This window comes from Prinia subflava, chromosome Z, assembly GCF_021018805.1.
Source record: "Prinia subflava isolate CZ2003 ecotype Zambia chromosome Z, Cam_Psub_1.2, whole genome shotgun sequence".
NCBI lineage: Eukaryota > Metazoa > Chordata > Aves > Passeriformes > Cisticolidae > Prinia > Prinia subflava.
This window is the reverse complement of record NC_086283.1, coordinates 100,719,355-100,831,516: the sequence shown is the minus strand read 5'-3', so window position 1 is coordinate 100,831,516 and position 112,162 is coordinate 100,719,355. Positions and strand designations below refer to the sequence as shown.

General features: G+C 42.4%; 2 protein-coding genes and 1 pseudogene across 4 annotated transcripts; 1 reads left to right on the top strand and 2 right to left on the bottom strand.

Moving 5' to 3' along the window:
• Positions 1 to 32,689: 32,689 nt before the first annotated feature.
• On the bottom strand, positions 32,690 to 47,356 carry LOC134564563 (acrosin-like; annotated as a pseudogene).
• Positions 47,357 to 47,437: 81 nt separating this feature from the next.
• On the top strand, positions 47,438 to 71,696 carry PUM3 (pumilio RNA binding family member 3). Of its 3 annotated transcripts, none has more exons than XM_063423070.1 (18): positions 47,438 to 47,652; positions 47,772 to 47,878; positions 49,617 to 49,799; positions 51,487 to 51,622; positions 52,364 to 52,439; positions 53,149 to 53,242; positions 53,445 to 53,511; positions 54,062 to 54,236; positions 55,750 to 55,853; positions 56,379 to 56,457; positions 58,271 to 58,369; positions 59,443 to 59,496; positions 61,032 to 61,112; positions 63,269 to 63,411; positions 64,073 to 64,295; positions 65,337 to 65,424; positions 67,308 to 67,398; positions 71,447 to 71,696. In XM_063423070.1, exons 2-18 carry the CDS (start codon positions 47,782 to 47,784, stop codon positions 71,574 to 71,576), a joined length of 1,920 nt encoding a protein of 639 aa, XP_063279140.1. In that variant the 5' UTR covers positions 47,438 to 47,652; positions 47,772 to 47,781; the 3' UTR covers positions 71,577 to 71,696. The 3 variants fall into 3 exon arrangements, with proteins under 3 accessions (XP_063279140.1, XP_063279141.1, XP_063279139.1); XM_063423071.1 differs by having other exon boundaries at positions 47,438 to 47,688; XM_063423069.1 differs by having other exon boundaries at positions 47,438 to 47,878.
• Positions 71,697 to 84,058: 12,362 nt separating this feature from the next.
• Positions 84,059 to 91,391, bottom strand: KCNV2 (potassium voltage-gated channel modifier subfamily V member 2). Its single transcript, XM_063423004.1, has 2 exons — positions 88,265 to 91,391; positions 84,059 to 84,846 (listed from the first exon to the last, which is right to left on the bottom strand). The coding sequence occupies exons 1-2, from the start codon at positions 89,693 to 89,695 to the stop codon at positions 84,571 to 84,573; spliced, it is 1,707 nt and encodes a 568-aa protein (XP_063279074.1). The 5' UTR covers positions 89,696 to 91,391; the 3' UTR covers positions 84,059 to 84,570.
• Between the last annotated feature and the right edge of the window lie 20,771 nt (positions 91,392 to 112,162).

Genomic DNA, 112,162 nt, shown 5'->3' with positions numbered 1-112,162 from the left:
GATGGCACATGCAGACAGCCTTGTTCTCCTTCATACAGGGGTAACATCAAATTCCCCACAGAACACTCACGAGGTTATTGTTATAGGGGAACCTCCTCTCAGTCATTAGTGCAAAGCAAGGTTCACCAACTTGTGCCACTTCTGTGTGGCAGATGTGGCACATTTTGTGGCTAAAGAAGCTCAGAGGAACAGTTCTCTGATGAACAATTATCTGTTTAGCTGGACATAGTCACTATTAGAAATGAGATGCTTGACACGGCCAATATATCAAGCAGCAATTCAATTTAATAATTAATTAATTAGCATGGTAAAGTGTGAGCAAAGACAGCGCGCTGGGTACAGTGGTAGGGGTATTCCCTTCCGACTGTCCATCGATTGCTGGACTTGCTGGGATTTTATTTGCTATATTAATACATATTCATAACTTTCTCAGCAGTTTCCATTTCTAGGTTTAACGTCACAATTCAGTACTTAACAGTCATAAATCCATATTTTGTCCTGTACAATTCTATAGGCTATTGTAATCTATTTCGATATTTCAATATTCTAGGATGTGCACCCAGGATATGTTTTCCAGGTGGTGGGGTTTGGCTTCCAGATGTGGGGTCCAGTTTCTATTTTCCAGGTCCATCAATCTCCGATAGTGATGTCCAGTTTCCCTCTTCAGAAGCCATAAACCAGCGAGCTGAAATTTTGTTTTCATGTCCAGGATGTTTTCCCACCTTCTGTGAAAGGCCTGGGCCCCCTTCTTATTCCCTTCTTTTGTCTAAAAGGCTTTTTACAATCGAAAACTACAGTTAAAAATTCTATAATACAAAGCAAGTTTCTAAGGTTATAATTAAAAGACACTTATTACAGAATAGCTTGAGACTTATAATAGGTAATTGCAAGCAAAAGATTTATTCAAAAACTTCCTTCCATGCTTTCCTCAGTTGTTTATTAGTACTCATCTTTATAACTGTCCCATGGCCGTGTTCCACAATTACAATTACACAGATTTTGTTGATTTCCCTGACACGAAACACAACTTTGTATTTCACATCACTCTGAGCAACCACACAGTCCTTTGAACGCAGTCAGGGTGGGTACATCTTCTTCCTTTCCAGACAGGACAGCCCATGCCACCATTTGGGTCCAGAGATTACTGACATACATGCCACAGATTGTCTGGAAACACAGTGAGCTGAGGCCAACTTAAAATTCACACGGTACTTTTAAATCCAAGAGCACTTCTCCAATACTGATTAATTAACTTTCCTAGCGTATTTTTGACACCGAGGCGTACATATGAAATTAATTAACAGGGTTTGGTTTATCTTTTCCTTTTACCACTGTGAAATACAAAGTTATGTTTCGTGTCAGGGAAATGAAGAAAATCTGTGTAATCATAGTGGTGGAACACAGCCATGGGACAGTTATAAAGATGAGTTCTAATAAACAGCTGAGGAAAGCATGGAAGGAAGTTTTTGAATAAATCTTTTGCTTGCAATTATCTATTATAAGTCTCAAGCTATTCTGCAATAAGTGTCCTTTAATTATAACTTTAGAAGCTTGCTTTGTATTAAAGAATTTTAAACTGTAGTTTTTGAGTGCAAAAAGGTTTTTTTTAGACAAAAGAAGGAAATAAGGAGGGGGCTCAGGCCTCACACAAGGTGGGAAAACATCCTGGACATGAAGATATGACTTCAGCTCACTGATTTATGGCTCCTGGAGAGGGAGACTGGACATCAGCATTGGAGATTGATGGACTTGAAAATAGAGATGGGACCCCACATCTGGAAGCCAGATCCCACCACCTGGAAAAACATATCCTGGAAGTACATCCTGGAATATTGAAATATCAGAATAGATCACAATGGTCTATAGAATTATACAGGACAATCTATAGATTTATGGCTGTTAAGTATTGAATTGTGACGTTAAAACGAGAAATGGAAACTGCTGAGAAAGCTTATGAATATGTATCAATATAGCAAATAAAATACCATCAAATCCAGCAATGGGTGTGCAGTTGGAAGGGAAAACCCCTACCACTGTACCCAGCGCTGCCTTTTTGCTCACACTTTACCATGTTAATTAATTAATTATTAAATTGCTGCTTGATATATTGGCCGTGTCAAGCGTCTTATTTTTAACACCACGACGGGGCGGGGGTGGCACTACCTATTTCCAACAAAATCCACGCACTCCGGGAAAAACTTTCGTAGCAAAACAGCGACACCCATTGCTGGGCATCACAGTTGCACCCTCACGCTCCTCGAAAATACAGCGAAGGGAAAACGCCAGGGAGGGGAAGCCGAACTCCCAAGGGTTTCGCGAACCTTCTGCCTGCATCGCTGATCGAACCTGAGGTTCGGTCTCAGCGTTCGGGGGTCTCAGCGCCGAACAGGGACGGGAACGCTGCCCTCGAACGCCGCGCTCATTCAGGGAGGCACGGAGGGAGGGGAAGGGTCTCACGGTGTCTCTTCCTCCCACCGAGCTGCCGGGGGGCCGGGCCGGAGGAGCGGGACCGCGGCCGCGCTGCCTCCGCAGCCGCAGCGCTGGAGCGGAGGATGCTCCGCGCCCGGGAGGAGCCGCCGGCGGGACTGCAGTTCGCCAGCCCCGTCCTGCAGCAGGAGAGAGAGGGGCCAGGATGTGACTGTGACACTCGGGTAGGTACCGAAGCCCCGCGGCTTTTTTCACCCCGCATGTCGTCCAGGGCGGGCTCCGCATCCCGCTCCGGCGCGAAGCAGCTGTCCCTAAGGGCACTGGGCACTTGTTGCTGACGGCTGGGCGGGCAGAGGTGCTGTGGCTCACGGGCTGTCAGCCCCGCTGCGGTGCGAGAGGCTCCCGCCGTCTTCCCTCGCCTTCCCCAAGGGCTGGCGGTGGCCGTGAAGCGCGGCGGGGCCGCGTCTCTCCCGGTGTGCGGTGTCCCGGGGCTCGGCAGCGGCAGCCCTGGCCAGGCCAGGGTCAGTTCGGTTTTCCTCGGGTGCAGCTGGCGCTCCGGCCGAGGGTCAGCCCGGCAGGCGCTGGGAACGGTGCCCCGGCACAGCTGCCCCGGCTGCCGGCGAGCCCAGCGGCGGGGAGGCGAAGCTGCTCCGTCCGGGAAGGACTGATGTGTCAGGATCATTTCTCCTCTGGTCTTGAGTTCGTAACTTCAGGCAGGGACGGGCAGAAGAGGTCTTTCCCCCTTACCTGAAGGAAAAGGTCTTTTTTTGGCCAAATGGGAGAGACAAAATAACCAGCTGGAAGGGAAGTGTGAAAAAGGCATACTGTGTGTGTGGCTCTACGCAGATATTTACTATATGTAATATGCTAGGTAGAAAAGTTATGCAATATTAACATTTAAATAATATAGTAAATGTAGTTTTAACAATAAGTCTTAGTAGAAAATTTGTTTGTAAGGTATTTTCTTTAGCTCAAGAGAAAGAAAAGATGACCAGGAGGTTTTTCGTACAGAGATAACAGTTACAAGAAATCCTCTAGTGAAGAAGAATTTAGGGCTCCCTTATCAATAGAAGCAACCTCTTCAAAGACTTAAACCAGACTTGCAGACGCCAGGGAAAATATGCATAGTAATGAGCAGGTTGCAGAAAAGACCGAAATTTCTCTCTAAGTTGCCCTTCTCCTTCGCAGCCTTTGTCTGGGAGGGAGGGGGGACGGTAGTCCCGGGCTACCTTCTTTGCTCTTATTGTCTCATTATTTGTCCTGTCTCTGAAAACTTTTTGAACTTTTATTATTGCATTAATTTTTTTTGTAACCAATTTTTATTCTTTATTAAATTTTCATAAATTTCAAAAAGCGAGTTATTGGCGTTTAACACAGGAAGGAAGAAATGGAAGCCAAACTGCAGTTGTACGAACATAATTACGTTTGTTTTCCTGCTGCTGCTGCTGGTTGCACTGCTGTGCTGAGACGGCAGCAGAGCACAGCAGTGCCTTGGGATGCACTGGGCTGCTCAGCCCTGAGGTAATTCTCTTTGGCTCTGCTATTTGTAGGCAGAGTGGCTTAAGATGCCACTTCAGTGATGTCTGTATGGACACCTTTACTGATTTTCCTGAAAGCAGTCTTTCTTTCAAATCCGTGTCTTTCCAGGGCAATAGCACAGCTGAAATTTTAAAATAAAACCAACTGCTGGAATCTAGGTGGGGGGAAGATGGTGACAAAAAACATCCTGAAAGTGGTGTATGTATAGAAAGTAGTTAGTGAGGTGGATGAATGAGACCAAGCTGGAGCTGTTCTAGACATGCAGTGTTTGTCGTGGCTTTGGTTTTTCAAAATGGATCTCAGTAACTTCTGAAAGGAGGATGGAATAAATGTTTCACAGCTGTGCTTGTGTTTTGGTCAGCAATGGAAATGAATCAGTATTAGTACTGGCATATGGACTTGTGTTTTCAGTCATCTTTAGTCTTTCATGTCATTTAAGAAGTCATGAGTGACACAAACTGACCACTAATCACACCTCACACAGGCTTCTGTCTTGCATTGTATTACTTAGAAGACTAATGTCTAATTACTGTTCTCTTGGTGTTTCCTTTTACATACACATTCTTGCATGTGACAGACCTGCTGGAAGCAGAGAAAAATTCAAAGTTAACAATTTCCTGGTTTGGGGATTTTTTTTTTATATTAATGGAAGGGCTCACATAGGACACAACTGAAAACTTTGATGCTATAGTGTGGGTATATTGAGATTTTTGTGTCCAACAACACTGGGCTTTAGTTAATTAAACCACATTTGAAAGTTTTTGGATGAGTATGCATTGGCATGTCATTGCTAAAAAAAGAGGAATACTGCAAACCTGTTTTGAGGTGCAGGCTGTCTTCTTTTGTCTTTTCCTTTCATAAGAAGATATTCAAGTGGTAATAAAAAGCTTTTTAATGGTATCTGCTAGTTCAGCAGCTTGATGCTTGAATACTTTGTGTTTTAGGTAAGAGAAGAAGTCTGCAAATAGCTAGGTGGTACAGCCTATTGTTAGTACTGCTAATTCAGTGTGTTTTTCTAGCACTAGTGTCTGCTTATTAGAATGACCTTACTAATATTTGTATTTTCTCACCTAAGATGGACAGTTTTGCTGTGAAAGGTAAAACTTCTTTTACAAATGTTGAACAGACTTGATCATACTCTAGTGCCTTATGTTGTTGTTGGTAAGATACATGTTATTTAATCAATAAAAGGAATTGACATAATTTGACATTGTGACTTCTTTCCCTCTCCCTGCTTCACACTGAAATGATGCAAATTACTTTATTTTCAAACTTCCTACCTAAATCTATGGCCCCAAACTATGTATTGGGTAAGTCTGGAAAAAAAAATTAATAGCTGGACTGAATGATCTTAGGGCTCTTTTCCAATCTAAATGATTTGGTCATTTAAGTAACAAAAACAAACAACAAAATAAAAAATTAGCTTTCAAAACTAGCTACTTTCTTTACCAATAAAAGATTATTTTTTGGGAAATATTTTTATAGAGAATAAAGCATGCACTTTTTATGTGTATTTTCAAGTGATAAAATACTCCTGGTCAAACTGTCTGGTCAGAAATTAATCCAAGTTCAGATCCATCAAGGCTGGATGCTGTTACAGCACTCAGTTGATCTGTAGTTTTTATACTTCATGTATCACTGCTGCATTTTGTCTGAATCTTTTGTGTTATTGTCTGTAATTTAGTAAGAGTAATTGAATGTAGTGCTAACTAGGAATACAGACACATTGCATTGCATAATGTAGAGTATACAGTTTATTACTGGTACTCAGAGCGATTTTAAAGTTCAGCATGTGAGTGGGTTATACTGTGGGTGATTGGCTGCTGGACTTTGTGCTCTTTATTGCAGTTCTTGGTAAGAACTCTACCAGCTCAGCCCTTAAACACCCTCCTGCATGCTGGGGCAGTGCAGGGCCTACACTCAAGGGATGTAAGTACAAACACTTGTTACCCAGAAAGGAACCCTGAAGCAGTAGAATTTCTTCTTAAGTTGAATAACTGGCTCCTGAAAAAACTGGCAAATAAATACAGGATGTTAAAAGAAGGAAAAAGGTGTCATTATGCTTCATCAGACAATGGACCTGTTTTGAGTGTGGGACAATAGAAAGCAAGAATCTCCACAATGCAGTATTCATCTATGCGGAGAAAGAAGAAACACGGGATTTTCTGGAGTGCCACAGGCAGCAGGTGAGTGCAGAGGGCCCAGCTCTGAGCTGCAGCTGCAGTGGTTTCAGAGGAGCATCCATCAGGAGGACCATGGATTCCAGGGAGCTGTGAGCCCAAGGAGAGCTGCAGACTCTTGTGCCTCTTGAGGCCTCTTGTGCAGGAGAGGCATTGTCAGTAACACAGATGATCACTGGGTCTGAATTACTGTCTGGGGCAGTTCATCAGTGCTGATTTGGAAATGAACATGTAATCTGCAAAGCACCTCTTGAGAGGCAGGCAGCTGCTGCTAAGAGGACTCCAACCTTCAGTCAAAGCATTTTAATGGGTGCTGAACAGAACGAATCCTGCTGTCAGACACAGTGCATTGCTTTGGAGTGGGATACTAAAAATGTAAATCATAGCTGGTTTATGGAATGGTCATAACAGAATTGCAAAAGTTCTGGTAAGAACAGTGAGAACTTCTGAAAAGAAAGTAGAAAATTGTTGTCCAGGGAGTGTTCCCAGAAGGCCAAGAGAAAATCCAGGCCTGCACCCTACTTGAATCTAAGGAAGCATAAGAGCAGATAGCAGAGTGTCCCAAGATGCAAATATAGTGGTGTGGTAGCTTCTCCAGGGCTCCTAGGGCTCCTGGATTCCCTATCCTGTGTGAACTGGTATGTAAACAGATCTCGATGATCTTACACTGAGACCAGTGAAGTTACTGAAAGGCTCAGACTTCAGCACAGCAGCTCTAATTCAGTCACACTGTTGCTTAATTGCTCTGAAAGACCATTACCTACAGTTTGTCTGAAGTATATTTTTCCACCTTGTCTGACAAAAGAAGCTTTCTTGAATACTATTACAAGCATAATGTAGAATCCTTGCAATCTTGTAGTGGTTTTGGTTTCTTCTGTGGATTTATTACTGTATTGTTTGTCCCTTACAAATATCAAGTCTGTAAACACAGATAGTATTTAAGCTGCTACAGAAAAAAACACATCCAGCTTCGCTGTACCTAGCACAAGTAGATAATACTGTGTTCAGTCATGGCAATTTTAATATGAAACAAAGTTTAGATCTGTTGAAACTGAAAAGAAGAACTAACAGCTGCAGAATCCATGTATTTCTGCATTAAAGTGCAAATTCCGGACAAAAGCCCATTACATCAGCTCTTCACTCATTGTTTGTTTTGCCTGAGGTTACTACAAAAGACAAAATCCCTGATACCTTTTCAAGAAAGGGTTATTAACTGTTATGAGTAGTTTGAAGGGGGGGGAAGTAATATTTTTCTGATTCAGCAGATATTTTGACAAAATTCAACAGAGGCCTAAAAGATAATGTAATTTTTCTCTCTAGTTATATACAGAGTAAACTCACCAATGTCTAGGTAAGCTGCTTTTGCAAACTGTCTTTTTATGTAGAGGACATGGAGAGGATGGTCTAGATGAAACTGTAAGAGTAGTCCTTATTTTTGCTTTGAAAATGAGCAAACAGTCTCTTGAAATCCTGATTTTTTTTTCTCTCCCTTTACCTTCCACGTAACAGTATCTGCAATAGTCTTGTTAGTTGTAAATGACAGGCCTAAAAACTGTGAGAGTGGCAGATTAGTTCCTTTCTATCTGTTTACAGTTGAAAAAACGTTAGAAAATCTGTAATGAATTTTTGGTTTGGTCCTTATATGTGTTAGGTCAAGTCAAGACAGGAAATAAAATTTGAGCATTACATATACAGGAAAGACTATCTTTTTTAGATTGTTGGTGTCTTCATTTATGGAAGGCCATGAATTTTGTAAGAATTAGTAAAAATAGTGAAAGCCCCAGGGAAAGTCTGTATCTTATCACATTTTATATTATTACTTGTACTTCTTTAAGATCTTTCACATTTTCCTATATTTATTTGAGGTCCTTCACATCTTCCTTGAGAGTTGCCTCTCTGAGCTTGATAATTCTCAATGAGTCAGGCACAAATCCTTATCCTACAAAATTGTATACTAATAATTTTCCTGGTGTGATTTATTGAAGCCACTGACTTCAGTTGGCTTCAGGTGTACTGAGGGTGCATGGGTGGCATTACACTTGCATGTGTTTATAGGATTAGATTCTTTTGTGCTGAAAGCAAATTGCAGCTCTTTAATACAGATATCTGTATTAAATCAAACCATCTGTGCTGAGGTTATCATGATCTGTTCATTTCAGTCTTGCTGTTGTTGTTACAGTTGAAATCTAAAGGATTACAACTCATGTATCATCACATTTTCTTCGCTGTTTTATGGCAGCTCATTCTCTTTGAGTCTTAGTCACATAAAACTACAGTTGAAATGTAATGATAATCTCAGAAGGGTGTGGATATAGAATTTGCAAAAATAAAGTAAAAATAAAGATATTTGTAATTAGAAAAGGAGTGTGGCTGCCTCTTTCTGCAAATCTGGTAACTTTACACCAGTCATGTGTGGTGATGGAGGGCTCATGCCATCCAAGATTTTTTTTTGTGTAAAGGAGGTGTACTGACTCATTAAATGTCAAACTGAGTAGACAGAACAGCGTAAAATCATTTTTCAAATAGCAGTATGAGGCTTTGCAGGAGTTATAACTGGATACAATAAAATGGCTGAGGTGCAGAGCTTCTGGTTGTTGTTGGAGCAGTTTAAGGTTAATTAAGCTTTGGGGGTCTCTCAAAACTAAAAATTCACTGAAAAGTGCCAATTTTACCAAGAAGCAAGGAAGGCAAGTAAGTATGCTACTGCATGGCAAATAAGTTATTCAAAATAGAAGAAAAGGAAAATCCTGGTCTAAATCACACTGGAATGATTAGTGAAAGATAAAGGCCCTCTTGCAGCACCACAAGGAAGCATTACTAGTGCATGTAGTTAGAACAGGTGGTACTTGAAATTGCACCTTTGACAGTAGAAACTGCTCTCCCCTGCCTTTCAGAAATGTATTCTGTGCTCAATGAAGCACTGCTAGCTGTACAATGAATCAGATGCTCCCAATGGAAAAAGTACCAGGAATCCTCTCATTAATTGGTCACTTCTCTTCCTGTGGCCTGAATAAAAGGCTTTTAAAAACAGCTACTGCTCACCAAAGCAACTAGACAGAATTCTGCTTGCCTCTCTTCTATTCAAGCATCAGATGCTTGAGTCTTTTGGACTATTTCTAGTTCTTCCAAAACTTTATTTCAGGTAAATGATTACCCTTATCCCCAACAGTGTGGCATTTGCCTTTTGACCTACCAGGGAATATACATAAAGTTTGACTGCTTTGCTTTCAGAGTGGGCCTGATGATTCCACTTCAGTCTGAAACTTCAGTCTGGTTATTTGGAGATTTTTTACCTGCCTGTGGACACTTGCAGGTTTTGAAGAAAAGCTGCATTGATGACAAACAGGGCATGCATTAATGTGCAATTTGAGAGGGAATTTTTGAGGAATCAAGGAGATGGCACTGTGGCAGGACATTCCCCCTACCACAGAAGAGCTTATCTGCTCTGTCCATCAGCAATTGCTCTGAATTCTCTCACACATGACTGTGATGAGATCACCCAGGCCAGCTCTCTGACTTGGAAGTCATCACCTGCTAGTGAGTTATTGCTCTCTGTGCCACCAGGGGTGCAACTCCTGTGAGAAATGCATATTATATGGCTCTGTGCAGATATTTACTATATGTATTATGCTAGGTTGAAAAGTTATGCTGTATTAACTTTTGAATAGTATAGTGAATGTAGTTTTGTAATTAACATTAAGCTCTAGTAGTTGAAACAGAAGCTATGTGTGTGAGATATTCTTTTTATTAGCTCGGGAGAAGGAGAAGATAATCAGGGGGTTCTTGGCACAGAGATAACAATTACAGAAATTAAAAATAACAGTTACAGAAACCCCTAAATTTCCACAGGAGAAGGATTTATGGTGTTCCTTATCTACAGAAACGAATCTCTTCAAACCTGACTTAGACTCAAAGGCGCCTGGGGATTAACAGAAAATTTTTGAAAAGTACCAGACAAAATGTCTTGTTTTAAATAAAATATGCATAATCATGAGGTGACTCCTCTTAAGGGGTAAATTCTCCTTTAACGGGGTCCTTTTACTGGCTCACTTTGGTTCAGGAAGAGGTACCCGGCCCGGGCTGTATCTCTTTGCTATTATTGTCTCATGAATTGTCCTACTCTAAATTGTTTAACTTTTATTATTGTATTTGTATTACTATTTTTTTATAACCAATTTTATTTTTATTAAATTTCCAAAAATCCCAAAAGCGAGTGATTGGTGTTTATTACAACTCCCAATAAACACCTGGGTGTGAAGACAGATATGGGGAGATAAGCTGGAAATTCCTGACTGAGAGACACTGCTTTACAAACTATAAAAGCTACACAAACTTTCATGGAGGCAGAAACCTCCTACACACACCCTAGGAACGTGTGGGACTTCTCGCGCAGACTTTGGACACAAATTTGGCAGATACATTCCTGGGAACTGAGTGAAAGAATTCTGTGTATTCCATCACCAATTTGGTGGTAAATTACATTGAATCCTAATCCATACTATTTCTTTGCTAGCTGTAAATATAGGTACCTTCATCACGCACTGTATTTCAGCTACTAGTATTTATTTTTATTTTACTCCTGCGTAGTATGTAGTCTGTTTAAAGTCTTATGTCTGTTGATTTTGTTAATTCAATAAATAATTCGTCTTGTAATAGACCTAGTTGACCATTATTAAGAACTTGTGAGTGAGAGCAGTCTGGGGCACAGGCCTCCTCAAACAGAGCCACTCCCAGAAATCTGCAGCAAAGTCAGGACTTGCCCAAGCACTCCCCCTCTCCTTCCTAACAGGCAGCAGGATTGTGTCAGTGCTGAAATAATTGTGAATGTGGTATCTCAGTAGCTCACACATTTAGGAGTACTCAGACTACTCATAAAGAAGCATAGTAAGAACAGTATGAAAGTACTGGTGTTTAATTGCTTAAAACAAGAAACTCTCTTAAGGATGCAAAAACAGTTAGTGCTGACATCTCAGGAGGATTTAATTTCTCACAGCAAACCGCAGTGCTACAGACTGACAAATTCCTGCTCTGTATTCAGCTTAAGTACCTGATTCAGGAAAAAAACTCTTGGAAAATTTGGATCTGGGAGGGCTGAGCAGGGGTCAGAAGAGATGTGGGAGCAGCACAGGCAGAGCAACAGGGTGGGCATGCAGCTGTCACATGTGCTCCAAGTGTGGCTTGGACTAACCGTGCCAAGAACGACCTCATTGCAAGGCTTCGGAGTAACCACATTTTGCAATCCATTATAAAAGTTAAATAGATTGAAGCCTTATCTAGGTCCTCTAGATTCCTCTAGAGGCATTACCATGACCTCCTAAAATTTGTTGATACCGTATCTTCATGAGGTTATATCTCGTGTAGCGCAAATGTGGCTAACTACAAAGATTTTCAGAGTGGAAGCTCCTCATGGAAGTAAGGGATTTTCAGAGCTTTGCAGACTCCTGTAATGCAGACTCTGTCTGGTATGGCAGCAAGAAAATATTTGTCTTGTGTAGGGTCATAACAATATCTGAGTATTTCCACCTCTTTCTGTACTCAACAGCCCTGATAAACAAGAAAATGCCACCACCCCTGTCTTACAGAAGAAACTGATGGATGGCACAGCTATGACTTACCACTTATTATAATAATAAGATTGGTTTTGGGACCCTTCTGGCACTAGTCCAGTGACCCTGATTTTGCTTGTGAAATGACAAAGAAAGGACAGCAGGGCACATGGGAAGAAAGGACTGTTGAAAGACTGTGAAATATGGTATAAGTGAAGTTAATCTGATTTTAGAATTCCAGACATCTGTTCTGATTCTGCAGCTTCCGTTGAGGTAATAAATGATCCCCACAAGTAAATCTAAATATAGGTATTCCACAGGAAAATGCAATGAGTTTTCAAGCTTTTGCCTGAGTAAACAGCAATTTGTTTGAGACAGTTTGCAAATCAGGGATTTTTGATTAGCCACTAGAAAAAGTTTCAGACATTGCTTCCAGACTATTGCACTGGATGCTTCAATGCATTTGAAAATATGAGTTTGTGCCTGAGCAGACAGAGCTTGCTTGGTTCACTTCTTTAAGTGAGCATTTTGCTGAAGATAAAAAGCCCCTTATATGTGAGAACTCCAGCATGACAAAATAGAGTTTTGTGACCTCTGACAATTTGTTGGGCCTATTTCTTACAGAGCAAGTTGTACCCCTCTCTGATCAGCTTCACAGAGGTCACTGGCTGGACTCTGAATTACAAGCACCTATGTGATGTGGCTTAGGGGGAGGACAGCGAAGCTGCAACTCTGCTGGCCCAGGGCCAGGCCACTTGCTTTGTAACCTAAGAACAACTATTTCTAGTAAAATTTAATGGCCAGAGCTAGTCTTGGCTGCTGCTCAACTTCAGTCCTGCCAGGGCAGAGCTACTGCACCTCTGCTCCACATATGCAGGCAAAATCACACACACTTGGCCCAGCATTGGTCTGTGAGTTCATTCAGCCTCCACCCTCTCTCTCTGGCTGCAATCTTCATCAAAGTCAGCAGTCGGTAGTGGTTTTTCTCAGGTTTGTCTGATTTTCCTGCTGTGAATCCAAGGAACAAATAATGTTTTCAAGGCAACAGAGAAAGTGCTGGCCTAGGCAGACTGTTTATTTCTAAGCAGAAAGTATATTTCTGTAAGCTTCAATCACACAGCCGGCACAAGTATCCGTAGCTAAGGTTAAATGGAGCAAACAGCCACAACATTTGCAGGTGACAGAGGGAGTGCTGTCTCCACCAATCATGTATTTTGCACATGGGCCTCTTTTTCTGGAAAGGCAACCTATTTGCAGTGACAGTGATCCCAAAGTCTAACCAATATTGCATCCAAGGATTAATCCCTTTACTCTTTAGTAGCTTCTTGGCTGGGTAATCTGGTTCTACTGAATTTCAGCCAGAGATTGCCCACATATTAAAAGACTATTTCTCTTTTGGCAAATAATTGCTGAGTTGTCTCTCCCTCATGTAATGCTGACTGAAAATCAGTCTTCCTTCGTACCTCATATTATAGAAAGAATTTACCTTCGAACCCCAAATTAGTCAGCATGCATGCATGCAAAAAAAAACCCCTTAAAACAACTACAAAAGAAAACCATTTAAGGAACCTTCTGGAGGATCAAGGCATAAAAACAGATTCTGTTTATCAACCCACAGCAATTGCATTAAAATGTGGGTCTGTGAGCTTTTCTTCAGCATTTCATAATTGTGGGTCCTGACTAGTTCTTGATAGATAAATATGCAGCACTTAGCAAGCAGATACCACATGGTAACAGGGGCAATCAGTCATCCATATCACATTTCAGCAATTGTGCTCCATTTTATTAACATAACTGTGCCCAGGACATTGCAGCCAGCTTCTGGGTTATGTTTGACCTCTTCCCTTTCTGAGTCAAGAGCATAAGTGTCTTTTCCAAAAGTACCTTACCACATTTTAGGGTGACTACATCACTCTTTTACCCTTTGTTCTGCCAGGGAACATTCCACATTGTTGTTTTTTTTTTTCCTGCTGCTACTGAAGATCTGCAGTCTCTGACCTGCACTGCTCATTATGGGTTCCCAAGACAGAGGCAATGCTCTGATGCTCATGGCATAGGTGACCTTTGGGTCTGAGGAGTGGCTGATGGTCTGTGCTGCCACTGATGCAGGCAGTGCCCAGTGCTGTTCTGGAGTGAGCACAGCCAGTCTGTCATGCCTGTGGCCCATGAGATCCCATAAGGGCAGGGATGCCCTCTGACTGGCTCCAGGGTTGTTTTCCATGTCCTGTCGGCTCTGAACCCCTTCCTGCCCGGACCCCCCATCCACCCTGCGTTACCCCTCAGGTCACTCATGGGAACAGTGGAGCTGCTGGTGGCACTGGGCTCTGTCCTCCTTGGGGACATCAGCTCTGAAGGGACTGGGGAGCCGCTGAAGGGACTGAGGGGGCTGGGGGCAGTGGAGGGGATGGCGGGGCTGAGGGGAAGTGGTGGGGATGGGGGTCGGGGTAGCTGAAGGGGATGGCAGAGGCTGGAGGGCTGAGGGATGGCGGGGACAGAGGACTGAGCACATTAGGGTGTGGGCTGGGGGCGCTGGGGAAACTGATGATGTGAATATTCAAAAAGCATATTGTTTGCAGTGTCTCAGTTGTGACGAGAAACTGAGATCTGTTGTTTAAAGTTTCATAAACCATAAAAGAACTTTTCTTACCAGGGAGAGAATTGCTCAATCGAGACAGCAGGCCAGGAGCCAATTTGTAAATCATGTCCTCAGGTGAACTTGTGGCCATGAAAGGATAAAGTGAGGTGAGGGTCATGCTGTGAAATACAAAGTTGTGTTTCGTGTCAGGGAAACGAAGAAAATCTGTGTAATTGTAATTGTGGAACACAGCCATGGGACAGTTATAAAGATGAGTTCTAATAAACCAAGGAAAGCATGGAAGGAAGTTTTTGAATAAATCTTTTGCTTTGCAATTACCTGTTATAAGTCTCAAGCTATTCTGTAATAAGTGTCTGTTAATTATAACTTTAGAAGCTTGCTTTGTATTAAAGAATTTTAACTGTAGTTTTCGATTGTAAAAAGCCTTTTAGACAAAAGAAGGAAATAAGAAGGGGGCCCAGGCCTTCACAGAAGGTGGGAAAACATCCTGGGCACGAAAACAAGATTTCAGCTCGCTGATTTATGGATCCTGAAGAGGGAAACTGAACATCACTATCAAAGATTGATGGACCTGGAAAACAGAAATGGGACCCCACATCTGGAAGCTGGACCCCACCAGCTCAGAGACATATCCTGGATGTACATCCTGGAATATTGAAATATCAAAATAGATTACAATAGCCTATAGACTTGTACAGGACAAAATATGAATTTATGACTGTTGAGTATTGAATTGCGACGTTAAAACTAGAAATGTAAACTGCTGAGAAAGCTTATGAATATGCATGAATACAACAAATAAAATCCCAGCAAGTCCAGCAATGGGTGTGCAGTCGGAAGGGAAAATCCTTCCACTGTACCCAGCACTGCCTTCCCGACCTTTCAGTGACGCTGAGGGCAGTGTGGTGTGGGGACACTGAGGGGGCCGGGGCGGGGCTCTGAAGGCGCCGCGGGCGCGGCTGAGGGCAGCGAGGCTGAGGGGTCCCGGCGTCCGCCGGGACCCCTCAGCCTCGCTGCCCTCAGCCGCGCCCGCGGCGCCCTCAGAGCCGGCGCGAGCCGCGCGTCGTGCGTCGGGCGCGTGCCTCTGCCCGCGCGTCGTGCGTCGGGCGCGTGCCGCTGCCCGCGCGTCGTGCGTCGGGCGCGTGCCGCTGCCCGCGCGTCGTGCGTCGGGCGCGTGCCGCTGCCCGCGCGTCGTGCGTCGGGCGCGTGCCGCTGCCCGCGCGTCGTGCGTCGGGCGCGTGCCGCTGCCGTCGCGCGCGGGCCGTTGCCCGGCGCCGCCGGGGGCGTTGCGCGCATGCGCGGCAGTTGGCGCCCGGCAGTGCGATGGCGATGGCGAAGCCGCCGCCGCCGCCGGCGGCCGCTTTCCGCCCCTCGCCCGTCTCCCTCTGGCCCCGCTCCAGTCCCCTCATTCCCCGGCCCTGCACCTTCCCCGTGAAGCTGTGGCTGCTGGTTAACAGCCCGTGCGTCCGCTCGGTGCGCTGGGATGCCCGCGGTGAAGGGCTGTTCATCGATCAGAGGCTCTTCGAGCAGGAGCTGCTGGGCGTGGGGCCCAGCGCCGCCGGGGAGGAGGAGCTCTTCAAAACCAAGAACTTCGGCAGCATCGTCCGCCAGCTCAACCTGTACGGGTTCCACAAGCTGGCGGAGAGTCCCGCCGGCGGCGCGGTGGAGTCCACGCCGAGCACGGCGAGCGGCGATGCCGGCTACGGCGATGGGCCCCTGCACCACTTCTGGAACCCGCACTTTCGCTACGACCGCCCCGACCTCCTCGTCAAGATCAAGAGACTGACCAAGGCCAACAAGGAGAAGCTGGACGCCGGCCTGGAGGTGACCAGCCGCCTGGCCGACGACTTGCAGCACATCACGGGAAGGGGATTTGCTGCTGTGGACCACGTCCCTCGGCGAGGTCGGAGGGACCGGTGAGACGGGCGGGTCCACGGGCGGCCCGGGGCTGGCGTGGGCTTAGGAAATGGGCAATGAATGCCCTGTGGGGAATGAGGCACCTGCCCTTGCTGGTGTCTGCTCTGTTCACACGGTGTAAGAAAAGGGATGCTCTTCAGGAAGGCAGATCTGCTGCCGGTGAACACAAGGAGTGTAATTACAGATCGCTAGACTGTGCTGCCTATATATAAAATACACAAATATCAATATATGTATCTTAATGTCCATATACCTCTCACTGTGTAACTCACAGGCCCTGCTTGTATTATCTACAGTGAATCGCGTGGTTCGCATGTGTTTCAGTGCTCCTGCAGACTGCCAGCAAGGACCTAAACATACATGCCAAATTGTCCTTAGATAAAAGGTGCAACATGCATCCTTCAGTATGTTTAAAATCTTAGTAACAACGAAAATGTTGCCAGAAACACAAGTTCAGTTTGCTTTGAAAGGGAAGAGGCCAATCAAGAGAAATACTGCAGCAGGTCTGCTTTTTGCACCTTTAATATTCAGCTGTGGGAAACCATATACAACATAGAGAAGAATGAAAAGGAGAAGGGAAGACTTTGAGATCTACTTTTGGAGCACACACAGACTGAGTGATTCTCAATCTACTCAAATTCAGGGAAAAGTTCATAGAGAAGTCAGTTATTATCTCAGTAAAATGTTGCTTGATGCAATATGCTAAAAGCTATTACTCAACACATACCAGTTTTCTAAAATATGAATTGTTACGTGAACTGAAAATATATCCATGCATATTTCTTGAACTTCAAAGCTTTGCTTTTTCCTACAAATAATATTTTGTCAGGCTCTGTCTCTCTTTTTTGTTTACTTTGTTTGAAATTAGCTTCTGATCTTATTTCACATCACTCACATTACATAGGTCTTGGCCATATTGCTTTTCTGATAACACTAAGATCTGCTAACATGAGGCTTGCCTAGATGTCTTTTCTAGGTCTAAAAAGTCTAAAGGTCTAAAAAAAGACCTTTTTAGGTCTTTTCACCTTTCATCCAAAGAAAAGTTCCCCAGCCCAGGGCATCAACAGTAGCACAACTACCTGGGCCATAACTGGGATGGCTGAGGATGGGCAGGAGAGAATGTGACACTGATGCCCTGCATAAGCACCACAAGGGGAAACAGGTGAGATAATGCAGAAGATCTTCCTAATTTTGGAATGGGAATGAGTTCAGAGAGCCTGGAGTTTTTGTAAAGCTTGTGCAAAAGGCTGTATCTGATTCACACAATGAAGGAAACTGTTTGTCTGCAATATATACAGACTTGGCTGTGGCCAGCACTGCCTCACTGCTCTCTGCTCCACATGGGTTGACAGTTCCTACCCAGATCTCCACTCTATGTTGTCATCTTGCTCTAAGACCATTTTATAACAGTGAGGAGCAAATGAAACTAAGAGAAATAAGACATAGCACCTTAAAATTCCAGGGGTGTTTTAGAGGTTTAGGTACAGTACCCAGACAGGCACCTAATTCACAGCCTGAAGTGTCCTTACACAAGTTTACTATTGCAAATCACTGAGTCCTGGTGCTCCCTAAGGATGCCATGGGTCATTCAGATCTCAGACTTGCTGTGCTGGAGCAACTTATGTAAAACTTAATGTGTTCAGGGCAGTTACTATGAGAGAAGGTTCTATGGTTTTTGCAATTCAGGTTTAGATTAGATGACCAAAATGCTGCTTTCTGGACTTCAGTTCCCCTGAATCAGAGCCAAAAATCACACATATGAGGTCCTTTAAAAATGATTTAGAAGTGTAATTGTTGCAACACACGGTTCATTAGCTGTAAGTTACTGTCTTGTTTGGGGTTTTTCCCCCCAGTGTCCTCATAGTGGACATGAATGAAAAACCTCTGACCAACACTCTCTACATTTTACTTGGAGTGGCCATGGCCAGCCCCTGCGTGAAAAAGACAAATTAATGAAATTATCATGAACCACAGTTAGCGTGCCTCTGACACGGTGAAGCATTTAAACAACATTATTAAAGTCATATTCCTCTTTTGGGGGAGTCACTCAGACCTTAATTGTAGTTAATGAAAACATATTTTATAAGGTAGAGAGAAAGGGAAGGAATGAGAGGGTTTGTCAGTCTTTCAAAAAGCACATAGAAGAGAGATGTCTAAAGGAAAATGCAAAATGACAAATGCAGCATACTGTCATTTTACCAAATACAGATTTTACTTTGTGGTGCAAGTGAGAACAGCAGCTGGCAGTTGAAGTGTGTTTAAATTAAAAACCACCAGTCTACCAGAAGATTTTAAGTGTAATATCATCAACAAATCTTGGAAACCCACTATGCTGGGGACCACTCAGAGCCAAGGAAACATCCTAGCTATCTGCTCAGGGGGCAGAAACATCATGACATGACAAAAACGACAACAGCAACCACAGAGTGAGCACAGCCAGTGCCAGAAGAGGGGAAAAGACAACAGCCAGACTCCAGAAACTCCAGAAACCTGGGAAAGAAAGCATCTTCTAAAATTTGAGGCAAATCAGACACGTACAAGAAGAAATGCTTACCTGAACTGAAATAAATTTAAAGAGACACTGGTGGCCTTATGTCTAGGACTGCAGCCACGCAGCAAAAGTTCTGCTCTGCTCACTGCCTGCCAGGCATGGTGCACCTCTTCTCCTGAGGCTGATGTCACTGTCAATGCTGTGACATTCCTGTCTCTCATTCACCCAAATCCCTGTGGCACAGCAGAGCTGGCAGAGTTCACTTTGGCCTGTGAACCACTGGGGGACCAGGTTGCTTAGGGATGATGCAGTGTCCCTGCTTCTTGTTCCACCTAATGAGATCTCACACAGTAATTCTGACTGCATATTGTTGTGTGTTTGTACTGCTGCTAAGTCACCAGCATGGCATCTGTGTGGCAAACAAGTTGTGTCTGCCACTGATCTGTGAAGATACTGAGAAGCAGAAGCACAACAGCTCATTAAGTGCCAAATTCAAGTGCTGTTGGCTGATTTAAATTACTTTTCCTTCAGCTTTGTGAAGGTTAGCCACTTCTGAGTAATAGTGTACCCTCAAACTTGTAACTGGAGATCTAAAAGTAGGCTAATAGGTGAATGATCCAAGGGATGGATAGGTGGATGGATGGATGGATGGATGGATGGATGGATGGATGGATGGATGGATGGATGGATGGATGGACGGATGGACATGGGTGGATAGGAGAACAAATAGAATGTTTTGTCCATCCCTAACAGCATTATTCCAGCACACTAAAGTCCTGTAAAAGCATACTGTACCATCTCCAGAGACTTCTGCCAAAACGCAGAGGGAACGAAGAAAAACTGCGAGACATTAGTCTGTATTTTAAAAGAAAGGGATTGTTCTTTGGTGCCATTAACTGTTGCAGTTCCATTTATTTCTTTACAAAAAGCAAAAATCTAGTTTAAAAAAAGGGAAAGACTAGTGAGAGATTTTAAAAAGCAATTGGTGTGGCTAGAAAACCGTTGCCAAACTTGCCAGGTTTAGAAAACCCAAATACCTAAGAACATAAAACATTTAGGTAATATTTTTTTTGATGGAGCAGTCACGGCGTTGCCCTGGAAATGTCATTTAATCTGTACTTGAATTAAATTTAAAAGCCCTAAACTAGCTAGTGTACAATATACTGTGTTTCAGGTTTTCTACCTCCCAGGAGCAAGAATCAAAAGTTAGGCAGTAAATGCTTGTAGATAAAGGACTTGACTCTTTGGTAATCTCTGTGCAGGTCATTTCCAGTGGCTGAGCTGATGTGTGGTCATGTGTTCTCCCTGGAAAAGAGAGATGTCAGCTGGATGAGCAGCAAGACAGAAAGACAGGGGAGGTCAGGAGGAGTTTGTCAGGCTTACAGAGGAAGAAGCAGGGACATACCTGCACACCACACTGTGAAGGAGCAGATGCAAAACTCACACCTGGACGTCTGTTACAGGCAAGGCTTCTTAGTTTAGACAAACTGCCAGCAGGGGTAAGAGCAACATGAAGAAACATCCTTAAATGCCAGAGAAGCTGGTGTGTGCCCTACTTATGGAACAGTCTGTTGCTGACCTGTCTGCTGCAGGTCTATTTGTCACGGGCAGACTTAGAGCAGAGAATGCTGTTGGAATGGTCTCAGTAACATTTTGGCTCTACTTGAGGTCAGTGGCCAAAATGCTGCAAGGCTCAAAAAGATTAATTCTGACCTTCAACCTGTAAACCATTTATAAATCATTTATTAAATACAGCTCTTCAAATTGTTGGACTGCTTAGTGTTTTCACTGCCATGTGTGCATGACATTAATAAAAGTACAGAATCCAGCTGGTGGAAGGAATATCACTATGTTAAGGTGTCCCTGATGACAAAAGCAGTATAGACTTTCCCCAAGATTTGACTTGAAATCAAGCAAAACATAACTGCACTTTTTTTCCCCTGAAATGTAAATATCACAACAGCAGGTTTTGTTTCTGAAGAACACATTTGGAATTCCAGTTCGGAATTCCAAATGTTCATTAGCTTTAAATCAACACTGTTTAGCATCTTGATCAATATTTCAAGTAATTCTGTTGAAATAGTGGCTTTTATTTTTATTAGTATCAGCCATTGGACTGCTTAGATCTTATTTCTGTTGGAGCCTTTGCTTCATTTATGTGAATTTTCTGTAAATGCACCTGTGATACCTTACCGTAATTTAGATAACTATTGTCTTTATTTATAAATCTGTTATTACATTTATTTATTACCATTATGATTAGAAAAATCATGGATAAATATTCACTTAAAACTAACAGAGTAGGAACAGAAAACCATCTTTAACCACACTTCTCAATGGCTCTGTAAGGGCATAAAACAGCAAGTAAAGTTTAAGAGTCAGATATGAGGCGTGCCATAAGGTAAGCTCCACTAGATATTTTATCTATTTTACTGTAAACATTTGATTATCTGCAGCCCCTACACTAAAATAATATCATTAGAATTTGCAAAGTCAGCTTTTGAGAATTTGAAGGCATGTTGGAATTTGTGCATAGGAAGTTTGCATCCAAGAAAAACACTCTAAGAAAAATCCATCTTACTGCTTAGCCTAAAGGAGTCACAGTAAGGAAAAGAGCTCGTGGTCACCTTTGCCAGAACTGGATACAGATTGGAGGGCAGTAGGGAAGTGCCATACCATGGTGCAGCAGAATTTGAGTGGGAAGGGACATGTTATCTCTGGGGTTTAAAGACAATTCTGACAAGAAGAATACAGAGCATTAAGAATCTCCAGTCTGTGTACACAGACACTTTCCAGAACAAAAAGTTTAGTATTTTTAAAGCAACTAACAATTAAGTCCTATAATGCACACTACAGTGTAAACTTACTCCACTGACTGCTGAAGGTGTTAGTTGCACAGTAACACCAGTGGAGTCCTAACCCGAAACAAAAGTCACAAACGCTCTGAATGAACAGACAGAAAGGCAGATACACATATTGAGAGCTGTTGCCCTTTAATCAGAAGACAGAATAAGACATCATGCATGCTGTGAGGAGTGAATTTAGTTTTGTTACACCTCAACAATGGATGTCAGAGGCACCTGGGAGAGAGGCTGCACATGTGCCACATGCAGGAGGCAACCAGAAGCAGCCTTGTCTTTGGGAGGACTGTGCCTGGCAACACCTCACGTGTGTCAGGCAGTAGGAGCTGAACTCCCCAGAGGGGCTTCTCCAGTCAGATGGTGAAAGGTTGAACTGGGACAATGGTTTCCTGTCAGCAGGCAGGCTTTGGAGGGGCCAGGGGAATAAACACTAATTCCACAACAAGCACCCAGAGCCTTTCGAAACTTGCTCTTGAGTGTGGGGTTCTGGCTTGGGGCTTTTTTTAAGGCTGTGCTTTTGAGGCGTGGTTTTTTGAGACTTGCCTTTCGAAACGTGGTTTTGAGTCAGGGCTTTTTGAGTCTTATGCTTTTTGCCCTGGCCCTTTTTGCTGCCTTTTGGCTCTCCTGCTCTCGCTGGCTCTTGCTCACCCCCGCGTCTGTCCTGCCTCCCTGTGTGTCCCTGACCAATGTCCTGCCTGCTTTGTCTCTGTGTCCCTGCCCTGGCCCCTGTGTCCAATCCCGCCCGTGCACAGGCAGGCAGCCAGCACAGCCCTGCTGCCTGCACAGCACCTCCCTGACTCGCTCTCTCTTCCTCTCTGGGTTCTCTCTCTCTCTGTCCCCTCCTCCCCCATTCCTTCTGCATTTTCCTTCCTCCTTTCTGTCTCTCCTAGCCCTCTTTCGTTTGAGCAGCTCCTTTTCCTTTTTTCCTTTCCCTTTTTTCCTTTTCCTTCTTTCCTTTTCCTTTTTTCCTTTTCCTTTTTTCCTTTTCCTTTTTTCCTTTTCCTTTTTTCCTTTTCCTTCCTACAAAGAGTTCACAGATACTGTTGTAATAAACGCCAATCACTTGCTTTTGGGATTTTTGGAAATTTAATAAAAATAAAAATGGTTATAAAAAAATAGTAATACAAATACAATAATAAAAGTTAAACAATTTAGAGTAGGACAATTTATGAGACAATAATGACAAAGGGAACAGCCCTGGGCTGGGTCTCCTCTCCCTAGACCAAAGTCAGCAAGAGAAGGACAACGTTAAAAGAGAATTTACCCCTTAAGAGGATTCACCTCATGATTATGCATATTTTATTTAAAACAAGACATTTTGTCTAGTACTTGTCAAAAACTTTCTGTTAATCCCTCAGGCACCTCTGAGTCTAAGTCAGGCTTGAAGAGGTTCGTTTCTGTAGATAAGGAACGCCATAAATCCTTCTCCTCTGGAAATTTAGGGGTTTCTGTAATTGTTATCTCTGTGCCAAGAACCCCCTGATTATCTTCTCCTTCTCCCAAGCTAATAAAAAGAATATCTCACACACATAGCTTCTATTTCAACTACTAGAGCTTAATGTTAATTACAAAACTACATTCACTATGCTATTCAAAAGTTAATACAGCATAACTTTTCAACCTAGCATAATACATATAGTAAATATCTGCACAGAGCCATATAATATGCATTTCTCACACAATGTTTGCCTCATTTGGTTTAATTTCATTTCCGACCATCCATTACTAAAAGAGCTCCCCGCAGTTCCTCACACAAAAGGTTCCCCAGATGGGTGTGGGCTGAGAGCTGTGCTGCAGATGCTGACAGGGCCAGGGGTGTTGTAGATGCTGCAGACCCCAAGACTGTGGCCCCACGGGCCACATGGACTTCAAGGAGGAGCTGTGCAAGTTCCACTTAAAGAGCTTCACCTGTGAGGGCAAGCTAGGCAGGTGAGATTTTTACAGCCACCTCAATGATTTCTGAGGGTTTGGGGGAACTGTTTGGCTGACCTCAGGGGACAGGAGGGACTTCATCCTAGCCCTGAAGCTTGGAGAATGGGAAGTGTTTCCTCAGCGTGGGAATGCATCTTGGTTTTGTCTTACTATGACTGGTGTTTTACACAGCCAGTATAACTCCTTCTGGAGAGAGAGCAAGGATTCTGACCTGTGTGAGAGCACAATGCTGGCTGCTGGGGTTGGGTGCTGCCTGACCTGGGGCTGCAAGGAAGATGCCAGGCTGGGCTGGAAGGATGTGCAAGCTTGGGGAAAGGAAGATCAGCTGGCCTGGGAGAGGGCTGGGGTGATTACTTCCCTGCAGACCTAGAGACACCTTCAGGGGATTGTGGCTGGGACAGGGACAAGTGTTGGCCCATTGACAGGGGCCTTTGTGTGGTAGAATGGCAGGAGCATGGCTCTGGACACCCCACTCCATGAGAACTGTCTTCCTGTGGATGCTGGGTTTGGTGGGACTTCAGGGACAGGGACACACCCCCATGGCCTCAGACTATGAGGTACCTGTCTCCATGGTACCCAACCAGGGTAATTACACATGCTTTGAGGGGGATGGCTGGGCTCATCAGGACCCTCAAGTAACACCTCATCCCTCTCTCTGGGTTACGCCTCTTTGGGACCAGAACTTTGCAGGAGCTCCAGGGCTGTGACAACCCCCACTTTTGGGGGAACAGGGCTTTGTGGGACCCTCAGGGCCATGGGACCACAGCCCTCCTGCCAACCCTGTCCCCTCAGTAGATGTGGTCTGTGGGAAAAGCAAAGGCAGACAAGACTCATTCTGTAATGGTCAGCAAGTCTCAGCTTTATTTGGATCTATTTGCACTTTTATAGTATTGTTAATTAGCTTATGCATATTGCAAAACTATAGCTCATGATTGGTTTACAACATCTTGACGCATATTCTTTGTTCAGAAGGCCTTGCAGTTTACAATACAGTTACAATTTTCCCTATTCTAGCATAAATTTATGCTTATGTCTCTGCTACTTCTTCACGTCCACCCTGCTGCTTTTTCACGTCCAGCACGTACACACAGTTAAATCTTAACTAGTTTAACAATATCATGGCCTTTGCTATGCAGCCATGCATCAGAAAGACTCTCCACACTTCCCCCGTTTTCTTTAGATTGAACAAGGAGTTGTTGATTAAACATTTTTTGAACGACTTGGTGCGTCAAATTTTGTAAGCAGATACAGATACAAGGTAAACAAATAATTAACAAGATAGTGATCCTCTTGTTTGTTTTTGGCTGTGGGGGAACCCACCAAGCATTTGTTACACAAGAATAAAAGGACAATAAGTGTAAGACCTTCATGTTTGCTTTTTACCCTTCTTGCTTTTGCTTTCACATCTAAGTTTTCTAAATCTCCTATTGAGGCGTTCCCAGTCTTGTGGTGCAACGGCCCACAAGCGAGGAATATAACAGTTTGTATCACACCTTTTTAGAATTATAGAGGTGCTGGTTACAGCTGCTACTCTCTTCACTAAATGTTGCAACTGCCAGCGAGCAAAAGCAAGGCGCTGTTGTTCTACACTCTCAAACAATGTTATTGCTTGATGATAAGGTAATCGGGTTACACTCTCAAGTGCTTGGCGAGGGTTTTCACTCCTCCAAGCTCCTTTACACGCAATACACCGTGGATCACCCTGCAGTTCTTTCTGATATACCCACTTTTGTTGTTTACATCCTCCACAGCAAATTAAAACCCAAGCACCATGCTTTTGATCCAAACAACAATAACAACAGGAAAACCTATTGACTCCTAATTGGTAATTTGCTAAGCAAGCTATCAAATATGCAAAATGGTCCACTGTATATATATAACAGATAAAAGGTTCAATCACTGTCTGTAGAAACTTCCGATAAGGGCGAACCAGACCATCCAGGAGTAACCGAGGATTCCTGATGTCCTCCACTTTGGGGTTTCAATGCTGGCTTCGTCCACCGAGCTGGAATCCACTCAGGTCTTGTCTATTGAGATGGAACTCGACTGCCTTCCGAGGTTGCGTAGAAAGATCTATAGTCAATAATGTTAGTCCTCCTGTGGAACCAAAAGCCCCTTGACTTCTTGCTTCATGTTGCATAGGAGAAATATGTTTAGCCAATTGAGGAAGAGGTATCAATTGTGCCAGTCTCTGTCCCTTTTTTATTTGCAGGGGAGGGTATTGAGTATAAGCCATAATCATGATTCCCCACAATAATCCGCATCAATGACACCAGGTAAAACAAACAATCCTAACATGGTCGTAGAAGAACGTCCCAGCAAAAGTCCACCTACTGGTTGTCCCTTAATTAGAATAGGTCCTATAAGTCCAGTGGGGATCTTGTGAGGGTGCGTGGTCATAATGGCGACGTCTACTGTGGCTGCCACATTCATGCCGAGGCTCCCGCTGGTGGCTGGTCGTAATTGCTGGTTGGGATTGCAGCTGCTATTTGTGTCCCGGAGCGGCGGCTGTTGTTCGCGCTGCTCCTCAAGTTTCCCGATCTCCGTCGACAGGCGCGGGTGTTATGTGTGTCAGTGCGGCACTTTGCACACCAGACTCCTGCAGCATTACACTCTCTCCGGACATGTCCGCTATTGCCGCAACGAAAACATTTCATGCGAGCACCAGAGGGGGAGGAGCGAGGACCAGCGCTGGCCGTTGCCGCTTGGAGAGGAGCAAGAGCTGCCATCACCTGCATCTGTGAAGCTTTTGCCTGCTCTTGTAATCCTATCCCTAATTGCTTTATAGCATCCACTAAAAGTGCCAGAGTCCCTGATGGCACAGGTGCTGCTTTTTCTAACAAGTCAGCTACTGTCCAGTCCCCTGCCATAGTGTTTATCATAAACCTAGTGTGTGAGTTCCTATTTTGAAGGACACATTGTTTTAACAATGCCCCTTTCATGTAATCCTGAACACCCGCTCTATCTATGGCTTCTGCAACTTTGTCTACGAAAGATCCTAAAGATTCCTCAGGACCTTGCTTTATTCCCATATATACTCCCTCCGGAACTTTAACCCTTGCAATAGCCCTTCTAGCTACCATCATAGCTTCCCGACACTTGTGTGGTCCCAAAAGTGCTTGAGCCTCCATAGTTTGATAATTTCCCAGTCCTAACAACTCATCCAGTGTTATACCTTGTAACGGATCACCTTGTCCCCTTTGTACAGCCACCGAGGCTTGTGCCTCCGCTTGCCAATGTGCATTAAACAACAGATGCTGATGTTGTGTGAAAATGAGTCTAGCTATCCCTTTTATGTCTGCTGGCAACAAAACATGAGCATTAAAAAGATATTCCAGCATCTGTTTTACAGGTTCACTAGTAACCCCATACTGCCCTACCATAGAGCGCAACTGCGCTAATATTTTCCAATCTAAAACTGTAACTGCTGCCTGCAAACCTCCTGCTGGATTTGGTGAAAAAGTAACTGGAGAAGCTAAACAGCCAGAGGCAGCCTCTAACATGTCTTTATCACCCTGCTCAGCTCCCTGCTGAGCCAGGGCTGCCCACACCTCGCGGCGTTCCCTAGCCATGGCCCCCGCAAGGTCAGATTCTGCCCCAGGGATAGGCTCCTGGCTGTTTGGGAATGTGGCCAGCTGAGGTGATACAGAGGTGGCATTCCCTGGGCTGCGTGGAGGCTCCCCTCTGTTGTCAGCTCCCTGGTCAGATTCTTCTATCGCTAAAGGAGGTGCTGAGGCAGGTACATGTATGGTGGTAAATATGGGAGGGTTGGGAGTACTAGTGCCCCAGTCAGGATTGTAATCCTTATTCCTTTCCTGAGCTGTTACTATCTCCCTTGCTGCCTTCTTTTCTGCCTGATACAACAACAACTCATTATGTACTACTCTCCATAGCTTACTCATTTTCTTTGCTGTCTTATCATCACCTAAAGTTAATTCCCATAATTTACCTCCAAACCTCCTCCATTCCACTAGCTCATGAACAGTATGAGGGTTAATAAAAAATCCTTGAGAGAAGCCGTATTTTAAAAGCTCAGGCAACTGTTTATCTAAATCTACCCCCTTTATTTGGCGCTTTTTCAAAAGCGCTGTAAATAAATCATATGCCGCTTGCCTGTCCATACGTCAGCGCTGTTGCAGCCTCTCCAGGTCTCGGCAGCACGTATCGGCCAAGCCCACCTATGTGGTCGCTCAGAGCACGGAGCACTCTCACATTTTGTTGCTCTTAGGGCACGAAGCACTCTCACGTTTTGTTGCTTTTAGGGCACGGAGCACTCTCACGTTTTGTTGCTTTTAGGGCACGGAGCACTCTCACGTTTTGTTGCTCTTCAGCCGTCCCTCTGCTTGCAGGACCCGAACCCCTACTTTGCTTTCCAATCGTGGTATCGCCGTGATATCACGTTGCGAGGTCACCATTTGTGGGAAAAGCAAAGGCAGACAAGCCTCATTCTGTAATGGTCAGCAAGTCTCAGCTTTATTTGGATCTATTTGCACTTTTATAGTATTGTTAATTAGCTTATGAATATTGCAAAACTATAGCTCATGATTGGTTTACAACATCTTGACGCATATTCTTTGTTCAGAAGGCCTTGCAGTTTACAACACAGTTACAATTTTCCCTATTCTAACATAATTTTATGCTTATGTCTCTGCTACTTCTTCACGTCCACCCTGCTGCTTTTTCACGTCCAGCACGTACACACAGTTAAATCTTACCTAGTTTAACAATATCATGGCCTTTGCTATGCAGCCATGCATCAGAAAGACTCTCCACAGTGGTCACCCTGTCCCTGAAAGGGGTGCAGATCCTTAGCATGAGGGCTCCCCTTTTTGTCCCAGGCAAGTGCTCTCCCTGTGCTGACTGCTTCACTCATCCTTGCTGTGCCTGTGCTCCCTGCAACTTCCTCAGCTCCCTGCTGAGTCAATGCCATTCCAAGATGCTCTGGGGACAGCTTGTCCAGCTGCTCCCCAGAAACCCATTCCCTAGGTAAGGTAGCCTGTTTTTCAGTGCTGGCATTTGCTTTCACTTTATGTGTCCCCAAAGAGAATCTATCACTGGCTGAAATCACTCTGCAGCACCTGACTCCCCACCTGCTCCTTTCCCCGAACCTCCTAAGCCCCAACACCCACATTCTTCTCTATCTTACTGCCAAGATTTCCATTCTGGAAACAGGATTAGTAAAAGCAGGAAAGATAAAAAAAGGTAAATTGTGAGATTACAAGTACGTATTCTGCTTCCCTAATGTTATTCTCTTTTGCTAGAAAAGTACAAAGATTTTTTTTTAACATTTTAATATTTATTACTATTTAGATAGGAGGAAATGTTGAAAATTTTAATCACATTCATAGAGTAATAAAATGGCTTGGGTTGTAAAGGACCCATCTAGTCCCCCACCACTTCCACTGGACCAGGTTTCTCAAAGACCTATCCATCCTGGCCTTGAATGCTTCCAGGGATGGGACATCCACAGCTTGTCTGGGCAACCTGTTCCAGTGCCTCACAGTAAAGAATCTCTTCCTAACTAATCTAGACCTATCCTGTTTTAGTTTAAAGACATTTTTCCCTTGATAATATTACAAAATATCACATCTCCTCTGTAATAAGCAAGGCTGCAATATCATAGCTGCTGAGTTGTTAAGGTCCACCACTGGCAGATTTTCAGATGACACCAAGTTAGAGGGGAGTGTCAATCTGCTGGAGGGTAGTAGGGCTCTGCAGAAGCCTGGACAGGCTGGATAGATGGGCAGAATAAAGTAGTATGAGGTTTAACAAGTTCAAGTGCCAGGTCCTGCACTTTGGCCACAGCATCCCCTGCAGAGCTGCAGGCTAGGGACAGAGTGGCTGAACAGTGTCCAGGCAGAAGGGGACCTGGGGGGCTGTGACAGTGACTGAACATGAGCCTGCAGTGCCATGGGGGCTGAGAAGGCCAAGGGCACCCTGGCTGGGATCAGCAGTAGAGTGACCAGCAGGAGCAGGGCAGGGATTGGTACCCTGTACTCGGCATTGGTGAGGCCACACCTTGAATCCTGTGTTCAGTTCTGCGCCCCTCAGTTTAGAAAGGACATTGAGGGGCTGGAGCATGTCCGGAGAACGTCATCAAGGCTGGTGAAGGGTCTGGAGCACGAGTCCTGTGAGAAGCAGCTGAGGTAGCTGAGGTTGTTTAGAAGACTCAGTGGGGACCTCATCCCTCTCTACAACTCCCTAAAGGGAGGGTGTAGCCAGATGAGGGTTGGTCTCTTCTCCCAGGCAACCAGTGACAGGATAAGAGGACACAGTCTTACGCTGTGCCAGGGGTGGTTTAAGTTAGGCATTTGGAAGAAGTTCTTCACTGACTGGGCATTGGAATGGGCTGACCAGGGATGTGGGGGAATCGCCATCCCTGGAGGTGTTTAAGGAAAGTCTGGATGTGGCACTTAGTGCCATTGTCTAGAGGACAAAGTGGTGTCCGGTCATAGGTTGAACTCGGTGATCTCAAAGATCTTTTCCAACCTAGTTGATTCTGTGATTCTTTGAAGATGGGAGTAGAAAAGATAGTCATCAGTGACCATACCGCCAACCGCTGTGCAAAGACATCCAAATTAATTACTGGACAGTAGAGCACCCCATAGGACCCTGCAGTTGGTAAAGATCCATCACCAAGGAAACAAGGTCACCACAGCTTTAGAAAAATAAGCTAATATGACATTTCAGAAAAGAAAATGCGTGTCAGTGCACAAGTGCTAAAGACACTCTTTTAGTACAAGGAACATTTGATCCAGGAATGTTTTTCACATCTTGTTCTGTGCTTTGAGAGCTTTCAGAAATAAAACACTTTTCTTAAAAAATATCTCATTCTTGGTTTTACTTTGAATTTCTTATCTCCTTACTCTACATCTTTATTCTCAACTATTTATTTTTCTGGCTCTGTATCACCATTGACATGTCATCAGAGCCCTGTCATTTGCTACATGCCCATACCAAAAGCACTGTAAACTTAGAGGCCTCTTTTGATACTGGTTATGCAGTGAAATTGTATAGGAAGCTCAGGTTGCAAACATATCATGAATGAAATACAGTTCAAACTACTTGGTTCTTGAGCATGTTATTATCAGTATGGCTTACTGAAGGATACAGCATGTTTTGTTTCTTTACAGGTTTTTTTCTTCACAATGATAATTTTGCACCTGAAATTAATAATATTTTAAGTTCCAGTTCTGAATTCTCACTGTTCACTGTTGCAAGAACAGGTAATTCATGTATTGCATTTGTCCTAGTTTTGGCTGGGATTTTATTCCCAGCAGCTATGGATGTGTTTTGTCCTGCTGCTAAGCATATAATACCCTAGAAAGGCCATTCAGATTTTTCCAAGAGCACAGGCAAATGTAGTGTGAGAGAAAAAATAATAATTCTTACTGCAGTCATGCTCCCTCTTTAATCTTTTTTATGACTGAGGTCTGGTTGTTTAAATTAGTAGTATTTAGCAGAGACCATGCTTGTAAGTAAGATTCCCTGAAGAAACTGGGGCAAGAATTATTTTCAAAAAAAGCTATAAAAGAACAGCAGATAAAGAAAATATCATTACTAACACAGTGCCCAGGGGTTCAAATTACAGCAGTAAAGCATGTAATTACATATTGTTATTCATTTCCAACAGAAACGCCATTATATAATATAAATATAAATATATAATATAAGAAAATATATTTCAGGGAACACACAAAAATCATCAAGCTTCAAGGAAGAATCATCTCTGGCAAGTGATTTCTTTGTAGTTTTAGTCTGCAACTTACTGTTTAGTATCATTTCAAAAAAGAAAAAGGTATGAAGTGTTGGCCATTATCTCCTGTGGTAATAAGATATCCTCAAAAAGATGTGCAAGAGTCTTTATAGCACAAATGCAGTTCCTTAAGGAAAATGCAGTCTGGCATCACTCTTACTGCTATGGATTTTGCATTACAGAGGCATCTCAGTGATACTGCTGGATAATGGTGGCTTATAGCTTCTCTGAATGTATTATTAGATTTACTTTTTTTTTCTGCTTGAAATTTTCTGTCCTTATATTGCAGTAAAAATGCTGGAGCAATAATATCAGGCAGCTTTAGGAAAACTGATTGTCGTCATGTTTTCTCACAATTCACACTGCATATATTTATGAGACTGAAAGGAACAGGAGAGCTGCTACAAAATGCAAGCTCTTGAAAAGGTCTTAGTCATAATTTTCCTAAAGGAATTTTCTTTCTCAGTGGATAGATAACAAATAGCAATGAAAATTCAGTGCTATTCAGCCCTACAGTTCCTCTATTACTCTGAGTTAATATTTACTTCAGAACCACTAGTTATGATATCATTACCATAAAAATGCCAATTTTTTACTCATCCTGCATTTCATAACAATACCAAGGAATTCTCAACTTGGCTTTTATACAATGAGACTTCTTGAGATGGATAAACTTTATGTGCCTGGTATGATAATTCATATCAATGTTTGGGAGTAACATCAGAGGTGAGTAGTGTCTGTGGTACCTGATAGCTCTGAACTATTTGTTAGGTATAGCTCTGCTTCATAAAGGACAAAACCGTGTGTCTGTGCATGTGTGCATTCCAAAGAGTCAGATACACCAACACAGACACAGAGACTTGCACAGTTACCAGGGTTGTTGTGAACAATACCAGGTTGACATAGACAGAGCAATGCCTTTACTAGCACCCAAGTATCCATAACCATCCCCTTCATGAACATGAACACAGTCCAGTCCTTTTCTGCCTTTCCAGGTGATTTGGATTGGATGTTTTCTAGTGAAACATGAACACACCTTCACTCCCTATATTCATAAGCAAGTTCCTCAAATAACAGCATAGAAATTAACTGAAATTTATCCATGTACTGTCTGTGGCTGGATGTCAAGGTTGTTACCCAGTCCTTGGTGCAAGGCTTGGGTCTTTCTACAAACCATGTCTCATGGGTCATGAAAGAGTCCACTTTTTCCCCAGTGTACTGCACACACACACAGACTGATCCCTCCAGCAGGCAGCCTAAGACACTTTGGACTTGTAACTGCTGTTTCTAAGATCTGGAAGCCCCCGTTGCTCTGTGACCTGTGTTCCCTTCTTCTACTGCACCCTTGCCCTCCTCTCTAACCAAAGAGATTTTCAATCCTTTGGAACTGACTCTTTTCTGTTGTGCCTGATGTCTGTCCTCAGCCTAACTTTGCATGTACTAGATGTGGAAGTCATTGCCTTGCACGGGAGACTGAACGGGGCTGAAAACACCATTAACAGTGAAATCAGGCAACTTTATTTCCACAGCTAAGTCATATTCAGGATTGATGTGCACCCAGACAAGAAGCATGAGCAGGATATAGCGAGCCTTAGGCACTGAGGCTGCCTTTGGATCAACGGGCATTGCCCCAGAAGAAAATAGTCATGGTCTACTGCAGCCTGCACTGGATCCTGTTCATCCTGCTTCTCTAGCCAGTTTTTTCTGTAGGACCTGAAGGAGCTCCTGCACCCGAGTGAAAAACTCCACCAGCTTCTGGAGTGAAAATGGGCAGGAGCTAAACCTGCCCAGTGGTGTTGGTATTGGCCTTGGCTTCTGAGGAGGGGTTGGGGCAGTCATAGAATGTCTTGATTCCCTTCTGTCTGCCTGCGGGTCTATCTGGACCAGGATCCAGTCATAGAAGTGCTGAATGGAGGTGTAGACTCCAGGCTGGTTTGCTCTGTCACAGCCTTTTCCCCAGCTGGTCACACCAACGAGCCAGAAGAAAGCAGCGTGGTTATCCTTGCACACCAGAGGGCCACCACTGTCACCCTGCAGTGCAGCAAGAGAGGAGTAAGGTCATGTTGGGTGGCTGCTGTCAGCACTGGAGCTGTCTCCTTCTCCCTCACAGCCCCTGACAGAGCTGTATTCCTGGTAGAGAGAGTCTCAGCTCAGGTGCTGGAGCCTCCAGAACTTTGCCTGGAAGCAGGTCAGGGGCTTGTGTGGTAGGGCTGTCTCTCATCTCTGCACAGTTGTCCTGGATGTGCAGAGGATGGATGGATGTTCCAGGGTAGGCATCTGGACCTCTGGACTGCCAAGAGCACTGTGTGCTTCCTGGCTGTAGTGCCAGGCCTCTGGGACAGTGGGGACACTGAACAAGGACCTGCAAAAGGGGAAGGGAGGGAAGCCCTAGCAGCAGTGGTCAGCGGGCTGGGAGGGTGCCTGGCTGTGCTGGGCTGGTGCTGTGCAGGCTGCCTGCGCTGCAGGGGCTCAGTGGCTCGTCTCACACTCCTACCTGGCAGGGGTCGATGCCACCCACGGGGTAAGCAGCACACAGGTTTTGAGTGTGGATGGCCCCTGTGTACCAGAGGCTGCTGTTGCAGAGCTGGGCATCGATGAGGTGGACCTTAGCCTCCTGTAGGACATCACCTGGTCTCTGAGCTGTGAGCACAGAAAGAAATGAGCATACAGCAGTTCCTTGGCCATTCCCCTCCCCTGCTGGGGGGTGAAGCTTTTCCCTAGGGCTTCCCTGGGTTTCCCTAGGTAAATACCATGTTGCTCTGCTTTACCCCTTCTGTCTGGCTCTGGGGAGTGGACCAGGACTACCTCTCCAGAGGCAAACATCCTGCAGCCTGACTCTGGCCTCAGCCTCTGCTGTTGGGAAGCCCAACCCATCTGCCTGGTGTGCCAAGTTTGCTCTCAGGGCATTTTTGGGAACTCACCTCTTGGGGTGGTAGAACCCCAGCCAGCAATGTAACAGGTTTTCAGCTCTGACACTTCCAGTGTGGGGTCGGGCACACAGCCCAGCTGTACGTAGTGGGTGCACACAACAGGCTGGTCCAATTTCAGCAAGGCAATGTCATTCCTCTCCTCACCAGGAGTGTAGTCCTCATGAACCCGCAGCTGCTTAATCTGGCGCACTTGCACCTCAGGGCCCAGCTGAGTCAACTGGGTGGCCCCGGTCACCACGTGCCACGTGTTGGTGTTCCTGAGAAGCACAAGGAGAAAGAGGTGAGAGGGAGCAGAGCCGTGTGCTGCAGCAGCACAGGAGTTCCCCGTCCTCTGCTTCGCAAGTCAGAGAAGAAAGCAATGCGTGTGACTGCCCTAGCACGACTTAGGCTCAGAGAATATTGACCTAGAGGATTCTAGGAAGCAGTGGCAAGAGTGCAGAGTGTTCTGAGTCGTCTCTCAGTTGGGGTCTGCAATGCCCAGGCATTGGGCAAACTGCAGGGAAACAGAATGGGAGTAGCCCATTCTGGGTGCTGCCAGCAGAGTACCTGCTGGTGTTGTGGAGATACAGCCATTCCCTGCTGCTCCCTACCTGGCATTGGTGAAGCAGTGGGCGGCTGTGATGACCCACTCTGTGCTGATGAGGGACCCTCCACAGATATGCCCTGTGCCTGGTTCCCAGGGATCCTGGATGCTGACAATGCCAGCCCAGGCTCCTGGCGGGACAGCCGTGCCACCAACAATGTGCAGTTCACCATAGTCTGGAGCCGTGGAGTCATCATCGTAAGTCATGGGGTCGTAGGAAGCAGACATGGGCCAGAGACCACAGGTCCCTCTGCAAACACAAAGTCATTGCTGTCCTGCATGATGGCTTGCTGCTGCTCAGGCTGAATGTCAGCCAACTTCCCTCCCCACATGGCATTGTTTGCATGGACAGCAGAGCCAGGGAATCCCGTGGGGCATTGTCTCTGTCCATCCCTGTTTCTGCTTGAGCCTCACAGACAAGTTGTGCTGCAGCCTGGGAACTGAAGCTCCTTCATGGGCCTCACAGAACTGTAGTGTGGCCACAGGGGACAGGGAAAACCCCTCAAATGTGTCCAAATTCCCTGCAAGAGCCTGAGGCCACTTACCCACAGGTATCCCATGTGCTGAGCACAGACCTGCACATCGCCAGTAGGACGAGGAGGCACAGCAAATTCATCACTGCCAGTGGCATGTGTCCACTGCAAGGAGTGAGGGCTTGTTCAGTGCAGCCACCAACTAATGCCTGCAGTACCTTTGGCCCCAGGGCTGATGTCACAGAGCAGCTGATTCAATGTTTTGGGTATAGTGGCATTAGGGAGAGGCCAGTGGAGGGGCAACGTAGAGTCATGGAATCATAGATTGGTTTGGGTTGGAAGGGACTTCAAAGATTATCTAGTTCCAATCCCCCTGCTTGAGTACCTTACTCTAGAGCAGGATGATCAAAACCTCATCCCACCTGGCCTTGAACACCTCCAGGGGTAGAACAGCTTCTTTAGACAGCCTGAGCCAGTGCCTCACCACCCATGAAAGTTCCAAGCAGGAAGGGAGGCAGAAGCTGGGACTGGACATTCCTGATAGGCCCCAGTGAATGCTCTGCTGGCAGGATGAAGGTGTGCAGGCCTTGTGGCAGGCAGCAGCATTTGGCTTCCAGCACTGCCTGCTAAAAGCTCACAAGAACACACCCCATGGGGCATCACAGCCTCTTTGGGAAGGTCACTGACACCTTGCTCTCTGCATCAGTTTGCCACCAGGTCCTTCCCAAAAAAACCATTTAACAGAGAGAAGTATCCATGTGTTTCGGTGCTGACGACACAATCCAATTATGGATGTGGTGGGTAAGCAACAAAGTGCAAGCCCAATAAACCAAGCACTCCCAAGCAGTGTCAATCTTCCTGCACAAAGCACAATGAAACACAGATGCAGCACGGTCCATGTTGGCCATGCCAGCTACACTAACACCATCTGGCAGACTCTGTGTCCTTGCTGTCTGTGGCCTCTGTTGCTGTTCTGGGCACACACTGACAAGGACAGTTTTGGCATCTGGCGTCTGTAGCCAAGGATATGTAATTTGAAGCTGTAGACAGGGTGGTCCTGCTCTCAGCTCCACATGCTGATCTCCATGGCTTTGGGAAGTCCTGTACCAGTCTCATCTCATCAGTGTGGCTGCTACAGCCTTGTTCACCTGCTGGAGTGCAGGGCAATCACAGTAGAAAAGCAGGAATTTTGTTGAAATTGCTGAGCAGACCCAGCTCCCTGGAGGGGAGGAGCAGTGTCCCTCTTCTGGTGTCTTCTCACAGAAGCCACCCCTGCTGTTCTAACCTTGCCTCCCTTTACAAAACTTTGCCTCCTAAACTCAATGCAAGCTTGCAGAGAAGAGCCACGAGAACTCAACAGAGAGGTGGTAAAAAGGGCCCAATGATGAGAAACCCAGTCTGGTTAACTTCTCAGGGACAAGGTGAAAGATCAGGAACAGGACCTTGGTACAGAAGGGGACTTCAGACTGGCAAGAAATACATCACAAACTCTAGCTGATGTTAGGTAAGCTCAAATAGAAGGCAGGATGAGGTTTGTTGTTTTGATTTTTTTACCAGTAAGTGAAATTACTGTTAAGGCAGCTTGTGAAAGTAAGTCAGGAACAAATAAATTTGAACCCTGCTGAGCACTGTCCTTTCTTGGCTGAATCATTTTTCTGCTGGTTTGTACTGGTTTTCTGTAGATTTGTACTTTGAAGAAGAGGGTAACATTTTCCCAAGTGGTCTTGAGTTTTGAAAAGTACAACCCTCCTCCAGGAGATCATTCCAAAGCAGATGGCTCAGACAAGTGCAATTTTATAATTTTGCATCAAACAGGTCCTGATGGCCCAGCTGTGACTATTCCAGAAAGTCTACCAGGCAGTTCCATACTCAGCATTAAGCCACTTTGATTCCAGTCTGAGATGCAACCACATAGATGCAAAGCACCTTTGTAATCCCTCACTAAACCTTTTACCATAATTGGGTTCTTTGTGCAAGCACCACATGGTTGTCAAACATCTGCTTGGTTTTTTTGATTGATCTGCTTGATTTTTTTGAGGAAAAATATTTGAATGGTTTATATTAAAACATGGGGAATGCTTAAAAAAAATCTCATTTTAGGATGACTTTTTTTTTTCTGTTGCTCCTCCCAGTGTTGAAAGTTTGCTTCTTTAAATGTTTCTGGAAAAGCCTGTATTTTGCTCTTGTAAATTGTATTCACACAAGATCAAAATATGGTAAAATCACAGATTCTGAAAAGAAGAGTTGGGAAGCATAATGTAATGTTGTAATGTAATGTAATGTTTCAAAATTGACAAAATGAGTTTTGTGTTAAAAAATAATGTTTGTGTATTCATTAATCTCTAAATTGCACCTAATAAGAAATAAAATATGTTTTATTTAATATACATTATTTGCCTTGCTTGACTGAAATGAACAGGCAAGCATAAGAGTACGCCGCTTGTGAGCTCAGCTTCCAATTTTAAAGTTATTTGCAGAAAGGTCTGCACCTCAAATCAACAGGACATCCTCCTCTCTCTGATTCCTACCCCAGACTCTGTAACTGTCAGGGGTGAGTGATCCACAGCACAATGGGGTCCTGAGCTGGTGCAGGCTCTGTTCCTGGAGAACAGGAAGCAGGGGAGACCCTCCTGCTCTATTCAGCTCCCTGAAAGGAAGTTTCAATTCCCTGTAGTGAAATGGGGATTGGTCTCTTCTCCCAGGTAACAAGTGGTATTTCCAAAGGAGCCAGCCCTCAGGTTGCTCCAGGGGAGGTCTAGGTTAGAAAAATTTTTTTTACCAAAAGGCTTGTCAAGCTTTGGAACAGGCTGCCCAGGGAAGGAATTAAGAAAGCATCCCTGGACATATTTGAAAACCACAAAGATACCATGCTTAGGGAACATGGCTTAGTGGTGAACTTGTCAGTGCTAGTACAGTATAGCAAACATATGGAAAGGGGTAAAAGATCACTTGAAGTTACTGGTGTCACTTGATATTCTATTTGTTGCTGTGCTCATCTGAGTTTTTCCCTTAAGGATATCTCCTGAGATATCTCTAAGACACACAGCCATCTGGACATCTTCCCTTTGTGTAATTAGCATAGGACTAGTAATGCAGAATTTATCACTCTTAAGGAATATTGCCGGAAGGGTTTAGACTAATTTATCCACTTTGAAAAAAGTTGGTACAGTTTAGGATTTGTATGATGATGTAATAATGAGGACAAACATTCAAAGTTACCCTTTTTAAATGCTTCTTGAAAAGTTGGAAGGCTTGACCATGGTTTTGTATCTAGACCACACTTCTGCGACAAGGAGATGAGCTTCCTTGCTGTTTCCCCTTTCCATCCCCCTTATGTTACCTGGAAGTAAAGATACCTATGAAACTTTTCAATTAATTGATAAGAGGGTAATGTGCAGGAGGAAGATTACTTCAAGCATGTATCTTTTAATTTCAGATTTCATACTGGAATTACTTAGAATACAGATCAAATGCACATTTGCATATTGACAGTACCAAAATTTTGGTTTTCCACACTCTGTTGGTATGGCTTGACATTTATTTTCTTATTTGATATCAACAAAAATAACAGACCTGTAAAAGAGGTGCCCCCATCCCTGTTTAGATTTGTACAAAGTCCACTCCCAATTCTGGAAAGCTCAAGATTACAAAAGTAGTTTAAGAATGCCTCGGCCCTTCTCCCTATTTTCTGCTTGGTGTGTCTGTTCTTTCAGAGGCATAGTGTGAAATGTCTCTGTATGTCCATTCTAGGGGATAATGACACATCAGTGCTGTACAGTGTGTCTGTGGAAAGGTAAAGTAAGATTAGAAAAGCTGCAATTTGACCTCTTGGAAGACAGAAGAAAATAAAAGAACTGTTTAGCTACACTGCACCTGCCATTTACAGGTGCCATTTACAGTAAAGTTAGTGTGCCTGGATTTGGTTGGAACACAGAAAAAACCTATTTTTCCCTGAATGCTTTAAGTGTTTCTAGGTACCAAAATATTTTTATGGGATCAACTTGTGCAGCCTGTGCAGTGCAGCTGTGGATGAGTGTTTTTGACAACCTATTGTGGTAAGTTTGTAGGTCTGAGATCTAATTTCTTACTTTTCCCTCTCCCTCTCTCACCATCTTCCCCAAATCCTACAGCTACAGTACCCTCCTTGTTCAACAGAGCACAGTGGTTGTTGAATAAAGAGCCAGGAATTAACTCTGCAATGTGAACAGAGCTGTTGGAAAAAGTTAACTAGTTTTGTAATGTAATATGTGTATGTAATATATATATGTATGTATAGATATTACATATATATAATGTATGTAATACATATAATGTCCATAATATAATGTATGTAATATTTCTGGTTTTGCTATTAATAATGTCTAGAGATATGGAAACATTGGAAATCAGAGAACTGCAATTTGTTTTGATTGGGAAAGGCCTTTAAGATCATCATGTCCAATCATAAACCTGCCACAGCCCCGTCCACCACTAAACCATGTCTCTAAGCATCACGTCTACATGAATTTTAAATCCCTCCAGGAATGGTAACTCAACCAACTCTCCTGGATAGCCTGTTTCAATGCTAGGCCACTTTTTCTCTCAAGAAATGTTTCATAATATCCAATCTAAACTGCCCCCCATGAGAACTTGAGGTTATTTTCTCCTGTCCAGTCACTTGTTGCCTGGGAGAAGAGGCTGACCCCACCTGGCTGCAGCCTCCTTTCAGGCAGTTGCAGAGAGTGATCAGGTTCCTCTGAGCCTCCTTCTCTCCAGGCTAAACAACCCCAGCTCCCCCAGCTGCTCCTCATGAGACTTGTATTCAAAACTTGTATTCAGAACCCTTTACAGCTCCATTGCCCTTCTCTGGACATGCTCTGGCACCTCAGTGTCTTTCTTGGAGTGAGGGGCCCAAAACTGCACACAGGGTTTGAGGTGCAGCCCCACCAGTGCCCAGCACAGGGGGACAATCCCTGTGTCCTGCTGGCCACACCACTGCTGGCACAGGCCAGGGTGCCCTTGGCCTTCTTGGCCACCTGGGCACTGCTGGCTCCTGTTCAGTCACTGTCACAGCCCCCAGGGCCTTTTCCTGTGGCAGCTTTGCAGCCCCTCTGGCCCAGCCTGTGGAGCTGCCTGGGGCTGTTGTGAGCCAAGGGCAGGAGCCAGCCCTGGGCCTTGTTGAACCTCACCCCGCTGGCCTTGGGCCATGCTCCAGCCTGTGCAGAGCCCTCTGCAGAGCCTCCCTGCCCTCCAGCAGATAAAACACTCACACCCAGACTGGTGCTGTCTCTGATCTGAGTGAGGGTGCCACAATGAACAACTGTCTTCCTAACATGCACCTAGCTTCCCTCATTGTTTCTAGTCTCTTAAACAAGTGACTTGACCTTGTTTTTCCCGTTTCCATCCACAAATGAAAAGAGAAAGGAGCCAAATGAGCAGGTTTCTGTATAATAAAACAATGATTTTTAACACATAAATACCCTTTTTTTTTTTCCTTGTAACTTGGATTTAGCACCCACCAGTATTATTCTTTCTTACTGGTATAAACCTAGGAGGGACCTAGTTAGGAAGATTGTGGGAAAAAATCTTTCTTACCACTCTGGGGAAAACATACAGCAAATACTGTCTATCCTTGGGTTAAGTAGTTTAAGTTGCAATGCTGCATGGAGACCCTAAAACCTGTCCAGAAATCTGGCAAGACCAGCAGATTACTGATGTGACCTTCTGCACTCAACTGCTTTTAATACCAGAAATGTATAAGAGAAAATCAATTTCAGCCTATCTTTCACTTTGTAGCATGGTTATTCTGGCTCTCTGGCTTTCTGCTTTCAGTTAGAGAATGGAGCAATCCCTAGCACTGCAGCACAAGGATCCTGAATGAAATACATGTTTTGCTTTGATTTCTCAGCTGAGATTCTTCTTCCATTTAAGACCAGAAATGAACTTCTCAGTAAAGGCCACATGAAATTGTTACTGCTCTCAAAAAATCACACATCTCCTTGCTTCACCCTTATTCTGCAGCTGCATATTAATTATTAATGGCTTAATTTTGGGCAATGTGATACAAGACTTTACGTGAAGTTTGCTTTACTTTTAAAAGACTTTGTGAGCAATGATAGATTAGGATTACTACATGTGATTAAGGAATGAAAAATTAAATGAAAAGACTTTGTTTGCTGGCTGGCCACTCCTAACTTTTTTTAGGGGACAACCTGTATTGAGTGATTTTGCTTTCTATTCTTGATTTAGTTTTCAAGTATTTCCATATTGTCTTGGTTCAACTTACCCAAATGAGCATTGCAGAAGAGGACATTAAAATGTGTTTATTTTATAATAAACAAAGCAACCTGTAAACCATAGAACCCCACCTTTTTTATGAGTGATTAATTTCTGGACAAGAGTTACTGATTTTTGCTTGAATAGAACTATCTTTGATAGGTGTGTAAAATATACCTCAGGTTTATCAGTGATTCTTGGAACTGACATGTTTGTACGACAGTGCTGATTTTATGTTGTGTTTCTACAAGAGGGGCTGATGTTTATCAGTAAGTTCTAAAATGCACTTCTGTTAATTTGTGTTGATAATTGCCTTCCATTAGTCTTTGAAATTAGAACTGTCAAGAATTTAGAGCAGTACATACTATAAAAGAAAGTGGACATATGGGATTTGTATTTAGTGTAACAGCTGATAGTAACATTTTTAATATTAAAAAAGGAACCAGAAACTCTGCATCAATTATAACAGTTGAGAAAATTTCAGACTTTTAAGAACTGACTCAAACTATCTGCTGAGATGGCCTCCATTTTGGAGTAGGCAATTGCTGATCAGCAGTTCTTTCATCTGTCTACAACTCTTGGAGTCCTTTATCTTAACATTTTGAAATCTCAGTCAATTTGTCTCCCTTTTGGTGGATTTATAGACCTTTTCAGTATATTATAGAAATATCTCTTGGAAGAGAAAACTAAGTATAGACCACCTTGGTGAGTGTTATTTAAGGATGGAACTGCTATTGTGGAGAATTATGTTTCACATTAAAGACAAGCCCTAATTTCCTGATTTGTTGAAGTTGCCTGAGTGGTTAGAGGAGAGAGAAATTAGTATTCTCTGCCCTATCACTGTGAAAGAAGATGAACTCTCCATTTTTCTGGGTAAGAAATGCTTTTGACTGAAATATACCATTGTAGAGTGGTCAGCTCTTGTAGGACAGGAAATCAAGCACACGTATTGTGGAAGAACAAATTGATTACCTTATTATTACAGTTACAGTTTATTGCATTTGTGCAGGCATTGTTATTTTGTATTAGCAGTGGTTACTTGTAGGTCAAAATCCTATTTAAGCTGTGTGATAAAGAGCAAAAGAGAAAAGCTTTATATGACTTCAATATTGATTTAGTGCTGTGACAAAATAGTTGACATTTACTTACTTGAACTAATGTGCACTTAAATCCTTTGCTGTTTCCTGTTGTTATCCATGACTGAAGGAATCCGCAGCATGCCAAGATGCACTCTGCTAAGTACATAAATTGGTGTTGGAAATGAAGGACAGTCCTTTCTGTTTTAAATGCAGAGGAAAACAATCTACCTGCTGCAATCCATTCCACCTGAGCAGGGACCTTAATTATAGGTGTTTACACCAGCATATTTTGGAAGAAAAGCTGTTAATTATACATCAAAACAAGCAGGAGGAAGGAGCCATCAATTCTTCCAAAAAAAGGAGAAGGAGAAAAAAAGAGGATTTATATGTAAAACAGGCTGTGCTGTTCCAATTCTTATACTGTATTTGGCAAAAAATATGCTGGTGGAATGGATTTTTTTCCAGAAGTACCCATGGAAAACATATTAATTGTTTCCTGTTTTGCATTTTTGACTCAGAGCTACATGAAAATTCCACAGTAATGCTACAAAACAAATACCCATAGAGTCTGATGAAAATGAGTTAATTTTCATTGGCATATCCAAAGTGCAGCACTAAAAAATATCCATTTCCTTAGATTTGACCTGTGACATTGACAGTGCGTAGCTTGCTTAGGTTTTTGGTTTGGCTAATATTAGTTTCAAATCTGAAAGCTTTTTGGGAGGACAATTATGAGCAAGTTTACTGGTTTTCTAAAATCTCTGTCCTTACTCTTAGCACCCATTGCATGAGTGACTTTAAAGGTGATACAAGTCTACTTATTCACAAAAAAAAGAAACTTTTACTAGGTTTTGAAGTAACAAAAAAAGTGGAAATCACTTTCAGAGTGCTATCTCTCATTTGTAAGACAGCAGCAAGTAAAATGTTCAAGTTGTGTGTTACATCTGGAAACACCCTATGTTATATGAAGTAGTATTCTAATTTGAAAATTGAATGTAAAGGACAACTGTATGTTTTCATAGTTGCTAGCCAATTAACCATATTGAGTTCAATAATATTGGCTGCTGTTCTTACATACATTAGCTCTTGGAGTGCTTGGTTGTGAAATCCTGCCACAGCACACTAACTGTATTTAATGGGCTCTCCTTGTGAGGCTTCATTAAGTTTTTTTAATTGATTCTTCTCCATTCAGCCTCTGCCCTCCCACAGCAATTACCAGAACTCTGAAAGAAAAAGCAAAGGCAAAGAATACTTTCAAAAAAAAAAAAAAAAAAAAAAAAAAAAAAAAAAAAAAAAGCTTAGTCAATAACAGGAGATAATTTTCAGAGCATTTGCAAGGCTTTAAGAAATTACAGGTTTTAAACTAAGACACATTAATTCCTGAGCATGGTGAGACAATCTGCCAACACATCCAGCCTGCCTCTCTCATGCCACTGCTTCAAAGTCTCGCAGATGATCTCCAAAAAATTTACCCCTGTAACCCATGGATGAATAGTGGGGAAGGGACAGTTCTGGACCCTTTTTTCTCATTTAAAACAACTCCCTACTAATTTACAGGATAAGGTAAAAATTGGATTTCACTAGATTGGATTTCTCTAGACAGTGAAACCTTTCACTCCTGTGAAGGCAATGGCCTGAGATGTTATGCTTAAGAGCAAAAGAAAGCCTCTGCCTTTGCAAAGTAAACTACAGTGGATTTGGCAGCATTTTACACTTGCTTGCACAGCTGCAAATCAAGATGAAAAGACTTCCAATTCAAATTTGAAATCATGTTTTTTTAACGAGTCCAGTAATACCACAGAGGACTGATTCCCTGGCTTTATTCCAATGATATTTTTCTGACATACATTGGCTGAGTGTTGTGCTTACACTTTCAATTTCATAAAATTCTTTATTAAATACTAAAAAGCTGACAATAGTTTTAGAACAGAGTAAAATTCAAACTATATTGGAATTTATTAAGTTTACTTAGTTCAGCTAGTGGTGTAAGCTGTAGAATTGTATATTTTTATTAGCAGTATTGAATTCCTTCATCCATTTGTAACAATGCATAGAATATACCACAATACAGCATCTGAAAACAGAGGTTTTACACCTACTAATAAACATCCTGCTGTTGAATAAAATCAGTTTGCAGCTGTGCATCACTGTATGTGAGTCACATAGAAGGAAATATTGTCATTCCAAGCTCTTTTTTTAAATTGAAATTTAGCTTCCACTGATATTTCAACTTGAATTGTACTAGACTGAGTTTTATTCCTGAGAGTTCATTTGATATAGAGAAAGAACTATTTCTCTGTGTTTGTTTTTACTGTTTTACAGTAAGCTCACATACATTCACTGGTCTTACTTTTTAAAATATTCTTACCAGTATTCTAGGTCATTGAACAAAACCTACATCACGTTCATGAATGTAACACATCAGAAGATTTTTGAGCACTATGCAGCATTCATGCATACCAAACATTAAACATTCTGCACCTGTTTCCAGGTACTTCCCTGTGTGAGGATAATCCTGTGGCTCACCACAGAAGTCTGTTAAATACTGCAATTTTCTCTCAATGGACTCAACAATTTAGTTCATTTGGAGACATGAACCTAGAGTTATCTTGCATACTCTTTGTAAGTGTTCTGAGATTTCTCTATGCTTGTAGAAGTCTAACAGAACATATTTGTAAATTCCCCCCAGCATAGCGTGATACAAAACTAAAAATGAAAGGATATGTGTGTCTTTTACATGTTCTGTAAATCTGTGAGAAGTATTGATAGTGCAAGCTATATAAATATCTATTTTTCATTTGTGTACCTAGCAAATGAAGAAATTCACAGAGCTGCAGAACAGATTTTATTTGGATCTCTCTCCATGTGATGCCATCCACAAACACATAGTGATTTGTATAGAATATATTTCTGTGGTTCAGTGTATCCTCACTCTGAACAAATGAACTAGAGTCAAATCAGAAATGCATGTATCATTTTAATACAAAAACATAACTCCAGAGTTACGATAATACAATCAGCCTTTAGCTTTCTACACGTTGTTGGAAGGTTGGTTTGAATGAAAATCCCCAGGAAAACAGATCTTCCTCTGAGGAAGTTACACACTGCTCAAAATAATTAAGAAACAGCTGTAGTTTCAGATTTTTCTCAAAGTCAACAGCCATTTGCCTGTGGCTCTGCTGCCTCCATTGCTGTGCCATAGTCCAGGGGATGGATGGTAACTCATAAAAACTCCAGATGCTGTCATCCCATCCCAATTTCAGCATGGCAGCGGGAGTAACTGGCACCCAGTTCCCAGCTATGCTTAAATCTCCATCTCTGGTGACCCTTTTGGACAGCAAAGTTCAGGTATGCTGGCAAAGAAAAAAGAAAGGTTTTTATTGTCCATGATGAAATGGTTGGATATGGTTAGTCAGAGCAAAGTATCAACACTGTATTACTGAGTGCAGCCTTCAGTGCATTTTCATTGACTAAATGCTGTGAAAAGAGCAGTGACCAGTTAAGGACCTCATGGGAGGTTTTGAGTATGCAGCTGTATAAACTGAAAATCTGACTCGATTTCTATTTACTTCAGACACAGCCAGGAGCCCCTGACACAACTTCCATCAGAACTGGGGAATCTGGACCAGCTCTTGAGACAGAGCACCAGATGCCTTTCAAATCTGTCTTTAGAAAACACTGCAGTTCACAGGTGCAGCCCACACTCAACACAGAAGGCTCAGGACACATTACAGGAGGTGCTGGGGCACGTTACTCCTCAGGGAAGGGCATCCAAAACCAGCCTCAGAATTGAAAAGCAACATCAGTGGGGCAGTAAGGCACTGCAGAGAGGCAGATCTTGTGCATAAAAGGTTGCTCCTCAGTGTAAGCAGTTTGAGAGTTGTTGAAAGTGGCCTAAAAGGCAGAGCAGGAGCTGTGCTACACCCTGTGAACTTGCACCTCTGTGTCCTGTGCTCCAGCACATAGCACACCCTGGTCACAGGGTCAGCAGCCCTCCAGGTTTCCCCTCAGCTGCACAGAAGGAGGCAACATCTGTACACATTTTGTGTATTTTATTTGCTATATTCATGCATATTCACAAGCTTTCTCAGCAGTTTCCATTTCTAGTTTTAATGTCACAATTCAATACTCAACAGTCATAAATCCATATTTTGTCCTGTACAATTCTATAAGCTATTGTGATCTGTTTCAATATTTCAATAATCCAGGATGTATTTCCAGGATATGTTTTCCAGGTGGTGGGGTCCAGCTTCCAGATGTGGGGTCCAACTTCTATTTTCCAGGTCTATCAATCTTTGATAGTCATGTTCAGTTTTCCTTTTTCAGGATCCATAAATCAGCGAGCTGAAATCTTTCGTTCATGTCCAGGATGTTTTCCCACCTTCTGTGAAAGGCCTGGGCCCCCTTCTTATTTCTTTTTTTTTCTAAAAGCCTTTTTACATTTTAAAACTACAGTTAAAACTCTTTAATACAAAGCAAGCTTCTAAAGCTATAATTAAAAGACACTTATTACAGAATAGCTTGAGACTTATAATAGGTATTTGCAAGCAAAAGGTTTATTCAAATACTTCCTTCCATGCCTTCCTCGGTTATTTATTAGAACTCATCTTTATAACTGTCCCATGGCCGTGTTCCACAACTACAATTACACAGATTTTCTTCATTTCCCTGACACGAAACACAACTTTGTATTTCACACAGCTGGATATTGATATTAGATCCATATTCATATTTCAATAAATCAGTTGCCCGCCAGCTCCCTCTCCGCACGGCCGCGGGCACAGCACGCATGCGCCCCGGCGGCGCGCCGTACGGCACGGCGGCGCGGCACTGTCGCGCGGCAGCGGCGAGGCGGCCAATGGGGAGCGGCGCCCGGCGCACGCGGCCGTCAGGCGCGGCCGGGCCGCACGTGAGCGCCGTGAGGGAGCCGCCAGAGCGCCGGGGCCTGGAACGGAACGGAACGGAACGGAACGGCGGGCCCGGCTGGGCTCCCTGAGCTTCCCTGAGCCTCCCTGCGCCTCCGTGAGCCTCTCTGAGCCTGCCTGAGCGTGTCTGCGCCCGTCTGCGCCCCCCTGCCTGCGCCTCCGGTACCCCGCTGTCAGCTCGCAGGGTTTGGCTCCGCCGTGGGTGTTACGCAGGAGGCGCGGGCCGTCTTTTTTTCCTCACCGCGGCGTTTCCCTAACGCAGTCTCTTGCTCCGATTGCAGCGTCGCCGCGATGGAGAGCAAGGGTACAAAGAAGTTCGTGGGGAGGAGCGGGATGGGGCCTCCTGGCAAAGCGCCGCACGGGAGATGGAAATTTAAAAGAGATAATGGTAAGGAGGCGGAGGGGCGTCAGTAGGAGCCCTGAGTGAATGGTTGTGGTTGTGTGCTGGCATGCGTGGAGTTCCGATTGTTTTCTCCCTTGGTAAATTCATGTTTTGAAGCGGCTAGTTTGGCAAATTAGCAGCAAGAAGTGGGTGTTGTTTGCCTGGGCTTCAGTAAGGCTTTGACAGCGCCTTCTCCTTTGAGATTCTCAGAGGTGCTGACGAATTAAGGGCTGCGAGAGCAGTCGGTGGGGTAGATTGGAACCTGTGTGAGCGGTGTGCTCTTTGGAGACCCTGAGCAGCACTGGGCCCCGGCAGTGAGCACAAGGCCGGGTTCGGTTCCTGGAGCACCGGGGTGGCGGGCGGAGTGTGCAGATTCACATGAAACCCGAGCTGCGGGGAGTGTGGCGCTGCCCTCCGGGGGGATGTCAGCAGTCAGAGGAATGGGCTGGCAGAACCTGGTGAACAAAGGGCAGAATCCTGCAGGGGAGCAGCTCCGTGCGCTCGAAAATTCAGGGGAAAGCCCAGAGGCTCGTGGTGGTCAGAGCTGAGCACGAACCACAGTGTGCTGTGGATGCTGGGCTGCCTCAGGAGGAGTGCTGTCAGCAGATTGAGAGCTGTGACCCCTGCCCTCTCCTCAGCCCTGGTGAGCCTTCTCCTGGAGTGCTGTGTCCCAACTCTGGCTCTTCAGACATGGACATGCTGGAGAGAGCCCCGTGAAGGGCTGCAAAGATGATAAAGGGACCAGAGCACCTCTTCTGGTAGGAAAGGCTGAGACATTTGGATCAGTTCAGCCTGTCCCAGAGGGGACAGGCAGAGGGAGATGTGCTCAGTGTGTGCAGCTGTCTGAAGTGAGGGTTCAGAGACAGAGACAGACTTTTTCTGGTCCAGTGACAGGACCAGAGAACTTTAGTTTGTTTGGGCACAAACTAAAGCACAGGAGATTCCTTCTCAATGTCAGAAAACCTTCTTTACCAGGAAGCCGTTTGCCCAGGGAGATGGTGGAGTTTACCACATTGGAGATAATCAAAAACCATCCAGAACTGGTCCTGGGCTGTGTTTCTGGTGGCCCTGTGTGAGCAGGGGGGTTGGAGCAGATGTCTTTGAGAGGTGCCTTCCAACCACAGCCATTCCATAGCTCTGTCTTTTATTCAAAACTGCACTGACTTGCTGAAAGGCTTCAAACGGGTTGCATTGCAAGCCCTTCATCTCTGTTTGAGTCACTTGGAATGTTCTCAGTTAAAAATTTAAAGTTGATAACCTTTTGATTCTAGACTTGACATTCCTACACTAAGACAAAATTATCTTAGAGGTGAAGCTGAGTGGGAACCTGCTGTGGTTTAGGATTGAGAAGATGCCTTTCCACTGCTGTCTTAAAACAGTTGATGTTGAAACAACTCTGATCATGAACTATGAAAATTTGGGGATTTGGGGATTGATGACTGTGATGTCAGCGACAATCAAGCAAATTCTTAATGTAGAATAATCTTTTTTATGCCTGAGCTGTTACAGTGCAGCCCAGAAAATAATGCCTGGGCAGAACTTCCCTGGAGAAAACTTACACACTCAAGGGCTGCAGTGAAAGCAGCAGCCTTGGGAAGTACATCAAATTTTTTGTTAAATACAGAATTGATATTACAAAGTTGTTTGATTGTTGTTACAGTATTTTTTTTTAATTTTGAAGCAACAATAGCTGTATGGTAGCATTTTAATATCTATTTAATTTTTAATTTGTGTTGGTTAATAGATTCAGGTCCAGCAAAGAAAGTCTTTAACACAGGAGATGAGGAAGGAAAGCCTAAATTCGTTTCCAAGACATTTATTAAAGGACAGTTAAAAGCTGGAAATGCTGCTGTGAAACAATTCAAGAATAGACAGCAACCAGAAAAGTTTGCAAAGAAGAGAAAACTCCAGGATGGTGACAGAGGAGGTGAGCAGATTTTTACACCTGGATGTCAAGGGAAACCAGGGTTTGGGAACGTTGTTCATCAAGATCTTCCTCTTTCTGTCTGCCTTTCCAGTTTGGCTGAACAGCTCCAGGTCTACTTCCACTTTATTTGCTGTGGGAAAAATTGCTTCACTTGACTAAGCTTGAGGCTGAAGCCATGAAAATCAACAGTTGGGAATTTTCTTGGGAGTCAAAAGTAAAGACACAGTAGCAAATCTAAAAATTGTCACGCCATCCTAAAGCTCTGTTTATTGTAATGGCAGTGTTTGGTGGTTAGCTAAAAACTGGCAGTTGTCGCACGTGATTTGCAAACAGAGAGCTCTTCATGGTGTGTTTTGGACTGTTCTAAAAGTACTTGCTGTAAGCTTTGGCATAGAAATTCATGAAACAAAGTTGATTATGCTTTAGATCATTTCTTTCTGTGGTCCAGCCTGTCTGGTCAGATCCATTAAGAGAAGAAAAACCATAATGGGTGGTAACACTGCTTTTACATTTCACAGCTTCTTTTCTTTCTGGTGTTTTTACAGAAAGCCTAAACAGTTGTCTGGTTTTATAATGTTTAATGGATTTCTTTTCCAAATTAATTTCTTCTGCCTGAGATCTTCATCTTGTCCTGTCCTCATTTCTAAAGTAGAGCTCTACTGGAGTTAAGGACTGTTGTAAAATGAGAAGTGGAATCTCAAATGAAGGGTTCTGAAGTTCTGCAAAAATATGTAATTTGTTTGAAGGACAGTAGATTATGTTGGGTATTTAATTATTGCTGTTCTTGCATGTTTGCAGACTGGATTCACATGGAATATGCACTAGATGTCTGAATAAATCTAGTAACAGTAGAATGTTTTTATTAGGCTGCTTTAAAAAAAATGCAAACCCACAGCAAACCTTTAAATGTTGTTCATAAAAGTGAATTAAAACCTCTGTGTATTGCACTGCTCTCAAAGCATTACAAGTTTGTCTTGTCACTGTTACTTTAGGAGAGTGATATAAAAATCAATAATATGCTTTGTAAAAAGGAAAGCATGGGTTTTTCAGTGGATAAAACAGTTAAGTACAAGCTGCTGAATACCAGTGAGCAGCACTTTAAGCTCTAAAAATTCAAGGCAGTGTCTTTAATGCAGAAGTTGTGGCCCTTTTGTGATGTTATTTTTGCCCAGGTTCGTTGTGTGGCAGTGTACGGTGGTTGTACAGTAAAATGCCATGCTTAAGGAATTTGACTGAGTAGAAAGATTGGGCATCTAAAAAGGGTTTAACCTCTTTTCTTGAGTTTTCAGATACATGTCTTTGAGTTAGGGCTCTCCTTTAGAATGAGGGAAAAGGTATGCATGAATTAAGAGTGAACTAAAACAGGAGAATCATTGTGACAGCCACAGCTGCTGAGTACATCTTCAGTCAGCTTTCAAGCTATTAAGAGATTTGTGATGCATCCTGTGACAGTTTTGAGGGAAATTAATTGTTTTCCTTGTCCTTCGAATAGTCTAGAAGCGGTGATTGCTAGCTTAGCACACTTACTCAAGATTTGTGGTTAGCTACCTGAGTAACTGCATGCAAAGGTCCTGAGTCATTAGCAATTCAAGTCATAGAACTGCCACGGTTTAGACTGGCAAAGAATTCTATTGCTGCTCTTTTATTGACTGTAGAAAATAAAAACTTTTTTTTTTTTTGTCCTAAGGGTCAGATTCTAAGAAGCCAAAATGGACTGAATTCAAAAAGCAAAAGAAAGACTTAAAGCAAACCAGGCAAATTAATGACAGAAGTGATTATTACATAATTATAAAATCAAAACAAATATGGGAAAGCCTGAGAAGGTAATGACTTTTTTTTCTTCCACTCTATTGACTTTTAGTCATAAATTAGCAGAATACCCTCTTTCTCATCTTGTAATTATATAAAACTGTATTTCCAAACTGAATCTCATCGGGTGAACAGTAACATTGCATGCAATTTTGTAGGTAGTTCAAACAGACTGTGGTATCCCATGGTCCTGGGAATGTCTGGATTGAACTTGTATTTTAGGCTAAAATTTATAAATGTATGGGTAATTGCTTAAAAAATGCCTTTTTTGTTTTGAACCCTGAAATACAGAGCATGCAGTGATTGACCCTGATCCTGCAGTGGGGTTACTGCATGAGTTTTATTGTGAAGGTTCATTGTCTCTTGAGGGTCTAATTCTAGAACTGGTGCCCCATGTCAGCAAGAAAAGTTAATTTTGCTTGTTCCAGGTGTTTGTGCTTTGCATGCTTACAGATCTTTGGGCCTGTAAGCAACTCTGACTGCAAATCTGAGTTTATGCTTAAAAAAATATTTTTACTCAAAAAAAGGATAAAGTTAAGGTCTGGAATTCTGGTTTGATTTCCACAACTGAAGCAGCTTGATCACATCTCTGTACAGGGCTAATGAATGACAGTGTAAATTTGGGTTGGCTGAAGCCAACCTGATTTTATTTGTACTGTCTTGCTTCTTAATTTATAGAAAAAAGTGAATCATGCTACCAAAAAATTCAATTTCCTCATTTAGAATTGTTTACTAGGTTTTTTTCTTGCTTGCAGGAGAAAATGTGATAAGGAGCAACGAGAAAAGCTGATGAATGACCTAGGGAAGCTTCTTCACGGGAAAATTAAAAAGGTAAGAAAAACTAATGGCATAGTGCACAAATTTACAAAATCTTCTTTAAAGAATGGTGAAACTGTGAGTAGAAGGAACAGAAACAGGGCTGAAATACTGCATTTGGCACCTGTATTTTGGGACAGTAGTCCTGGGGTGCTTTGTCTGTCAGCTGGCTGTTGTAAAAGGCTGCCAGGTAGTTTTATTCCTGTGAAATTTGATGTTAGCTGGGGTTCAGGAACTCAGAGGTTTGATTAGTTACAATACTGTTGCTTTGCAATTTCCCAGGGAAGTCAGTGTCATCATGCTTAATTATACTAAGCAGTTTTTCTGCTTTATTCTTGAAGTTTATAAATTTGCAGCGGAGACCATGTTGAGCTTTTTGTGTTCCATGCTGAAATGGAATTGTTTCATCACACTTTGAAATTATAAAGAAGAGGAGCAAAATGCAGATACCATTTAGTGGGGTTTTTTTAATTTGAGGAACCTTAGTGCATGTCCTTAATTGTCAGCCGCTGTTGTCTGTATTTTCTTTGTTGGAGTACTCGTGAAGGGATAAAAACCTGTAAGTCTTGGTTTGTTATAAACAGTTAACTGCTTTTCTAATTTTATAATTGGCTTTACATGTGGCATGGCATGAAACTATGCCAGAGAACAAGTGCATTAAAATAATGATTGTGTATTCTGCCTTTTGAAGAGCTTAGAGTAATGAAATATCTCTGTCCTTCAGCTGGCCTTTGCTCATGATTCAACTCGAGTGATCCAGTGCTTCATTCAGTATGGTAATGCGAAGCAAAGGGAAGAGATATTTGAAGAATTGAAAGGTATTTTCATTTTACTTACATGCTTCTGTATTGTGGTTAGGATGCATTTAAACAAGCCATGTTTTCTCTTGAAATTATTTTTTTCCTGAGCTCATGCATCATTTCTAGTGAACCCTTCATACTTATTTAAATAATGACATATCGTTTCATAGAGCTAATGTAGTGAAAAATAAACCAACTGAATGTTTCTCCCTTCTTCTAGATAGCCTGGTAGAGTTGAGCAAGTCGAAATATTCCAAAAATATTGTGAAGAAGTTTCTTATGTATGGGTGAGTGTCAGGTGAATTTGCTCATCAGTGTTGTGTTGTTTCATTTCCAGTGTGAGTGCTGCTTCTTAATCTGTAGTGGATTGATCATGAATGAAAAATAGTATCTGGAAACATCTTTGTAATGTTATGGGCTAAAGCCAGGGGAGTGCTAACAGCATTTTTTGCTTTTGCAAGGAGTAAAGCTAATGTTGTGTGCATCAAGGAAAACATGACAAAAAATGGTTGGATGTATGCTGAGAACTGATCTTTGCTGTATATAAAACACTGGCTTTTAAAATTTTTCTTTGCTAAGCATTTCAGGGTGGCATTTGTTATTCTCCAGCATTTATTCCCTGTTCCCTTTCCCTTTAAATGCCTTAAAATTTCTCCACATTCCTGGCTTTCTTTACATATTTTCCCAAGTGCCATAAGGCTGATTCAGATGCATAAATTTCATGGTGTCTATTATGAAACTTACTAGCTAAGTGTGTTTCTAAGAATAAAACTAGCAATAGGTAAGCTTATCTCTGTCAGTTTTAACTCTTGCTATTTGTATTTCCCTGTGAAACAGGACAAAAGCACAAGTTGCAGAAATAATAAAAAGTTTTAAAGGCCATGTGAGAAGGATGCTCCGTCATGCTGAAGCATCTGCTGTGGTGGAATTTGCATATAATGACAAAGCCGTTCTGCAGCAGAGGATTATGCTGACAGAAGAACTGTATGGGAACACTTTCCAGGTTTATAAGGTGGTATTTCAATAATTTGTAGTTTAAGATAGTATATCCCATAATGTATTGTGTTGGTAATGCCTTACCTATCTCACCTTCTGTTTCTTCTGGTTACATTTCTTTCTGTCAGCTGTCCAAAGGTAGTCTAGTTCAGCATGTTTAAATGTAGTGATTACTTGCACATTTCTAGTTTAAATTGTGAGGTTTTTTTAGTTTGAATATGTAAAATATGCTGTGTTCATGTGTGAGCTTGCTCTGCTCATCAAGGGCAGTTTGTTCTTATATAGTTTCAGTTCTCATCGTGTCTATGCTGTAATCCTTGCTGAGGTAAGACTTAGGAGTAATTCTTCATTAATGTTGTAGATGAGTCTCGTGTCATAACTACCTTGTGTCTCAGTGAGAACTAAGTGTGGATAGATTGGGCAATATCCGCACAGAGTGTTCCATTTAGGCTTAATTTTTCTCTTTGTTCCCTTTTTCCATGGAGACTGTTGGACTTGAGTCCAAACTCTGCTGAAACCTAAGTCTACAGTAGATCCTCAGCAGGCAGTTGGAACCTTCTTAAAACCTACAACCTCCATTCTTTTGAATTCTGTTTATAACTTTTGCTGACTTGGAAAGTTGGTATCCATTAGAGTTAGGAATTTTGCTACAAAATACAGAACTGTTTTGCACAATTACAAACTCCGCTCCAGTGACTTTTTCACTTGTTCATTCATACGCAAGATTTCTGTTAAAATCATCTTAAGCAATTAACAGCTCGTTTCTGAAGCTGTATTTTCTTAACAGGTTATTATAAGTTTTAGTTAGGCATTTTGCAACAATGCATATTTGTTGTGATTATGGGCTGTAATTTGTACTGACAGTCAAACAGCCCATGAAGTCAAGTGCAGTGTTAGCTTCCATCATTCTGGTATTTTTGGCATAACTGCTTTAAGTAGCAAAACTGAGATTCAGCACAATGGAGATTTATAAAAAATTGCAATGTTGTCTTTAAAAAGCAGCAGGTATGGTTTAAAAAATATTTATTCTAATTGTCTATCCAGTCAGACTTTTCTTCTAACACCAGATTATTTTAAAAGAGTTACCAGTGTAATTATTTTGTTAAGATAACAGGAAGTACTTCTGTAGGTAAGGTATATGGTATATATTCCTGCCCTCTGATGTGTGCATAAAGCAGGATTTTTGCTTAGCTCAGGAGCTCCTTAGCATAATGCCAGTTTTGTGTATTTTGCCTTGTATCTGGTATGAAGAGTTGATACAACTGGCAAAAAGCAGCTCAGCCTATGGAAGTGAATTTTGTTGGCTAGTGGGGAATATTTAGTTTATAAAAACTTCAGTTTGCATCCTCTGACATACTCAGAAAAGGCAGCTTTTTATTTTTAAGATTGTAAAAATAGTTAGTTCTGCGGAAAATTCATTTTGTTTTTGCTGTTCATGACATTTGATTGAAAAAGGTCTAAGCATTGTAATCTTTTATGAGCTCTGATACTTACTGGTATGATTAAACCTCTGATTGCATTCATTTCAGACTCCAGCTGTCTCAACACTGGGTGAGGTGCTAGAAGCTCAGCCTGAGAAGAGAGAGGCCATCCTGGATGAAATGAAGCAGATTCTTACACCAATGGCACAAAAGTAAGGACAGAAATTGGCTGAAGCTGTGACAGTCTAGCACAAACCAGTTTCTTTCAGACATACAAACAGTGGCACTGGGGTATTTATAAGTTCATACAACAGAGATGCTGATTTTAAGTTATATCTTTTAAGCTATAATGTTGCATAGACTAAATACTCTATGGTTTTGTCCCAGATGTCATAATGAATATCTTATCTCAATTTTAAACTCTGCTTCTATGAATTTAAATGTCCTCTGTCCCAGTCAGACAACTGGTAGAAATGCTGCACTGTGATGTATTTCCATAATGCATTGTTAGATGGGTTTCTCCAGTGGTCTTTATGATAAAATAGGTTCTATAATTTGGAAGTTTTGGTAGAGTTTTCCACGTACTGTAAATGTTAAACATCTGAATCCAAAATGACTGTGAGTTTTTTGCTCACCACGCTGCCTAACTTTTTAGAATACAAATGAAGTATTGCTGACATAATTTAAAATGATTGTTTATGGGAACTTGTTGCTTATTTTCATCTATCCAAATACAGAGAGGCAGTGATAAAGCACTCACTGGTACATAAAGTATTTTTGGACTTCTTCACTTACGCTCTTCCGAAACAAAGATCTGTAAGTATCTTCATTTTGCTTTTTATCTTTTGCCTTTCCATGGAATGTTTTTTATCTTGTGGAAATGTAGTAAGCTAACTAGACAAAAATACACTTTCATTGATAGAGTTCTACACAACTGGTGATTCCAGACAGATGATTGGAGAGTAGTGTTGTGTTGAGATTTATAGTCACAGTGAACTTTCACAATAGTGTTTGTGGTACTTGAATTTTTTTTTTTTTTTAATTAGATTACTATGATGTTTCCTCTCTTCCTGCTAAATGACCCTTTTGGGTAGCTGGGGAATAATTAAAGTGAGGACCATTGCTTGCAGTAGTTCAGCTTTCCAGTGTGTGGTTTCTGAACAACTTGCAGTGATTGTCCAAAAATCTTTTGACCAAAATTCAGTGAGATTGGTCCTTCTTTCAGCAACCAAAACTTTGTCTGCAATATTCATATTAAATTGCAGGTTGAAGATCACATCAGACATTGTATTTAGGCCTAAATCCATCTGTGTGATGTGACATGTTTAAGCTGTATTATGTTTGACTTCACGTGTCTTCAGGGTGTGTCCATGGGCCTCACCTTGGTTCTGCAGCTCAGAACTATCTCACTTCAAGTCAGGCAGAGCCTTCTAAATTTACTGTCCCACGCCTCTTTCTGTCAGACCAGAGTCCTGAATCCTTCTTTGTTATTGTAAGGGTAGGGAAGTGGACTATTTGTGGCCTATTCTGAGTCTAAATCTTCAGAGCCCAGAGCATTCTGCATGGTTTCATGTAATGCTGTGTCTTTTGGATTCGCAGGCTTGCATGAACCAGGGGAGTAAGGGCATATCTCCTGGCTTGGATTTCTGTGCAAGTGGACAGAATTGTTTTGCACAATTACTGGTTTGCACAATTTGCACAGTTTGCTGGTGTGTAGACATGCTCTGTGGGGTTTGGAAACCCCTTCAGCAGATCTGTTCCTGCCTGTGCTTACAGCTGGTGACACCAATTGTGTTGTGACTGAGTATTTGTAAGTAGTTGGTGAAATGCTTGGAGCCTTTGGCTACAGGGCAAGAAGAACTAGGGATAGAAAGAGGCTTAGGTGGGAGCTGCACTTGAAGGAAATCTGTTGGATAGTAACAGGAGTAATATCTACCCGTGCAGGTGTCATTTGATTTGATTTTTTTCTTTGGCTGATGGTATTGTCAGATAGCTTCAGAAAACCTCATTCCACTGGTATAAAGACACAACCTTTGGCTGTGTCTTGCATTATCTGATTTATAATGTAACCTGGTGCATAAATTACTTTCTAGTTCTTACTTTCTGGCTAGTACTCTGTATGTATGAATATGCATCAGCTTCAAAGATTTCTTCCTAAATTAGTGGTTGTCTTTTTCCCTAATTTCTGTCTCAGATCTGAACACCTTTCCTTGATTTTTTTGTAGTAGGGCAGTTGATAAGCTTCAATTCACTTGTGATTCCATGGCATGGTTATGATGAACAGTGTTGTCTCAAAAAGAGAAAGCTTGTGTCATTTACAGACTTCTGGACTTCTCTTTGAGGCAGTTTTTCATAGGTCAGGGAGATAATTTTTTAGTTTGAACTGTGCAAAATATGCTGTGTTCATGCATGAGCTTACTCTGCCCATCAAGGACAAGTTTGTTCTTATATAGTTTTAGTTCTCACTGTGTCTAGGCTGAAATCATCCCACTGGTTCTGTAGAGCCAGTGATGCAGTGTGGTGTGGGCAGACAAAATAATTCTTTCTTAGGGCAGGTTCTCACCCACCTGCCCTGAGCTCCTCAAGCCTTTTCTTTCATCCTTCTGCCTTATCACCTTTTCCTCCTCAGGAAATGATAGAAGCTATCAGAGAGGCTGTCATGTACCTGGCACACACTCACGACGGAGCCCGAGTGGCAATGAACTGTTTATGGCATGGCACTCCCAAGGTAATGCTTGGATTCCCTCTCCTGAGTCCTCTCTCAGTGCCCACATGGGTCCTTCTGCTTGTACACATTTTCATGCTGTTAAAAATTTAAATGCAAGCTTGAAAACTGGCCCCTCATTATCTAATAAGCAGTGTTTTTTTGTGAATCAAATGCTTTCATTAGAACTTTTAGAGTGAGAGCATCTCCTTTGATTTTTAGCAGAGGTTTTTGACAGTGACACATGGAGCCATTTTTCCATTGTAAGGTTATTGGCATTTCATTTGTCCCTTGTATTTCTTAATAAAAGTGAAATTGATTGTAGGGAGAGGACAGCAAAGAAGTCATAATGTGAAACCATGTTTGGCTTTGGATCGTGTCTTGGTTTGACCAAGACTTACAAAATGTTACAGGAAGTGTTTGTTAGTTTTATCTGCTGATACAGTATCCAGAAATACTTTTGGTCTAATGTATGTCATCACATCTTGGAAATACTGTAATGCCTCCTATGTTTCTCTATATTAAAAAATATAAAAGACAACTTACTCAAATAATCCACTTGTTAAAGAATGCAGAAAAAATATTAAGTTGCTAGGATCTAGGCATAGTAATGGATCTAAAGAAGACTGAGCAGTGATTCCAAGAGCCAAAAATAAAGGGAGGAAATTTTCTGGCAAAATATTCTTACCAGTAATAGGGGTTTAAACCAAGCTCGTTTCGGGTCCTGTTGAATAGATTTCTTTTCAAATGAAGAGATCAAATGCATACTTCTTTAATTAATGGACAAAATAGGAGTGAACATGTTTTGGGGTTTTTTGTTTGCTGATTTTTTTCCCAAGTTTTCTTGACATCTCCCATTGGTGATCTGGACTTGCAAATATACTACAGGATCTCTTTAGAATCAAGTCACAATTCAGGTTTAACTTTTCACACTGATTCTAGGTGTAAACTAATAGAATATGTGAGTCTTTGGTAGATGCCTTTGCTTTAGAGAGCAAATTGAAGATTCTCTTTTTGGAAGGTGTTAATAGCAGTTTAGTTACTTAGAGTCCCTGGTGTTCCAGGCTCATTTGAGTTTTCTCCTTCCTTTTGTATAGGACAGAAAAGTCATTGTGAAAACCATGAAGACGTATGTTGAAAAAATGGCAACGGTGAGTGTTCATTAAGCATTTATTTCATAGTCTCTGAAACTAGTGATTTGATAGAGGCTAGCTTGAATGTTCCTTGGTGCTGGGAACAACTTTGAGATGTTAATAAAACCAGTCTTGAAATAGCAGTGAGGTGTTAGATAATATAATTGAACTGTGTGGAATATTTAGAGACACGCCAAGAAGATTCGTAGTACTGCACTTTGTAATGGCTGAGTTCATTATTATTCCTCAGTTTTCTTTCTACTTCTTATTTTGTTGATCCCAAATTTGTATTGCATCTTCATGTGGCTCACTGGTTAATTCTCCTTGGTTGGCAGTAAAACAATCTGTATAAAGAAGAGGAAGAAAATTCAAGGTGTGTTGGAGGTGTCATTGAAAAGACTCTTTCAACGTGCCTTTTTCTTTGAAGATGCTCAATATTTTTTTCAAATGAGGAAGCTTCAAAATAGATTGGCATACAACAGGAGTCTGCTTTATTTTTTAATTAATAACGTGTGTTTGGAGACTGCAGCACCAGCAGAGTAACAGCTGAAACCAGATTCAGTGGAGTTGGGCAAAACTGCAGCTGTAAAGAACAGCTTTTTAAACTTCCCTTCATGGTTGCTGTGGGTTTTTTTGTTTGCTAATAGTTATTGTGGTCTCAATCAGTGGTTTTCAAGCATTTTGATCACATCCTGGGCATGCATCCCCAATGCATATATTTATGTATAAATTACATGTCTTTACTAGTGAAATAGTGCACATTACAAAGCATATGCAGAAATAGAAAATTTGAAAGGATGAGATAAAAATAAGGCTATTTTTATTTCTTTATTAATGGTGCCAAAATTATTTTCTTTCTGCACCACAATGGATTGTCTTGTGCAAGCCTCTTTGAGGGCCACTGGTCTAGCTAATGTTTCTCTCCATAATTTTCCACGAGAATAAATGAGTTGTTTCATTTTATAGATTATGTATTACATGGAAATATGAGACAGTGGGTAAATAATAGCTGACACAACACTGGAGCATGGAAGATCTGGCTCCACTTTGATTCAGAGCCTCACTGGCATACAGATGAATTTGGTTGTGTCCTTTTGAGTGTACTGGAGACTTGATCTCCAGCAGTGCAGTAGAGTCTGTGTGGCTCATTGCAGAGATCTGATCTCCAAAAACATTGTACATGGCTTAGTTCAGTTTTAAGCAAATCTACAATAGAAGAAAAGTCTGCAGGTGATGTTGCTGTAGGGAAAATACTATGATTTCAAATGTTGATAATAGAATAGGATTAGGTTAATAACTTGAATGTGATAAAACAGTATATCCACTTGAAATGAAAGATCTACCTTTGTTTTAACAACATATTTCTCTTAACAAGCCTTGCTTTTAGAGAAACCTAAATATTGGACTTCTCTCATTCTATGACAGTAATCAGAATTTGCTTGTGCTTTGTGTTTTGTTACGTTTGAGACAAACCCTCACAAATCATGATTCTAAGTCAATTAGTATATTCATGGAAATGACTGCATGTGGTTTCTGATGTCTCATCTTTGCAGGGTGAATTTTCTCATCTGGTCTTACTGGCAGCATTTGATTGCATTGATGACACTAAACTTGTGAAGCAGTTGATTATAGCAGTAAGTAATTTAATTTCTCCTAAAATAGTATATTAAATAATGTCAGTGTGTTTGTCAGTATGGGGGGATGAAAGTAGGAATCCATCTGCTTTTTTAGACTATTTGAATATTTCCCATCTTTTCTGTTTCATTGTATCTATGTATCATGATTCATTTTTTCTTCTCCTAGCAGACCTTAGGACTTTCATACATAGTTTTAATTATTTATTTGAATTAATTTTTAAGCTAAGTTCAGTGCCTGCTGAAGTTTTTCCTTTTAGTACACATTCATTCTGGGTTAGGGGTGACTGGAGCCTCTTTAACATCAATGTCTTTTATCACAGAAGTTTGAGCTCTGCTAGGATTTTTGGGGATTAAATCAGTGGAAAACTTCAGAATGGTGATGTTGCCTTATTGATTTTACAAGCAAAACTATTTGCATCCCCTCAGCAGAGAAATCAACCTTGATGTACGTGCTGTAATCTGCTTGCAGTAGAACTCATGCTGCAGCTGTAAGGGCTGACTGGTTTAGGGGAGGGGCAGGGAGATAAGCATGAGGCAAATCTTCTGTGTTTGGAGAAGGAATATGAGGAGAAAGTGGTTCTGATGAGGCTTGTTTTGAAAAATAGGAACAATCCTTCCCTTGAGCAACTTTGTGCAGGGTGCAGTTGGGATTTTGTGCCCTATTGTAAGGATTTTGCCCTTAGACTGTGCCTCTAATGGGTCTGGAGAGATGAAAGCATCTTCCTGTGGAGGTGGCTTTTGTAGTAAATTCTCAAGTTATAAGTTCTGACGTATCTGAGCTGTCTTAGTACAAGATATTTGACCTGCTCTTGTACTGTGCAACAAGCACTCTGCATTCCAGAGATACTATGTCTTTACTATTCAGATACTATTTCTTTAGCTGAGCTTCCAAGATATCATTTAATTACATAATCATCTGGGATGAAGAATTAATCCATTATAAAAGGCATCATAGTTGGCACTGTGATTCCAGGTTTGGCTGGATGGAGCATGGCAAAAAATAAACAGGAAGGGAACGATGGAGTGCCCAAAAATAGAACTTTAGTGGTGGTGTGATCACAAATGCAGCGACAGCGTGGTTTGGGAGGCAGCATCCAAAGACCTGGGGGTGTGACTAACTGAACAATGTGAAGGGTTATCTGGGGGCAGGGGTCCAGTCCCAAATGGGGTTTGACTGTGTATGTCAAAGGTCTTGAACCAGCAGAGAACCAGAACTAGGGACATGACCTATTTTGGAATGATGCCATCAGCATCCTCATTTCTCACCTCCCATGGTCCCAGGTTTGTGGTTCCTGCATAAGGTCCCCGGGCTGAGGTGTTATCCATCTCAGCTGGCTCATTTGCCACACAAAAGTAATAAAATGTTTACTGTTTGGTCATCCTACCACACCAATTTGGACAGAAAATGGAGAACAAGACGTGGCCTTTGCACAATTGGCCCATCAGGGCTTATGTGAGGTCAAGAATGGGGAAAGGATGGCAGGAAAAGGAAAAAAAAAACATCTTGGGATCAAAAACAGCTCTTCAGATAGTGAACGAAAATTAGTAGTAGATGATGAGGTGGGAACTAGTCTTTAAAATTACTTCAAATAGCAGTTAGGCTTCAAAAATACTTACACAGATTATCATTTTGTCCATAAAAAAAATTAGCTTTAGGAAGGTAACAATCTAGTAAGACTTGAGGGGGAGAAAAAGCAAGAGGTTTTTGTTTGGAGACATTTTTGTTGGTCTGAAAGGTTTTTTTGGTAGTGTTGCAAAATTCATCATTTATGTGGGTTTGCAGTATGGCTGAGAATTTGTAGGTAAAGGAGGGGTTCAAGCTCTTTCAGTCCTCTTGAGGAAACTTTTATCATCATCTTTATCATCATCTCTCAGGTCCATGGAGTCAGAATCCTGGACCAAAGTCTTTGAACGTTTTTGTGTGATTGGGACTGTACATTGAGCACTTGGCATGTGTAAGGATTTGGGCAGATTTTAGCACAAAATCCCTCTCTTGCATGAGGACTCCAAAAAGATGAAGACATTACCAACAAGACATAGCATGTCTCTGTCATTTAGAGTTTTTCCTGTTACTTTTTCACGGTTCTAATACTGACAGTGACCAAGAACTGTTACTTAATTGATGTCTTGTTGTGGTTTGTTTACTCTCACAGGAAATAAAAGCTTCTTTGTCCGATATAATAAACAACAAATATGGAAAGAAGGTCTTGCTGTACTTGCTAAGTCCTAGAGATCCTGCATATTTTGTTCCTGAAATCGTTACACTTCTGCAACAGGGAGATGGAAATGCCTATAGGTAACTCAGATGTGAAGGTTACATGTTTTTTCTTAAAAGTGCAGAAGAAGTCATGCAACTTTTTCTCATTATTTAATTTCACCTTTTCTTGGTAATAAATCTAAGTAATGTAAATATATATAAATAATACATGTTTGCCCCTTTTGTAAAGGGCAAATATTGTGATAGATTTTGTGTGTAAGCTTGTGTATCTAATTTAGTGTAGAAGAAAATTGGTAATATGAATTACTGTGCTTTGGGTAGCATAACAGGATATCTCAAAATCTGGCAGTAAAAATGGAAATTGTTAATTTGATTTCAGTCTCTGGTATTGACATTGATGCTTACCAGCTTTTGAAGAAGGAGCAATTCTAGATGACTAGTAAGCTGTGTGAAAAATACATCTCCATAGCTAAGATAACAAAATGAAAAGAAATGGTAAATGTCACTAAAAAGAAGAAGCTCTCTGAGGTTTTGAGACAGTCAGCTTTAAACACTTTTTCACTCCATATGTTCTTAAATTGTGTCCAACATGCATTTAATTGTACATGAAACAAGGGGAACAATAATACCTGTATTTATTTTAATCCAAAATGTCTCAAATACCACATACATTCTGAAATGTTCCTTGATGAGGATACAGTACAAATCTTGTGCAGTAATGTGCTGTCTCTTTCACCAGTAAGAAGAATCCTGAACTCCGTCGCCGTGAGCTCCTGGAAGCCATTTCCTCACCTTTGCTAGAATACTTGCAAGAACATACCCAAGAAGTAGTGACAGACAAAGCTGCCTTTGTCTTGGTTGCTGATATTTTAAGAACAGCTCTTGTTGACATCCAGCCTGCACTAGATGCAATTGCTACGTTGGCAGCAGAGGAGCTGGTTCCAGGGGGCTGTGATGGACAGGTAATGTACAGAAGACAAAGTTCTGGGATCTTGCAGATCTTCTGCATTACTAAAATGAAGTCTGGTCTTGTTTTCCTTTATGTGAAACATCAGTGTTCTGCCCTGATAGCACTTGTACATTAGGTGTGATCCTGCTTTCTGACTTGCTGATTTCATAGTTTATTGTTAGTCCATCTGCAGTGATGGTGCCTTGAGCAGCATTTCCTGTGAGGTGTAGGGCAAAGTGCTTCATGATCTTCAGTCTCAGAACTGCTTTAAACACTTGGTGGGAGGGTGAGCATGTCACAGTCTCTCTTTTAATGTTATCACTGTGCAGTCAAGCACTCAGCAAAGTTTTATAGGTCATTTGGCTGTTTACACTGAGAGGGACAGGAACTCTTACCTTCCAGGTGTGCCTATCTCCACTCAAGGAAAGATCTTAGATAAGAGCTGTTTGTCTTCACAGTATGACCTTCTCTTCAAAGAGTGCACCTCCCCTACTTTGTTAAACTCAGTCACATGTGTGCCCATAGACTAGAAAACAAAAAAATACAGTGTATGCTGTATTTAAGATAGATAACCTCCAGATTTCCACAGTTGCAGTGTTTTAGCTCTGCGTTTCGCATTCTTTGATAAACATTTCATGAAATTTTATGTGAACTACATGTGTTTTCTCTGACTTTCTGGGAACCATACTGCAGCTGATTTTCAAGTGTGTAAATGTGAAAATTCTGGAAGTTCTGACAGGCAGTTAGACCAGGAGGTTCTGTTTACTAAGAATGAAGTCCTTGGAAGACTGGATGAAATGTTGGTTCATATAGTTATATTACTGAAAATTATATGTTACAGGGAAGATAAGAGTTAGAATGGTCAAATTCAATGAGCAGCCAGAAACTTACATCAAACTTACTGATATTAGCATAAGTCATGTCTCAGTGAATCAGTGTGATAGCAGAGTGATTAAGTCAAGCAGAAATAATGATGGCCAGACAGGTAACTGAATTTTGAACCAACTTCACTAACTAATCTTGTTTTGTTTTGGTTTGTCTCTTCCACTTAAAGCTTCACATTGCAGAACATCCGGCAGGCCATCTACTTTTGAAATGGTTAATACAGCAGGATGAAAAAATGAGAGAGAGTGGAAAAGAAGGTATGTTGGAAATTCTACTTTATCTGCTCAGATTGACTTCAGAGTAGTTTGCTATGGGACCTCAAATAAGATAGTTGCAGCTATTTCTTTGAATATACTGGTATATGGAAAATTTAACATTATTGTTTCTGTCTTTTTGCTGTTGTGAGCTGCTATACAAACAGAATGCCAAGGATATGTTTGCTTTCTTTGCAGTGCAAGCAGTGGTTGGGCTTTTTTATTGTGTATTTGGGACAGAGTTCATTTCTGTGCTTAACACATCTTGATAGCTTTGCTAAATTAAATGGTAGTTCAAGGATAATAATAGAAATAGTAAAGTCTTTCTTACAAAGGAATCCCTGGTTTCTTAGTGCTTGTGAGCCAGGCTGTAATCTTTACTGTGTTCATTAGTACTGCTGAGTTAATGTTTTGTAATAACTGTTACTAAAATAATTTGTGCACAAAAATAGGACATCTTTGCTAGTTTGTGTTCCATAAGGCAGATATTGGGCACAGATGTTCTCATCTTAATTTAGCTTTTAAACTTATGCTATTACATAACTGTAAAATCTTCTCTGTGTATCACTCCATCCTAATAGTGATTCATTTTTCTCATACAAAAAGCTAAAAAAATGAAAATAAATGGTTGGCAAAGTGTAATCTGAGGGAACTCCTCTGTGTATAATAGTTTTTTCTATATATAACTATCAAATATTGTTGAATTTTTTATTTCTTTTCCTCTTGCTACATCCAGGTAGCCAGTATTTCCTTCAAAAGTGTTAGTTGTGCCTTATTAAATGTTTTTGAAAGTAGACTGTTGTCCCACTTCTCAAGCAAATCACTGAAAATGTGCAAAAGAGAGGTTTCATGAGTGCCTTTCAGAGACTTGCCTATCTGAAATAATGATAATAATCTGGATTTAGTTCTGTAAAAATTGTACAATTTCCAGTTTAATCACATGTAACTCCCTTTGGTTTCTTCCAAAATTACCATTCAGAATTGTTGCTCTGAGTTTATTAAATTGCCATTAAGACCCAAGCAAATTGTTACCACATGGGGAACAAGTTGTATAAAATCTGACCTGTCTTCAGGTGGAATTAGGATCTAAAGTAGCAGTAAAAAATAGCTGCAGTGTTTGGAGGCTGGGGTTGGGTGGGGTTTTTTTTGCATTGTTCACTGGTAAGTTTGCTCAGCATGCCAAGTTCTAAGAGCAGTTTCCATGCAGTTCAGATTTTTAAATTCTGCTGGGGCCTTGAAGTCAGCCTACGTTAATGTAATAAATCTGAAGTCAACTTAGGCTTTCAAAGCCACTGAAGAATTAGAGCTGAAATTACACTGCCACTGAATTTCAAAGCCACTGAAGAATTACAGCTGGAAAAGACAAAGTTTTTGCATCAATAAAGTATTAGCTCCGTAATTTTAAGTAGCTTCTGTACAAATTCTTTTCCTTCAGTTGTAGAGACAGATGCTTTAAAATGATGTAGCATTTTTCAGCAGAGGTGTTTATGTATTTAGTATATTGCATACAATGAGCTGTTCAGCCACACTGATTCTGTGATTCTCGCCAAGTTCTCTCCTTGGACTGGATGGCTTCTCTAAGATATTATTAGCCTTTCACAACCTTTTCAACAAACAAACAAATCTGCATACTTTATAATAGTAAACTGTCACACAGTTTGTTGTCTAACAGATTCCATGCAGCTCTTGCAAGTAGTCCAAGATCTATAAGGGTCAGCATTGCATTGAGCAGTCAGTTATTTTTGAGGGAGCAGAACTTGGTGAATATTTGGGGGACTTGAAAAAATTTGATTAAATCGAAACTACAGAGAACTTTCTAGAGGCTTCTTTGTAGAAAGATACTGTCTCATTTTTTGCTCCTCCTGCTTCTTTCCCACATTCTGCAGTTTCCTTTGGGAGAACACTGGTGGAACATGTTGGTATTGAGAATCTGAAGACCTGGGCAGAATTGAATCGAGGTGCCATCATTCTTTGTTGGTAAGTAAGACAGACACATGACTGTTAGATTACACTGTTAATTTCTTGACCAGCTGAGAGAACATCAGTTGAAATTTCTACCAACAAAATGAAGTTCAGGGTGTGCTGTCTTGAATGAAACAGGTATTAGAAAAATTCAAACCAGAGTTTCCATAGGTTATGCCTTGAGTTCCATCTTTTGTAGTACTAGGAAGCAGCTCAGTGTCAGAAAATCTGAAGATTAAAAACAAAGTTATTTTTAAAATTGTGCCTACCATGTCTTGTTTTGCAAGCACAAAACCCAAAAAAGAGCAGTCCACAAATAGCTACATTAAAATAATTACCTTTAGAATACCTAGGACTGGTGGCAGCATACAAAAATCTGGGAATTGTTTTGTTTTGTTTGTTTTGGTAAATTATTGCTTTGTGTTGGTGCCCTAATTGCAAAGCCTAATTAGTTCTCATACTGAAGAGAAGTGTTTGGAAGAGACCATACATAAGAATAGACCATGCAGAGGCCTGTGATGAGCTAACTGGCTCACAGATTAGAAGCAGTGAACCATGCAACTGGTGAGATCAAAAACACCCCACAGGGATCAGATTAGCATTAACATTTTGTTTTATCAAGAGTGAACTGCAGTGTTAATCGTGGCTGCTTTCACTTTGTAGCTACCTGTCAGTATCAGGTCATGGAAACCCAAGGTTTTTGTCCTGAAATGTGTGGTCTGTGTTCTGGAACTTGGGTATCAGCCTTGCCCTTCTGGCACCTCATAAAGACTTTCAGTGAATCAAAGTCAGCAAACAATTCAAATAGACAACATGATTTTGAGCATTAAGTCCCTTGATCTTTTTTTCTGCTCCACTTTTCTCTCTCCTGAAGTTCCTTTAGATTCCTTGCTGTTTGCTTTCCATCTCTGCTCCCTATCGGTTTAGAGCAGGGCTAGCTCAGTGTTCATGCTCTTTTGCAAGGTGAATCAAAAGTCCTTTTCATTCTGTTGGCTAATCTGAGTTTAATTCTAAGTTTTTTTAGTCATTATCACTCAGATTACCAGTGAGAAGAACTGGTAGTAGAAGAGTAGTTGCACTCCAGGTACAAAACCAGTTCACACAACGTCTTACTAGACATGTGTACGTGGCTGTTGAGATTGTTCAGCTGCCCAAAAGATAATGCTCTTTCTTTGCCTCTCATAACAGGCCTGTGGAATTCAACAAATGCACCTAATGCCTTTAAGTTATCTGATCCTGTGCACAGATGTTCAGTGAAGTTTTGTTAGAAAGGCTTATTCACTGATGCTCTATTAATGCTTGGAGGTTTTTCCTTTAAGTCAAGGCTGAACAGAGCCATTTAACATCTGACATTGCTGATGTATGTATGAAGCTGTTGGGGTTGTCCAAATAAAATAGTAAAGTAAATTAATAGATTTTTTTTCCCTGTATTTAACACTTTAATAAACTGTTCAGCAATCCGTGTGGCAATACTCTTAATAGACATGGAAGACCTAGAGATTAAACTGGTAATTGCTCATTAAAGAAATTAGCACAGGGGTGGTGTATTTTGTAGAAGAGCCTGTGAGGAATGACTTTCTCTGCTATTACTCATGTCACTACAGGTGGGGCCTTGTCAAGTGTCTTTTGTTACCAAGCAGGGGATTTCACCTCCCAGGCTGGCAGTATTTTCACCCACACTGAAACTTAACTAACAGGAACAAGCCAAAAAAGCATATTGTAGGACTGTTTGTTTGTTTGATGTAATTCTGTTGGTAGTTTTGGTTTATTTCACTGAAATCTAAATCCTTTGTAGACTGAACTTCTCATGATGGCTTTTTAGGCATGGTGTGTGTCTAGGCAGCTGAGAACACACAAACATAACCATCTCCTTTTGTTCCATTTCGTGTGACACTTGCTTACCTCACTGTCACATAGCAATTAATCACAAATCTGTTTAACTGAATGCACTGAAGTCAAGAGATTACCTGAATTGTACAGCAGTGATAAATTTAGTCTGGTGTAGAGTAACAGTAGGGGTTTTTTTTAACATAAAGTAATTGTTGTGTTTAAAAACCTTTTCATTTAAAAAGCCCAGATACTTCTTGTAGTGGTTTGACACTGGTCAAATGCCAGGCACCCATGAAAACCACTTGCTCACCCTCCCCTGCCACAGCTGGACAGAGGAGAAAAGAAAAAGAAAATCATGAAAGGGTTCATGAGTTGAGGTGAGGACCAGGAGAAAACACTCAAAGTGCAAAACAAGTTTAACCTAAAGGTGGAAAGTGAATTTATTACTAACAGAATCAGAGGAGGATAATGATCTACCTGTGGTTACTATGAGTTTGAAAGCAGCTTTACATGTACAGCTGTCAGAAGCTGACATTCATTTTTAGAGATAAGTGAAATGCAGTCCAGAGTTGCTTGCTACTTTGTGTGGTTCTTTGTCTCTTGTGGTGAGTGAAGCACATGTAACTCTCCATGTTAATTACCAATGTGTTCAGCATGTCCTTTTCCAGGATTCTGGACTTTCTGGCTTTTATCAGGGGCACATGACTCATAGAAGAGATGAGAAAATATCACTCTCAGCTGTGTTGAATTCAGTTTCAATGAAGGCCTCTTGATTAAATGGTACTTTTGATTAAATGGTTACAGGTAAAAGTGTAACACAGTTTGCTGCTAAAGGTTGTAATAGTTCACAGTCACAGAAATAAATCTGGGAATTAAGTAGCTGAAAGTTGTGGTATTGTCAGATGGACATCCAGTGCTTTTCTACCTGTACTGCTGCCATCCAGCACAGGATTTGTTGCCCCCAAGGAGACAAAATTTAAATTTCATTCTAAGCTACCTTAATTCCTTTGTATTACTCAGTTCAGTTTGCATGTCTAATCACTGTTTAAAAAGTAGGTAAGAAACAAGCTTTGAGGTTGATGTGAATTTTGGAGTCACTTGGAAGAATCCTGGGGACTTGCAAGGACTTGTATTGTCATGCAGCCTGCCTCATTACCAGCACGTGGGTGTTACAATTTGTTTCCAGTCTTAGTTTATTTGCTTGTCAGACTTGTAGTTCTGATCTGATTTGCACAAACTGGCCGTGGAAGGCACTTTTCTAGGCAGTGTTTACTCACCATTTTGAAGTAGCAAATCAGGTGTGCCATTAACTCAGCAGATCTCGTATTTCAATCCAAGAATGTTTCACTGGTAACTGAAGAAAGGATAAACGACAACCAAAACTGTCTTAAAAAACTAAGCTGGTAGTTTTTTACAGCTTATGATGGATTTCTTTGTTTCTGAGGAAGAGTTAGTCTGGGAAATCTGATTTGTTTTCCAAAGGTAATATCTAAAAGGAGAACAGAGCTGGTAAGGCTTCATTGTTCTTCACCACCTGCAGCATGAAAATGCATTAGTGAAGGTGGTTGATGTATATTAAATGCAATTCCTTGCATCGACTTTTAGGACCCCCATTACAAGAAATGCATCAACACCTGGAGTGAATTCAATGAAGGGTGGCCAGCGTGGTCATGGGTTGGGTCCCTTGGCCTGGGAGGAGAGGCTGTGGGCCCAGGTCTGTGTCAGCTGGGAGAAGGGGCAGCTTGTGAGCATCCCTGGCACCAACAGGACGGGTGGAGAGCTGCTCCCTTCACAGCAGTGCATGAGCAGAGAGCACCAGGCAGTGGCAGAGGCTGAAACACAAGAGGCTTGGGCTAGAGATGAGAATCCTTTTCCCCATGAGGATGGTGCAGTAGTGGGGCCCAGGAGTTTTGCTGTCCTCAGCCTGGCGGGTTTGAAGCCCAGACTGGCTGAAACCATGAACAAACTGGTCTGACCCAGTATCTGAACACACTTTGTGTAGGGGCTCAGCAGGTCCTTGCAGACCCATTTATCCTCTGTTGGCCGTGTTCTGGCTTGGTGCTTCATATTTCATGGAATGTTTTACATCTCTTTTTATAATAGGAGGTAATAGCATCTGGCTTGAGCTATATTCTTCTTAAATAGTTATTGTTTCCTGTCATGGACAGTTTCTTTTTCTATAACCTGCATGCTGACCTTTGATATCATTCTTTTTTTTTCCTGTGTCTTGCAGCCTTCTGGAAAGCAGTGATGAAAAGGTGGCAAGCACAGTCAAAAACGAACTCAAACAGCTCATCCCAAAGCTGAAGCAGAATAAAAACGCAAAAGGAGTTGCAGCATTGCTGGAGAAGTTGACTTCTTAGTGTAAATGAACCTAAAATAATTATTTACATCAATGCAATCAAGTGAGATTTGATAAGATTTTGTACCGTGGCTTTAAGAAGCAGTGTATGCATTTGTATATTAAATACTTTCTATAGCAACTTGTCCTTGTACTCATTCTGTTGTGCACAATAGAAGACTGTTCTCAGAGATGGAAATACCAAGTTTTAACAGGTGATGGAAACTTCTGAACACAAAAACAAGGCTTCAGTCTTTCCTGATAACTTGAACAAAAATGTTTTAAGTGTTGTTAAAATTTGTGTGTATGGTGTCATGGTTGCCATGGAATCACAAGCATCTGTTCTGGACATACTGTGTTGGGGCAACTATATTTGTTTTAACCCCCTTCCCTCCTGTTTTCTTAAAAAAACCCCAAAAAACAACAAAACAAACCAACCAGGAAGAACTACTTCAGTCCTATTGTTACCCTGGGATGGAGGCAGTCGTCCCTAGGAACTAAGGAGAATAGAATGAAAATAATGTCTCTGACTCCTTTCAGAGGAAAAGGCTGTTTGTGAAGGAGCAGCTGACTGTTTCAATGGACCTGTTTGTGTTCACTGAAGTCTTCTAACTACACACTTAAAAACTCAAATAAACCCAAGGCATCTGGGGGTTTTATTTTGTGGTAATGGAGGAGGGGTGGATTCACTTCCACATGATACCAAATCAGTATCCTATTGATTTTTCCTGCACCTTATTTTGATCTAGAAAAATTAAGCCGATTTTTATTTTCCCCATTTAGAAAAAAATCCAAAGCTTCCTTCACCAGGCACTCATGGAAGACCACCCTGCTGCTGCTCAAGGCGGTGCTGATAGACTGATGCAAGCAGAGAACCAGATTGATTAAATCTGCTTTAGGAGTGTTGGGGGTTAGATTCGTTTCTCTTTTACCTATAGGATTTTCTCCCATAAGTTTGCTAGGAAACTAACTACTGGGTACTTATGGGTGTTTAAGCAAAAAACCGAAGGAGTGGCCAAAGGAGAGGAGTGTAGCACCCAGCTACACTTCATTTGTCTGGGAGTTTCTCTCTGGGAGAGTTTTGGGGGCAGGTAAAGGAGGGGGCTGGGGGCAGCTACTCTGTCTGTCTGTCTGTCCGTCTCCACATCAGAAGGAGCACGGTCGAGGTGTTGCTTACTGTGGGGAGAATTCACTGTGCTGGACTGGAGTGCAGTCCTGGTGACCTACCTCCACCCCTGCTGGGATGTCCTGCACCGTGGAGCTTCTGATTCATCTCATCCTCCAGCCCAGGATTCCTGCTTATTTCTGCCTGTTGGATTATACCCTTTTCTGACCCAGACAGGCAACTGAGAGGTGTTTCAAAAACTTACTCCATTTTCAGTCTCATGTGAAGGGTGAGTACAGATGTTACAATTCATGCCATCACATTCAGAAGCCAAACTATTTCCTATTTACAGTAGATTGTAAGCGTTTCTTGACATGTCAGCTTTTGCCACACCGTGCTGCTAATGCTTCTAAGCCAATCATCTAAAATTACCCCTCATGGGTCCTACCACAATGCATCTTTCATAGTTCTATCTCTCCAAAGTATTTAGTCTTATTTGCAAGGCCATCCTTTGAAACTTGTTTGCAGTTCCATTTCTCTCTCAGCAATGTCTGTCCCATTCCATGGCATTTCTAAGTCATAATTTTTTATCTCAAGGTTTGCATACAGATACACACTATGTGAGCCTTGTCAGGCCTTGGGAATTCTCTACAACTCCGTTTCCCACATCTGCCCTTCCAGCTTGGTGCTCCTCAGAGTCCTGCAGGCACCGGGGTCAGGCTGCCCCGAGGTTTGTGAAGCAAAGCCTCTCCTCCATCCCTTCCAGTCTTGGCCAAGAAGGCTCTCACAAGGTTTCTGATTCTGTTTCATGGGTAATGCCATGGTTGTTGTTTGTTTGCCTTGTACACATACTGGTAAAGAACTGTTACTCCTACCTCTCACATCCTTGCCTGAGAGCCCCTTAATTCCAAAATTACAAAAAAAAATTTACATTCTCCATTCCAAGGGAGGCTTTTTGTCTTCCCTAGCAAACACCTGCCTTTCAAACTAAAACGAGTCATTCCTCACTGTTGCCTAGCTTGACAGGATGTGTCTCCCTTTGTAACAGCAGATACTAAGGCATTGCTTCTCCTAAGATAACAGCTTCCTCAATGTGAAGTACAATACAATTACCAGTGCTTGGTTGGCCAGTGGTTAAGTGAACTGGTTTGAGTTTCCAATCTTTACATACTTGAAATCAGTCTCCTAAATAATTCTGTTTACTGACAGAGTTAGTGATCCACCATATTCCTGCACTCCACTGGGAACCCCAGTGCTCAGCACATACCACAACCAGAATCACCAGTGTTAGATTGAATGCATAGTGTGAAAAATGCATATTATATGGCTCTATGCAGATATTTACTATATGTATTATGCTAGGCTGAAAAGTTATGCTGTATTAACATTTGAATAGTATAGTGAATGTAGTTTTGTAATTAACATTAAGCTGTAGCAATCAAAAATAAAAACTATGTGTGTGAGATATTCTTTTTAGCTCAAGAGAAGGAGAAGATAACCAGGAAATTCTTCGCACAGAGATAACAATTACAGAAACCCCTAAACTTTCCAGAGAGAGGGAGATTTATGTCTTCCTGATCAACAGAAGGCCACCACTTCACATTGAATCCAGACTCAAAGGTGCCTGGGGGAATGAGCAGAGGATTTTTGACAAAGACCAGATAACTTGTTTTGTTTTAAATAAAATATGCATAATCATGAAGTGACTCCTCTTAAGAGAAGAATTCTGCTATAACAGGGTGCTTCTCCTGCTGACTTTGGTCTAGGGAGAGGAGACCCAGCCCAGGCCTGTTCTCTTTGTCATTATTGTCTCATAAATTGTCCTACTCTAAATTGTTTAACCTTTATTATTGTATTTGTATTACTATTTTTTAAATAAATTAACCATTTTTATTTTTATTAAATTTCCAAAAATCCCAAAAGCGAGTGATTGGCGTTTATTACCCATAGCATGAGGTAAAATACTCTTAAAGCACTCAATCAAGCATCAGATTCATGTAAGCACACATTCTTACTTGGCTGTTTGCTGTTTATTAACACCTTCTCTAGCTATGACTGAATTTCATTGCTCCCATATGTCTGTGCCAGGTTCTAAACATTGGACTATTGCCCTCGGTAACCTAAAATTGAGAAGGGGATTTTTTTGCCCTCCCTTTTTTGCTCTACCACTAACTGGAGCTACAAAGCTGATCAAGGAATTGGAGGATCTCTAGTGGGGAAAGGCTGGGGGAACAGGGACAGATGAGCCTTGAAATGACTTGAGTAAGGACCTTATCAATGCCTGTAAATGTCCAAAAGAAGGGTGCCAGAGGATGGATCCAGGCTCTGCTTGGTGCTGAGCAATAGGACAAGAGGGAAAGGGTGGAAATTGATGCACAGAAGTTCCACCAGAACATGAAGAACAAAGAGGTTTCTTGTGCAGTAGGACAGGTTACTCAGAGATGTTGTGGAGTCTCCTTTCACTGGGGATATTCCAGAATATCCTGGACTCTGTGCTGTAGGATGACCTTGCTTGAGCAGGAAAGTTGGACCAAGTGACCCACTGTGATCCTTTCCAAACTGATTCATTCTGTGATTCTGTGCTTCCATAATTATTCAGCATAATTCTGTTCCATATTTTGTTCAGGTTGGCTTTTTTGGCAGTAAAGACTTCTTAATAACAGTTCACTACTGTTTAAATTCACTATCTGTTGTTAATTAAAACAATCTGGTTCATTGTCATGAAGAAAAATCGTGTTACAGACACTACTGAGCTGCAATGTTCAGTAACTGGAGAGGATGTGTTTACAGCAGGAACACTTAATGCCAGGGCAGAGCAGGTCTAATTGGGATTAACCTTTAAGTATTTGCACCTACTCATAAATTTAGCTGGAATTAGAGGGGAGCACAGTCAGCAAAGTATCAGTAAATCAATGCAAACAAACAATGTCAGGAAACATTTTCATAACTATAACGTTTATGTACTGCCCAAAGTAGCCTAAGTAAGCTACAAATTACTATTGGGTTTATGATTTATTTCTTTTTATGAATTCGCCTATTTGAGTATCTTGTAATTTTTTGTGAACTAACAAATACTGCCCCCAGACAGGGCCAGTGAGAAGCAAGATATTATTTATAAAGATGAAACTGTGCATTTCACTGCGTTTAACTATTTAGACTTAAACATACACATGTAGAAAATGTACTTAATTCCAGCATCTGATTGGCAATGGCATTAAGTGTTCCTGCTTGTAAATCTATCCTCTCAGTTACTGAAGATTGGAGCTCATTAGTTTCTCTAACAGGATTTTCTTTTGTGACAGTGAAACAGATCGGTTTAATTAGCAGCAGATAATGAATTTAAACTGTAGTGAACTGTTTCTAAAGAAGTCTGAGCTACTGCCAAAAACCCAACCTGACTGAAATATGCAACAGATTTGTGACTGAATAATTAATGATAAAATAAAACAGGGAGAGGAAAAAAATCTGGTACAACCCTTCTCAATTTTGGGGTTATTAAGGGGAACTAATACTTAGAATCTGGCACAGACATACTTCTAGTCAAGAGGATTACAGGGAGCAATGAAAATAAGTCATAGCTAGAGAAGATGCTAATAAACCAAACAGCAAAAAGCCATGTAAGAATGTGTGCTTACATGAATCTCATCTGATGCTTTGATTGTGTGCTTTAATTACAGTTGCTTTAGCTGGATGTGTACCAGGCAGTTCATTTGCATTTTTGAGTCTGCATACATCATTTATTTTAAGTTATGTGTAGTAATATGCAGTGACTAGCTGTTAGTTTTCCTTACCACAAGCTGAGAAATGCCTCTCTTCATTAAGTAGACATCAGTTGAGGTTATGCTATAGTTGCCACTGTTGTTCTACCAGAGATAGAAAATGAATTTTACTATCAAGGTGTGTCCTTAATGTCAATTGAAAAAAAAAAAATCTAGAATAGCCTAAATGGAAGGAGAAGAAAGCAGGTTATGTGGAGTATGAAGGATTGTTTCAATGGCTTAAGCTACAACAAGGAGTAACCTGGTTTTTCCCAGTGAGGAATCTGGTTGGATACAGTGCCATATCTGTCCCAGTCTGCCAGGGATCTCTGTGGCTGTGTGAAGTAAATTTTTGAAAGATTCTATAATAATAGTATTTTTTCTTGATCTTGGGTTTTTTTAAGTGTGTGCTTTTAACTTTGTTTGATATGTACTTTTTTTGCCTACTTCAGGTAATCCAAAGTGCTCAAATTATTGCCAGCATCTTAATATAGCTTTTAGTAATTTTTTTTTTCTTGTCTAGTTGGGTTGTAGACTGTCAGAATGGACACAAGGCCACTTGGTATTTAGGGAGTTCTACCATGTTTCCTTAATTCCTGTGTTATGTCTAAAAATTAAATTGTAGTAATCAAATATCAAAAGTGGGGGCTTTTAATTTCTTATATCTTAAAAACAGATTCATGCAAGAGTTTAGTGCATTAATCAAAACATATTTCCTTCAGATTTCTTAGAAGAAATATCTACTGCCCATTTAACATTTGGTATTATCAAATTCAAGATCATTGCCAAAACCCATCAATTTTGCCTCAGTGTGTTTCACACTGCTCAGCTGCTTTGTGAAAACACCACAGTTCATTTACCCTTAACCATATTATTCTTCCATCAGTTTCCTTGTTTTCTTCTTGGGGTTTAAAACTCTTGCATTGAGTTGCTCCCTTACATTCACCATTATGTAAATTGCACTTCTTTTTTCTCTTTTAATAAGTATTTTGTTGTTTAGACCATTCTGTGGCTTGGTGTGTCTTAAGATCCCATTCTTTGAAGATGTGAAACATTTTTAAATATCTATAAATAGTAAATACCTTGTGTTAACCACCTAATAAAAGAGGAACAGGTGTTCCTGGAAATCACTGTTGTTTAAGAAACACTAATGTGTCATGGTGGCTCCTCTACCTTTTCTCTCATTCCTGGAACTCTAAATTTCACCAGTTCAAGTTTTCCCTGACGTGATGGTTTTCCTGTAAATGTATACAGAGGGTCTAACCCATTTTACTGTAGCATCAAAGGAGCCAGTAGGGTGTTACTCACTGTTCTGCACGATGGGATTGAGGGAAGGGAAGGTCATTGATGGCTGGAAAACTGGAAAATAAGTGAGTTAATCTCTGTTATCATCTGCTATCCTTGAATACGCCCGACAAAACATCATATACCTTTGTGATTCTCCTCTTGCAGCAGTTGTATTGAAGTTTTGTCAAGGGCCATACTGGCTGATTTAACCATCCTGTCATCTGCTGTCATAGAATATGGTTTTAATTGCTGGATTTATACGTCTTTCAATCAGAATGTGTCTTACAAGTGCACTTATGCCTTACACAATGCAAGAATCCTACTGATTCTCTGATTTCCACTGTCCTCCCCACAGCTGGTTCTGCCTGCCATTCAGGTATCTTGTCAGTCTGTGCTCTAAATAGAGTGTGTTTACATGGATTACATCTTTTATTACAATTTAAAACCAAAAATAAAATGCATAGAGGAGGGAGCCTACAGGACCTCTGGGTATACAGGCATAGACAAGCAGGTTCTATAAGCTTTTAATTAAGAAATCATCTGAAAGTTTGTATCTGTTTGCAAAACAGATACAAAAAGCCACTTGTGGGGGAAAAAAAAAGAAAATCAATCCAAAACAAGCCAACCACCACCATCCCCCCAAAAAACCTACCAAAACCCACAACAGCAAAAAAAGAAAAGAAAACCAAAACAATCCAGGGTTTGTTATGCTAATGATAGACTAAATCATAAATATCTCTGAGAAAATATATATATTATCTATAATAAGATAATATAAGAATTGGTTCAGTATGTTGTGGTTGTTAAAATTTCCATTCCCAGGCTGTGATGAGATGACGAACATCAGCAGCCACAACCCTTGCTCTGAAGTCATCTCCATGGTGATAGCATCACTTTTCAAGGCAGTTGTTCTTAGAGTTGAAATGTTCCAGAGGCTGTTTTACAAATTGATGCCACCCGTTTTTCTATGTAGGCATTTTCAAGTTTTATGGGTTTTGTCCTCTGTTTATCTAAACAGGTAAAAATATTGAGATTCAGATCCTCTTTCAAAATCTTTATTTTTTGACAGTGGACAGTGAAAAAGAAATAGGCCATACCAATTAAAGATGTTCGAGATACGTCTGCATTATTTCTCTTAAAGTGGATTAAACACAGCTGAGGTTTTACATTCCTGCAAACACTCCTTGGTGGCAACACTCCAGGCTTTTGGTAGACTTCTGAGGACGATGCAGCAGAGCTGGGCTGACAGGGCAGGGAGCAGGCACCAGGTAACCCAAAGGGGAATCTGGCAGCCTGTGACCTCTGAGTGGCAGCAGTGAACAATGTTCCATGCCAGGAGCTGTTCTTCCCACAGGGACACCCACCTGCCTGTGATTTCCTGAGTTTTCCTGAGTTTTCCTGAATTTCTGGAATGTACTGGTTTTGGGGGGTTTTTGCTTCTTTGCTGTGCTATTCACTGTCGTGTGTTGCCATTATTGCCCCCGTCTCCCCTCGCCAGCCCCTTCCAAAACTGGTGAAGGAAAAAGTGAACGTGGTGGCCTGAGGAACAGTTATGAAGTGGTGGCAAAAGTCTGGCTTTAAAGTAGGGTACTTGCTCATCTGGTTATTAATGATATCAAATCAGTTTTCTTATAAATCAAGCAAATCCACTCCAGAAGTTTCAATGACAATACAGAGTAATTTTTTAGAGCAGAACTAGACTCTGACAATTTTTATTTAATAACATTGTTTATCTCAGGACATACTTGTAGAAAGCTTTAATTTCTCTCAGCATATTTCCACTAAATTAACTAAGTACATATAAAGCTTCTACCTCTGACCTTTTCCTATTTTAGTCCTAGATAAAGGGCTGGATTACAATCAAAAGGCATGTTTAATACTACCAAATAAAGAAGTCAATACAAGTTTTGTAATAGTAGATAAGCATATTTTTGCTTGACATAAAACCAGAATGGTCTAAACAGCTGAAGCTTTTTTTAAAGCAAGGTGATGATTTTTCTTAGTCTTACTGATAATAATTGTATTTCATCCAAAACCTGGAAGTATTTCTAGCTGATATTTTAAAACATTCACTTAGTTTACCTACAATATTTAAAGACTGAATAGTGTTATTTGCCTTAGAAACCTGGGAATAGTACCAGATGCCTATTAAACCATGGTGTACTGTAGCTACCCCTTTAAGTGCTATCTTTCTGAATGAGAAAAGCAAACAGTTCCTGAACTGCACTGGAAAAGTGATGTTCTTCTAAGACAGGGCTTGTGCAGGAGCATAATCTAACTGGAATTCTTTCCACTCTCTCATGTAGGGACAGACTACATTTCTACTACCCCCACCCATATTTGTAAAGATGTTTTTTCTTCTTTCTTTCTATTTTTTTCCTTTTTCCTTTTCTCTTCTTTTTCACCCCCTTTTTTCCACAGTAATTGCCAGGACTAAATTAAGTAGAAGAAACAACGCTTGGTTCTCCTAAAATGAAGCCAAGCAATTCAGATAAACTGTTTCTTTGTCTTACAGAGACACCATTGCTAAGTCTGTAGTGAAACATAATGATAGAATGTATTTCCCTTCTCCCTCTGGGTCTCATTAATATCTGCAATTAGTTAAAACAGAAGACTTTAGCATGGCCATATTTAGAGAGATTTCTAGTCTCTCAGTGGTTTGAGAATTCTCCACCCTATTTCCCCAAAACCTTAGTTATGCCAAATTAGCATCTCATAAAAAAAGACTGTCTAGTTTATCTTTAATAGTATTGCTTATCTTTGTTGTGTTTAAGCAGGTTTTCCCCTGACCTGTTATTTCAAAAACCTTTTGATTGCCAAAGTCCTATGGAATGCAAGTTTTGGGGAAAAAAACCAAGACAATCATGACTCTCCTACCTTGTTTTTGGAGGTCATCAAGTCTACCACTTGACGGTTACCTTCGAGTAATTAAGGGACAGTGATGCCATTAAAAGTTTTTGTGGATGTGGCACAATAAATTAATCCTGAGTCTTCTGCAGGAAACATTGTGCCAAAAAAAAAAAAAAAAAAAACCACCACAAAACAAACAAACAAACAAACAAAAAACCCACACCAAAAACAAAACGAAACAAAAACAAAAAAAAGAAAAAAAAAGGAAGGCAAAATTTCATCCTCTTTCAAAACCAGTTGGTGCAGGTTTGTACAGCCTTCTGCAGGTTCTCCAAGGTCTGTTCTGTGGGAATATGAACTTACTGCTTCCTCTGAGCTGTCTGAAGGTCCACTTTGTGTGATGGGAGCATGAGAGAGTTTGTGGGAAGATCTTATTAGTTGCCATCTACATGGGTAGTGTAGAAAGTGGTGGTCCTGACAGAGCCTTGAGCAATCCAGGCACTGTCTGGCTCCTATAATGGTACCTCAAATTTAGACATAATATTTCCTATTGAAATGCAAAGACTTATGCTTGTCACCCCTAAAACAGGAATAGTTAAGCCAAAGGCAGAAAACTGCATAAGATAAACCAGAGCAGAAAATGACAGATCTTTGGGAAAAAAACCTACGAAGAAATAACTTCTAATTTTCTGGGAGGTCCTGTACTCCAATTTGCCTCCTCAGTTCAGCAGAGCAGGGGTGAAAGGTATTACAAAACAAAACACAGAACTTTGTGTAGCCTTATGCTTAGTGTTTTACTGCCAGAGGTGTGTCCTCTGGACTGCACACTCCTGGTATGTACCTTGTGCCAGCTCTAGTGCCAGTCAGAGCTCTTGGCACTGAGCTTGGTCGTGAGCCAAGTGAGAATCTATCTCCCAAAGAGTCACATTTGTGTGCTGAGGCAGTGCACAGAGCAGTCAAGGTGGTACCAATCCTGTCACCTGTGAGATGGTGGGGCTGGGTGAGGGATGAGGGGGCAAAAAATGTGTTGAGAAAAAAGAGTGGAGCATGCTAGGCAAGCTGAGCTGCCCCAAGTGTGATGGCCTTGGTGCTCAGGGAGCACAAATGAGACACATTTGGGGGTCACAATGTCTTGTGCTTCTGAAGGGACAGAAATCACTCTCCTCTGCATCTGGCAGTGTTTTGGCCCATAGCCATTAGCCTGTGAGGTACTCAGAGTTTTACTATGTGGCTGTAAGTGTCTGGAGACTCTGGATTCCTTCCAAACTGAAGCCCTCAGGTAAAAATTGCTTGGGCCAGAGAAGACTGGGAGTTTGGGAAGACTTTGCTGCTTGGTCAGGGTACTTTCATAGCTCTTTATTGAAGCAGGGCCTGTGACACATTCTTTTCCACCCAGCTCAGTGCTGGAAAAAACCCAAGCTGTGTGGTCTTCCTTTTAGTGTCACCTTGTGGGCCATTATTTACCTGGTGCAAAGTGGAACAGATTCAGCTAGAGGGGTGCAAGAGACCCTCTTCAAGCTGCATTTGAATGGTTAGAGCAGTCCTGATTTGTGCTCTGAAATCCTACTGAACAGATAAAGCATTTGCCAAGGATACTCAATTCTGACTCCTGATTAAGAGATAAGACTCCTTTTTCTTCTGCTCGTGTTTGGTGTGGAAAATCTGTTTTGTTACATGTCTTCAAAAATGTCTACTTGACCAGGTCCTGCAGGTGAGGCAGATGGGGTGGAAAATGAGACCTGTTGTCTGTCAGGTCTGAGGCTGTGACAAAGTCCAGCCTCAGCAGAGTTAATGCTCGAGCTCTGGATTTCTGTAGGTGGCAAGAAGCTGCTGAGGCTGCCATGCTGAGCATCTGCATCCCATCTGCATCGTCATGCAAGTATGGATTCCTTCAGCAAAGAAATTGATTTACAGTGTCTTACATTTTGGAAAATTTGGTAATCACCAGATTTTAAGTCCCTTTAACAGATCTAAGTCAATTTGCATGTTGAAAATAAATCATAGCTGTGGTTTTTGGCTGCTTGTAACTTGCCACCCCACTGAATTGCAGTAAGAGGTTTCCTGTGGCTCCTGGACCCTTCTTGTCCTGTTGTTGCTGTGCAGAAGGGCTATGCAAATTCTCTAAAGCCAAAAGCAAAGCAGCTATTCTTCTCAGTGAGTGCCAGGATTGTGCCTGCTGCATTGTGTGCAGTCCAGAACAGCAAACATCCATCACGTTGCACTCCCAGGGCTCAGCTGCGCCTTAAAGACGCGGCTCAGCTTTTAAGAGAGCTGATCAGCACACAGTGTTCTGACTGTCACTCCCAAAGAACAGAGTGACAGATGGGCTCATGATACGTTTGTCTGGAGGTAGAGAATGAGAAGAGCAAGTGGGTTACTAATTACCTTCCCACCACTGAAAGGAGAAATGCCCCCATGCTTGACACAATTTGCATGGACATGTCAAAATTAATGAACATTTTCACCCTCAGCTGTCCCGGAGTGAGCTTCACACCGTGTGGCCCTGAGATCTTAATGCAGCCATTTGCATTCATCAGGCCAGCCCAGGCACAACATGAGAGTTCAGGAGTTTTGAAATGCATCTCTGCCATCAAGATGCTCTGCAGCAGAAGTGCTGCTGAGCAACAGCCATGGGTCATATCAATGCACTCTTACTGTTGATCCTTTTCATCACACTTTTTTTTTCCCCTTAGGGTCTTTGCATCTGATTATCAATAAAATATTTTTTCTTTCAGATATCTGTTACTCAGATTACTGTTCCTAAATTGGTATGACTACTTTTATGTAGAAAAAATATTCCTGACGCTCTCTGAAGCAATACATAAAACTGCAATTCCATTTAATTATTCTTGGTTTTATTGATTATTTAAGTTTTGGGATGAGTTTGGACACATGAGAAATCCCATCCAGCTGTGCAAGAAGACACAGTAATCTGAGGACATAAGGTGCTCCTGGGGTTGAGCTAAAGTGTCAGGGTTGTGTCCCTAATTGCTGTATGTACCAGACAAATTATCTTGATTTTAAAGTCTATTTAAAATTGGTTACAGTTAAGTGTTGATAAAATCCTTTGTATGAATAGTCTGTAAGAGTTACTACCCATTACATATTTCCTTTGATTAATTTTAAAATACTACTTTAATACTTATGTTCCTTGACACGTCTATTGTTCTAACAATCCAATAAGTAAATACATTAAATACTGCAAAATATATTAGCACTTAATCCTATGCCTAAAAAGGATTGGGTCTGGAAATGTTTTCAGATTTGATCAATAAGATTCATCAAGTCAGACTCCAGAATTCCTCACTAGTACTTCACTGTACTAGTACAGGTCATAGATGATTATAGAGGTGGGGTGGTGGAAAATGTTAAAAGCAGTGCATTACTTGACTAGGCATGAAAATAGGAGGAGTCATTTGCAGGGCTGCTTTTGAAAAATAAAATTGGAACAATGAAGCATGTCTATCTGCCAATGGAAAAGGAGGCTGACATTTTAAGGAGTATAGCTGCTGCTAATATTTAGGTAAGTGCTCTAGGCAGTTTTCCTCTGTTTGAAAGCTCATGCAAAACCAATTTAAGTAATGAAGTCAGTATATTGGGTATTCTGTTTGTTTAATTTCTGATACTGCCTTAACAGAAGTAAGGTGGCTGACCCTTAGTGACAGCAATTTGTTTTCTGCTTGTACAATTATGTTGGGTCTTTATTGTCAACCTAATCAGTAGCAGGGGGTTAGATCTTCATGTGGGACTTATTCAGAGGATTTAATCTGAAGGAAATAATTTCAGAGCGTTGATGAGCACTTAAGTGCTGCTCACAGGCTAGCAGAGTTTAAAAAATCTGTTGTTTTAATCAGAGCCTTTTTAGTTTTGAAAACAACCCCCTTCAAAACAGATTTCACTGTCTACTTTTGTCACTTTTGGCCCTTTTAGTTTATCTTTTGGCTGATTTTTGGCTGATTTGATCCCCTTTCTCCTCCGGCTTCTTGGTGGCCTCCCGATATCCAAACCACAAAGTATCATTGCTGTGACAAGGGGTGGGATGCCCCCTCTCCGCAGCATTCGGATATTTTCCTCATGGCTCTCCGTGTGAAGTCGACTTTCCCCCTCTCTTTCTTGAGAGCTGTGTACTCGTAGGCCTTCAGCTTGCTGTAATAGTCTGAGAATTTGTTGTAGAGGATGGAGATGGGCATGCCATTCAGGATTATTCCAAAAGCAATGCAGAGGAAAGCAAACAGGCGTCCAAGGTGAGTTTCTGGACACATATCTCCATAACCCACTGTAGAGATGCTGACCTACAGGCAAACCAACACTTATTAGCTGAGAAGAAATACACAGACAGACATGTTCACTCATCAGGGAGAATATTAAAGTCAGCTCTCTTGTACTGTGCGTTGTAAGTCTGAAATACTCTGTGCTCCTCTCTTTTTTTGCCTTTTTTTTTTTTTTTAATACTAGCTATCTTATGCAAAGTATCCCTAATTTAAAAAAAAAAAATCCTCTCATGAAGCACAGAAAGATAATGGTTTGACACCATTCAGGAGAATTTTTTGATTTTTGTTCTGCAGACAATTTTCACACCAGCCTGTCCAGAAGGTGAGTATGGTTGGCTTTAGGGAGAAGAGGGATGTGACTCCCTGACCATGCAAATCCACTGATAGCTGCAACCCTGCTCCCTCATCCTGTCACTTGGAACAGATGTCCTGTTTCTAAATCCACTGTGCTGATAAAACCCTGTATCTGGGACTTATCCCATGGGTTGCATTTTGAGTTTCACCTTTCTTTATCATATATATTTTAGGAACTAAGGAAAAACACATTAAAACCTTCAATTCATTATGAAATACATTTTCCTGTTTTTGCATTATAGGAAAAAATGATCCAGGACTTCAAAGTTTCTAGATAAAATCCCCTTTAATGATTACTTACCTACAAAGCACTGTAGCCTGGAAGTTTTTACTTGTAGTGTATGGTTGCAACATATATAGTTATAGTGTTATTTAAGTAGACAGGTGGATAATTTTTGCTGTATTTCCTTTTGAAGAAGGATTTGGGGGATATTTAAAATGTTTCAGCTTTGGTTGTTGGATTGCTTCTGTTGTGGTGGGGTTTTTTGGGGGTTTTTTTGGGTTTTTTGTTTGGTTTTTTTTGTCTTTTTGTTTGTTTTTTGGTTTGGTTTGGTTTGGTTTTTTTGGGGTTTTTTTTGAGAGTGATAGTGTTTATTATATTTGTTTCATATGAATCTGAACACTTTGCCAGCTCGTTGTGTACATATTTTCACATTTTTCTTCTCAGATAATATAATTTTCTCTTTGTAGCCAATGGATATGTGAGGGAACTGAGTTATGGGTCCAGTGCTACAACAAGTATTGAAATATTTCCATTGTAAAATTCAGATCAAAAATAATTGGATGTTTGATTATGGAGATGTTTCATTTGAAAGATGTACTCTTGAATAGTCAGCACAAGATAACTCCTAATTTAAATAGTTTCTCTGTACACATCTTGATGTTTTATAATTTTTACACTTAGTGGATATAGCTAAATTTTTTTTTCTGGCAGGTAAAACTTGCATTTTTCTGTCACCTCTCACTTTCTAGTCTAGTGCAAGGGATATTTTTCAGCCAGTGAATTTCATTTAATTCTTTTTCACAGTGTCTCAAAACACTGTGGGTATCTGTTAAACAGTAACCTGAAACTCTGACAAAAATAAGCCACAGAGAGTAGGACTTTCACTGTAATGCTCTTGTGGATTTAGCATTGTAATAAGTCTTCAGAAGGTCACTGTGTAGAGTTTGCCATCCTCTAAAATGGTAAATAGAATGATATTTTAAATGAAGAAAGCGTTAGAGTACAGGAGACAGCACTGGGTGAGCACATTTTTAGGACGCACCTGGTGCTTCCTGTGGAATAAAAAGGATTAGTGGTTTGGTTTAATGGAAATTAAGTCACTGGATTTGAATGATAATACAGGATAAATATCGCCAAAAATAAATACTGAGATGAAGGCAAGATGTTTATCTCTACCAGCCAGGACAAAAATATTATCCTGTGATAAGGTTCTGTACCACTGGCATAGTCTTACACGTTGCCTGTAAGAGTTTAGGAGGATGCTTCTTCCCCTGCATGTGTGAGATGGTGAATGCTGTTACATTTTTATAATTTGAATGATCTAGATATTTTAATTTACAGTCTTCAAGAAAGAATAGACTTTTAAAAGTGTTTTATGCTCATTGCAATGTGTATGATACAGCTCCTGTTTTGAAGACATTTGCTTAGTTAAACAGGCTTTTTTCACCTAGCCATGTAAGTTTATTAGGAGTGTCTAAATGATTACAGTGTCACCAGTTTGCAAAAATGAGCCCTAAAGATTTTGCATATAACCTGCATGTTCAGAAAAACAAAATATTTTAGCAATGCATGAATTACCAATGAATCATAGCCTTTGTATATCACTTACAGATAATCCATGAAGGTCACGTAGCAGGACCCTTTCTTTTATTCACTGATTTTTCCATCCTTCCATGGCCCAGCTTAAAGGATATTCAGCACAGTTACACATATGGATGAAGACATACAAATGTGTGCATCTGTGCTTGTCTGTAAACCTTTTTTTCTGCCATGTGCTGAATCACTGCCAACGAGTGGTAAACCACCACACTTCATCATCCATGGCTGAACCAGAAGTGCACACCTTGGGCTCCAGGATGGCTGACAAGGAGAAGTGACCTTGAATGGGTTGGAATTAATGTCAGGTGGGCTCCAGATGCATCTTGGTGCATCCAGTGTCTGTGCTGATCAACCAGCACAAGGTGTTCTAACTCCTATCCAGTCTATTTCCATGGGCTTCTTTCTCCAGGGAAATGACTGGGACAGAGCCAGATCCATATCCATGCCCAGGGGTCAGAAGTGCTCCTGGGCCCCACACAAAAATGGGCTGTGCATGCTGGCATCAGCTGCTGCAAAACAAAATTTCTGTGACAATGGTCTAGGACAAGCCTTAGGGTTGTGGATAGCCAAGATGTGGGTCCTGTGCCTTCCCTAGCATCGACGATGTCTAGCTACCCCGTTTTCATCTAGGATGCTATAAATACACACATCTTCTGCAGCACAGCAGAACACAAACTCTTGTGTAAAACAACTGTTGGTCCTAATGGATTTTTAACAGCCAGAGTTCTGGGAGAGCTTTCACTTTTAAGTTTGAGTGATATGACTGTAGTTAATAAACTACACCTTATCATCTTGCAGTTTTATGCTGGCTCACAGAACATCTACACATAGAATAAGAACCAGAATCCTGTAACTAGATAGCCTAATGCACGCATTTTTCCCCCTATTATTTTGGCAACACTGACAATGGCACTAAATTGAGAAACACTTTTTTTTCCCTGTGTCTTTGCCCACTTCCTCTTTAAAAGTGAAAACGCTGCCTGCATTTGGAGATATGGGAATTTCAAGTCTGCCTGCCTGATTAAGCCTTGGTTTAAGCTTGCAGAGAGGTGAATGAGTGCATGTGTGTGCGTGTGTGGGCGTGCGTATGTCCTGTAAGCTCAGAATTTGGAGCAGATGTTCACTGATCTGAGCCTGTTGTTTTCAAGACTGCCAGCAACTCCAGCAGAGAAGGAGAGGGGAAGGAAGGGGAGGGGAAGGAAGGGGAGGGGAAGGAAGGGAGGGTCTCTGGCTTACCAAGCAAGGTAAGATACGTTTACTTACAGCAGCCCACCACCAGGCATGGGGAATGCTGGTGAAGTTGGTACTGGAGACGTCGTGCTCCACTGTGTAGACCATGGCAGAGAAGGCGAAGATGCCCATAGCAATGAAGAGCAGAAGGCAGCCCACCTGCTGGTAGCACTGGCGCAGGGTGAAGCCGAAGGCACGCAGCCCCGTGGAGTGCCGGGCCAGCTTGAGGATGCGGAAGATGCGCATGAGGCGCATGATGCGAAGCACCTGTCCCACCTTGCTCACCCGCCCCACCTTCTCGATGTCGTGCTCGTGCTGGGAGCCCCGGCCACGGGGCTGGTCGTCGTCAGTGAAGCATTCCAGCAGCAGCTGCAGGTAGAGGGGCAGGATGGCAATGAGGTCTACGGCGTTGAGGGCACTGCTGGCGAAGCGGCGCAGGTCCGGCGTGGACACCAAGCGCAGCAGGTACTCCAGGGTGAAGAACGCAATGCACAAGGTCTCAACGTGCTCCAAGACAGGCCGGCTGTCCCCACTCTTCCAGTCCACCTGCTGCATCTCTTCCACCGTGTTGAGCGCCAGGGCCACCACGGAGATGAGCACGAAGAAGCTGGAGGCCACTGCCATCACTTTGGCGGTGACGGAGGAGAAGGGCTTCTCCATGAGGTTCCAGAGGCGCCAGCGCTGGGGGCCGTAGTAGCGCATGTGGTGGAAGAGCTGCTCGTTCTCCTCAGCCTCTGCCTGCGAGCGCAGCTCCCTCTGCACCTTCAGCTGCTCGCTCAGCTCGTCCCGGCGCTCCTCGAAGCAGATGCGGCAGCACCGCGGCGTGTACTTGAGGCGCACGCCCCAGTAGCTCAGCTCCTCCAGGAAGCTGCGCGGGCACAGCTCGTCCCTCACCCGCAGCACGCCTGAGGCGTAGAAGTTGTACACCAGCTGGAAGACAGCTGGGTCCCTGTCGAAGAAATACTCGTCCACCTGGGCGGCGTAGTCGTCGCACAGCCCCAGCTGGCAGCGGCGGTCGGTGGAGGTGGCCAGGCGGCCCAGGCGGGTCTTGGGGTAGGTGGCCACTGCTTGGTAGGTGAGGCGGTAGCTTTGGCCACCAACGTTGATGTTCAGCACGGACGGGGCAGATGCTGTGGATGGAGCTCCAGGGGAAAGAGCGGGGGAGCAAGGAATAAATGATGAGGCCTTGCTTTCTCCCTTAAATGCATCTTCGTGTGGCCATTTTTCTTGTTCTTTCTCTTCGTCTTCCTCATCTTCGTCATCCATGTAATAGTTGTAATTCCCTGGTTGCAGTAGGGGCTGGGCATTCAAGGGAGTGGTGGCAGAGGAAACACTCTGCTTGTCCACAGGAACAGCTTCCTTTTCCTTCCCCTTGCTGGGCTGTGGGAGGAAGTTTGGTGCTTCCATCTCTCTGTCTTTATGTTTTAGGAGAGGAAACTCTTGCTGCCTGTTAAACTGCAACATAATGTTATTCCTTACTCTTCTTCCCTCTTTGCAGTCACCCGATCAGGCAGTTAACACCAGTCCTTTTCAAGACTGCAAAAGCTGACAACCTGGTTTGCTTCTATCTTTATCTCAGAAGTATCATGCACAGCAGTGGTTCTGCATATTTCTCCCTGCCAGCCACCACTCCAGTTGTTGTGAAAGCTCTGTGTGGGATATAGACACATGAAGACTGCTGTTGCCTGTTTTAATCTTGCTGACAGCAAAGATCTGAGTGCTTAGAGGAGGGGATTTAAGGGCTATTATCCTGTTCAAGCCTCGTTTCCCTGAGGCTGTGACGTGAATGATTATGGATCCATAAATCTATGAAAAATCAGTAGGGGGGAAAATCCCCTGAAGTTTTATTGCTAATAAAACCCACACATTTTCCTATTTTAAGTATATGTGGATTAAAAATAATCTCAAATAAAAATGTATGAGGGGCAGAGAGAAAGAGAGCATTACAGATTTCTTCTGTCCTCATGAGCATAGCACAACTTGGTTTTCTTTAAGGGAAATAATGAATAATTGATATGCAGACAAAGGGTAGGAACTCACTGGAGTAGCTCTTAAAATGTTTTCAAAAGGTGAGCAAATAAAAGTAATTTCATTTTATTCCCAGTTACGATACCTCCATTTGGTTAAGAGCTGAGGAATATTTCAGTCTGTGCCTGAAGCTTTGGGTGTACTCTGGGAGGTCTAATGCTCTGCTGGGCTCAGTGGAAGCAAAGGGCAAGAGTGTGAAGGGGTTTCCAGCTTCAAACTCTTCGTGAGCTGCTGAGAAACAGCATAAAGCCACTCCTGTTTCTCTTGCAGATTATGTTAGAGTAATATAAAGCTGCAGTGGGTAACTAGCAGGACAGGAGAGATGCTTTCCCTGTGTTTGGGTGGAGGTTTCATCTTCAGCTCTGGTTGAGCTGGCACCAGCAATTCCTCTGACAATGAGCATCCCAAAAGTCAGGTTACTTCCCCTTGTCACTGGGAGCACTTCTGTGGGAGCTTCATTAAGCTGGAGGTCCAGTAGAGCAGGGGCTGCACACAACAAAATGCTGGTTCCTTGTGTATGCTTTTAGCACCTGACTTAAAACTCTTAAGCAGCAGCTCATTAGTGTCTTCACTTGGTTGTCCTCAAGCTCCTTTTCTTCCACATTGGTCTCATGTTCCTACATCTGCAGACCCCTATTCTGTTGTTTTGGTGGCGTCTTATGTGAAACAATTGCTGTTGCTATGAGATTGTCTCCTTTTCTCCTGTTTCCTTACCTTCAGCTGTACCTTTTGTATTTGTATTTAGTAGTTCTTGACAAAATGGAAGATGTCATAGCTGAGCATTTTGCAACACTTTTGTTCTGTCTGTATTTCAGTGAGTGGATCACACTAAACTGTTCAAGGTTTCTTTGAGTTACACTGTTTAAGGCCTGAATTGTTTGCATTTAACTCTGCTTGAAAGTGAATTTGTCTCCCCTGCCTGTTCTTTTTCTTGATGCAGAAGAGGTAAAGCCCCTATTAACAGGGATTGTCAGTACCTCTTTAGAGACACCAACCTGCTTTGCAGTTTGCTTTAAGCATTAAACCATACCACGGTGAGTCCTTTGAATAGAAACCTTAATGCAAAGTCATGTCAAGTTCCAAGGTTGTTTCTTTCTCCTAAGCAAACTAAATCAGGCATAAGAAAAAGGGTAGTTCACAATGCCATCATTTTAGTACAAAAAATCTGTATTATTTCTTAATCAAGATCCAGGGTAGACTGTAACCATATTCTTCACACCAGTCTCTGCTGTAGCATTTAATTTGGATTTTTTTCAGGCTCCCTGGTCTCATTTCTGAGAAGCATCCAGTAAGGTTTATTGCTCACTATTCAAGAGATCATTTCTTATGTCATACTGCTGCAGAAGGAGCTTCTACAGGGTGAATTTCATGACTGTCAGGCACCAGCTCCTCATGCACATGGACCCAGATCTTGGACATTACTAAGCAAAATAAGGAAGATCACTAGCTTTGGTCTGCTCAGACTAATCTCTTTGATCTAAGTATTCTTTGGAACAGAGCTCTGGGGCACCTGCTGCACTCTGCTTAAACTTGTCTCTAACATACAAAATAGCTAAAATAAAATTATTTCATGTATGTTCTCTATTTTCAGGTGGGAGTTGGTTCTGAGGTGCCAGATTCTCAGTCTAGATACATAAAAAAAGGAAGTGACTAGAAAGGAGCCACTTTTTCTTCTTTACCTTATGCTGCTTTTCTTCATAAACATCATTAGTAAGAATTGCATATCTTCTTATGTGGGCAAGAACAGACCCTGGGCTGCTTAAAGAACTAGTTAGTGAAGTCTCTTGGGAATTCTTTTTAAAGTTATTTGAGTTACATGCTTGTCCCTTTTCAAGAGCTCTCTTTCAACAGTGCAGGATCAGCCTAACACAACATGTTGAAAGCCAAGCCACTAGGGCAGAAGGTTGGAAGGTTGGATTGGCTGAGCAGTGAACTCAGATGGAGAAGAAAAGCATTTGAAACCTGGAAACAAGGTGACATGGAGCATGACAGAGATGTTGATCGTCTCTGTGAAGAGAAATCTGTGTGGCCAAAACTCAGATAGTATTCTAGCTATCCAGGACAAGCTGTAAAGGAAAGCAAAAAAGGTATTTTTTGGTTTTTATATGTTAACAGCAAAAAAAAAGATCAGAGATAACACTGGTCCATTGCTTGATGAGGTCCAAATAAAATTGCAGACACAGCAGAGAATGATACCATTTTTGCCATATATCTTCAAGACCAATGATAGTCTGGGATCCTTGGAACCCATTGTTGGAAGACTGTCACTTGGGGAATGATAGATTCCCAGGCAATCCTGAAATTGTTTGAGACTTGCTGTTTCAGTTGGATGCACACAGGTGTATGAGACTGGATAGGATTCTCTCCATGGAAGAACTGGCTGATGTACTTGGCAGGACCTCTCTCCATTATATTTCATTTGTCTTGTGAGTCTGGAGATATCCCAGTCAGCTGGAACCTGGAAATTTGTCCCAGTTTTCAAGGAAGATATAAAGAAACTCTGGAAGTTATAGGCCTGTCATTTTCACTGCAGCATGTGGTAAAATTACAGGGAAAGGTTTCCTGGGAGTTACTGAAAAACATTTGAGAGACAATGCAGCCATTGGTCACAGCCAGCACGGGTTCACAAGGGACAAGCCCTGTTTGACCAATTTAATTTTCTTTTACATCAGAGTAACCCATCTAGATCACCAAGGGAAGCCAGTAGATGTGGACTGTTTTTCATTTTAACAGAGCTTTTGGTACTGTTTGCCACAGTACTCTGCTGGATAAACTGCCTGGCATACAGCTAGTTAAGTCCATAATACATTTTGTGAGCAACTGGCAGGTGGATCAGGCTCAAAGGGTTTTGGTAAATGTTGTTAAATCAGACTGGCAGCCAGGACCAGAGGTTCCTCAGGGCTCCATTTTAGCACCAGTGCTCTATAATATTTTTAGAAAAGATCTGGATGCAGGGATCAAATGCACATTCAGTAGGTGTGGTGATGATATTACGAGCCTCCCTAAAATTCAGAGATCTGACACTCTCACCTGCCTTGATGTGATCAGAAATTTACTGCTGAGGAGACCATCAATGCCTTTGGCTACATCGGCAGGTTGACAGTGAAAATGAATGGGCACAGGGGACACTGCTAGTGATTGGACACCAAGTGGATGTGGCACCATTCCCACCACTCTCTGGACACAGCCATCCTCAGAGATCTTGTCCCAGGAAGGAGTGCACCTGCACCAGCCCTGGGCTCACAGCTTTTCCTGGAGTGTGCTGTGGGAGACTGAGTCCAAGGCTTGGCTCAACTCCAGGGAGTCTCCATCCACCATTTTCCCTCAGGCCCAAGAGGGATCACCCACACATCAGAGGAGGTCAGGTTGCTCAGGCAGGACCTGCCATTGCTAAATGCACACTGCGTGGGCCTCATCCCTCAGTTGTCATCTCTGGGCCCTGAGATCCCCCTCATGATGATCTGCTCCAGAACCTTGCCGGGCCCTGAGGCTGACAGGCTGACAGGCTGACAGGCCTGCAGATTTCTGCATCCTCCCTGCAGCCCTTCTTGGGCATGGAGGTCACACTGGCATCTCCAGTCATGTGGGACCTCCTCGACTGGCCACGAATGATGACAAGAAAGGATGGGAGAGTGGCTTACTGGGCTTTTCTGCCAGCTCCCTCAGCACCCTGGGGGGCTCTGGGCCAGCCCCATAGACCTGTCCGTGTCTCAGTGGCTCTGCAGGTCACTAATGATTTCCTCCTGATTGCAGGTGGTCTGACCTGCTCCCTGTGCCTGTGTGCCAGCTCAGAGGACTGCCTGTTCTCTGCATAACCCATCTGGGTGTCAAAGGCTGAGGCAAAGAAGGCATTCTGTACCTCAGCCTTTTCCTCAGCACTTGTGACCATCTTCCCCTCATCCCCACATCGATGAAAGAAGGGTGATTGTCCTTGGCACTCCTCTGTTCCTAATCTTTTTAAACAACGGCTTTTTATTGTCTTTTACAGTAGTGGTCAGATTAAATTCAAAGAGGTTTTCCCTTACTGATGGTCTTTCAAGTTGTGGTCAGGGCCAAGGGCTAGGAGACATGATGGGCTGGGTGGGAAAAGCACTTTGGCACAGCACAGGGCTTCATTGGGCATGTTTAGGGGAGGAACCCATAGGTGGGAAAAGACAAAATTGCACGTCATTGAGAGAAAAACAAGCATAGGCAAAGCTGAGGTGCAAAAGCCTAAAAAATGCGTTTCTGAGCAGAGGTGGCTGCATTTAAACTGCCAGGCCTCTGGGACAAGGGGTGGCCATGATGAGCAGGCCTTTGTGACCCACGGTGACATCGTGCCCAGAGGCCTTTGTGATGCAGGCCCGTGTCATGACTGTGGGGGCTCTGAATGCCTGCAGTGGCCACTCCAAGGAGAGCAATTCTCTGAGGAGGCAGCAGCTCCTGAGGAGGCAGCAGCGTCTCAAGAGGCAGCAGCTTCTGAGGAGGCAGCAGCTCCCTTGTGTGCCCGTGGCCAGTGTCTGGCAGAGCACCCTGAACATGTCCAAGCAGCAGGAGGCGAATGCCCATGGCCAGCGCCGTCAGGGGCAGCCACTGCTGTACAAACGGCGAGGGCCAGCAGCCAGGCAGGCCCTTCACCTGCCACCCATGCCACCCACAGGTGGTGAGGCACTGTGCAGTGGGACCCAGCCAGCTTGGAAGCACTTGTGTCCCTCTGAGACAGAGGAGTGGATCAAGGTGCAGCAAGGGCTTGTACAGCCGATCTGCAATGTCGTGTTTGGAGGCCTGGGCCCGTATCTGAGTGAGGACAGGTCCTTCAAGTCAACATGGAGAACCACCAAGTGGTTAAGTGGAGGCCAAGAGGCAGAGGGAATTTGTCGTCCAGCCCAGCAAACTGTGCGTGGCAAGCAGCTGTGCTCAGAGGATGTAGAGGTGTTGAGGCATCGCCTGCTTAAAAGGAGAGAGAAGAAGGAGGAGCTGAAAGACAAGGCAGATGAAGTGATTAGAGACAGCTTCTCCTCCCTGCATGACAACAAAAGCTCCATTGAGTCCAGGTGCATCCTCAGGGATCCACCAAGCCCCACCCTGGAGCCAGCTGCAGGCAGGGCCTTAGTGCCACACAGCCCTTGCAGCAAGATCAAGGACACCACAGCAGAGACAGCAAAGTGCTCTGAGCCTGTGTCTCTGGACCAGCTGCTGGACGAACTCTGCCCCGTCTCTGATCACTCACTGTCCTGCGACGCTCTTGTCAAGGAGCTCCTGGAAGAGTGGGAGCAAGAAGAGCTCCCTGACAGAGAAGCAGCAGGAGAGAGGGCCAGTGAGGCAGAGAGCGCCTTCTTTCTCCCAGGGGAAAAGAAAGAAGGATGTGTCCTCAGAGATGGGTCGGGTGTCCCTCTGGAACTTGCTGCAGGCTCACAGGTGCCTCACAGCACTTCAGGTGTGACCAAAGCCCCAGCAGAGGCAGAAAACCACACAGAGATGGCTTCTTCTGACCCGTTGGCAGACCTGTGCTCTGGCTACTCGCTGCCCTGCGATGCTCTTCTGAACAAGCTCCTGCAGAATTGGGAGGAAGAAGAGCTTCTGGCGAGAGAAGCAGTAGGAGAGAGGGACAGCGAGGCAGAGAGCACAGGGTCACTACAGCGTCAGGAAGTAGAAGCAGAGGGAGCATCTTCTGGCCTGGAGAGTGATCCATGCACTGAGGAGCACAGCAAGCCTTTCCCCAAGGCAGAGCCCAAAGAGCCAAAGATGTTTGCGGTTTGTGCCTTGCCTGCGGATGCCGTGGACGAGGCCGACTCAGCAGGGATGGAGGCTGGCTGGGTGCAGGCCCCTGATTCCCAGAAAAAGCCCTGCAGGGCTGAGCCTCCAGCAGGGCCCTGCCCAGCCCCTGGCACGCAGCGTTCCTGCTCGCCCCGCTGGCAGCGCAGCCGTCCTGCAGCCCCCGGCCCCACGGCGATGGCGCTCCATGGCCAGGACGGCCTGGCGGGCCCTGCGCCGGCTGTGCTCCTTCAGCTGCCTCAGGGGGCAGCCAGAGGAGTGAGGCCAGTGTGGGCACCAGGGCCATGCCCAAAGGTTCTGGCTCACCCTGAGGATGCCCAGCTCCCACGGGCAGCTCCAGGAGACAACAGCGCCAGGGAGAGTAAAACATTGCATGCGCCAATGGATGGGTGGATGGATGGTGCCCAAGGCAACCACTTGACAAAGGCAGGTCGTGCTGCCAGCAGCAGCCCCTCTCCCCATGCCAACAGCAAGGCAGCCTAGTCACGGAGAGCTGGCTGAGGAAGGGTGACAGCACTACCTTGGAGAATCTCACAAGAAGCTCATTTTAGGCAGGGGCTGCATTTTCAGGGGGCATGCCCACCCTGTCCCCAGGCTGGATTCGGAGCAGAGAATTTCTCCTTAGGCTTCAGCATTGCCGAAAAATGAAGGCACACCCATCCACCATCAACATGGCAAAGAGGAAAATGCCTCCCTGGATAGCTGCAACATGGACTGGAGAAAAGTGTTAACCCTGGATGAACGACCCGGGGTCTTCACCTCCACAACAACCAGTGGGACCCCCAGTGCAGAAGCTAATGTTAAAGAATGACTGACAGGACCCTGCTGAGCCAAGGCTCTTGGACTGTCATCTGTCTGATCACTTCCCCACCCCATGACAGCCCTGCTTTTCCTCATGCCTCACCACCATCAATCTTTCCTACCTCCACTTTAGCCCCTCTCCCCTTCTCACCCCCTTCTTTCCCATCCATTTCACTCTACCCCACATTTATTGTACAATAAAATCCCCATTGTTAACTTTGGTAGATGGTCTCTTGGGCACTTCATTTGCACACTCTCACTAATGTGGCATCTCTCACTCCTAGCATCTGAGCAGGGGCACCCATCTGCACACAGCACTCGAGCTGTGGCCTCCCCAGTGCCCAGCACAGAGGGACAATCACTGTCCTGCTTTTACTGTCCACACTATTGCTGACACAGAGTGCCAGGAGGCCACCACCCTCCTTGCCCACCTGGCCACATGCTGGCTCTTGTTTGGCCATTCTCACACAGAAACCCCAGGGCTTTTCCTGCTGGGCAGCTTTCCTGACACTCTGTCCCAGCCGGGGGCACTGCAGGAGCTTTTTGGGACACAAGAGAAGGACCCAGACCTTGTGCTTATTGAACCTTACCCTTCTGGCCACACACCATCAACTCAGTCTGGATACATCTGTCTACAGAGCCTTCCTACCATCCAGAAAATTGACACTCTCACCTATCTTGGTGTCATCACAAATTTACTGCTGAGGAGACCCTCCACGCCCTTGGCCACATCAGCAGGACAGAGGCTGAACAGGAATGGGCACAGGGGACACTGCTAGTGACCGGACACCAAGTGGATGTGGCACCATTCCCCACCACTCTCTGGACACAGCCATCCTCAGAGATCTTGTCCCAGGAAGGAGTGCACCTGCACCAACCCTGGGATGACAGCTTTTCCCACACTGTGCTGTGGGAGACTGAGTCCAAGGCTTGGCTCAACTCCAGGGAGTCTCCATCCAACAATTTTCCCTCAGCCCCGAGAGGGATCACCCACACATCAGAGGAGGTCAGGTTGCTCAGGCAGGACCTGCCATTGCTAAACCCACACTGCCTGGGCCTCATCCCTCAGCTGTCCTCACTGGGATCCCCCTCCTGATGATGTGCTCCAGAGCCTTGCTGGGCTCATTGTGGTAATTTACAGTTTTTTGTTAAACAGGTAAATCCACAGTTTTTAAGTGCCTCCATAAGTGAATGCATTACAGCAGCAAACACATGAAAATGTGACACACACAAAAGCAACAGTACCATATGCTCTCTCTTAGTGAATTCATAACCCTTTTTTTACAAATGGGATACTGAAGATCAAAATGTTTTAACCTGGAAACAAGGAGGAGAAAAATAAAACTGTATTTTTTGGACTTCATATTACTGGGCTTTCCACTTGGCCTTGCTTGCTGTATGTGGTGGCTCATTCATAAACATTAGCAGCTCTTCAGACACAGGCAACTGGTGCCAGCCCTGCAGTGAGCAGTAAGAAAGAGAAAGAGAAAGAGCACACAACAGCAGCAAGAAAAAATATTGCTAAATGAGTGGGAATGAATATGAACTATATGTTAAGAAACATGTATATGCTGGAAGCAGAGACCAAGTCTTGGCAGTAACACCTTTCTAAAGGTATGGGAGGAGTGACTTGTGCAATCAACTCATAAAATTATGTTTTATGAGTATTAGAGATTTATGGGAATAAACACTTATCTTGCTGACAGAGATGCCAGTTTTGCTTTGAGAATCTTTTTCATAACACTGAAAGGGAGGAAGTATTGATGTATTTATGCAGTGTTTCCACTCTTCCACTTCCTCTGTCTCTCAGGAATTTACACTTGTGGGCCTTTTCCACTTGTTTTGCTGTTTTTTTATGTATGACAGAGGCACTTTTGACAGGCAGGATGTGGCAATACAGTGCCTCTTTTTTTTTTTTTTTTTTTTTTTTTTTTTTTTTTTTTTTTTTTTTTTTTTTTTTTAAATGTGAGAGCGAAACAATGCCACAATACAAGGGAAAAAAAATTGAAAAATTAGTCACAATTAGTCACTAATTAGCAATTAGTCACAAAACGGAAGCCATAGCTGAAGGTGTGGAACAGCACCAAACAGCCCTTCCGGGCACACTAAGGAGCATGCCATACATTCCCTTTTCAGATTTCTGGATCACTGGTGGACATCAATCTGTCCTATGAATTACAAAGACCCTACTGAGTTTGTAAACGTTACCATTCTAGTGTTGTTTCAGTCACCACTTCCTCTTTTTTACCCTGTTCACATCCCATCCCTAGCAAGAACCAGCCACCAGGAACACAAATCCCAATGTGACATGGTTTATGGTGATCCAAAAATCCAGATCTTGAAAAGCAACAAACAAACAAAAAAATCCCTCCAACCAACCAATCAACTTCCCTCTGTCCCACTCCACCTTGCCCAGAAAAAGAAAAAAAAAAAAAAGAAAAAAAAAGAAAAGAAAAAAAAGAAAAGAAGAAGAAGAAGAAGAAGAAGAAGAAGAAGAAGAAGAAAGAAAAAAAGAGGTGCAAAATAAAGAGGTACATTTAACCTTGGATTCCTTTTGGTGGCATAATGGTGAGTTGTGTTGGACTCAGTTACAGAACAATAGGATAGATACATGTGTCATGGCCTCTGGATAGAATTTTGTTTTGATTTATGCATTTAGTCACACACTGAACTGAAAACTGCTGGCTCTTTACTTAGACTTCACTGAAACCAGCTAGCAACAGGAAAAAAACCCAACTCATTCATGCACTTTCTATGTAATGGGTTCACACAGACTTAGAAAGGAGTTAATGCAAGGCATATATCCAGGAATAGTCTTTTCCAAGTTCTGTCCCTAAACAAACATATCCATTGTAATAATTTTTCCATTGTTCCTTCTTGTTTCCTTGGGTGTAACTGCCCCTCCTGAGCCTTTCTTATACCAGCACTGCCAGTGATTGTAAATTAGCACAGCTTACCTGCCTCCTGAATGTTTACTTACTGCTTTGCAGCTGAATTATCCTCATGTGCAGGTCTAATGCAATGCCACATCCCAAATGTGAAAGAAAAGTTTGGCATCTGCCAGATCCTCCACCCAGAGATGTATAAACCTTCACACCAGCATTACCTTTAAGGAGGGAAAAAGTGGTGCCACATGCCCTGAAGTGAATTTTCTGACTCCAGACTTTTAAGTCCATAATCCATAGTGGGTTTTTAAGGCTGTGCTGTTGTGAAATTTTGTTTGTTTCATGTATATGCATGTCACACCTCTCCTTGTGAGTTTGGGACTGCAGCTACATGCCCTCTGCTTTTCTGACATTTATTCCTTGCTTCCTTCTCTGCCCCTGTTGTATCTGCTCTGTACTGCCTCTGTCCCAGCTATCTGCCTGTTCTACAGCAGCACCCCTCCCTACAGAATTAGTGACACCAGCATTCCTCTGAGTCAGGTGTTTATATTCCTCATGAAGACTTCTCTATCCACAGATTGCTCGAGGGATCATCTCTCAGCTTCATTGTGAGAGTTTAATATAGTCTGTCATGATGGAGTTCAAAAATATGAAGTGTATGCTTTTAGCATACCAACTGAAACGCTGCAAAATTATTAGAGTTTCCCTACACACAAGAAAGATTGGCTAAATATAAACCAGCTGCTCCTTGAACTTTTCAGAGGAAATTAGATAACTTTGTGCAATGGAAGAAAAGATTTCAGTCATTACTGAGATGCTTAATTCAGAGCTAATTGAGATTTTAAATTCTGGGGGATATTTTCCAAACACTAACAGATTTATAATAAAGCTCTCTATCTATAAAGCTGCATACCAAAAAACAAGTAAGTTCAGGGGCAAAAAAAGCTTTTGCAAGCCTGGATTTCAGCCAGTTTTTGTGTATGGATGTTTGCATACATACATATTTCACACATATGTGTGCAAATCTGTCAGCAAGATTGCTATCCTTATCCTAACCAAGTGCCATTTGCAAACCACTTTGATGCAGTGAGCATTTTGGGCATATCATGAAAATATAGTTCAGTGATTTGAACAGGTTATCTTTTATTTTCCTGCTGTGGCCATACACTGCACTGCATTGGCTTGATTTACAGGCTAAACTTTTCTACAGAAGGAAAATTCAGTTTTCAGCTCTGTACTTTTCTTGCTCAATGCAATGCAATACCCCAAATTTCTCTTCTTTGCTGTTCTCAGAAACTGTCATTGTTTGGAGAGTGAACAAGATTGAGAAAAGACCTTTTGCTGAAATTGTCTGTGAAGAAATAACGAATATACCTTTGAAAATATTCCTTTGATTTTGACTTCTGGTAAAAAACAAGTTCATTCCGTACCCTACCCACAAAGGCTGCCAAGAGAAAGAAACAGGTAGAGCTGCAAAACTGTAGAAGGTTTTGAAATGTGACAGAGTAACAAGTGCCTGTTTAAGCTAATCACTACCTTTGTCAAATACTGCTTTAAAAATCGTCCTGAAAATTTGTTCTTTTAGAAAATACACTGTGCTCTGCTGTTTTAAAAAAAGGTCACTAATCCCTATTTTGTAAATATGAATGCTGATTTTGCTGTAATGACAGGTTAATTGCAAGATGCTCTCTGCCAGACTGGAGCTGCAGACCTCTGTAGACAAGATAGTCTCTTGAGATTTGCCTGGAAGACAGTATTTATGAATTATTCTGCAGAAACATGATGCCATTGCTATTGTGAATAACCATCGCACAAATAAAGGATCTAGATAGCTTAAAAAACAATATCAGCAGACTTGCAGTTGATCTAAGTAGCCTTAGAAAAGTAAAAGATATGAATGAAAGCTGGTTCACAGCAACATTAATTTGATAATGAGTGACTTTAGGAAATCAGAAGAAAAAGTCAGTCATGGAAGGGAGGGAGGGAGGAAGGAAGGAGGGAAGGAAGGGAGGGGGGAAGGAAGGAAGGAAGGAAGGAAGGAAGGAAGGAAGGAAGGAAGGAAGGAAGGAAGGAAGGAAGGAAGGAAGGAAGGAAGGAAGGAAGGAAGGAAGGAAGGAAGGAAGGAAGGAAGGAAGGAAGGAAGGAAGGAAGGAAGGAAGGAAGGAAGGAAGGAAGGAAGGAAGGAAGGAAGGAAGGAAGGAAGGAAGGAAGGAAGGAAGGAAGGAAGGAAGGAAGGAAGGAAGGAAGGAAGGAAGGAAGGAAGGAAGGAAGGAAGGAAGGAAGGAAGGAAGGAAGGAAGGAAGGAAGGAAGGAAGGAAGGAAGGAAGGAAGGAAGGAAGGAAGGAAGGAAGGAAAACGTTTCCTAGAATCTGTTGTCACTGAGTGACCTGAGGCAGAAATAAGAGGAATAAGAAATGCAGTCAGGGAAGTATACAGTTCATTCACAAATGAAGGAGATTTGGGAGAAACAATCCATATATAACTAACTGATAATATCCAATGTAAATTCTTGGCAGTGTAGCAAACAGGGATTTGCCTAAATTGTCAGCACCCCTGTTTGAAATTTATTTGAGGAGCTGGAAAACACAGCATGAGTGTAATTATGCTGCACATTAAATTTTTTAGTATGGGTTTTGGTACCACTTACAAGACCAAGGGTATGGAGTTAATGGCCAGGAGGTTCCTTCCAGCACGATCCTTGGCTTATGATTAGTCAGTCATTTGTGATGGGTCAGGCACACATGCTTGTGTGATATTTTCCTGCCTCAGAGACCATATGGTCCAATAGTCATTTTCATATCCTGTCACTCAGTGATTTCCTTAATATGTTCAATACAAATTTCTTTCTCAGTAACTTCCTAAAATCCTCCACTAGGACAAGCGAGTCCTGAAGGACAATTCTCTGTCACCATTCTGCTTCACTAGCTGCATTAGGTTATGTCTTACTTCATTAGCTGTCCTCCATCCAATGTTTTACTTTGTTACTAGTTTAATTCTCCACTGAGTCATCACTGTAGTTTTCACATGTATCTTCACAGCAAAACTTGTCTGTATGGGGTCAAGGGGTTCAATAATCTGCCAGACATAATTTAGCTGTGAAAAGTGTGGGATGCCATTGTAGAGGGAGATTAGTGTGAGGGTGGAATGGTAGGAAGCAGTGGATGCAGATCAGAAGGACCAGAGGAAGCAAGGAAAGAAGGAGACTTGATATAAAACACATGCAGGGGTATTAATATTGAAAGATTCAATAGGAAGTCGAGTGGGCAAGTAGACAGAGAAAATCATACCAAATTGGTCTAAAATTCCAGAGTGATAAAGAGGGTGTTTAAAGAGGTCATTCTTGTCTTCACACTTCCCCCTTTTGCAGTGAATAAAGAAATTATCCATTTTGTGATACTTTACTACTCTACAGAGTAGTAAAGCTACAAATTTTAGCTACTCAGGATTTATTTATGCTGCTGGGGACAGTGTAAGCAAGCCTACCACCACTAGCACCAGTACTTCACCACCAGTGGCATCTTCAGTGTCTTTGAAATGGAGAACAGGACTAGAAAGAAACCTTGGATTGCAGTCTTTCCTGGCTGGAAACAATAAGGAAGCTTACACCTGGTGTAGGCTCTGCTCTGTGCACCAGGGGCACAGAAATGATAGCTTGTGGCCAAGGGATACTGAGGTACTGAACACTGAAAAACAAGGAAGATGATGAACAAGCACTAAAACCTATCCTCACTGAAGGACCCCAGGAAATACAAAAAGCAACATAGTTCATCCAAAATTAATTAAGACTGGAGTTTACAGCAAGAGGTGAAATAAGTAATGCACATGTTGGAGAAGGCTCAGAGTGGGAGTGAAATGGTTATGAGCCTGTGATAATCAGTAGTCACAACTCATCAGTTACCTCACCTTTTTTAGGTCTGTGATGGGTTTTGTAGATCTTGAGGAGAAAGCCTAATTTTTAAAAGATGAGAGATGTTTTAAGAGAAAGCTGCTCCCTGAACTGTTTTCCTAGGATTTGTTTTTCTGAACCTTCACAGAGGTGGCTGCCAGAGCTGTTTTTATTGTTCCTGGCTCTTCCTCCATTCTCCCCATTGAGATGAACCAACGTGTTCACACAGAACCTGCTGGAGGCAAGACAGTGCATGGTAGTGGTGAAGCATCACAGGGCAGCTCTGAACTTGCCACATATGCATGGGACTTCACGTGAAGTATTTCTCTTAGAATTAGATCACCATTTAGAGCTGTAGGCTGAGTGCTGGCAGTTCAGGTGTTCCCACTACCTTGCCTCACTCCAACCTTCTTGCTCCTGTCTGCTGCTGGCGACCATTGCCTGTCCTGAAGCCTGTGGTGCTCCATGGCAAACAATGATTTGCATACATTTTTGGGGAATATTTGTTACCTCTTGGCCTCCCTGACAATAGGAGGAGTCTTGGCATACATTACACTGTCCTAGGTTGCTGCTTTCCTGGTGCTCAGAATTATGAACTGCAGTTAGTTATGTTTTGCCATGAACTATGCTGTAAGCTAAATCTTGATCTTAAATTAACCCAGCAATATATCTTTGGCTCATGGATTCCTTGTACTTTCTCTTTTCATTCTTTTTTTCTGATTTGCTTTTTCTCCTCAAATGTGAGCAATTGCATGCCCATCCTGGGCTGGTGGAACTAAACTGTAATGAGCACAGAAAAGACATTATAGCAAATTTGGAGTATAATTTACTTTACTGCAGTCTTATAAGTTGAAGAAACATACACACATAATACATTTAACTGCAGATGGCATGGATCAGTCAATTTAATTTAAATGTCCAAGTTTCAAGGCACTAAGGGGGGAGTGTGGGGCACTAGGGCCTGTGCCACGGACAGAGGGGAGCCTTCCTCACACTGCCACCACTGTCTCCCTCCAGCAGCAGCAGCATGGGACTGCAACCTTCTGCTCCCCAGGGAGCAGCACCACAGTATCACCAACCCACACCCCGCCTGGGAAGTTGCTGTCAGGTTTCTCTGGGAGGCCATGGCCTAGCCTGGGTGCCTGTAACCCCAGGTATCCCTCATGATGTTTATGTTTTAGCTTTCATGTTTTCAGATTCTGTTCTGCTTAGGTGTAGCTCTGAACCTCATATTAAGGGCTGGTGAGTTCTCTTCACAGTCAGGGAGACAAAACAAATCCTTTTCCTGCTGAGGACCAAGGACAACTTTCAGGCCCAACAGCACAAACAAGGGTGGCTGAAGGGAGGAACAAGAAGGATGGGACCTCACAACCTGAAGCTGTGATTGGATAATTAAACCCCAATATGCAAATGGACCAAAACTTATAAAAGTGTGAAACCTTGTGACCATTTGTCCATTCTGTGACCATTCTTAGTCCACCTTGGGTGTAGCCCTGGTCAGGCCCTGTCCTGCCTAAGGTGTATCCTAAAGGCCTTTCAATAAATACCTGCTTTATTCTCCAGCTCTGCCCAATCTCTGTTCCAGGTCAGCCCTCCCAAGGCATCACTCAGGATGAGCAGGGATAGCTTGATCCCTAGCTTGATGCCATGGGAGGACCACAGAAGCATCAGCCAGGTTAGAATGGTGGAATGAGCTAAGTAATTGATGTGCTCTGTTAGGTTGTAATGGAAAGCAGGCAGGTTAAACTGGTCCTTGAGCCTCATCAGAATTTCAAGAGCATAGAATCTATCCCTGATTTGATATAGGCAAGCTAAATCTGCACCCACACATGCTCAGCTGTGGTAGAAGAAGCAAGTCTTCTGCAAGCTTGATCCTCTGTCTGAAGAGATCAATGTAAATCATCATCAGGATATTGTGCTCACCAGAAGAGAATGCTGCTTAAGCTGCAGTTCTAACAAGTTCAAGTGATGAAGAATCTGGGATGATGGATTTTTAGTCCATTTGAGATGAACTGATGCCTTCAAACTCAAGACAGTGTAAGACTTAGGACATGCACACTAAGACGTGTACTAATAGATGTTAATAGGTAACTGACAGTGAAATCCCTTTTTAGCCTTTCGTTTATGCAAGCTTCCAGTGGCATTCTGCCTCAAAAGCTAATGATCAAAAAAAAAAAATTCCAGTGGAGAAGGCATTTAAGCATTCAGCATTGCACATTGTCTCTAGTTTGATGTGAGTACTACACGGTCAGACTGCAGATGCAGCACCCTGGGAGCTGTAGAGGGTGCTTGCATGAGCAATGAAAACAGGATCTGATGGCTTGTACAAGCTGATAATGATGACTAACAAATGGAGAGGGAGTTTTGTGGGGTTTTTTTTTCCATTTGTTGTGACTGGATGCCATGGTGATTGGAAGTATAAATAGGCAGATGGTTTAGATGGATAGAAACATTGGCTCTTTATGGCATAAAGAATTAGTTTAGCTGAAAAATTCTCTGCACTTCAGCATAATGCTTGCACAGCACATTTATCTACCTATGAGATCAAAATTTTATTTTTTATGAACAAGACTTGGCCTCCTGGGGAGGAGCAATACTTCTGGGTTTAAAAGCATTTCCAGGGACAACACCATAAAATGTCAGAACACCAACATATTTTGGGAAGGAAGGATCTCCTAAGAGACTTTAGGGATAAAGTCTTCCTTAAAGTAATTTGGAACTGCAAGGTTTGGGGAATTTGCTGACAGAATCTCAGCAAAGTGCTAGATAGAAATATTACACTTGTCATTTTTCATCAGTAATGCCCTACAGGGAAATTCCATTTATCAGGCCTGTTCACAGGAGGGTTCATGTCCTATCTAATGAACCCACTAAAAAAAAAAAAAAAACCCAAAAAAACCCCGAAAAAAAAACCCCAAAAAACCCAAACAAAAACAAAAAAACAGGGGAGTGAGAGAGAGAGAGGGAGAAAGGGGATTTGTTCCTCTATTTTATTTTGTTGTCTTAGCTGTAAAGTTAAATTATATTAATTGTTTGCTGAGTTTCTGAGAGCTGGACTACCTTAAGTAATTAATTACCCTGGAGTTATTGCTGCCCTCTGTGTGATAAGTGTAATATTCAGTATGCTGACGAGACAAGACACAGCCTTTCTCCCTGCCTTAGTGAATTCAGCAAGAGGATTAAAATGAAAGACTTTTCAGTCTCGCCAGCTGCCAGCAGTTTATGAAAGCACAACTGTAGGTGTGGATAGGTAGGAAACTCACAGCTTTGGACAGGATTTGGCAGGGTTGTGCTGTGTGTCAATGATGCAGCTGAGCAAAGGCTGAGCCAGGTCACCAGGTGCAAGGCTGAAGGTGTCCTAGCACACTGAGCTCAGAAATCCAAACTGCTCTGCTGCTAATCCCCTCCTGCCAGCTTCTGTGGAGAAATGCACAGCCAGAAGCTGAGGTCTTCCCTGGCTAACCTTTGCATGCTGAGCATGCCACCATATGGCATGTCCTGTCCCTGTGGCCATCTGGGGTCAGCTGTCCTCCTGCATGCCCAGCCTGCTCCCTGATGGCGTGGGGTGAATAGCAGAAAAGGCCTTGATGCTGTGTGCATGCTGCTCAGCAATAAAGGAAACACCTCCATGTCATCAACACTGTTTTCAGCAACAATCCAAACCACAGGCCCATATTAGCTGCTGTGAAGAAAAGCAACTCCACTCCAGCCAAAACCAGATCATCTGTGAAGATCCTCACCCAAAGATGCTGTGCGTGCCAGTTTTCATGGCTCACAAATGAGACTAGATGAATTCTTAGACTAAAACATGAAGGAACCTTGTGAAGGAAGACAATTGCATCTAAGTGACAAAGTGTTCTGTCAAAGTATCACTACATGATGTCCTTAAATTCTCCCTGGGCACCCACAGATGGCTAGTGCCAGGGAGCAGACAGTGGGTGAGATAGATCCCTGATATGCCCTGGCACAACTGGTATTTTCTCCTCATGTGATGACCACGTCCATCTGGTGTAACTTTTTTCTGTAATATGCCCACTGAGGGGAAGTTATGAGGGCAGCACAGCCTTGGTACTCTGTATTTGTAAAACCAAGGGAATTTGATTAGGTATTTGGTATTCCAAGCCACGAGACAATGCAAATAACAACACTGAGAGAAATGATAAGTGGGTCAGTGTTGCAGCACAGATCTGTATCGGGTGCTCATACAGTGGTGCCAGTTCCATTTCTGCCTATTTGAATGTGCAGTAGGCTGTGGTGCCATACTCAGCAACAGAGTTGCATGAAGAGTTTTAAAAGATTAATTTAAACAGAAAGCAGAGCATATCTTCTTCTAAGCCTGCACAATATAATTTTTTTCCTAGGGCTGGTAATCTGCTGTTGCTACTGGTTGAGGAATGGTAAGGGAAACCCTTTGCCTGATAAAGCTGGTTTACACTCAAGGGTTGCTTCCTGACTCAGTGGGGATGTTTTGTGGAATCAGATCTACAGAATGTAATTGTGACAATGCAACTTGTCCTTCTTACGGCATTTTTCACTTGTTGCATTTAGAACACAGTTCTCCCAAGTGGTTCCAAAACACTTAAGTAAAACATCTCCAGGTGTGTAAAACCTAAACCATGCAGCAGTCCAGCAAAATGAAGTGTAATGTCTTGCATTCTCCTACTGTGCCATCCTGTCAGCTGCTATGTGCACCACCAATTCAACAGCCAAGCTGAGGCACCCTCGTAGGAGCTGGCGATCCTGAGACTCCATATGGCCCTCCCTCCTTCCTGCAGCACATAACCTAAATATGTAACAACCCATTCACCATCACACTGAGAATGTTACTAGAGCGACACAGTTGCTGCCGAAACAAAAGGCAGTTTGGGGACTTTTGCATAATGTTCCCCGCTGAATTCCAGGCTCTCAAAAAACAAAAAACCAAAAAACCCCCAAAAACCCCAAAACCAGTTTTATTTCAGCATGTCTCGTGGCATGGCATGAAATAAGTAATTCATAGGAGGATGTGCCTTCATCACCCTACACCTTAAATATAACAGAGGCTGCTCTTCAGGAAAGAAATTTTCATTTTTGGAAAGAGATGGTTTATCAGCCTTCCCTCCTGCCACAAGGTCCTCTTTATCCACTGAATGCTATTAAAGAGCATAATAAGGTTCAGATTTTTTTTTGGCTGATGAGATACAGGAGAAAAGGCAGAAGGCATTTGAAAAAGCAGAACTGAAAAAAGTGGAGTGATCAGTGCCTCCCACCGCAGGTGCACGCTTGTCATTTGTGTGCCTCAGGGTAAGAGGGAGTCAGAAGTGCTTTCAATTTGCTGTATTTGATTTCACTTCTGAGAGTAACAATCTGTTCAGGGACTCTAATTGTGACACTGGAAGTATGTCAGATTTTGGGTTTGCATTCGTGAAGGGTTTGGAGAAGAGAACAATGCAACACTCATCCTAGCAGTGTACTCAGAATAGCCTGCTACTGTTACCTGTTTGGCACAGGATTTCAAATGCAGTAATTCTTGAGGTAAAACATGTCATGAACAATTCATTTGCGTCAGCCAAAATGTGACGTTCCCAATGTGATTTGGAATCAGGAGAGTGGATAATGAAGGGCCTGCAGGGCATAACATAACCTGAAGAATCTTTATGGCTGGTATAGTGCTGAGCAATCTTCAGACAAATCATTAAAGATAAATGATAAACTGGTGGAAGAGAACAAGGATTACAGTAAATGTGGATGTATCAGCCAGAGGAGTTTAGCTGACATCTCAACCATCCTGTCATTTGAGAAAGGATTTTTTTGGCTGTGAGTCACAGAACCATTTAGGTTGGAAAAGACCTCTAAGGTCACGCCTAACCTTTGACTGATCATCACCTTGCCAATTGGAAAAGCAGCTCAGAAGTCCTTGAAGGCATGTATATTTTTAAAACTCACTTGAGAACTGGATGGAGACGTAGAATTCGACATTGCTAGGCTTTCCTTATCTGCAGCATCCAAGTTTGAATCACCAGTTCCATAGACAAGAGGCTAGAACAGGAATTACAACACACTTTACAGCCTTTTTCTCTCAGGGCAGCTAAATGGCTAAGAGGCGTTCAATCTGGTTTCTGTGAGGTATAAAAATATGATGCCATTAAATCTCATTAATGAGCTGCTGAGAGCCACACTCCACAGCAACCAACACCTCCATTTTCCCAGGCACTAAATCAGCACTACTCCATTAAGTTTAAATGGCTCCAGCTAATTTACACTAACTGAGGGTATCATCCTGTAAACTTAGGCTCCCACAGTGTACAGGGTTGCTTCATTCATCACAGAATCCCAGCTATCTCCAGCTGGCAGAGAGCACCTATTCAGATCCTTAACACTGCACAGAAAAGCACATTTAAGCTGGAAAGGAGTAAGAACTTGAGGCCCTTGTGGGACTGTGTGGTGCATGTACATTTTCTGGACATCATGTGGACTTCAGTCAGGGTGCTCACAGTGCAGCCACTGTGCTTGGGGATGGGGTAAAAGAGGTTAAAATCTCTGTAGGATCTTAAGTTATATATAATGCAATGATATATCTAACACAGAACAGTGTAGATCCTATGTCAGTCCATTTGTGCAGTCTTTGAAATCTGTCAGAAGTTTAGTATAGAGTATAAAAGATTTTAAAATGCAATATTGTAATATTTTTGGTTGCTGTAAACCTGACACAAAGAATCATAATAAAACTGAAGCAGAATGAGAAATAATTGCTCATTGGGCTTTTTGTTCTCCTGTAGCTTTTTCAGAGTTATTTAGTTATGTACAGGAGAGAAACAAGGAATAATTCAAAATTTATACAAATAACAGTTATTTCTACTGAATCAGGGCATTTCTATCTATTTACTATCCTTAGAGAGTAAATTTTCTGCCTTCTAGCCTTTAGTGGGGCTCCTGCTTTAAAAGATCAGTAGCAATACCCTGAAGGAGAAAGACTTAATGGAATTTAGAAGTCTTTGTATAGATCATTTAAACATCTGTGAAAGAATAAAACATACATATTGGCCAATGAAAAATTTGTCTTTTTTTTCCACTCTGCCCAAGTTTCAGAAACAAGCTCCTTATAGAGCTGTTGATAATTCTGTACCCAATCTCACCTTTCCAGAAAGGCTGGTCCCTCCTGTTTAGCTCATCTTTGATAACAGGGAGATACTGCCTGGATAGTAGGCACCCTAATTAGACAAAAAAATGAACAAACTGAGCCTTTTCCACCATGTCCTTGGTATAGGTTACATAGAATACACATGACCCAAGTATTGGGAAGTTATTTAAGAGACTAAGGAAAAGTTCAGGTTGTGAGAAGGAAAGAACCGCTTCTTTCCCTCATTTTTCTTTTTTTTTTAGAAAAGGAAACAACAAAAAAAGTTGTCTAATTTTTAAAGAGTTTTGGAGGCTGAGAGTTGTGAGTGGATAAAAAGGTGACTCCTGTCAAAGGGGTGGGGATTGTGTAAGACATATGGACATACCTACATATGGAGCTCCTACTGGGCAGTTCTTTGCTTGAAGTATGAAAAAGCAAAGTGATTGGTATCTACAAAACCAAGGTTTTCAACAAAGGGTCTAACAGAACTTTACAGATAAAAGTAGCAGGGAAGACAGAAAACCTACAAGGAATAATGCAATAAAAAGGATCCATTAAGAAAATGCTGTGTGGCATAGAGCATCTGTGACCTTAGTGTATCCCCAGGAAGCTTAAGAGCAAATCTTAGGTTCTTAAATCTAACACCAATAGGCAGACTGTCCTCAAGGGGCAAATCTATTCTAAGCTCCAGAGGTTCCATTACAAAGGGAAAGAGAGGATCTTGCTGCACCTGCGGGTGGATTTCCTGCTTGGACAGCAGATGACTGCAAGACACATTCTTAGCCATTAGCTCATTACGAGTTCTGCTCATTAAAATACAGCTGCATCTATACAAATATGGAAAATCCATTATTTGATTGTGCTATGGACTCTTTTGGCCTGGTGCTGAAAAATGCTTTTCCCACTTCAGTTTCTGATGCTTTCCTCAATACTGTGTCTGCTTTGGTTCCCATTTTGCCTGTTACATTTTGACCAAAAGTATGATAATTTATGGACTCTTTAAAAATTACCAGAAGTCTACAAATCTTCAAGAGCACTATTGTCATGTTTTTGTTGGGGGAAAGCAGCTTGAGGAAATACTAATACGGATGCCCACCTCCCCCTCTCCCCTCCTGTATTGGGAGGAAATATTTTAGTATTGCTCAGGACTCTGGTGTTTGGAATGATGCCTGAAGGCTTCACTTTGTGGCTCTAAGGATTGTGATAGGCAGTTCAGTTAATAGATCTATTCCTGAGTATGGAAACATTACTATTATGATAATGAAAAAAGCTTTTTTTCAAGAATGTTATGATTGTAAATTTATGGTGTTATCTTTTGAATGTTATTCTTTCTATTACACTCTGTTCCCAATGGACTGGAAATCCTTTAGGGTAGGATCACTTTTCCTGTTACTATTCATTATGTAGTACAATGCAGAATTGGGTTATACTGAAATGTCAATAACATTAAAACAAATATGATATTCTTATATTATTTT

Coding starts and splice junctions, on each gene's coding strand:
- PUM3 (XM_063423070.1), top strand. CDS start 47,782: ATGGAGAGCAAGGGTACAAAGAAGTTCGTGGGGAGGAGCGGGATGGGG. Junction 53,243..53,444: donor GATATTTGAAGAATTGAAAG/GTATTTTCATTT, acceptor CCCTTCTTCTAG/ATAGCCTGGTAGAGTTGAGC. Junction 55,854..56,378: donor CTTACACCAATGGCACAAAA/GTAAGGACAGAA, acceptor ATCCAAATACAG/AGAGGCAGTGATAAAGCACT.
- KCNV2 (XM_063423004.1), bottom strand. CDS start 89,695: ATGTTGCAGTTTAACAGGCAGCAAGAGTTTCCTCTCCTAAAACATAAA. Junction 84,847..88,264: donor ATGCCTGGTGGTGGGCTGCT/GTAAGTAAACGT, acceptor GTTTGCCTGTAG/GTCAGCATCTCTACAGTGGG.